The 143,260-nt window shown below is 46.5% G+C and overlaps 7 protein-coding genes and 3 pseudogenes across 10 annotated transcripts in view; 3 read left to right on the top strand and 7 right to left on the bottom strand.

Moving 5' to 3' along the window:
- Positions 1-459, bottom strand: part of LOC136453457 (phenylacetaldehyde reductase-like) — a 1,823-nt pseudogene extending 1,364 nt beyond the window's left edge.
- A 20,443-nt stretch (positions 460-20,902) lies between these two features.
- On the bottom strand, positions 20,903-22,527 carry LOC136453456 (phenylacetaldehyde reductase-like). Of its 2 annotated transcripts, none has more exons than XM_066454025.1 (6): positions 22,303-22,527; positions 22,019-22,185; positions 21,739-21,924; positions 21,482-21,644; positions 21,193-21,379; positions 20,903-21,117 (listed from the first exon to the last, which is right to left on the bottom strand). In XM_066454025.1, the coding sequence occupies exons 1-6, from the start codon at positions 22,427-22,429 to the stop codon at positions 20,976-20,978; spliced, it is 972 nt and encodes a 323-aa protein (XP_066310122.1). In that variant the 5' UTR covers positions 22,430-22,527; the 3' UTR covers positions 20,903-20,975. The 2 variants fall into 2 exon arrangements, with proteins under 2 accessions (XP_066310122.1, XP_066310121.1); XM_066454024.1 differs by having other exon boundaries at positions 22,019-22,188; positions 22,303-22,523.
- Positions 22,528-44,545: 22,018 nt separating this feature from the next.
- Positions 44,546-98,810, bottom strand: LOC136453455 (phenylacetaldehyde reductase-like; annotated as a pseudogene).
- Positions 98,811-101,807: 2,997 nt separating this feature from the next.
- Positions 101,808-102,963, bottom strand: LOC136453454 (abscisic acid receptor PYL6-like). The gene has a single exon (XM_066454023.1). It carries the CDS (start codon positions 102,741-102,743, stop codon positions 102,141-102,143), a length of 603 nt encoding a protein of 200 aa, XP_066310120.1. The 5' UTR covers positions 102,744-102,963; the 3' UTR covers positions 101,808-102,140.
- A 4,952-nt stretch (positions 102,964-107,915) lies between these two features.
- Positions 107,916-113,710, bottom strand: LOC136450671 (exocyst complex component EXO70B1-like). Of its 3 annotated transcripts, none has more exons than XM_066451230.1 (3): positions 113,540-113,710; positions 111,695-113,465; positions 107,916-108,453 (listed from the first exon to the last, which is right to left on the bottom strand). In XM_066451230.1, exon 2 carries the CDS (start codon positions 113,325-113,327, stop codon positions 111,741-111,743), a length of 1,587 nt encoding a protein of 528 aa, XP_066307327.1. In that variant the 5' UTR covers positions 113,328-113,465; positions 113,540-113,710; the 3' UTR covers positions 107,916-108,453; positions 111,695-111,740. The 3 variants fall into 3 exon arrangements, with proteins under 3 accessions (XP_066307327.1, XP_066307326.1, XP_066307328.1); XM_066451229.1 differs by lacking the exon at positions 107,916-108,453 and adding an exon at positions 108,611-108,846; XM_066451231.1 differs by lacking the exon at positions 107,916-108,453 and adding an exon at positions 108,611-108,846 and having other exon boundaries at positions 111,695-113,461.
- On the top strand, positions 108,842-111,701 carry LOC136450672 (GDSL esterase/lipase At1g58430-like). Its single transcript, XM_066451232.1, has 3 exons — positions 108,842-110,129; positions 110,236-110,491; positions 110,789-111,701. The coding sequence occupies exons 1-3, from the start codon at positions 109,521-109,523 to the stop codon at positions 110,974-110,976; spliced, it is 1,053 nt and encodes a 350-aa protein (XP_066307329.1). The 5' UTR covers positions 108,842-109,520; the 3' UTR covers positions 110,977-111,701.
- Positions 113,711-128,869: 15,159 nt separating the features above from the next.
- Positions 128,870-131,318, bottom strand: LOC136453453 (exocyst complex component EXO70B1-like). The gene is given in 2 exon segments (XM_066454022.1): positions 128,870-130,481; positions 130,483-131,318. Coding segments are annotated over 2 exon segments (1,944 nt in total). The 5' UTR covers positions 131,037-131,318; the 3' UTR covers positions 128,870-129,091.
- A 606-nt stretch (positions 131,319-131,924) lies between these two features.
- Positions 131,925-133,070, top strand: LOC136450669 (PRA1 family protein B2-like). The gene has a single exon (XM_066451226.1). It carries the CDS (start codon positions 131,992-131,994, stop codon positions 132,652-132,654), a length of 663 nt encoding a protein of 220 aa, XP_066307323.1. The 5' UTR covers positions 131,925-131,991; the 3' UTR covers positions 132,655-133,070.
- Positions 133,071-134,644: 1,574 nt separating this feature from the next.
- Positions 134,645-137,133, bottom strand: LOC136450668 (laccase-3-like; annotated as a pseudogene).
- Positions 137,134-142,021: 4,888 nt separating this feature from the next.
- Positions 142,022-143,260, top strand: part of LOC136450670 (protein RETICULATA-RELATED 5, chloroplastic-like) — a 9,738-nt gene continuing 8,499 nt past the window's right edge. Inside the window, 4 exon segments of the mRNA XM_066451228.1 lie at positions 142,022-142,054; positions 142,057-142,617; positions 142,619-142,933; positions 143,217-143,260. The exon segment at positions 143,217-143,260 is cut by the window's right edge and continues 148 nt beyond it. Of these exon segments, the coding sequence (XP_066307325.1) occupies positions 142,022-142,054; positions 142,057-142,617; positions 142,619-142,933; positions 143,217-143,260 (953 nt within the window).

The following is a 143,260-nucleotide window of genomic DNA, read 5'->3' as shown; positions in this document are numbered from 1 at the left end:
GCCGAACGGAAGCAGGGTCGACGAGGTCCATCTGGAACAGCCGGAGACGCGTGTCGGCGCCGCCCATGGCCTGCAAGTGCTTCGTCTCGCCCTCATCTTCTGCAGCGAAAATCCGGCAGGTTCAACCGGGCAACTGAATTCGGCGAGCAGAGCAGGAAGAGGTCTGGGAGCTGAGCCAGCATCGGAGCACATGTGTCACTTACGGAGGTTCTTGACGGTGGCGTGGACGGTGTAGCCGCGGTCAAGGAGGCAGCGGACGAGCCAGGAGCCAATGAAGCCGCTGGCGCCCGTCACGCAGAGGAGGCGGCCGCTGTCCCCGGCTGCCGCCATTTCGTTGCGCCAGCGTTGGTGGCCTGCCCTGCCCGCCTGCCGGCTGCCGCTCTTAAATTCGCACGAAATCACCAATGTCGCTAGCGAACCAAAGGCACGAGTCGGCACGTGGAAAGAGACGGAGCAACGTCCGGCCTCCAGTGCCTCGCGCGCCTAGCAGCGCTAAAGCAGCGCCCCGTCCGGCTTGGCGCGTACGTCCTCAGTCCTCAAGCAATAGCTGCCACACAGACATGTCATACAGTTTAAAAAAATCTTGCTGCTCGTCGATGGAGACGTCCTAGCAAGCAAGGCTGCTGTGTCTCAGTGTTTGCGGTTAAAAGTTAAACTCGACCACTATGATGGCATACTTGATTATTGGCTAGCATTCCTCGAAGAAAAGTCCTGGGAGTCCATCTGGCCCCGGCGTATTGTCCTTTGGCATTTGAGAAGTTGCTCTTGACACTTTAGGCCGTTTCGTACCGATTATGGATCACTTTTCTGAGCTGGTCTGCGCCAAACAGCCTCCACTCGGAATTTTTTTAATCCTTTTCAAATCTTATTTTAAAAATAATACCATCCACTTTTTATTTTTATTTCTAACGTTTTTGGCCACGCCAACCAGCTTTGCGCGGCAAAAAACACGCTGCGCGCTAGATTCATCTGCGCGGTCTTTCCCATCCGTCATGGTGGACAGCGATTTTCCTGCTGAAAAGCCTAGCCGCGCCACTCTTGTTGACGCGCTAGACTGTAGCACCATGCTAACCGTACCAGTGCGTCAAGGTCCAACCTTAAAAAATTCGTATCTTTTTCATATGACCTTGGATTAAAATGATTTATATATGAAAATTGTAGCTCTCAACGAGACCTTCAACTTTCTAGTTTTGAGTTTTTCTATTTGAGGTCGTTAAGATAGTAAAAAAATAATACAAGGTTTCAGCAACATATCAATTTCATACGAGCGCTCGTCACATTAGAAAAATCATTTTTTTTGTACGATGTCAAATGAAGATATTTTTTAATATAAAAGTTGTAGTTCTTAATGAAATATACAACTTTATAGTTTTGAGTTTTTTATTTGAGATTGTCAAAATACTAAACAATATTTTAAAGCCACAAGTCGGACCTCGATGAGATCTACGCAATCTCGCATGGCACCCGGACCTCGTCGTGCCGAAGCTGACGCTCCATGCCGCCGCGGTGGGCGTGTGGAAGTACATGCGCCCGAATGTTTTTTGTTTTTTTGGCCCTTTTTTTATAGTTTGTCACAAATATGTCTCTGGAGGTATGCTTTCAAAATTTAAACCCTTAGCTTGGTGCCAGGGTAATTGGCGCCGAGCTAACATGTCTCGGAGTCAGCATATTTGGTGCCTAGGTTTCGGGGCCACGTTGGCGTCGACGCAAACGTCGAGGTGACCTGGCAGGCAACATGGCGCCACAGGTCTTGGCGCCGAGCTTGGCGTCGTAGATCTTGGCGTCGGACTGTGCGCCAAAGATCTTAGCGCCAATCCTGCCCTACAGGTGGGTCCGTTTTCTTTCTCTTCCTTGCTCTCCTCTCTTCCTCTCTCGTTCTCTCTCACCCCTTTTTCTGTTGCCCGCCCGACGCCTCCTAGCACCGCTCCTCGTCGCGCCGCCCTGCCCCGAGCACAGGCGCCGTGGCTAGCCGTGCACCGTCTGGCCGCGCCCATCCCCGCGCGTCGTGCCGAGCCACGCTAGCCGGGAGCGCCCCACCGCACCCATCCCCACCCCGTGCGCCAAGCCACGTCGTGCTCACGACTGCTGCGCCGCCCTCCCATCATCGAACCCAGACGGCCACGAGCGCCGGCCCCTGCTGCGCCACCCTCCCTTGCCCGCTCCATAGGGGCAACTGGGATCGTGGACCGGTAGCGGGCTGTCGGTTGCAGGCCTCTTGTGGCAGCCTGCCCCCGCCTGCTTGGCCGCTCCAGTTGCCGGCCGCGAGCACGCTTGGGCACACGGCAGCTTCCCCATCGACCGTCTCTGCCTCCGGTCGACCAGTTGCGCCTCCCTTGCACTCGAGGTATATTAGTTTTTTTTAATTTTGTTCTTATTTAACAATGATTATTAGTTAGTTAGCGTGGTAGTAATTTAGATAGGTAGAAAGATATTTAGATTGATAGGTTGATTGATGGATACTTTACATAGTTAGATATATAGTTAGTTACATAGTTACATAGTTAGTAAGATAGTTAAATACTTATATAGTTAGTTACATAGTTAGTTAGATAGTTACTTGACATAGTTAGTTAGTAGTACTTAGTAGTTAGTAGTGAATTGATAGTATCTATTTAGTTAGTTATTACGTGCTAGAGACCTTGTACTTAGTATGTTTCATTTATATTGGACTAAAGGAAATGTGCTTCGTTATGTGTATAAACTAGATGGACAACCTAGTGAGCATATATCATGGAGGCACCGTGGAAAGAGATCGTTATGGATATGTTGAGTTTGTTAACATACAAAGCGTGCCTGTGTTATTCAATGAGAAGCCATCATTTAGTGAGTTGGTTGCAAGAGCTCGAGAGGAGCTACATTGCCATGATGATGATGGCATCGCAGTTGAGGGTATGCTTCACGTAGGTTCCCCTCCCAACATCCTTAGGAAGATGATCCCAATTGGGTGTGCAGATGTTTACACCAAAATTTGGAAGAAAAGTCATAGGGACTCGAAGGCTCCCGAGGTCATGTCATCAGGGAATCAATTGCATGCAAATCGGAACCAGCTGATTCGAGCGCAAAACTGGAATCGACTTTCTTCAGATAGCGCCAGCGGATAATGACGAAGGTTATGATCGGCGCCAGGACGAGACATGCTGGACTCTACAAAAAGGAAAAGATTAGAGTCCAAGTTATCTTAAATTAGGAATATTTTCGTTTATGCCAAGGATTGTAACGAATCGTGCTCGAGTAGGATTCATGTTTAGGTCCCGGGTATAAATATCAAAGCCCTGGCTATTGTAAAAACAACAATCAATCAAATACAAGTCAATTACTTTTTTTGGCTCTGGCCACCCCTTAGGAGTGGGAGTAGAGTAGATCTCGGCGAGTTCTTCAGCGAGTACGGCTGCATCGATCCGGTCGACCTCCACTGCTCGTCTATATATACCGTCATGGTTTATACCTCTATTCGTATGGCTGCATCGATCCGGTCGACCCCCACTGTGACTCTAGTATAGGCTAGTTATCGACTCTAGTCTAATTCAAGTATGGCCTGTGTGATTCTGCCTCACACCCCACTGCTTGAATTAGATCAAGGTCAAGTTATCGGCTCTACCTCAGTATGGCAGTCTTTGGTAGATTCATTAAGTTACCGATATTGCTTATTGCTTTCATCGTTTATTTAATTACAACAATATCACTTTGTCCGATTGAGATTGATCTAGATCGGCCTTATATCTTGTTTAACTCATCGTTTGCTAATTTAAAGTTAATATAATCTACGCCTTAAACGATGAATTATGCTTTTATCGGTTGTTTTACATCAATCTTAATCGTGCATAGCATGCGGTTAAGGCATGTTCGATCTCGAGTAGATCTATTGGTTAATGAAAACCGTTCTGAAGGGACTGTGATGCCTAAGAGGGGGGTGAAATAGGCAACTTAAAAATTCTAACTCTAAACTATGGCCTCTTTTTCTAACCTTAGCAAAACCTATGCAAAAGATAAACTATCTAAATGTGCAACTACGGTTTTGCTAGTGTGTTGCTATCTCTACCGCAAACGTAGTAAAGTAATCAATGTAAATGCGGAAGTTAAAGAGCAAGGTAGAGATATGCAAACTCCCATCGACGACTCTGGTATTTTTACTGAGGTATCGAGAAGCGCGCAAGCTTCCCCCTAGTCCTCGTTGGAGCCCCTCGCAAGGAATCCCTCACAAGGGCCAAGCTCCCGGTCAAGTAACTCCGTGGATAGCCTCGGGCCTTCCCCATGCGCAAGTGGGTCTCCGACGTGCCTTCCGGCAAGCCTTTCCTGGATGCTCCCCGCCGTCTTCACTATCAAGCTTCCGACCGAAACGCCGCGGGCCTTGTTCCCTCCAATACACGGTGGCGGCCACACCACAAACGTGGTTGGTGTGATCTCACAAGACTTCAAGCCCCTCCGATGTACAACAATGGTGCTCGCAAGCACCGGGTGGTAAGAGGTATGCAAACCTCACTAAACACTAGGCCTAAACCTAGAGCAAGCGCATAAGCGGTGGTCTAATCAATCTAAGCACTTCGCAAAGCGCCTACGCTAATCACCTGATGAAACACTAAGCACTATGCAAGTGAAGATCACTAAAATGGTGTATCAACACTCTTGGTATGTTTCCTCAGCTCCACTCACCTCAAATGGCTGGTTAGGGGGTCTATTTATAAGCCCCACTGAGAAAGTAGTCGTTGGGGACGAAATCTCGCTTTTCTGCTACTGATCGGACTCTGACCAGCGTCCTGTCAGCACTGACCGGACGCGTCCGGTCACGAAAATAGCTCTCTAGAACCTTATTGATGTTGACCGAACTCTGGCACCCAGTGTCCTGTGCAGCGTCCGGTGCAGCGTCCTGTGCATCGGAGCGTCCTGTGCAGCGTCCGGTCGCTGCCGTTGACTCTACTGTTGCTTGATCGGAGCGTCCGGTGCAGCGTCCTGTGCAGCATCTGGTGCAGCGTCCTGTGCATCGGAGCGTCCTATGCAGCATCCTGTGCAGCGTCTTGTGTCCTCTATGAGCTCGTTTCTTCGTGATATTACGTCCGGCTTGGTTCCTATCTTCGTGCTTGGACTTTGCTTGATATCTTGTGTCTTTTCTTGTGCTCCTAAGGTCTTGCTTATGGTGTTGATCATCGGATCATCACATCGCCTTTGTCTAAGTCACGTCTTGCACCCTATTGAACTACAAAACAAACACTTATAAATTTATTAGTCCAATTTGGTTGTGTTAGTCATCAAACACCAAAATCCAAAGTAAATGGGCCTAGGGTCTATTTTCCTTACAATCTCCCCCTTTTTGGTGATTGGTGACAATACGACCAAAGCAAGCAAATAATAAAATTTTTGAAATTGAAAAACTATCTACTTGCTAGGATGCAATGCAAGGGACAAGATTATGTGATGCTAAAAGATACTATATATAAGATACTATATGCAACCTTATCTTGCCCTTGCAAATGTCCCCATGTGGCATTATGGATTTAAGTCTTATTTCCTATAAGTTCTCCCCATTACTTAGACTAATCCATAATCCACTATCCTTCCTTTCTCGAACCATTACCACTTGTAGACCAATAGGTCCAATAAATAATGCTTGCTTTTGGTTCTCTAAATTCTCTCCCTTTGGAATCAAACATCGAAAAGGAAGACATTAGTAGCACAAGGGAGGGTCAAACTTCGTGATCCTTTGTATGTAGAGTGGAATAGATCACAAAGTTTGACTCTCACATTATATAGATTAAGCTCCCCCTAAATATATGCATACATATGATAGAAAGCAAAGTATATGCATAATTAGCACATTATTGCACAAGGGAATTTAATCTATGGAGAAAGCATATAAAAATCAAAATGAAATCAACATGATTATATTGGTTTAGAAATACCACATGTGGAAACCAAATTGATTTCTACCACTTGCAATAGGTGGTGGATACTTGAAGTATGATGCTTAGCTCCGGGGACTCCATTTTCCTTGCAATGAGACTACTACACACATGATAAGCTTAAAAAGGTATTAGTCTCAAGGCATCCAACATGTAGATTAATCCTCCTCCCTAAATTTGTACACACAAGTGTAGAATACTTTGTAGGAATCATGCACATTGATTTTAGAATCAAAATACCACTTGAAAGATGACATCTCATGAATGTGAGAATCATTTTCAAAAATTATATTTGGGAGAGATTATCTACAATTTGGACTTTGGCACATATTAGATGAATAATTGTAAGACAAGCTATGTGCCGTGCTCCTAGACAATTTTAAACCATGTAGGTTTGCTCCAAAGGTTAAAAATGAGACCGAGCAAGCCTACCATAAGATATACCTAATATATGCATGACAAAAATATAAACATGTAAATGCAAACATAGGCATGAATAGTAACTAGTATGCTTAAGATATCAAATTGTAAGAAATACCAACTGAAAGATATACCAATTAAAGAGTAATAACATCTAGTTACCTAACATGGGAAGGGGAATTTGGGTCCATAGTATTCACTAACCCACTTGGCAATGATTTTGTCCATCATGATGCACCCTATGAAATACACTCATACTTTGCCAAGTCTCCAAATTCCCTAAAGTCCATTGGACTTCTCACTTCCCTTTCGGGATCCAAACCTTCTTGGTGCTTTTCATGTTGGAAATGATTTCCTTTGGCACCCAAAAGCGTTTGACCCCATTGTTGGCTTGCTTGTTCACCTTGATGGCCACCACCTTGTCATTTTTATTCTTCTTCAAGAGATAAGGTGTGGAGGCCTTTTTGTCCACCTTGTTGGTGTAGGTGTTGGAGAGCTTTCTTGTTTGCTTTTTCTCTTTCTTCTTTACTCCTCCCCCATTCTTCACCTTGCACTCATATGACTTGTGACCTTCCTTGTGGCACACGTAACAAACCATAGTTTGTCCTTCATCAAGCTTCTTCACCTCCTTGATGGTGTTATCTTGATGAAGTTGGGTTTGCTTCGCCTTGCCTTTTACTTGAGTCAAGTCCTTGGTGAGGCGAGCTACTTCTTGCTTGAGTTGCTCATTCTCCTTGGCAACCTCTTGTGTGTATATATCTACAACAACTTTCTCAACACAAACTTGGTTGCACAAAGGTGAGTCTAAACATAAATCATTACAAGAAGTAGAGGCATCCTTTTTAGACAAGTTAAAGATAGAACTTTTCTTTTTAGATGCCTTAGTGGGGGTTGTGCTAACGGCTTCAAGATTGGCAACTTTATTAGTTAGCTCATCACAATGTTTGCACATGGTTTCCATTTTAGCAAGCAAAATATTATATGCTTCTTGTGAGCTAGCTAACTTTTCTTTTAATTTTTCATTTTTCTTTACAAGTTGCTCATCATTGATTGTGCATGCATTTGTTGTTGCACTAGCCTCAAGTTTCTCAATTTTAGTAGATAGTTCAACATTGAGATTAGCAAAGTTCTCATATTGTTCAAGCAATATTTTGTATGCTTTTTATGAACTATCTAGCTTTTCTTTTAAACTTTTGAGCTTCTTTTGTTGACTAATGCAAGCTTTAGCATAATTAAGATTTTCTTACACAATTTCATGATAAGAAGGCATATCATCATCATTATCACTCTCACTAGAGGAAGAGCTTTCGTTACCTCGTGTCATAAGGCACACACGAGAAGAGCTTGATGATGAGTGCTTGTGGCCTCGCCTTTTGTGATGGGGTTCTTCTTCACTTGAAGAATCATCCCATGACCTTATTGACGTGAGAGCTTGATTCTTGCACGCCTTCTTCTTTATCTTAGGTGTGGGCTTGTTTGGACAAACTTCCACAAAGTGCCCCAACTCGCCGCATCCATAGCATCCTCTCTTTCTTTGCTCATTTCTTTGATTTGTGAAAATGAAATCTTGGATTTGGATGGGCACACCCTTGACACTTAGCCTTTGGATCATCTTCTCCACCTTGTTGATAAGTTTGATTGATTCTTCATCAAGGTCGGAGGTGGAGGAGGAAGATTGATCATCATCACTTGAATCTTCATCATCATCATCATCATCGTCATCTTCTTCTTCATCTTCACTTGAGGAGCTTGAGCTTGAGCTTGTCTCAACTTGCTTGCCCTTCATCTTCTTTTTCTCGCTACATGCGAGAGCCTTGCCTTTGCTTGATGAAGAGGCTTCTTCTTGACCCATCTTACATGACATTTCAAATGCCACTAACTTGCCAATGACTATGCCCGGGGTCATGTTGCTCAAGTCCTCCATGTTGTGAAGGATGATGATGATGCTTGCATATTTCTTTTGTGGTAGTACGGAGATGATCTTCCTCACGATGTCTGCATCATCTAGCTTTAACAATCCTATAGAATGGAGCTCATTGATAATTAGATTCAAATGAGAATATATATCACGAACAAGCTCATCATCATTCATAGTAAATGAATCATAGTTTTGCTTTGCTAGACGATGTTTTTGCTCACGGATATTGCTTGTGCCGTCATGGAGCTCTTAGAGTTTTAACCTAATTTCATGTGCTGTATTTAAAGTGAATACTTGGTTAAAACATCCATACTAAGTGATTCAAACAAGCAATTTTTAGCTCTAGCATTGAAGTGCATTTCTTTTTCATCACTCTTTGTGGGTTTTTTGGGATTCTTGATGGGTTTCATCCCATCATGAGTGACTCTCCATACACCCAAATCAACCGCCTTAAGGTGACAAGCCATTCTAGCTTTATAGTACGGGAAGTTAGTACCATCAAAGTGCGGAGGCCTAGCGGTATCCATCCATACCACTATAAATAGCGTCGGCTCAACGCCGGTTAAGCCAAAGGTCCAAATTGAGCCAACCGGCTCTGATACCAATTGAAGGGACCGTGATGCCTAAGAGGGGGGGGTGAATTAGGCAACTTAAAAATTCTAACTCTAAACTATGGCCTCTTTTTCTAACCTTAGCAAAACCTATACAAAAGATAAACTATCTAAATGTGCAACTACGGTTTTGCTAGTGTGTTGCTATCTCTACCGCAAACGTAGTAAAGTAATCAATGTAAATACGGAAGCTAAAGAGCAAGGTAGAGATATGCAAACTCCCGTTGACGACTCTGGTATTTTTACCGAGGTATCGAGAAGCGCGCAAGCTTTCCCTTAGTCCTCGTTGGAGCCCCTCACAAGGGCCAAGCTCCCGGTCGGGTAACTCCGTGGATAGCCTCGGGCCTTCCCCCACGCGCAAGTGGGTCTCTGACCTGTCTTCTGGCAAGCCTCTCCCAGATGCTCCCCACTGTCTTCACTATCAAGCTTTTGACCGAAACACCGTGGGCCTTGTTCCCTCCAATACACGGTGGCGGCCACACCATAAACGCAGTTGGTGTGATCTCGCAAGACTTCAAGCCCCTCTGATGTACAATAATGGTGCTCGCAAGCACCAGATGGTAAGAGGTATGCAAACCTCACTAAACACTAGGCCTAAACCTAGAGCAAGCGCATAAGCGGTGGTCTAATCAACCTAAGCACTTCACAAAGCACCTACGCTAATCACCTGATGAAACACTAAGCACTATGCAAGTGGAGATCACTAAAATAGTGTATCAACACCCTTGGTATGTTTCCTCAGCTTCACTCACCTCAAATGGCCGGTTGGGGGTCTATTTATAAGCCCCACTAAGAAAGTAGCCATTGGGGACGAAATCTCGCTTTTCTGCTACTGACCGTACTCTGACCAGCATCCTGTCAGCACTGACCGGATGCGTCTAGTCACAAAAACGGCTCTCTGGAACCTTACTGATGTTGACCGCACTTTGACACTCAGCGTCTAGTGCAACGTCCAGTGCAGCGTCCTATGCATCGGAGCGTCCGGTGCAGCATCCTGTGCAGCGTCCGGTCGCTGCTGTTGACTCTACTGTTGCTTGATCGGAGCGTCCGGTGCAGCGTCCGGTGCATTGGAGCATCCTATGCAGCATCCTGTGCATCGGAGCATCCTATGCAGCGTCCTGTGTAGCGTCCTGTGCCCTCTGTGAGCTCGTTTCTTCACGATCTTGCGTCCGGCTTGGTTCCTATCTTCGTGCTTGGACTTTGCTTGATATCTTGTGTCTTTTCTTGTGCTCCTAAGGTCTTGCTTATGGTGTTGATCATCGGATCATCACGTCCTCTTTGTTCAAGTCACGTCTTGCATCCTATTGAACTACAAAACAAACACTTGCAAATTCATTAGTCCAATTTGATTGTGTTAGTCATCAAACATCAAAATCCAAAGTAAATGGGCCTAGGGTCCATTTTCCTTACACGTTCCATGGCCTGTCATCATGGCCTGTGGGATTCTGCCTCTCACCCCACTGTTAGCACCATAGAGTGGGGATCGTTAGTTGGTAGACCCATTCCTGAGAAGGCATGACTTTAACTGTGCGCTATGCCTGAATCGACTGTTTAGCCGATATCGAGTGCTTTCACGAACAGTTCACATTACGAGATCATTGAAGTAGAGATAAGTTGAAAGATATGTTAGCCCTATGATCTTATTATTGTATTATGGCCTACATGATTCTGCCTCATGCCCCACTGATATTAGTAATGAGTTAGGATCGTTGAGTCTATCGTTTTTACTACGGCCTACATGATTCTGCATCATGCCCCACTGGTCATGGCGATGGATGAGATCTAACATGTTCATTAGATTTATCTTTATTAAATGGTTAATTGGTGTTGAATTGTCTCTTTATATAAAAAGGAGTTCGGTTACTTGTAATCATTGGCTCAGTATAAATCGATCATCATTGATATCTTATTGCCATTGATTAATATTTTTTTAAATAATATTTATCCTGAATGATAATCGATTCTTCTTATATGACCCCATGAGCTTTAATCGATTTATTCTTATGAATATGCTGGAATCAACTATTTAGTCGATCTCCTCTCATATCGTCTCTTAGAGCCGCACATTCAGAACTGTCTGGCAACACCGACACGTTCCGCCCTTAATTACTGATGAGCTTTCTCTCCTTATCAATTACAGGGTCAAATTGATTGGCACGTCTCGGGAGGATTGCACAGGATCGACCACCCTTGCGCTGAAGCTAGGCGGATCTGCTCCATCGAGCGGACCCTTCCGGCTTGCTGCGTGTGTCCTCGGCATGGAGACAAAAACTCTGTGTCGACACACATTTCTGGCATGCCCAATGGGACCCCACAATCGTCATGGCGGCTCACAACAACAACAACATCCTTATGGTACATTATGAAGACCTACCTGATGAAGATAAGGATACCATCAGCAAAGCTACAGAGGAATTTCAGAAGAAGTGTTTGTTGTCCTACACCAAAACACATGACAGCACAATTATTTAGAAATTTCCACTACCAAGAGTTCTACTACACAGGTAGATAGATACAGTTGAAGCTAAAGATATGCGTTTCTTTACAGAAGCCATAGACAAATCTGTTCGTGATGCCATATCAAGCCACAATGAAGCTTTCATTGACGTATTTCACAACACCATGAAAGAGGTGATTCATGGAATTCCAGTTGGTCAGGTTGGATTGACTTGTTACAACATTCCAGATCCGTCAACTCAGGGGACTAATCAAGTCAGTACCAACCATCAAGAAGCAGCACTAGCTAATAACGGTGATGTCCAGACACTTCAAGGTTCATCTGAACAAACTCCAGGTACTACTATGAAACAGATACAGTACAATCCTGGACCGTCAATACAGCATGTGCAACAGCCAGTGGGGTAAGGTCAGAATCAGGTGATCAATTTTGGCACATCAGGCCACATACCGTCATCGGCTCAAAAAATAGCACCATCAATTCAAAGGATCCGTAGAGATATAAATCCTTGTGTCTATAATCAGAGACTTCAAGCAGCGAGCCAGCAAAGGACCCAACAGATTGAGATTCCACAAGGCTATCACTATGGCACAGATTATAACACCCTCCACATGATGCCAAATCCAGGATATCAAGGCACGTGAGATTTCAATCCACAGATGGGTCAATAAGTACCGAGAAACCAAAATCCGCAAGCTGGCGAGTTGCTGCTGAAGGTGACTGAGATGATGAAGAATCAGGTCGGTCTGAAGCCAAAGGGGCTGACCTTTTCATACAAACGCCCATATCTAGAATGGTATGATTTGGTCGCTCTTCCTACAAATTACAGGCTCCCAGAGTTTGCCAAGTTCACCGGTCAAGACAATATAAGCACAATAGAACATGGCAGTCGGTATCTTGCACAATTGGGCGAAGTGTCAGTTGAGGATGCCCATCGAGTTTGTTTCTTCTCCTTATCCCTGTCAGGGCCAATCTTCACTTGGTTTTCATCACTACCAGTCAACTCTATTGCCAATTGGGCTGACCTAGAGAAGAAGTTTCATACATATTTTTACACTAGAACTGGAGAAAAAAAGATAACCGATTTGACAACCATGAGACAGAGGACTAATGAATCGGGCATTGAGTTTCTTCAGAGATTCTGAGAGACTAGGAACTTGTGCTTCTCATTGAACTTGGTCAATGATCAGCTAGCTGCTTTAGCTGTCCAAGGAATATTGCCAATGTGGAAAGAAAAGCTGCTAGGACAAGAATTTGACAACTTAGGTCAATTGGCTCAACGAGTAGCAGCGCTCAATAGCCAATTCCAAAGTATGCGCAGAGATATCCGATTCCAGAAGAGTACCACCGTAGCCGAAGCTTATGATCCATACTCAACAGATGATGGCTATGAAGATGAAGAAGAGGAGGTTGTTGCAGCTGAATGGAATTGGGGCAAGAAGACAGTAATAGTGCCAAATCCTTAGGGAAGAGGAGTCGAGGAGAGCTATGACTTTGATATCATAAAATCAGACAAGCTCTTTGACTTCTTATTTGAGAAGGGCCAGATCAAATTGCTGGACAATTATGTTATGTTGCCTCCCAAATAGTTGAAGAATAAGAAGTTCTGTAAGTTCCATAATGCTACTTCTCATTCCACTAATGAATGCAGAATTTTTCGGCAGCATATACAGAGGGCTATTCAGCAAGGGAGGCTCAAGTTTGATACACCTTGGAAGATAAAGGTGAATGATAATCCTTTCCTAAGAGATCAAAATATGGTTGATGTTGGGCTATTCAAAGGAAAAACTAAGGTCCTAACATCGGCCAAATCGAGAGAAGCTGGAACAGTTGATCCCAAGATGCAAATATCGGCTGATGAATATAGAGAGATTAGAAAATATCATAATCAGCAGAGGAGCCGATATGAACAGGGGGAAACGTCAAAGGATGGAGCGACAAAGCCGCGAGTCACATCTTGGATCCTGTTAAACATGTGGCAGCGGTAGAAGGAAAAAGATTATCAGCGATGGTTAGAGGATCAAGAATACCAGCGTCAACTAGAAGAAGAGAGGTATGAAAGGAAACAAGCCGAATCGCACTGGAATTGTCCTTTCTTTAGATACTACTGGAACGAGGGTTTGAAATTGCCTACCAGACATAACTGTCCAGAATGCAGCAATCAATATTGAGAGTTTAGGCAATCTCAAGTCAACCATCGGTCTATCCATGCCTAGGATGTATATCATCATAATAACATGGATCGCCGCTTAAAAAATAAAAGTATTTATGATCGACTGGGAAAAAGAGTTGTTGACCAAGACTGGGTTGATCATGAAGAAGAAAGCAACTAGAGGGAACATGTTTGGCAGGAAGGCCAATGGTGTCCCAGAGGTTTAACAAGAAGCCAGAAGAGAAGAGTGCAACGCCTAAGGAATAAAGAGATAGAACAGGCTCAGCCATCCGGTAAAACTCAAGTGTGGCGTACCAAGCAAATGCCGATAGAAAGCAACCATCGGCTAATATTCAAATGGTTTTTCTGTTGCCATCAGAATTCAGAGTCAATGGTGAAAGCCCACAGTCGATCCAAGCAGTCGGCTTTGAAAACTTATTTTAAAGAATAATCCAATAGATGGTACAGATGGTAAACTAGGACACGGCTTCATGTCGGCTGATGAATTGGAAGAAGTGGATATTGGTTCTGGAGACAGACCAAGGCCAACGTACGTAAGTGCTAAATTGGATCTGGAGTATAAGAGGGAATTAATTAATTTATTGAAAGAATTTAAAGACTGCTTTGCTTGGGAATACTACGAGATGCCTGGTTTGGACCGGTCAATTGTTGAGCATCGGTTGCCAATTAAACCTGGATATCGGCCATTCAAGCAAGCTCCAAGGAGATTCAATCCGAGCGTGCTTAATGATATTAAAAAAGAGACTGAAAGGCTACTGGAGGTGAAGTTCATCCGACCATACCGATATGCAGAGTGGATATCGAATGTTGTCCCTGTATACAAGAAGAATGGAAAATTAAGGGTTTGCATTGATTTTAGGGATCTAAACAAAGCCACACCCATGGATGATTATCCAATGCCGATAGCCGATATGTTAGTAGATGCAGCAGCCGAGCACAAGGTTATTAGCTTCATGGACAGCAATGCAGGATATAACCAAATTTTCATGGCTGAAGAGGACATAGCAAAGACCGCTTTTAGGTTCCCCGGCGCAATCGGCTTGTTCGAGTGGGTTGTGATGATCTTCAGTCTGAAGAATGCTGGTGCCACTTATCAAAGGGCAATGAATTATATTTTTCATAAGTTGATCGGTAGGATTGTTGAAATCTACATTGATGATGTGATGATAAAATAAAAAAGATACAAAGAGCATCTAGCTGATTTGTGGGAAACTCTAGAATGTACGAGAAAACATGGTCTGAAGATGAATCCTAATAAGTGTGCCTTTGGGGTGTCAGCTAGGCAATTCTTGGGGTTTATGGTCCATGAGAGAGGGATTGAGGTCGGTCAGAAGAGCATGAAAGCAATTGACGATGCGGTGCCCTCGACTACTAAGACAGAGTTGCAATCTTTGCTTGGCAAGATTAATTTTATCAAAAGGTATATTTCAAATTTGTCGGAAAGGATTCTTCCATTTTCTCCCTTGTTGAAATTAAAGAACGGTCAAGAATTCAGATGGGGTGACATACAACAGAAGGCATTTGAAGAGATAAAAGAGTATATGAAGCGTCCACTCGTGCTAGTTCCTCCTCAGCAGGGTAAGCCTTACAAGTTGTACATATCTACCGATGATAAAACAATTGGATCGGCCCTGATGCAATAGTTTGAATGAAAGGAGCGAGTGGTTTTCTATCTAAGCAGGAGACTTCTAGATCCAGAAACAAGATATTCTCCCACCAAAAAGTTATGCTTGTGCTTATATTTCTCTTGCACCAAGTTGAGGCATTACTTATTGTCGACCGAATGTACAGTTGTTTCCAAGGCTTACGTAATCAAGCACATGTTATCGATGCCAATACTAAATGGGAGAGTGGGAAAATGGATTCTCGTGTTATCAGAGTTTGACTTGAGGTACGAATCAGCTAAAGCAGTCAAAGGGCAGGTAATAGCCGATTTTGTCACCCAGCATCGTAAACCAAGCTTGAATTATGTAGAGCCGGTACCTTGGACGTTATTCTTCGATGGATCATCTTGCAAGCAAGGTGGTGGCATTAGTATTGTTATTATTTCGCCTCGAGGGGCAAATTTTGAGTTTGCCTTTCCAACCAAGCCAATGGTTACCAACAATCAAGTAGAATATGAGGTTGTTTTGAGAGGATATTCAACTTCTTCATGAGGTAGAGGCCGAAGCAATTGAAATATTTGGAGACTCACTGTTAATTATTAATCAGTTGATCGGCCTATATGAGTGCAAAGAAGACACTTTAAGGAGATATTATGACAAGTGTCAGAGGTTGCTCAAAGAGTTTTCTCATGTCTCATTTCAGCACATTCCGAAGGCACAAAATCAAGAAGCTAACTGTTTGGCTCAAAGTGCATTAGGTTATCGAGTAATTCAAGAAATCTTGGGTAATGAAACCTTGGATAATGACTAAAGAGTTGAGATAGTCGACTACCTTAGAGATCTGTCACAAAAAGTTACCAAAAAGCTAAGGTATAAATCGACTAAATACGTTCTGCCTGATGATCAGCTGTATTACAAAACGATTGATGGGGCCTTACTCAAATGCCTGAATCAAGAAGAGGCTAAGGTGTTGATGGGCGAAGTGCATGAAGGGATATGTGGAGCTCATCAATCGGCTTATAAGATGAAATGGATTATCTGCAGAACTGGATATTTTTGGCCAACAATATTAGAAGATTGTTTTGAATATTACAAGGGATGCTAAGACTATCAATATTTTGGTAATATCCAGAAGTCGGCAGCATCAGCCATGAACCCAATAATCAAGCCATGGCCATTTCGGGGTTGGAGAATTGATTTAATTGGCCAGATCTTTCCACCCTCGAGCAAAGAACATAAGTTCATATTGGTAGCAATAGATTACTTCACTAAGTGGGTTGAAGTAGTCCCCTTGAAAACGGTAACTTCAAAAAACATGGTTGATTTTGTTAAGGAGCATATTGTGTATCATTTTGGGATTCCTCAAACCATTACTACCGATCAAGGGACTATGTTCACATCAGAGGAATTTAGAGATTTTGCTGCCAGTATGGGGATCAAGCTGCTAAATTTATCTCCTTACTATGCTCAGGCTATTGGCCAGGCAGAGGCATCCAATCAGATTATGATTAAGCTGATCAAGAAGAAAATTGAGGAACAACCCAGGAAGTGGCATTCGACGCTTAATGAGGCACTATGGGCATACAGGATGGCCTATCATGGATCAATTAAAACATCACCTTATGAGCTTGTGTATAGCCATAACGCAGTCCTTCCTTAGGAAGTTCAGACTGGATCGAGACATGTTATGTTGCAGAATGATTTGTCAGCTGAGGTTTACAAGAATCTGATGATAGACAATCTGGAAGACTTGAGTTGCCTTCGACTGCGCGCTCTTGAGAATATCGAAGCCAATAAACTAAGGGTTGCAAAATATTATAATAAAAAGGTCAAGATTAAGCAATTCTCCAAAGGAGACTTGGTCTGGAAAGTGAAATTGCCGATCGGATCAAAGGACAGTAAATTCGGCAATGGTCACCTAACTAGGAAAGACCCTATCGGATCAAACATTGTGCGCCTGGTAATGCTTATATGTTGGAAACGTTAAAAGGGGAGGAAGAATTTGACCGAGCAATCAACAAGAAATATTTAAAGAAATATTATCCTAGCGTTTGGATCAATACTTAATAAATGTTCTGTTCGATCGATAGCTTTAATAGCCAATATTGAAAAGATATCGCCTCCAGTACAAAAGGTGAACCCAAAGGAGTAAAAGCCGATACGGTGTGTATCGCCTATAGAAGCAAAGCAAACACAAACAAAGTGAAGGGTATGAAGCACGAAATAATGGGAAACCACTCGAAGAGACAGGAAGAAAGACATGGCTGAATTGTTGAGTTGCTCTCGCCAAGGTCGGATAGGTATTTTATAGCCGACCCGTGAAGATGAATCCAAATGCCCGTGAAGCAGTGATAAGTTTTGAGACATAGGCTTATGAGTGGACGCAAGCGGCGACAAGCAGTAGACCCCAGATCAAGGTTCTCTACCCGTGACTATGGACCAATCAGGGATACAAACATGATAATTTTGGAATAAAATAACTTTTATCCCAAAATTGGGGGGCATATGTTTACACCAAAATTTGGAAGAAGAGTCATAGGGACTCGAAGACTCCCGAGATCATGTCATCAGGGAATCAATTGCGTGTAGATCGGAACCAGCTGATTCGAGCGCAAAACTGGAATCAGCTTTCTTTATATAGCGCCAGCCGATAATGACGAAGGTTATGATCAGCGCCAGGACAAGACATGCTGGACTAAACAAAAAGGGAAAGATTAGAGTCCAAGTTATCTTAAATTAGGAATATTTTCATTTATGCCAAGGATTATAACGAATCGTGCTCGAGTAGGATTCATGTTTAGGTCCTAGGTATAAATATCAAAGCCCCAGCTATTGTAAAAACAACAATCAATCAAATGCAAGTTAATTACTTTTTTCGGCTCTGGCCACCCCTTAGGAGTAGGAGTAGGAGTAGAGCAGATCTTAGCGAGTTCTTCAGCGAGGTCTTTGATAGATTCATTAAGTTACCGATCAAGGTCAAGTTATCGGCCTCACACTCCACTGCTTGAATTTGATCAAGGTCAAGTTATCGGCTCTACCTTAGTATGGCAGTCTTTGGTAGAATCATTAAGTTACCGATATTGCTTATTGCTTTCATCGTTTATTTAATTACAACAATATCACTCTGCCCGATTAAGATTGATCTGGATCGGCCTTATATCTTATTTAACTCATCGTTTGCTAATTTAAAGTTAATCTACTCTACACCTTAAACGATGAATTATGCTTTTATTGGTTGTTTTACATTAATCTTAATCGTACATAACATGCGGTTAAGGCATGTCCGATCTCAAGTAGATCTATTGGTTAATGAAAACCGTTCCATAGCCCGTCATCACGGTCTGTGGGATTCTGCCTCTCACCCCACTGTTAGCACCATAGAGTGGGGATCGTTAGTTGGTAGACCCATTCCTGAGAAGGCATGACTTTAACTGTGCGCTATGCCTGAATCGACTGTTTAGCCGATATCGAGTGCTTTCACGAACAGTTCACATTACGAGATCATTGAAGTAGAGATAAGTTGAAAGATATGTTAGCCCCATGATCTTATTATTGTATTACAGCCTGCATGATTCTGCCTCACGTCCTACTGATATTAGTAATGAGTTAGGGTCATCGAGTCTATTGTTGTTACTACGGCCTTCATGATTCTGTCTCATGCCCCACTAATCATGGTGATGGATGAGATCTAACATATTTATTAGATTTATCTTTATTAAATGGTTAAGTGGTGTTGAATTATCTCTTTATGTAAAAAGTAGTTCGGTTACTTGTAATCATTGGCTCAGTATAAACCGATCATCATTAATATCTTATTGACATTGATTAATATTTGCTTAAATAATATTTATCCTGAATGACAACCGATTCTTCTTATACGACCCCATGAGCTTTAATCGATTCATTCTTATAAATATGCTGGAATCGACTATTTAGTCGATCTCCTCTCATATCGGCTCTCAGAGCCGCACATTCGGAACTATCTGACAACACCAGCATGTTCTACCATTAATTACTGATGAGCTTTCTCTCATTGTCAATTGTAGGGTCAAATTGACTGGCACGTCTCGGGATGATCGTGCAGGATCAACCATTCTTGCGCTGAAGCTAGGCGGATCTGCTTCATCGAGCGGACCCTTCCAGCTTGCTGCGTGTGTCCTCGGCACGGAGACGAAAATTCTGTATCGACAACAGATTAGTGGGAGAACAATATGAGATCGGCTATAAATAGCCAGTTCCAAAGTTTGGATATGGTTGTGTGTCGGGTGTTAGTTGATCCCATCCCTCATGGGTTTTCCCGTCAATGGATCCGCAGGCACACTTTGACCCTCTGATGTGGAGGTTGCACCTACGGTTCTTGATGCTCAATCTACCCCCAATGAGTTAGTTGGAGATGCTTGTCGAACTCATGATGTTGTGGCTGATCCTTCTCACGAGATTTCTTTGACATAAAATCATTCGAGTAAGTGTCTTATCCGCATTATTATTGGGAGCTTACCTCCATTTTTCTCATTTTTTTTCTGGTTTTTCTACTAATGTTGTAGGAGGCGTTCCTGACAACGGTGGATGTACCCCTGTTGCTGGAGCCACTTCGTTGCGCCGGCGTTGGTGGCCTGCCCTGCCCGCCTGCCGGCTGCCGCTCTTAAATTCGCACGAAATCACCAATGTCGCTAGCGAACCAAAGGCACGAGTCGGCACGTGGAAAGAGACGGAGCAACGTCCGGCCTCCAGTGCCTCGCGCGCCTAGCAGCGCCCCGCCCGGCGTGGCGCGTACGTCCTCAGTCCTCAAGCAATAGCTGCCACACAGGCATGTCATACAGTTAAAAAAAATCTTGCTGCTCGTCGATGGAGACGTCCTAGCAAGCAAGGCTGTTGTGTCTCAGTGTCTGCGGTTAAAAGTTAAACTCGACCACTATGATGGCATACTTGATTATTGGCTAGCATTCCTCGAAGAAAAGTCCTGGGAGTCCATCTGGCCCCGGCGTATTGTCCTTTGGCATTTGAGAAGTTGCTCTTGACACTTTAGGCCGTTTCGTACTGATTATGGATCACTTTTCTGAGCTGGTCTGCGCCAAACAGCCTCCGCTCGGAATTTTTTTAATGCTTTTCAAATCTTATTTTAAAAATAATACCATCCACTTTTTATTTTTATTTCTAACCCTTTTGGCCACGCCAGCAAGCTTGACGCGCTAGATTCATCTGCGCAGTCTTTCCCATCGGCCATGGTGGACAGCGATTTTTCTGCTGAAAAGCCTAGCCGCGCCACTCTTGTTGACGCGGTAGGTAGAACTGTAGCACCACGCTAACCGTACCAGTGCGTCAAGGTCCAATCTTAAAAAATCCGTATCTTTTTCATATGACCTTGGATCAAAATGATTTTTATATGAAAATTGTAGCTCTCAATGAGACCCTTAACTTTCTAGTTTTGAGTTTTTCTATTTGAGGTCGTTAAGATAGTAAAAAATAATACAAGGTTTCAGCAACATATCAATTTTATACGAGCGCTCGTCACATTAGAAAAATCATTTTTTTTGTACGGTGTCAAAGAAAGATATTTTTTAATATAAAAGTTATAGTTTTTGATGAAATATACAACTTTATAGTTTTGAGTTTTTTTATTTGAGATTGTTAAAATACTAAACAATATTTTAAAGCCACAAGTCGGACCTCGATGAGATCTACGCAATCTCGCGTGGCACCCGGATATCGTCGTGCCGAAGCTGATGCTCCATGCCGCCGTGGTGGGCGTGTGGAAGTACATGCGCCCGAATGTTTTTTTTTTGTTATTTGGCCCTTTTTTTTTTGATAGTTTGTCACAACTATGTCTCTGAAGGTATGCTTTCAAAATCTAGACCCTTAACATTTACAAAAGTTTTCCATAAAGCATACTTCATAAGCTAGATGAGTCCTTTGCTCCTAAAGCAATCCACGGTGTCCTTGATGGTTTCGTCCAGTGGAGTGAAACGAACACCCAATTTGATCAATTTCTTGGAAGGCTCCTTTGTTCTCACCACCCAGCCTTGCTTGTCCTCTCGGATTCTATTTTGAAAAGAAAACATTAGCAAATTGGAGAACATTTTATAACTGTTAAAGTGGTTTTCATAGATGTGTCACCTCTGAACCGGATGTTCAGGGTAAAGATCAGCAATCTTATTGGCCAAATCAACCAGGCGTTCAACGGATTCGATGCATAAGTGGCGTCCTTGTGCTGATGGGTTCTCGTACAACATTATGAGAGAGTGCGCGACGTCTCTCACATCAACACAGCCCATGTAGATGTCGTCCAAGTCAAGCCTCTCGCCTGGGTAGTTTGCACTCTTTAGATACTTCGTACCATGAGAGCATATATAAATATTCATCTTTTGCAGATTTGCAACACAACAAGAGACAGTGATTGACTGACCTCCCAGAATTTGCAGCAACAGACGCAGACTGGTGTTAACTGATGGTGTTAACATTGGGCTCAATACCATCCCTGGATTGAGCACAGCTATCTGCAACCCCTCCTTCTCGGCAAAGTCCCATGCGGCTCTCTCTGCCAGTGTTTTGGATACGCTGTACCAAATCTGCAACTCAGAGCATAAATGAGCACAAGCATGAAGCCCTGAACCATAGCATCTGCAACAGTGCAGCAGCTTTGAGGACAAAACAGCCAGTTACCTGAAGCTTCTTGAGCAGCTCAACGTCGGCCCAAGAATCATCATCTATGACCTTGCCCGCAGGCCAGTTGGGATTCGGCACCATAGCCGCCTGTGACGACATGAGCACAACGCGGCCGACTCCACAATCTTTAGCGGCACGCAGAACGTTGAGGGTTCCCTTCACCGCAGGTTCCAGCAGCTCCTTCTGTATGCATGCGCGGAACCAATACAAGTGTTACCTACTCGACCAATCTCGGATTATGCAACGATCGGGTGATCGATCATGGAGAAAGAATTGCCTCCGGATCTTCTGCCTGCAGTATCATAGGAGACGCCAGGTGGAAGACACCATGGGCGCCTTGGATCGCTGGCCGAACGGAAGCAGGGTCGACGAGGTCCATCTGGAACAGCCGGAGACGCGTGTCGGCGCCGCCCATGGCCTGCAAGTGCTTCGTCTCGCCCTCATCTTCTGCAGCGAAAATCCGGCAGGTTCAACCGGGCAACTGAATTTGAGGCTACACGGCGAGCAGAGCAGGAAGAGGTCTGGGAGCTGAGCCAGCATCGGAGCACATGTGTCACTTACGGAGGTTCTTGACGGTGGCGTGGACGGTGTAGCCGCGGTCAAGGAGGCAGCGGACGAGCCAGGAGCCAATGAAGCCGCTGCCGCCCGTCACGCAGAGGAGGCGGCCGCTGTCCCCGGCTGCCGCCATTTCGTTGCGCCGGCGTTGGTGGCCTGCCCTGCCCGCCTGCCGGCTGCCGCTCTTAAATTCGCACGAAATCACCAATGTCGCTAGCGAACCAAAGGCACGAGTTGGCACGTAGAAAGAGACGGAGCAACGTCCGGCCTCCAGTGCCTCGCGCGCCTAGCAGCGCCCCGCCCGGCGTGGCGCGCGTACGTCCTCACTCCTCAAGCAATAGCTGCCACACACACATGTCATACAGTTTAAAAAAATCTTGTTGCTCGTCGATGGAGACGTCCTAGCAAGCAAGGCTGCTGTGTCTCAGTGTCTGCGGTTAAAAGTTAAACTCGACCACTATGATGGCATACTTGATTATTGGCTAGCATTCCTCGAAGAAAAGTCCTGGGAGTCCATCTGGCCCCGGCGTATTGTCCTTTGGCATTGGAGAAGTTGCTCTTGACACTTTAGGCCGTTTCGTACTGATTATGGATCACTTTTCTGAGCTGGTCTGCGCCAAACAGCCTCCGCTCGGAATTTTTTTAATGCTTTTCAAATCTTATTTTAAAAATAATACCATCCACTTTTTATTTTTATTTCTAACCCTTTTGGCCACGCCAACAAGCTTGGCGCGACAAAAAACACGTTGCGTGCTAGATTCATCTGCGCGGTCTTTCCCATCCGTCATGGTGGACAGCGATTTTCCTGCTGAAAAGCCTAGCCGCGCCACTCTTGATGCGGTAGACTGTAGCACCCGTACCAGTGCGTTAAGGTCCAACCTTAAAAAATCCGTATCTTTTTCATATGACATTGGATTAAAATGATTTATATATGAAAATTATAGCTCTCAATGAGACCTTCAACTTTCTAGTTTTGAATTTTTCTATTTGAGGTCGTTAAGATAGTAAAAAAATAATACAAGGTTTCAACAACCTATCAATTTCATACGAGCGCTCGTCACATTAGAAATATCATTTATTTTGTTCGGTGTCAAAGCAAGATATTTTTTAATATAAAAGTTGTAGTTCTTCATCAAATATACAACTTTATAGTTTTGAGTTTTTTATTTGAGATTGTTAAAATACTAAACAATATTTTAAAGCCACAAGTCGGACCTCGGTGAGATCTACGCAATCTTGCGTGGCACCCGGACCTCGTCGTGCCGAAGCTGACGCTCCATGCCGCCGCGGTGGGCGTGTGGAAGTACATGCGCCCGAATGTTTTTTTGTTTTTTTGGCCCTTTTTTTATAGTTTATCACAAATATGTCTCTGGAGGTATGCTTTCAAAATATAGACCCTTAGCTCGGCGCCAGGGTAATTGGCGCCGAGCTAACATGTCTCGGAGCCAGCATATTTGGCGCCTAGGTTTCGGGGCCACGTAGGAGTCGACGCAAATGTGGAGGTGACCTGGCAGGCAGCACGGCGCCACAGGTCTTCGCGCCGAGCTTGGCGTCGTAGATCTTGGCGCCGGGCTGTGCGCCAAAGATCTTGGTGTCGATCCTGCCCTACAGGTGGGTCCGTTTTCTTTCTCTTCCTTGCTCTCCTCTCTTCCTCTCCCGTTCTCTCTCACCCCGTTTTCTGTTGCCCGCCCGACGCCACCTGGCACCGCTCCTCGTCGCGCCGCCCTGCCCTGAGCACAGGCGCCGTGGCTAGCCGCGCACCGTCTGGCTGCGCCCATCCCCGCACGTCGTGCCGAGCCGCGCTGGCCGGGAGCGCCCCACCGCACCCATCCCCACCCTGCGCGCCGAGCCACGCCGTGCTCACGACTGCTGCGCCGCCCTCCCGTCATCGAACCCGGACGGCCGCGACCGCGTAGGCCCCTGCTACGCCACCCTTCCTTGCCCGCTCCACAGGGGCAGCGAGGGCCGTGGACCGGTAGCGGGGTGCCGGTTGCAGGCCTCTTGTGGCCGCCTGCCCCCGCTTGCTTGGCCGCTCCGGTTGCCGGCCGCGAGCACGCTTGGGCGCACGGCAGCTTCCCCATCGACCGTCTCTGCCTCCGGTCGACCGGTTGCGCCTCCCTTGCACTCGAGGTACATTAGTTTTTTTTTTAATTTTGTTCTTATTTAACAATGATTATTAGTTAGTTAGCGTGGTAGTGATTTAGATAGGTAGAAAGATATTTAGATTGATAGGTTGATTGATAGATACTTTACATAGTTAGATATATAGTTAGTTACATAGTTACATAGTTAGTAAGATAGATAGTTAAATACTTATATAGTTAGTTACATAGTTAGTTAGTTAGTTACTTGACATAGTTAGTTAGTAGTACTTAGTAGTGAATTGATAGTATCTATTTAGTTAGTTATTACGTACTAGAGACCTTGTACTTAGTATGTTTCATTTATATTAGACCAAAGGAAATGTGCTTCGTTATGTGTATAAACTAGATGGACAACCTAGTTAGCATATATCATGGAGGCACCGTGGAAAGAGATCGCTATGGATATGTTGAGTTTGTTGACATGCAAAACGTGCCTGTGTTATTCAATGAGAAGCCTTCATTTAGTGAGTTGGTTGCAAGAGCTCGAGAGGAGCTACATTGCCATGATGATGATGGCATCGCAGTTGAGGGTGTGCTTCACCTAGGTTCCCCTCCCAACATCCTTAGGAAGATGATCCCAATTGGGTGTGCAGATTAGTGGGAGAACTATGTGAGATCGGCTATGAAGAGCCAGTTCCAAAGTTTGGACATGGTTGTGCGTCGGGTGTTAGTTGATCCCATCCCTCATGGGTTTTTTCGTCAATGGGTCCACAGGCACACTTTGACCGTCCCATCTTGGAACCTGATATGGATGTGGAGGTTGCACCTATGGTTCTCGATGCTCAATCTGCCCCCAATGAGCTAGTTGGAGATGCTTGTCAAACTCATGATGTTGTGGCAGATCCTCCTCATGAGATCCCTTTGACATAGAATCATCCGAGCAAGTGTCTTATCTGCATCATTATTGGGAGCTTACCCCCTTCCTTACATCCATTTTTCTCATTCTTTCTTGTTTTTTCTACTTATGTTGCAGAAGACATTCCTAACAATGTGGATGTACCCCCTGTTGCTGCGCAAGTACACTGTGGAGATGGATTCCGTGGCTCCAATGGTGTTGAAATTATGAATGATTTGGAGCCATATGAGATGGCAAGGGCTCTTGATTCTGATGATGATCATTCTATTGGAGAGCTAATGGAGAGTGATGTTGAGATGCTAAGGCATATCTTTCCCAGCCGTCGTGATCCAAGAGTTCATGAGTTTAGCGATCTTGCTCATTTCGATCAGGCATGTGCAGAAGGACATGATGATGAGCTGCTAGAAGCTCCTGAGGCTGGCCCTAACATGGTAATTAAGAAGGGTAGGGTATTCAAGGACCTCCCTGCATTGAAGAGGTGGTTGCAGGCATTTGTAGTGAGACGAAAGAGACCTTACAAGGTCTTGCATTCATATGTGGAGCCGTTACACAGTTGTGTGCGACAAGGAACGCTGTCCATGGAGGGTTTGTACAAGAAAGCAAAAGGTCACCGAAAAGTGAAAGATCACAAAAGTTGTCGGGCCACACAATTGTGCTAGCCATGTGCTCACACTAAAGCGTCGATAGTTGACATCTACCCTCATTGCCAAGCGGTTAATGGTAAAGCTTGGAGGGCTAAGCAGCGAGCATGGAAGATGATATATGGAGACTAGGGGGATGGGTATGAGCAGTTGCGAGTACTTTTCAATGCAATCAAAGCGATGAATCCAGGCATGCATTATGAGTACATCCTAAAACCAAATGCATGGAAGGATGGGAGACCGATGTTCTTCCATGCTTTCTGGTATTTCCCTCAGTGTGTCGAGGCCTTTAGGCACTATCGTCCCGTCTTCTCCATTGATGGTACGTTCTTGATTGGCAAATACCAGGGTACACTTCTTATAGCCATATCCTGTGACGCGAACAATAAGTTAGTTCCTTTAGCATTTGCTTTGGTTGAGAAGGAGAACAATGATAGTTGGGGATGGTTCTTAAGGCTAGTTCAGATATATGTGCTTGGGCCTAGCAGTGAGGTTGGCATCATATCTGATAGGCACAAGGGCATACTTAATGTCGTGCGAGAGTAGATAGAGGGGTATGCACCTTTGCATTATTATTGGTGTACTCGGCACCTTGTCAAGAATCTACTCTGAAAGGATGGTGTGAAGGATAACTTTGATCTGTTCCAGGAGGTTGCTCGACAGCTTGAGGACAAGTACTTTCAAAAAAAGTTAGAGCAGGTCAGAACTGTATCAAATTTAGAAGGTAGACAATGGCTCATAGGTTTGATGAGGGATTTGGAGAAATGGACAAGAGCCTACGACGCTGGTGGATGGAGGTACGAGTTTTAGTACAGCAACCTGGCGGAGTCATTCAATAAGTTGCTATTGGGGATATGTGGTATGCCCGTGAATGCAATCATTCAATTCACCTACTACAAGCTTATTGCCTGGTTCAATGATAGACACGCCCATGCAATGAAGTTACGGAGTGATGGAGAGATATGGGCTCCAAAACCAAAGGCACACCTAGAGAGGGAAAATAAAAGGGCTAGCACACATGAGGTTGCATATTTTGACCATGCCACAGGGACTTATCAGATCGAGCATAGGGATGGTACAATGTTCGATGGCGAGGTCCAAGAGTCAAGGATGCATGTGGTAGTCCTCCAAGATTTCACACACTTGTGGTAAACCAAGGCAGTACCACTTTCTATGTTCTCATTTTGTGGTAGCAGCTAGGCATCACAACTATAATATCAAGAGCAGGATACATCATGAGTTCAGTGTTGACACGCTTGTGCACACTTGGAGCGCCCGCTTCGTTCCTTTCTAAGACCCTAGAGAGTGGCCTCCATATGACAGGCCAAAGTACATTGTGGATCTAGCTTACTGTTGAAACAAGAGTGAATCTAGGAAGAGGACGAGGCACAGGATGGTTATAGATTAGATACCCGGAAGAACGAGACATGGGAGAGGAACCCCATTTCTTACTGACCCTGAGCAGTACGAGTGTGGCAAGTGCGGTAGACTAGGCCACAATTCTCGCACTTGCCATTAGCAGATCAGTGAGGTGTGACTATTGGTTGTTTTTATTATTTCATATTTATCGTATTCATTCCATTAATTATGCATGTCTCAATTTATGCTTCTAATTGTGTCAATTACTTGTTCATTTTTAACTTTATGTTTCATTGTATATTGAATTTCTATTTCATTGACTTTTTTATAGGATGGCGCAATTTGTGGCAGAACCTCCTAAGGAATCGGGCCCACATGCACTTATCGTTGTCTTAACAGACCTTGGATAGCGTACATGAGTTCCCAACAACTCAACAGGTCTGTCAGGTGTCCTCGGGAAACCTGAATCATCCATGTTTCTCTTTTCAAACAGGATCCCAATCATAGTCATTGCAGATTACAATAGTTTATTCAAATATATACCAGAGTAAAAGATAGCGGAAGTCTTAAGGTAACATAGTTACAAACCAGTTGTTTTCAAACTTACAATACCAAAAGTGTCATACAACCATAGTAGCGGGATAATATTACATTAACTTTATTTATCATACAAACTAGTGCCTTGTCCAAAGGCCATTCATCACTCCTCATCGTCATTGACTTCAAACACAGACATGTAGCAGGGACCAAAACAAGCCTGCGCATGCGACTCACCTGCAACAAGGGTTAACAAACCCTGAGTACAAAAGTACTCAACAAGACTAACCCGACGTAACGGGGTGTAAGACTTTAGAGATGCAGGGGTTTGGGGCAAGGTAAGGATGTAGCAAGATTCAAAAGTTCTTTGCCAAAAGCTTACTATTCTTCATTCTATTTTCAAGTTTACCACTAAGTTCTTTTAGTTCATTATCTCAACTAAATATACATTTCCCATATTCTATTCCTTCTCATTCCATTCTTTTTCTCATATTTTAGTAATTCACCAGTCCTGCATTGCTTCTGTAATGAATTGAGTCTCCATATCCGTGGAGCACCGGCAATTCAAATTGATTCAAATCCTAGCTGATGATTCCTTATCACACGACATATGTAGAACTTAATCTTGCATATATCAACCTTGCTACCGGATCCTCCTATACTAAGCCATCTCCACGTCACCCGAGAGCATAGCACACCTCAAATCTGGCCACATTCTAGCCACGAGGGTACACGCTACTCCCGCCATCTCTCCACTCCCAGTGCGTGGGCATTCGTCTTAGTATTGGATTAGCCGAAGTAGGCTTACTAGAGTATGTGACCAGCACTACAAAGTGTCTCGTTCAGAAGATCCACAATGAGTGGCCTTTAAGCGACATAGCTGACAACACTACCCAACATTCAAGATAAGTTATCCGACTAGTCTCTAGTTCATTCTACATTCTTTCTTTCTTTGGCCAGTATGCCATCTTTGATTGTATCGAAACTTTTACTTTGAAAGCCTACCATAAAGCATACTAAGCATTCTACGCCTTTGTAAATGAAAACATCTTCAAGGATGGTAAACAATTATCAAGGTAGATAATGCATCAAGTAGGTAACATTTGAATTAAACAACTTAATGCAATAAGTAACATAGGTGATAAACTTTTCAAAGTAAACAAGGTAATGGTTTAATGCATAAACCGAGGCTTGCCTTCGTTGACGGTCTCAGGTTCTGGATCAGTACCACAATTATCGAATCCCGTGACAACCGGGGATTCTTCCAGAACTTGCTCAACAAGAATCGTTTCGTTCTCGGGTTCTACACAAAATGATAACATATGCTTTAACACGATGATAATGTAAACATGATGCTTTCACGGTACATGAAATGTAAAAACACCCGCAAATGACTTTATTTCACGGTACAGTTGCAAGCCAACAAAACCAACTTGCAATCCTACCATTAAGAACCATACATGTGACTTGACCAAATGGATCTTGAAACCCTACTAGTCACAAAACATGACCAAAATAAGATCCAACACTAATCAACACTTAGGGTTTCGACGAGTTAACTTGTTAATGACCTTTGTATCACATGAAATATCATTAAGATTTACTAATTACAATTTAGGTATGAGTTCAAATACTAATTAAGGTACTAAGGATCATTATAAGTTAATGACCCAAGGTCAACAATCAATTCTAAAGTCAAACAAATCCTAATTGATTAAACATTAATTAAATGAATAATTAATTAAATAATTAAGTCTACATTAGGTATAAAATAAACTTTGTCCAATTAAGCTCAAATTTTTATGTAAGCTTCCTCATGACAAATTAGTGTACCAAAACAAATTTCATAATTTTTGGAGTTATATAGTGACTTACAAAAATCATGGAAATTGCATTTATTAATTAATGGACTGAATATTTGAACATTAAAAATTTATTCAAATTTCATGTTTCAAATTTTTAAACCATACTAGATCATGTACAGAAGCTACCCACAAATTTTCAGAATTTTTGGATGTGTAAATAAATTCCTACAAAATTGAAAAAATGCTGCACTATTCAAAAATCAGAAAATAACAATTTTCACTGTTCTTCTTCTCCCTTCTCACTGACAGACTGACCCCACTCGTTAGCGATAGGGAACAAGACATGGCGGCGTGGCCAGCTCCGGCCAGTAAAACATGCCGGTGGTGACTCTCCGGTGAGACGGACTGCACCTACATGATCTACACTATGTCGCGAATCTATCCCAATCCTCAGAACAGCAAAGGGCACACCGGATGGAACTCTACGCCGGCCATGGCGGCTCGGACCTGACGGCGGTCAATTTAGCTAGGGCTACAGTGCAGTAGAGTCAAAAGAAGAGTGAGCATCACGCTCAGGAGCTCACCGTGATCATGATGATGTACTTGGTGCAGGCGGAGACGTACTGAAGCGCCCTGGCCACGGTGAGGTGGGTCGCGGTGGAGCTTCGGCCGGCTCCGAAGAAGACGATGTCACGCGGTGGTGCTGATCGGCTAGAAGCGAGGTGAGCAGGTCGGGAATGAGCGGCAAGGTGAGGCGGAGCTGCTGGCCAACGCAATTGGCCTGAGGTGGTCCGACGAGGATGAATTTGACGATCGTGGCAATGTCACCGGCGGCGAACAGTCGACAGGAAACTGCGAAATAACGGTGGCTCGTTCCTATTTATAGAAAGAAGGAAGGTGTGCGGTGTCGACAGCACACAGGCGAGCTTGCCACGGAGATGGCAGCGTGTCACTACGCGTGAAAGCGGTGAAATTTGATCGGCGGTGACCCCCGCGTGGTGCCGGCGGCAAGCAGTGAGGTGGAGTTGATTTTTTTTGAAATAATTACAGAACTGCCACTACTTCCATTTTTCAAATTACTCCCAAATTTTCTAAAGAATGTTGAAAATCTCCAAAAATGAAAGTTGTTCAATTTTTCAAACTCTACAACTTTGCTTCTAGGAACATTTTCAAATTCTGCCTCCATTTTGAAATTTGAATTTGGGGTGCATTTGAGCATTTGAATCATTTTCAAAATTACTCCTAATTTTATATGTAAACTTGAAAAACTTTGAATACCAAAGTTGATCTACATAAAATAATCTCCAACTTTGCTTTTTGCCTCAACCCCAAATTCCTCATGGATTTTGAATTAGTCAAAAGGGGCAAAAAGGACTTTTATAATTTGAAAATGAATTCAAATTTGATTTGTCTTCCTTTTACTTAGATTTTGATTTTTGACCAGTAACATGGCCCATTAGGGTTATTTGAGTCAAATGACACATGGCCTCACATGATCACATGAAATTTGACCCTTGTGGTCATGATCTTTATTTAGGGTTTTTGAAACACATCACATGAAATAATAACATTATGAAATAAAGCTTATATAGTGAATGCATTCAAAATTTTCTACTATATGAATGCTTTGCAATGCACATGATGACATGTCAAATTTTAGTAATAGGTCAAAACACCAGAGGTGTTACAACCCTTCCCCCTTAAAGAAATCTCGTCCCGAGATTTAAAACTTAAGGCTAAGTAATGGAAAAGAAATGTGTCAAGCTAACACATCATAACTTTATTCAAAAGGCTAGTGAGGGGGTTTTCCATTATGTTAATAGCAAGACAGGTTACAATATAGACAAGGTATTGCAACTAGATAGAAGCAAAGAAGTCAGGAAAGTTCTCTTCTAAGTAATCCTCGGACTCCCAAGTAGATTCATCTTCCGTGTGTTGATTCCATTGTACTTTGTAGAACTTGATTGTACGTCTACGAGTGACTCGATCTTTCTGATCTAAGACTCTAATGGGGTACTCGACATAAGTCAAATCAGGTTCTAGTTCTACATCACCAAAGTCGATTTCTTGGTCAGGTACTTGAAGACACTTCTTTAACTGAGACACATGAAAGATATCATGTACCGCTGACATGTGATCTGGTAGCTTGACGCGATAAGCTACTGGTCCACATCGTTGTTGGATCTGAAAAGGACCTACATAACGGGGTGCCAACTTTCCCCGAATCCCAAAATGATGAACTCCTTTCATCGGTGATACCTTTAGGTAGACAAAATCTCCCACTTTGAATTCTAGCGGTCGTCTCCTCTTATCAGCATAGCTTTTCTGTTGGGATTGAGCTACCTTTATATTGGCTTGTATGAGTTTAACTTTCTCTTTAGCTTCCTTGACCACATCCGGTCTAAAGAACCAACATTCTCCAGCTTCTGACCAATTTAAAGGTGTTTGGCACCTACGACCATACAGTGCTTCGAATGGTGCCATGTTAATGCTCTCTTGATGGCTATTGTTATACGAGAATTTAGCTAAGGGAAGGCATTCATCCCATTTAGCACCAAAGGAAAGGACACATGCTCTTAACATATCTTCAAGAATTTGATTTACCCTTTCAGTCTATCCGTCTGTTTGTGGATGATAAGCAGAACTACGGATAAGTTTAGTTCCTAAAGACTCATGTAGACTTTTCCAAAACTTGGATATGAATAATGATCCTCTGTCAGAGACAATGGTCTTGGGTGCCCCATGTAGACTGAAAATTCTATCAAGATAAAGCTTTGCATACTGCTCCACTCGATATTTATCTCTGACTGGTAAGAAATGAGCTATTTTGGTTAGACGATCAACAATAACCCATATTGAATTGTAGCCTACAGATGTCCTAGGCAATCCCACGATGAAGTCCATACAAATATCTTCCCACTTCCAAGATGGAACTGGCAACGAATGTAATGGACCTGCAGTCTTCATATGAACTGCTTTGACTCTCTGACAAATATCACACTTGGCTATATATTGAGCTATTTCTATTTTCATTTTGGTCCACCAATATCTCTTTCTTAGATCATGATACATTTTGTTGCTACCCAGATGAATGGAGTATCTTGTAGAATGAGCTTCATCAAGAATCTGCTTTCGTAGCTCCGGATTTTTGGGTACTACCAACCTATCCTTGAACCATATGACATCTGATTCATCGATCTTGAAACATGTTGGTCTCCCAGATCTGACTTTATCCTTAATACGGGCTATGCCCTTACTTTTCTGTTGAGCAGCAATGATCTGATCTTTGATAGTGGATTCAACTACAATATTGGACAGGGAACCTTGTTGTATGATTTGTAAATTCAGATGCTCCATCTCTTGACACAATGTTCGCTGCATCGATTCTACAATCAAGCAATGACAATGACTCTTGCGACTCAGGGCATCGGCAACCACATTAGCCTTGCCCGGATGATAGTGCACTTCTAAATCATAATCTTTGATCAATTCCAACCATCTTCTTTGCCTCATATTCAACTCTGACTGAGTGAAGATATATTTCAAACTTTTGTGATCCGTATAGATATGACATATATTGCCCAATAAATAATGTCGCCAAACCTTGAGTGAATGGACAACAGCAGCTAATTCAAGATCATGGGTGGGATAATGTTCTTCGTGCTTCTTGAGTTGTCTGGAAGCATATGCTATGACTCTGCCTTCTTGCTTAAGAACACAACCAATACCAATTCCAGATGCATCACAATAGATATCAAATGGCCTCTCGATATCAGGTTGTGCTAATACTGGTGCAGTTGTCAACAACTTCTTCAATGTTTGAAAGGCCTCTTCACATTCTATTGACCATACAAACTTAGTTTGATTTTTCAGCAATCCAGTAATTGGCTTCACAATTCTGGAGAAGTTAGGGATAAACCAACAGTAATACTCTGCCAACCCCAGGAAACTATGAACTTGATGAACAGTTGTAGGTGCTCTCCAGTTAAGGACTTCTTCTACCTTGCTCGAATCAACAGCTATACCTTCAGCAGATAGTACATGACCTAGAAATTGTACTTCCTCTAACCAAAATGCACATTTGCTGAATTTGGCATATAGTTGGTGATCTCTTAACCTTTGTAGAACAATACGGAGATGTTCCGCATGTTCCTCTTTGCTCTTAGAATAGATAAGAATGTCGTCTATGAACACCACAACAAACTTATCTAACTCAGGCATAAAAACTGAGTTCATCAGGTTCATAAAATGAGTCGGGGCATTGGTTAGCCCAAAAGACATAACTAGATACTCATATAAACCATATCGGGTAGTAAATGTTGTCTTCGGCACATCTTCACATCTGATCTTAATCTGGTGGTAGGCTGATCTTAAGTCTATCTTTGAGAATACCTTAGCTCCCACAAGTTGATCAAAAAGTAAATCAATTCAGGGTAAGGGGTATTTGTTCTTGATGGTGACTTCATTTAATGGCCTATAGTCAACACATAACCTTAAGGTTTGGTCTTTCTTCTTCATGAAAATAGCAGGACATCCCCAAGGTGATGAACTGGGTTGAATGAAACCCTTGTCTAACAACTCTTGTAGTTGCATTTTTAATTCTGCTAATTCTTTCGGTGGCATCCTTTATGCTCTTCTAGACACTAGTGCTGTCCCTGGTTTCAGATCAATTCTGAATTCTACATTTTGATCTGGTGGTAGACCAGGCAGGTCATCGGGAAAGACATTCGTAAACTCACATACCACTGAAATTTCCTCGGCTCCTTCAACAATAGTTGCACAGACTGTCTCCACTATACTCTTAGGAAAAGGAAGTTGGATGAGAAGTTGGGTTTTGCTGTCAGGTGCATTTACCCTTATTGTTCTACGTAGGACATCTATGATAGCCCCGTGTTGAGTTAGCCAGTTCATACCAAGGATCACATCTATATCTTGATCCTTTAATATCAGCATATTGGTAGGGAACTCATATCCTCCCAAATCAATAGGTACATGCTGAACTACCTCCCTTGTACAGATTCGTCCCCCAGGCGACTGTATATGATAGGGTTCTTTTGTTTCCCCAATAGCTATCCCATGCTTCACAACAAATGTACGATTGATGAATGTATGGGATGCACCAGAATCAAATAAGGTAATTGCAGGATGCTTAGCAATGGGAAACATACCCATCATAACTGGTTCTCCTTCTAGAATAGATTCCATTTACATATAGAATAACCTTCCAGTTTTCTTCTCAGCCGGACCCTTTTGATGGTTTTGAGCATTGCCCTTGTACTGATTTTGAGCTTGATTAACAGGGGCTTTGGTTGCATCAGGATTGTTCTTCCTAGGATACGGACATTCTCGGGAAAAATGCCCGGGTTTACCACAATTATAGCATGGAAAATTGTGATTCTGGGGAGTAGCATTGCGGTTTGCATTATTTGTATTGTTCTGCTGCTGCGGTGCTTGATGAGTATAAGGCGTATTAGTTGCAGGACGAATGAAGATTTGCTGCCTGCTTTGGCCTTGTTGTGGGCGAAATGGTGTACGGCCATGATTCTGAGGATGGTACACTATCTTCTGACGCTTGCCACTTGATGATCCGGAAGCAAATATTTTCTTCTTCTTCGCCTCCTTGTGTCGACGGTAATTTTCTTCCGAAGCGATAGCAATGTTGATTGTCTCATGGTAAGTTGCATTACCACAGGCTGCCATCATGGTCTAAAGTTTAGTGTTCAAGCCTCTAAGAAAATGGAGAAAATTTTGTATTTGGCCCTAAAAATAATGCTCCTTTCTTATTTGACATCGAAACTGAAAATCTTTCCTATATGTCCTGAACTCGAGTTTTTCTTTCCTATTTGACACTTCCGTCAGTTTGGGTTGTTAACGGTGTCAAGTCCTATATGAAAAGTCCATTTTACCCCTAGAGTTTTTTTTACTAGTCCTGGCATTCCATGGTTAATATTGCTATCTTTCGAATGCCAGGACTAGTAAAAAAACTCTAGGGGTAAAATGGACTTTTCACATAGGACTTGATACCGTTAACAACCTAAACTGACGGAAGTGTCAAATAGGAAAGAAAAACTCAAGTTCAGGACATATAGGAAAGATTTTTAGTTTCGATGTCAAATAAGAAAGGAGCATTATTTTTAGGGCCAAATACAAAATTTTCTCAAGAAAATGATTCCTTTTCTTCCTGTCAGTATTCACATACTCAATAGCATACTACGACAGGTGGTTGAAACACCCAACATAATGCATCACCGGGTGCTCCCCTTGCTTAAGAGCCAAGAACTCTTCCAACTTCATGGTCATCACACTGTTCGGAATATAATGTGCCCTGAAGGCATCCTTGAACTCCCTCCAGTTGATTTGGTGACCAACGGGCTGTACTACTACCAAATTTGCCCACTAGGCACTAGCAGCTCCTCGGAGTTGCTGTGCCGCAAACCTTGGTTTTTGAACCTCAGTACAGTGGATCTGCTCGAACTTTTGCTCTATTGTCCTAAGCCAATCATCAGCTTCTAAAGGTTCGTCTGCCTTAGAGAATACAGGCGGACGTGTGTCAGTAAAATCCACATAAGTTGACTCGTCATTTCCATTACGACGGCCACGATGAGGGTATGGTGCCTGCTAGTTCTGCGCCAACTCCCTTAACAGCCTGGCATTCTCTGCTGTTGCGTTGACGAGTGCGGCTATGGCATCTGCCATAGTCGAGGGTATTGGTGGAGGATTTGGACACTCATCATCGTCATGCGAGCCACTAGCATCAGTTCGGGTGATAGGACGAGGCATCTATTAGAGAAACATATTTACTTACATTATTCTTTATTGAAAGCTTTTAAAAGGTTGCATGCTACAAAGGGTTCTTATTTATATTACATGTCTTGTATCCCACAAGACAACCCTGGTTTTCTAGGAAAGCAGTAAAGGAACTACTACTACTCCAAGCTTTTAGTCTTCGGCATCCGTGCTCGTATCGGACGAAACCTCATCTTCATCTAAGAAGTATACTAACTCCTCAGGATCCTCCTCCTCTTCTTCATTCTCGACATCTCCTGGATCTACAATCATTTCTTCATCGGTAACTTCACCATCCCCATGAGGAGGATGAAGTTGAGCATACATCATATGGACATTCTCATGCAGAATGGCATTGTCCATCTCTAGGTCCTCTACGTAGAACTCCAACTCATGGACGCGTTCATTGGCCGCATCCTCTCGTGTTCAGGCTTCATTCCGCAGCTCCATGGTCATGGTGATACCCCTTTGCATTTCCACCAGCTCTTCTTGATCTTTGGCATGAGCTCGACGAAGAGTGTTGAGCTCCTTGTTAAGGTTCTCCATGTTGGCGGGGTTGCTTGAAGATCCTTCATCGCCTAGGGTCTTAGCACTACCTTCACCAAGCTCGTGGTTTCTTGGTGCCAACTGATGACGAGGGACTCCATGAGGTCCGGTGGACTTACGTGCGGTTTTCTTGGTCTTTACCATAGCCTATAGGATCTAAGGTAGGATTATAAGAATAGCTTGAGGATAATGGAGGTTAGCAAGAATGGGATTGACATTACTTACCCAACCACTATTAAGGGGAATTATTTATGCAAGGTGCTCAAGCATGATGCATGAATCGATCTTACGAATCTAAGTACAAAAGATTTATATAATCATAAGTACTAGATTTTTAATACATAGGACAAATCTAATCATATTATCCGCCACAAACTTTCAAATAAGACATGATTGAGGCTTAGATCATAGGTAAGAAGAAAGAAATTTGAACTTTAAAATATCAAGTTTACTTTCTTTGATCCAACTCAATTTGAAGGTTTTCCAAAGTAACCTACAATGATCTTAGATGGAACCTGCTCTGATACCAGCTGTGGCAGAACCTCCTAAGGAATCGGGCCCACATGCACTTATCATTGTCTTAACAGACCTCGGATAGCGTACACGAGTTCCCAACAACTCAACAGGTCTGTCGGGTGTCCTCGGGAAACCTGAATCATCCACGTTTCTCTTTTCAAACAGGATCCCAATCATAGTCATTGCAGATTACAACAGTTTATTCAAATATATACCAGAGTAAAAGATAGCGGAAGTCTTAAGGTAACATAGTTACAAACCAGTTGTTTTCAAACTTACAATACCAAAAGTGTCATACAACCATAGTAGCGGGATAATATTACATTAACTTTATTTATCATACAAACTAGTGCCTTGTCCAAAGGCCATTCATCACTCCTCATCGTCATTGACTTCAAACACAGACATGCAGCAGGGACCAAAACAAGCCTACGCATGCGACTCACCTGCAACAAGGGTTAACAAACCCTGAGTACAAAAGTACTCAACAAGACTAACCCGACGTAATGGGGTGTAAGACTTTAGAGATGCAGGGGTTTGGGGCAAGGTAAGGATGTAGCAAGATTCAAAAGTTCTTTGCCAAAAGCTTACTATTCTTCATTCTATTTTCAAGTTTACCACTAAGTTCTTTTAGTTCATTATCTCAACTAAATATACATTTCCCATATTCCATTCCTTCTCATTCCATTCTTTTTCTCATATTTTAGTAATTCACCAGTCCTGCATTGCTTCTGTAATGAATCGAGTCTCCATATCCGTGGAGCACCGGCAATTCAAATTGATTCAAGTCCTAGCTGAGGATTCCTTATCACACGACATATGTAGAACTTAATCTTGCATATATCAACCTCGCTACCGGATCCTCCTATACTAAGCCATCTCCACGCCACCCGAGAGCACAGCACACCTCAAATCCGGCCACATTCCAGCCACGAGGGTACACGCTACTCCCGCCATCTCTCCACTCCCAGTGCGTGGGCATTCATCTTAGTATCAGATTAGCCGAAGTAGGCTTACCGGAGTATGTGACCAGTACTACAAAGTGTCTCGTTCAGAAGATCCACAATGAGTGGCCTTTAAGCGACATAGCCGACAACACTACCCAACATTCAAGATAAGTTATCCGACTAGTCTCTAGTTCATTCTACATTCTTTCTTTCTTTGGCCAGTATGCCATCTTTGATTGTATCGAAACTTTTACTTTGAAAGCCTACCATAAAGCATACTAAGCATTCTACGCCTTTGTAAATGAAAACATCTTCAAGGATGGTAAACAATTATCAAGGTAGATAATGCATCAAGTAGGTAACATTTGAATTAAACAACTTAATGCAATAAGTAACATAGGTGATAAACTTTTCAAAGTAAACAAGGTAATGGTTTAATGCATAAACCGGGGCTTGCCTTCGTTGACGATCTCAGGTTCCGGATCAGTACCACAATTATCGAATCCCGTGACAACCGGGGATTCTTCCAGAACTTGCTCAACAAGAATCGTTTCGTTCTCAGGTTCTACACGAAATGATAACATATGCTTTAACATGATGACAATGTAAACATGATGCTTTCACGGTACATGAAATGTAAAAACACCCGCAAATGACTTTATTTCACGGTACAGTTGCAAGCCAACAAAACCAACTTGCAATCCTACCATTAAGAACCATACATGTGACTTGACCAAATGGATCTTGAAACCCTACTAGTCACAAAACATGACCAAAATAAGATCCAACACTAATCAACACTTAGGGTTTCGACGAGTTAACTTGTTAATGACCTTTGTATCACATGAAATGTCATTAAGATTTACTAATTACAATTTAGGTATGAGTTCAAATACTAATTAAGGTACTAAGGATCATTATAAGTTAATGACCCAAGGTCAATAATCAATTCTAAAGTCAAACAAATCCTAATTGATTAAACATTAATTAAATGAATAATTAATTAAATAATTAAGTCTACATTAGGTATAAAATAAACTTTGTCCAATTAAGCTCAAATTTTTATGTAAGCTTTCTCATGACAAATTAGTGTACCAAAACAAATTTCATAATTTTTGGAGTTATATAGTGACTTACAAAAATCATGGAAATTGCATTTATTAATTAATGGACTGAATATTTGAACATTAAAATTTTATTCAAATTTCATGTTTCAAATTTTGAAACCATACTAGATCATGTACAGAAGCTACCCACAAATTTTCAGAATTTTTGGATGTGTAAATAAATTCCTACAAAATTGAAAAATTGTTGCACTATTGAAAAATCAGAAAATAACAATTTTCACTGTTCTTCTTCTCCCTTCTCACTGACAGACTGACCCCACTCGTCAGCGACAGGGAACAAGACACGGTGGCGCGGCCAGCTTCGGCCAGTAAAACGCGCCGGTGGTGACTCTCCGGTGAGACGGACTGCACCTACATGATCTACACTATGTCGCAAATCTATCCCAATCCTCAGAACAGCAAAGGGCACACCAGATGGAACTCTACGCCGGCCATGGCGGCTCAGACCCGACGGCGGTCGATGTAGCTAGGGCTACGGTGTAGTAGAGTCAAAAGAAGAGTGAGCATCACGCTCAGGAGCTCACCGTGATCACGATGATGTACTTGGTGCAGACGGAGACGTACTGAATCGCCCTGGCCACGGTGAGATGGGTCGCGGTGGAGCTTCGGCCGGCTCCGAAGAAGACGACGTCGCGCGGTGGTGCTGATCGGCTAGAAGCGAGGCGAGCAGGTCGGGAATGAGCGGCAAGGTGAGGCGGAGCTGCTGGCCAACGCAATTGGCCTGAGGTGGTCCGACGAGGATGAATTTGATGATCGCGGCAATGTCACCGGCGGCGAACAGTCGACAGGAAACTACGAAATGATGGCGGCTCGTTCCTATTTATAGAAAGAAGGAAGGTGTGCGGTGTCGACAGCACACAGGCGAGCTCGCCACGGAGATGGTAGCGTGTCACTACGCGTGAAAGTGGCGAAATTTGATCGGCGGTGACCCCCGCGTGGCGCCGACGGCAAGCAGTGAGGTGGAGTTGATTTTTTTTGAAATAATTACAGAACTGCCACTGCTTCCATTTTTTCAAATTACTCCCAAATTTTCTAAAGAAGTTGAAAATCTCCAAAAATGAAAGTTGTTCAATTTTTCAAACTCTACAACTTTGCTTCTAGGAACATTTTCAAATTCTGCCTCCATTTTGAAATTTGAATTTGGGGTGCATTTGAGCATTTGAATTATTTCAAAATTACTCCAAATTTTATATGTAAACTTGAAAAACTTTGAATACCAAAGTTGATCTACATAAAATAATCTCCAACTTTGCTTTTTGCCTCAACCCCAAATTCCTCATGGATTTTGAATTAGTCAAAAGGGGCAAAAAGGACTTTTATAAGTTGAAAATGAATTCAAATTTGATTTGTCTTCCTTTTACTTAGATTTTGATTTTTGACCAGCAACATGGCCCATTAGGGTTATTTGATTCAAATGACACATGGCCTCACATGATCACATGAAATTTGACCCTTGTGGTCATGATCTTTATTTAGGGTTTTCGAAACACATCACATGAAATAACAACATTATGAAATAAAGCTTATATAGTGAATGCATTCAAAATTTTCTACTATATGAATGCTTTGCAATGCACATAATGACATGCCAAATTTTAGTATTAGGTCAAAACACCAAAGGTGTTACAACCCTTCCCCCTTAAAGAAATCTCGTCCCGAGATTTAAAACTTAAGGCTAAGTAATGGAAAAAGAAATGTGTCAAGCTAACACATCATAACTTTATTCAAAAGGCTAGTGAGGGGGTTTTCCATTCTGTTAATAGCAAGACATGTTACAATATAGACAAGGTATTGCAACTAGATAGAAGCGAAGAAGTCAGGAAAGTTCTCTTCTAACTTTATTCGAAATAGTGATTGGAGTCTGAATTCGAATAGGCTTTTTAGTCATGGAATCTAGGCTCTCCAGTGTCCTTCTATGTAGGCTTTTCATTGATTCTGAGTAGTCTTTCTAGGAGCATTTACCATTTACAACACAATACAATGGCAAGCAAACCTACCTCCGCCTATATATGTCTTCTAGGATGCATTGCTAACCAAAAGCAAAACCAAACTAGTATTCGGTTTCGTTGGAGTAGGAATGGCTGGAGGGTCATCTAGAGGAAAGGGTTTTATGAGTGGAAGAGGAAAGGGGAGGATGAAGGGAACTCCCATTGTATGGGAGGGGTCTCTTGGGTCTGATTTCTTTGAGGAACCAGTGTATCAGTTTCCCCTCGAGAGCAAGAGTGATTTCATTTAAGAGTGCCCTCTTAGAGGATACGATAACCAGAAGGAAGATTGACCAAAATGCATGTATGGTGATAACTTCTTAGTGTAGATGTTCACCGAGGGGATCGACGGAGGTCGTCGCTTCTTCAAATACCCGTGAGCATGGGTAACTGCTATTACATTTCATTTGTTAAATATGTTTCTCGAATACCCTTACAACTTACAGGACATACTTATTGTAGTCTTCTGAGACTAAAGAAAACTATGGATTCACTAGGTGGGTCGATCCTCGACCAATTTATTCACATCAACAGTACATCTACTACCTACAGGACCGTATCTTCGATCTACAAAGGGAAGTTAGCAGCGGTTACAAGGAAGACAAAGACGACGACAACAATAATGGTGCGGGTTCACAAGAGGCACTCTGCAATGATTCATATTGCACCTGCTCTAATCACAAGAACAAGGGTCCTCCGCCCGTCACCGCCGCCACCACCACCATCAACAATGGGAGGCTACTGTGGAGAAGGTGCAACATAATTTGCTATGTGGCCACACTACTAGGACGACCCTATCTTATTCACATGGCACATCTATATGTTTGTTGTTTGGTTTAATTACCTAAGGCATGTTAGGTTCAGTCGAAGAAACTATGTACCCTTGTTTGGTACATGTTCTCACATATCATTTCGTGTGCTTGTTGTTCGCTTCAATTATCTAAGGCATGTTAGGTTTAGTTCAAGACCTCTGTACCCTAGTTTGGTACATATTCTCACATGCCATTTCATGTGTTGTGTATGTTGAATTATATAATGCCCTACTTCGTTAGGTTTTATTTGCAGTACATGATCTCATTTCACTACATCCGCAATATTAAACTGAATATTATCACCACAGATAATAAAAAAACAATATAATGAAAAGTCCAATACTATGACACATTAAACAACACAATAATACTAGAAGTACATGTCGACAAACTAAATAATGCAGTACATGACCTAAGTATGCCCATACTTAAAGTGCATTACATGACAACACAATGAAAAGTCCAACAGTAGACAACTAGCAAGTCACGGAGACTACTGAGTGCAACGATGCCACTTTCCCTTTCTCAGGGCATCAGGATTCTCCTCCATCGCTGCTTTCGCTTGGTGTGCACGCTCAAGCTTCTTCTCCCTCTCCTCTCTGTACGCAGCAACACGCCTCCTTTCCTCCTCTTTCTTGTGCTCCTTTTCTGCAGCCTCCTCTCTGCGTCTCTTCTCCATCATCTTCTTGTCCTCTTCCTCCCACCACAATAGTTTCTGCATCCATTCCTTGTCTTCAGGCTTGATCTCAGTGTTGATCCACTGCTCAAAATCACAGAGCAGTAGAGATGTCTGCAACAAATGCAATTGTTACAAAACAAAAAAAATCATGCAAGATTTCATATGACACAAAATAATTATCACACAACATCAATTCATCACCATCTTGTTAATGCGGCGCTGACGAAGTGTAGGCTCAAACACAAAATTGGAACACATCCAATACCTCTGCTTATACGTGTTCTCTTCATCTGACTTGGCTACCTTGCAAGGATCGCCGCAAAAGCACATGGGCACTAAAACACCACTAGGTAGAGGTAATGGGTCGAAGGCATTTCCGGTCATCCGGCCATAACTACAATTTAACCAATTTTGTTATAAGAACCGAAAGCAATTAACATTAAAACCTAAACCTAGGGTTTCCCATTTGATCCACAACAATGAACCCATAATATAACAACATGCGTTGAGGTTACCTTGGTTTTCTAGTTTTTTCACGCCTTGGCATCCTACGGTTGTATAATACAAATATTAAAAATTGTATGAAACCCTAAGTAATGACGATTCTTAGGTTGAAAAATCCGACTAATATATATTGAATTGATGCGAAAAAAACTAGGAGATGAGCGAGGATACCTTGCTCTCGAAGGTCTACGGATCAAATCAAAGTTTCTAAGGTCTAATATGCCGATTCGTGAGGTAGGACGAAGTGGGGAGAGCAAAAACCCGAGAGAGAGGAGAAAGAAGCCTCGGCTAGGAAGGTTGGGCGGTAGGTTAAAACACCACCTCGGCGCCATAGATCTTGGTGCCAAGCTCGGCCCCAATAACCCTACCGCCAAGCTCGGCGCCGAGGTGGCTGCCATGTGACCGCCATGTCTGCGTCGACGCCGCCGTGGCCGAGGAAGCTCAGTGCTAATTACTATGACGCCGAGACGTGTAACCTTGGCACCAATTACTACGGCACTGAGCAGAGGTCTAGATTTTGAAAGCATACCTCCATAGGTATATTTGTGACAAACTTTCAAAAAAAGGACAAAAAAAATAAAAATTTCGAGTACCGGCGCATGCCACACGCGCGTCTGTGTCGCACCCGTGCGTGCGTGCGTCCATGGTGGAGGCACCCGACAGGGAGGAGCTGGACGGGGAGTTCAACACGATCCCGTGCGCAAGGCCGCCTGAGGTGGTGCTGGCACGGTACGATCTCGCGTGGAAAACAACTGTTAGAGGTGGAAGATGACTTCCAGGGCGGGTTCTGTAAATTTTGTCCTTGTCAACATCTTCTGAAGGGATATAGACCTTCCGTGCATAACTTAACAAAGTTCAGAGAGATAGATTTCGATTTTAAGAGTTTATAGACCTAAGGACTGCAAGTGTATTTAACTGTATAATCTAATTGTAAAGGGAAAGAAAGGAGAAGAAAATAGAAAAAAAAACACGTCATTTAGAAATGTATTTATTTGTGTTCTGGCAGTTATTTTCACCTTACAACAGTTTATGACCAACACATTTTCACATTCAGCCAGCTGGATGAGATATTCGATATTTCCATAATTTTCCTCTGAAGAAATCCGCGTGACGCGCTAGATGAGTCCTCTGCTCCTAAAGCAGTCCATAGTGTCCGCGATAGTTTTGTCCAATGGAGTGAAACGGCCGGACACCCAAATTGATGAGTTTCTTGGAGGGTTCCTTTGCCCTCACCACCCAATCTTGTTTGTCCTCTTGGATTCTAATGCGAAAACATGGTATCAGCAAGTGAAGAACAATGTGCAACTGACGAAACGCCCGGAGGTGTTATAAAAAAATGTATCACCTGTAAACTGAAAATTCAGGGTAGAGATGAGCAAGTTTATTGGTGAGATCGATCATCCGCACTGAGGACTCCAGGCATAAGTGGCGTCCCTCGGCAGATGGGTTCTCATACAGCACTATCAGAGACTGTGCAACGTCTCGGACATCAACACAGCCAATGAAGAACTCGTCCATGTCATACCTCTTCCCTGCCAAGGTTAATTATACTCTTAGAAAAAAGAAAACGTACTCATACCAAATGAGCTGCAAGCCTGAAGCCTGTGTTGTTGCAGTGCAGATGACTGGCCTTCAGTGATCTGAAGAAACAATTGGAGACTGGCCGTAATACAGGGCGTCAAAGTAGGGCCCAACACCAGAACTGGATTGAGCACAACGTGTTAGATTGATCTCTAACCTAACTGGACCCAACGGTCCAGTTGGGCCTTTGATTCGCATCCTGATCGGGGGCGCCCAACCCACCATGGCTGGAGGGCTCCTGTCACCCTGGGCCGGCGGCTCTTATCACGAGGTTGATCTGAGCCGAGCTCCCCACCGACACCAAAACCCTAGTCCGATCTAGAGGGCGCGCAGCCAGTGACGGGAAGCCACCAGCCACGCCGCCACCGGACTCCACTGTCTTCACCACCGGTCGCCACCGCGCATCACCGACCCCGCCTTCACCGACCGTCGCTGCCTTAGCGCAGACGTCGACCACATGACGGACACGAGCGGATCTTCTTCCACTGTGGTCTTAGGTCTGACACGACCATCTTCTACCTCTCCCTTCTCTCTAGTTATACATGCATTAGAATGTACTGCTTCTCTTATACCGAATAGAACCCTTCTACCATCTAGATCTATGATCCTAGTGATTCAAAGAATGTAACATTGGTACCAGAGCCTCGTTTAGGTATAGATCTAGCTTATCAGTTTAGATCCGTTCGGATCTGAGAAAAGGAAAGAGGGTTCGGATGAACCCTAACCCTAACTGGGTTAAGGAAAGGATAAAAGAAGTGGGTTTTGGCCTTAAGAACGTAAGAGCCGAACCCTAAACCCGTAAAAGTCTTCAACGGGGAAGAGAAACAGTAAAACTCTAACCCTAACTTCGATCCCCATCTCAAATCGGTTCAATCCGAGCACCAAAAGAGAACCAAATCCGAAGGGGAAGAAGGGGAAAGGGAGGCCTACCTCGCCGCTGCGCAGCGCTGCTGTCACGCCGGCGCATAGGGAAAAGACGCCGAGCCGGGTGGCGCTGCTCGCCGGGCTCTGGTCAAAGGGGCGCCGCAGCCAGGCCGCTCGACGGTGGCGCGCTCACCCGCTGGGAAGCGTGCACGCCGGCGAGGGGGGCGGCGACGGCGCCATAGCTCCACCGTTTCACCTCGCTCGGACTCACTCGGTTGCCGCTGAGGAGAGAAGTGAGAGCGGCGAAGAGAGAGAGAGAGAGCAGAGGAGAAAATGAGTTAGGGTTTCGGTTGGAGGCCGGCGTTGGCAGTTTTTATTCACCCAAAGTCGACGCGCGACCGTCCGATGCTGGACGAACGGCCGAGATTGATCGGGCCATTTCGCAGCCCAGGCGGGGGCGCGCGGCAGCGCGGCTTTGCCAGCCCAGGCCCAGGTTGCGGCCTGGGTGCGGCCTGCGCGCGCGCAGAGTGATGGGCCGAGCCGGCTTTTGCTGGTTTTGGGCCAAAACAGTAAAGAATAAGCCTGGTTTCACATTTTCTTTTTTCCAGAAAATTAAAAAATGGAAATTGGCTCAAATGAAAATAGAAAAAAGGTATTTTCCCCTGTGGGTAAAATTCAAGAAAATGAGTTCATTTATTCCGCTGCGTATTTAAAGATGTTATTTTCATTATTAAATTCGAACGAACGGGAGAATTTAATTTTGAAAAATAGATATGTTTTAATTGATTATAATATTGTTATTATTCTGACCAATGTTGATTAATGGCAATATTATGATATTTTGTCTTGCATTAATTCTATTTCTGCCCAACGGTGATATAGAATTAGTGTAGAGAACAATTGTATATTTTAATTTTGACAAACGTTGGAACTATGGCATGCAATTATTATTGTTATTATTTATGTTCTCACACTATTTGAATTGTGTTTTCAGGCGGATATAACTTGATGAGTTGTATCAAAGAAATTCCTACTCTCAAAGGTGATAACTACATTGAATGGAAGAAAAAGATCGACCTAGCCTTCATCTTGGCTGAGGTGGACTGGGTAGTCACCACACCGTGTCCCACAGAGCCTGTGGCGCCGGTGAGGGAGACAAACGAGGCTGATGCCGCTTGGGCAACCAGAGAGAGGGATTTTGCATCCCAAAGAATATCCTATGACCTTCAGCACAGGAAGTGGGTTACTGCCAACAAGAAGTGTTTGGCTGTGATAAAGAACACGATTGAGCCTGCAATTGTGGGCTCAATCCCAGAATGTAACACTATCATCGAGTATCTCGAAAAAATAAAGAGTCGGTTCACTAGCTCTTCAAAGACATATGCTACCCAGCTGATAAGGCAGCTGGTGATAGAGAGATACTCAGGTAATGGTGGTATAAGAAAGCACATACTAAGGATGAGCAATTTGGCATCCAAGCTAAAACCAATGGATCTGGCTCTCAAGGATGAGTTCCTTATCCATCTGATTTTTGCTTCCTTGCCAAAAGAGTTTGACACTTTTGTTGTCAACTACAACATACAGCCTGAGAAGTGGGACATGGAGAGGCTCATGGCTACGTGTGTGCAAGAGGAGGAGAGAATGAAAGCTGTCAATGGTGGCTCTGTCAATTTTTTGAAAGACAATAAGAAAAAGAATAATAATGCTAACTCCTCCTCAAAGTCAAAGGGAAAGGGTCCCATGCTACATCAGCCTTAGCAAAACAAGTTCACATTAGAGAAAGATCAATGTCTCTACTGTAAGAAGACGGGACATTATAAGAAAGATTGTCCTGATTACCTAAAGATGATCATGGCAAAGAAAGGTGAGAATATTATTATGTTCATAAGTGAATCCCTATATGTACAGTATTCGAAATCTACTTGGTGGATTGACTCAGGTACAACTGTTCATATTGCTAATTCTTTACAGGGATTTCGTTCAACGAGAACTACGCAAAGAAGCGAAAGACACGTTAAAGTCGCAAATGGAGTCCGAGCAGAAGTTGAAGCCATTGGCGATCTTTCTCTAGAGCTTGCTGATGGTTTCAAACTTATACTTAGAGATGTTTTTTATGTCCCCTTATTACAGAGGAACTTGATTAGTGTTTCATGTTTGGACAACGATGGATATGATTGCTATTTTGGAAATGGCAAATGTAAGATAACATTTAATGATGCATGTGTTGGTCTTGCTCTCTTACAAAATGAGCTTTATTTGTTATCACTTTGTGATGATGTGAATATTGTATGCGATGATGGGAACGTTGCGTGCGATAATGTGAATGTATCCTCGTCTGCGGATGTAAACAGAAAATGAAAGAGAGCTCACGATACGTTGTCAAAATTATGGCACTGTTATTTAGGCCATATTTCGAGGGGGGAATAGAAAGACTAGTTAATAATGATATTCTTCCTCCATTAGAGCTCTCAGATTTAGAACAATGCAGAGATTGCATAAAAGGAAAGTACGTAAAGAAAATTAATAAAGATACCAAACGAAGTGTAGGAATTCTATAGATTATTCACATAGGCATATGTGGTCCGTTTCTTGTAAAGAGTGTGGATGGTTATGATTTGTTCATAACATTCACAGATGATTACTCCCGTTATGGCTATATTTATCCAATCAAAGAAAGAACAGAAGCATTGGATAAATTTAAGATATTTAAGGCAAAAGTTAAAAACCAACACAATTTAAAGACTAAGATAGTCAGGTCCGACCATGGTGGGGAGTACTACGGTCGGCATATCCCATATGGCCAAGTTCTTGGACCTTTTGCAAGGTTCTTATAGGAGAATGGCATAGTAGCCCAATATTCTACACTGGGCGAACCTTAGCAGAATGGAGTAGCTGAAAGGCACAATCGTACCTTAATGGATATGGTGCGTAGTATGATAAGTTACTCCACCTTACCGATGAGCCTGTGGATGGAGGCATTAAAAATCGCCATTCATATTCTCAATAGAGTACCAAGTAAGTCAGTGCCCAAAACACTGTATGAGTTGTGGACAGGAAGAGTACCCTCACTAAACCACTTACGTGTGTGGGGGAGTCCTGCTGAGGCTAAAGTATTTAACCTAAACATTGGGAAGTTAGATCCCAAAACAGTAAGTTGTCATTTCATTGGCTACCCAAAAAAGTCAAAATGTTTTGTTTCTACTATCCAGATAGACATACAAAGTTTGTAGAAATGAGACACGTTGTCTTCCTAGAGGATGAATTAATGAGGGGGAGCATGGTAGCTCCTTGAAGAGAAGCGGGTGTATGCGCCCACTCTGATGATTCATGAGCCATTTTTCTCACTACCTGCTGTCGCTGCACCGATAGTACAAGATACTGTAGTGCCAGCACCTGTTGTTATTCTGCCTGTGGCAATAATGAATGATGATAAGGAACCTGTTCTTCAGGATCCGATAGAACCAATTGCCACACATGAGGGGGAGCAACAATAGCCTCAAACAGAAGATGTGCCAAATGTGGAGGCCCCTAGAAGGTCTCAAAGAGTTAGAAAATCAGCTATTCCTACTGATTATGAAGTGTACAACACTGAGGAATTTCAAATGGAGGATGATCCCACCTCATTTGAAGAAGCCATGAGAAGTGATCATTCATCAAAGTGGCTTGAGGCCATAGAAGATGAAATAAAATCTATGAATGCCAATAAAGTTTAGGATTTGGAGATAATTCCTAAAGGAGCCAAAACAGTAGGCTATAAATGGGTCTACAAAACAAAACTTGACTCTCAAGGGAATATAGAGAGATATAAAGCCTGGCTTGTGGCAAAAGGCTTTACGCAAAGAGAAGGGATTGATTACAATGAGACCTTTTCTCCAGTCTCATGTAAGGATTCCTTCATAATTATAATGGCATTAGTGGCACATTATGATTTAGAATTACATTAGAAGGATGTAAAGACGGTATTTCTCAACGGGGACTTGGAGAAAAATGTTTACATGGGACAACCAAAAGGTTTTGTCATGGAAGGAAAAGAACGAATGGGATGCCGCCTAAAGAAATCCATTTATGGATTAAAACAAGCTTCAAGACAGTGGTACTTGAAGTTTGATCAGACAATAAGAAATTTTGGGTTTAAAGATAATGTAGAGGACAATTGTGTTTATACAAAGTTTAAGAATGGGAAGTTCATCTTCCTTGTCCTGTATGTGGATGATATCTTACTTGCTAGTAGTGATGTCAGTCTACTACTGGAGATAAAGAAGTTTTTGTCCTCAAAATTTGATATGAAAGATCTTGGTGAAGCTTCGTTTGTTCTAGGGATCAAGATTCACCGAGATAGAAGTAAAGGGGTATTTGGACTGTCATAAAAGGCATACATAGAGAAAATCTTAAAGAAATTTAGTATGCACAAATGTAGTCCCTCACCTGCTCCTATAGTCAAGGACGACAGATATGGGGATTTTCAATGCCCAAGGAACCAATATGAGATCGATCAAATGAAAGCAGTTCCATATGCTTCAGCTGTCAGAAGCTTGCAATATGCTCAAGTATGTACGCGCCCTGACTTGGCATTTGTTACCGGGTTACTTGGTAGATTCCAGAGCAATCCTGGAATAGAACACTAGAAATTAGTAAAGAAAGTCTTGTGTTATTTGCAAGGAACAAAAGGCCTCATGATGATGTATAGAAGATCTTATTCACTCCATATAGTGGGGTATTTAGATTCTGATTATGCGGGAGATGATAGAAAATCCATGTTTGGATATGTATTCACTCTCGCAGGGGGAGCTATTTCATGGAAAAGCTCAAAACAAACTGTCACTACATCGTCCACAATGTATGCCAAGTTTGTAGCGTGTTATGGGGCAACAGGACAGGTGAACTGGCTAAAGAAGTTCATACCCGGTTTGAAGGTGGTTGACGACATCTATAGACCACTTAAGTTATACTACGATAATAATCCAGCAGTACAGTATGCTCACAACAATAAGTCAAGTGGTGCTGCCAAACACATTGACATAAAGTATTATGTTGTGAAAGATAAAGTCCAGGATCATGTTATAAGTCTTGAGCATATAAGAACAGAAAAGATGCTCGTGGATCCACTTACAAAAGGCTTACCACCCAACGTGTTTAGAGAACATGTAGCCGGCATGGGTTTAAGGGAAAGCCTATAATTCCTAGACAAAAGAAGACCCAAAGATAAGTATCTATTTCAGAACAGAGTAGTGTGTTGTAGCTGTTAAATCTATCGGCAATGGACCGTGACGATGAGACATGCTCTATGCGCTAATCTATAATGGAATGAATAAAAGTAAATGATATAAAAGTGAAAGATGGAAAAAGATCAAGAGGGAGATTGTTAGATTGATCTCTAACCTAACTGGACCCAACGGCCCAGTTGGGCCTTTGATTCACGCCCTGATCGGGGGCGCCCAGCCCACCATGGCTAGAGGGCCCCTATCACCCTGAGCTATAAAAAGAGGTGAGGGCCAGCGGCTCTTATCACGAGGTTGATCTAAGTCGAGCTCCCCACCGACACCAAAACCCTAGTCCAATCTAGAGGGCACGCAGCCAGTGATGGGAAGCCACCAGCCGCGCCGCCATCGGACTCCACTGTCTTCACCGCCAGTCGCCACACGCATCACCGACCCCACCTTCACCGACCGTCGCTGCCTTAGCGTAGACATCGACCCCATGGCAGACACAAGTGGATCTTCTTCCACTTTGGTCTTAGGTCTGACACGACCATCTTCTACCTCTCCCTTCTCTCTAGTTCAACATGCATTAGAATGTACTGCTTCTCTTATACCGAATAGAACCCTTCTACCATCTAGATCTATGATCCTAGTGATTCAAAGAATGTAACACAACGAGCTCCAAACCTGCGTTTTCAGTGAAGTCCCATGCGGCCTTCTCTACCAGTGTTTTAGAAATGTTGTACCAAAGCTGCAACGATATGTAATTAGCATAGTCCTAACTCCTAAGTCCTAAGCTTATTACTGAATGTCTAAACTGGATCTTGCATGCAAGTAGATAGCAATTCTATTGGATAAATCTGTTAGTGTAGAATGGACCTAAAAGAAAACCATGTACCTGAAGTTTCTTGAGCTGCTCGATGTCGGTCTAGGAGTCCTCATCTACGACCTTGTCAGTAGGCCACGTAGGATTTGGCACCATGGCCGTCTACGATGACACCATGACAACACAGCCGACTCCACACTCTTTCATGGTGCGGAGGACGCTCAGCGTGCCCTTTAGCGTAGGCTCCACTAGCTCATTCTTCAATCAAGCAGCGCAAACACCAGTTTATCAGCACGGACTAGCAATTTATCAGCACGAATTTTTCAACACTATCTGATTGAATATGGAGAAGGATCAAATTGCCTCAGGGTCCAGGGTGCAGGATGACCGGAGAAGCAACGTGGAAGATGCCGTGGGCGCCCTCGACCACCGGCCGCATGGAGTCGGGTTCGTGGAGGTCCATCTGGAATAGCCAGAGTCGTGACTCTGCTTCATCTAGGGCCTGCAGATGCTTCATCTCGCTCTCGTCCTCTGAATGAACAACCAGTTTTGATTCGGTGAAGCCAGCGTAGGGGCAGGCATGTGAAGGTAATAAGGAAACAGAGAGATCAAAGAGCATGTGACGCACCGAGGCTCTCAACGGTGGCGTGCATGGTGTAACCATGACCGAGGAGGAGGTCGAATTTTTTTAGCCTTTTTTAAAAAAATCATAAATATGCCTCTGGATGTATGCTTTCAAAATATGGACCTTTAGCTCGGTGCCATCGCTAGTGGTGCCAAGCTTACATGTCTCGGCGCCTAAGTCTTGGGCTCGGCGTAGACGTGGTGGTGACTTGGCAGGCACCTTGGTGTCGTAGATCTTAGTGTCGAGCTTGGTGCTGAGAATGGTGCTAAGATCTATGGCGCCGAGGTGGTGTTTTAACCCGGCGCCCAACCTTCCTGCCTGAGCCTTTGTCCTCTTCTTTCTCCTTCCTCTCGGGTTTGTTCTCTCTCCACTTCATCCTACCTCACGAATCGGCATATTGGACCTTAGAAACTTTGATTTGATCCATAGATCTTCGAGAGCAAGGTATCCTCACTCCCTCCTAGTTTTTTTTTCAAATTGATTTGGTATATATTAGTCAGATTTTTCAACTTAAGAATCGTCGTTCCCTAGGATTTAATGCAATTTTAATATTTTATTATACAACCGTAGGATGCCAAGGCGTGGAAAAGCTACCAAACCAAGGTAACCTCAGCGCACGTTGTTATGATATGGGTTCATTGTTGTGGGTCAAATGGAAAAGCCTAAGTGTAGGGTTTAATGTTAATTGCTTTCGGTTCTTAGAACAAAAATGGCTAAATTGTAGTTGAAAGCATATAGGCCCCTAGTTGGGTTTCGGTGATTAATGACAATACGTGATTATTGTGACTAACGTGTGTTTTGCAGAGGCAGTTAAGTTGGGTCACGGTAATGGAGACCGATTGGGCAATCATGGTGGTCATGCCCCTACGATGGAAATCGTTTCGGTTTTCAAAGGATGGATGATAAGGTTAAGGATGGACTAGTTCTAAGTGTTGTTTGGAGTTGAAGAGACACTTAGAGTAGTTTAGGACTTTGTTTTTCCTTTGGCCATACTATTAAAGGGGGTATAGACAGGTAGCTTGACCTAGGTGAGTATAGTGAGTTAGGTGTGGTGCACACTTGCTAAATCTAGCACTAGGTAGCTCCAAAATAGCCCTTAGATCCAATGGAGCAAACTTTATTCATGTACGTTCGAGAGTTTGAAGTGAATGGAGGGTCAAATACTGACCGGACGCTGGCTCTGGTGTGACTGGACGCTGGCGTAGGGTCTAATCAGTTCATTTGACCAAGGTGTTTTCGTCTAGTGTGACCGGACACTGAGAGGTCGAGTGACCAGACGCTGAGGGCCAGCGTCCGGTCAACTCTAGTAAGGTTCCAGAGAGGGAAAATCTCGACCGAACGCGTTTGGTCAGTGCTGACTGAACGCGTTCGGTCAGTGCTGACCAGACGCTATCCAGCATTCGGTCACACTGAAAACACTAGAGTTCAGGGTGAACTGACCGATGCGTTTGTTCAACATGAACGAAGCATCCGGTCACCCCATAGAGGCACATAACGGTTCGTTTTTTAGCCCATGTTATAAATACTTCCTCCACTCATGTGTGTGGGGGTACTTTTGCTCATTCCAATAGCTGAGAAACACCTTTGAGAGTGCCAAGAAGAGCAAGGTCCTAGTGAGGTGATTGAGATTTGAGAATCCCAAAGAGAGCCCTCATTAGTGAGATCAAGAGTAGCAAAGTGTGCATCCATCCTTCTCATTTGGCTTGTCGTGGTCAAGTGAGAGTTCGTGCTTGTTACTCTTGGTGATCGCCATCACCTAGATGGCGTGGTGGTGATTGAGAGCTTGGTGATCATCCAGCGGAGCTTGTGGATGACCCAACTCAAGTTGTGAGCGGTTGTGGGTGATTCACCGTGACGGAGTGTCGAAGAATCAACCCATAAAGAGCACTTGATCCTTACGTGGATCAAGGGGGAGCTACACCCTTATGTGGGTGCTCCAACGAGGACTAGTGGGGAGTGGCGACTCTCTGATACCTCAGCAAAACATCGCCACGTTCCTCCTTCTCTCTTTACTTTGAGCAATTCAATTCTTGTCATTTACATTCCTAGAATTGCCATGCTAAAGTAGGATTGGAACCTAGGGTGCTAAATTTTTGTACGTTAGATCAATAGAAACACTTTCTAGGCACAAAGGGTTAATTGGGCTAACCGTAGAGTTTAATTATTGCAAAGAAATTTAGAATTAGCCCAATTCACCCCCCCCCCTCTTGGGTATCTTGATCATTTCAATTGATATCAGAGCCTTATGCTCATGTATTTAGGCTTAACCGCCTAGAGAAAGATGTCTCACGGGGATGGACCTTCTCCTATCTTTGAGGGGGATGATTTTCCATATTGGAAAATTTGCATGGAGGCGTACTTAGAAGCTTTAGATGTTGGAATACTTAGAGCCGCCTCACAAGGCTTCCCAAAACCTCAGGATGCTACTAACCTACAAGGCGATGAGGTGAACTATGAAAAATAGAATGCAAAGGCTAAAAACACCATATTTAGAGGCCTTTGTAAAGATGTGTTCAACCAGGTGAGGAACCACAAAGACGCCCATGCACTATGGTCGGATATTTGTGCGCTCCATAAGAGAACAAAGAGTGAGCGTGAGGAACGCTATCATCTTGTCATGAAAAAACTTAATTCTTTTGAGATGCTTCCTAAAGAATGTGCTAATGAAATGTGTTCATGTTTGAATGTTCTTGTAGAGAAAGTCAATGGGCTTGGACTAACTCAAATGCAACCATCCGATGTTGTAAGAAAGATCTTAAGTGTCCTCCCTATTGACAAATATGAGCATATTGTGACCGTGCTTCATCAAGGTGATCTTTCCACCGCCACACCGACATAAATCTTGAGAAAGATCAATGCTCATGAGATGTACATGCACATCACACCTTAAGATGGCTCATCCTCTAACAAGAAGAAAGAAAAGAACTTAGCATTCAAAGCTAGTCAAGAGAAGGGCAAAGCAAGGCTTGAGTATGAGAGCTCAAGTGATGATGAAGTTGATGATGCAAGCCTTGCTCATGGTGAGAAAAACTGCCAAGATGCTAAAGAAGCTCAACAAGAGTGGCATCAAGTTTGATGGCAAGAAGAAGTTCTTCACTAGCTCTAGAAGAAAGCCAATCTCCGAGATAGATTGCTACAATTGTGGAGAACTTGGTCATCTAGCTCACCAATGCACAAAGCCCAAGAAAGACAAGTTCAAGAACAAGAACAAGGGCAAGAAAGATGACTCAAGTGATGAAGATGAGAAGAAGAAAGACAAGCCATATAAGAAGAGAGATGGCAAGAAGAAGGACTTCCACAAGAAGAAGAGTGGAAAGGCATACATCGTTGGTGATTGGCTCATGGACATTGATTCATCTAGTGGCTCATTCGATGATGATGGTGAAAACAAGAAGGTGGCCGCCATTGTTATTGACTCTTCATCATCTTCACCGCCACCATCGCCATCATCCTCTACACACCTATGCCTTATGGCCAAGGGTGAACGCAAGGTATCAAATGGTGATGAGAGTAGTGGTGATGAACATGCTAGTAATGATGATAGCGATAGTGATGATGATGAATATCAATCACCTTCTTATGATGATCTTGTTAAATTGCTAAATAAATACTCCAAGATCATTATAAAGACTAGAGCTAAGAATGACAAGCTAGAAGCTAAAAATGATTCTTTTTTAGCTAAATGTGATATAGCCAAAAAGACTAGTGTTGAGCTTAGAGAAGCAAATGAAGCTATGTCATCCAAACTCAAAGAGCTCAAATCTTCTAAGAAAGAGCTTAAAGATAAACATGATAAACTTGAGAGGATGCATAAAGAGATCATCACTAGCCATAATATGCTAAAAGATGAATATACTACTCTTAAGATTAATCATGATAATCTAGTTATTGCTCAAGAATATTTATTCAATGAGCCACATGATGCTACTAACAATGTTGTTAAGATTGATATAGCTACATCATGTGATGATTTGATCATTGAGAGCATTGAGCAAAGTTTTAGTAGCAAGGGCAAGCAAGTGGTTGAGGCCAATGATTATGATGAGTTTGTCAAGCTCAAGAATGATAATGAAAAGCTCAAGAAAGATCTTGAAGAACTCAAAACCACCAAGTCCATTGTGCTAGAAACTCTTGATCATGATGGTGAGTTTAGGCTTGAGAATGAGAAGCTCAAAGAAGAAAACAAGAAGCTCAAGGAAGAGAAAAATAATGATGCTCTTAAGGAAGAAAACAAGAAGCTCAAGTTGGAGAAAGACATCTCAAGATTAGATTGAGCAAGTTCACTAGAGGCAAGTATCTTCAAAGTGAGCTACTAATGAACACCATCATGAAGATGGATAGAAGTGGCATTGGGTACATGGGAAACAAAGAGAAGAAGGCCCAAGCTCATCAACAACAAAAGCCAAAGCCAAAGAAGTGTTTTGAGTGTGGAAAAGAAGGCCACTTTGCTCATGAGTACCAAACTCCACCACCACAACCCTTGCCCAAGCATGCTAGACCTTTTGCCTTCAATGCTCACTACATGCTTAGAAAAGGACTCTAGTGGAAAGATGAAAGTCATGTTCTTTGGACCTCCCAACAAGAATAGGCCTAAGAAAATTTGGGTTGCTAAGTCATTTGTTGAGAAGGTGAAGGGCCCTCAACAAGTTTAGGTTCCTAAAGCTTGATCTCTTGTGTGTAGGTGAACTACAAGACCGGTGGAAGTCATTGGGTTATTGATAGTGGTTGCACACAACATATGACCGGTGATCCTCATATGTTCACCTCACTAGATGAAGAAGTAGATGGACAAGAAAGAATCACATTTGGAGATAACTCAAAGGGCAAGGTTAAAGGATTGGGCAAAGTGACAATATCAAATTATCATTCTATCTTAAATGTGCTATATGTTGCTTCATTGAGCTTCAACTTGCTATCCGTTGGACAATTGTATGATCTTGGCTTCCAATGCTTGTTCACCGAGAAGGAAGTTGTTGTATCTAAGAAGGATGATGATCAAGTGATATTCAAAGGATTTAGATACAACAACCTATATCTAGTAGACTTCACCTCCGAAGATGCAAATTTGAAGACTTGCCTATTTACCAAAACAACACTTAGGTGGCTATGGCATAGAAGACTTGCTCATGTTGGAATGAGGTCACTCAAGAAGCTAATGAAGAATGATTTGGTGAGCGGGTTGAAGGATGTGAAGTTTGAGAAGGACAAGCTTTGTAGTGCATGTCAAGCCGGCAAGCAAGTTGCAAATACCCATCCAACCAAAGCTTTCATGTCAACCACAAGAGTGCTAGAACTCCTTCACATGGACTTATTTGGACCAACAACATACAAGAGTTTAGGAGGAAATCTTTATTGTCTTGTAATTGTTGATGACTATTCAAGATATACATGGGTATTCTTTCTTCATGACAAATCCAAAGTTGCATCATGCTTCAAGAAGTTTGTCAAGAGAGCACAAAATGAATTTGAAGTGAAGCTCAAGAAGATAAGAAGTGACAATGGGAAGGAATTTGACAACACAAACATAGAGGCCTATTGTGATAAAGTTGGAATCAAATATGAGGTCTCCGCAACATATACTTCTCAACAAAATGGTGTAGTTGAGAGGAAGAACTGGACATTGATCACTCTTGCAAGAACAATGCTAGATGAGTACAACATCCCCGAGGCTCTATGGGTGGAAGCGATCAACACCGCATGCTATGCATCCAACCGCCTATTTCTTCAAAAGTTCCTTGGCAAGACACCTTATGAGTTGCTCAATGGAAAGAAGCCAGACGTCTCCTTCTTTAGGGTGTTTGGTTGCAAATGCTACATCTATAAGAAGCAGCAACACCTAGGGAAGTTTCAAAGACATTGTGGTTTTCTTGTTGGTTACTCATCAAAGTACGAAGCATATAGAGTATTAATCATGCCACTGGCTTGGTTGAAGAAACATATGATGTGGAATTTGATGAATCTCTCCCAATGAGCACATGAGAATCTTAATGATGTAGGTGATGAACCATTGAGGGAGGCTATGAAGAATATTCTGGTTGGAGACATCAAGCCTAAAGATTATGAAGATGATGTACAAGTGATTGATCCACCTTCTCCATCAAGTGTGCCACAAGATTATGATAAAGATGGGAGAGTAGAAAATAAAGATAGCCATGTCTCCCATGATCAAATGGTAGTACAAGCATAAGATGTTGATGCTCCACAACCTGCTCCTCAAGTGGTCATTAGAAGAAATACACCTCTACTATAAGATCATCCACAAGATCTCATCATAGGGAGTCCTTCAAAGGGTGTAATGACTCGCTCACAAAAACTTGCTTCATTTATTGTTCATCACTCTTTTGTCTCTTGCTATGAGCCTACCAAGGTAGAAGAAGCTCTTCAAGATCCGAATTGGATAAATGCCATGCATGAAGAGTTGAACAACTTCACCTGCAATGAAGTTTGGACTCTTGAAGAGTGGCCAAAAGGTGCAAGAGTCATTGGAACAAAGTGGGTGTTCCACAACAAGCAAGATGATCAAGGCGTAGTTGTGAGGAACAAGACAAGACTAGATGCAAAGGGGTTCTCTCAAGTTGAAGGATTGGATTTTGGAGAGACCTTTGCACCGGTTGCAAGACTAGAATCCATTCGTATCCTCCTTGCATATGCATCACATCATGAAATGAAACTATATCAAATGGATATGAAAAGTGCATTTTTAAATGGCTTTATTAATGAACTAGCCTATGTTGATCAACCTCCTGGGTTTGAAGACCCTAGATATTCTAATCATGTTTATAGGTTGTCCAAGGCATTATATGGGCTTAAGCAAGCTCCAAGAGCTTGGTATGAGCGCCTTCAGGACTTCCTCATTGAGAAGGGCTTCACCATTGGGAAGGTCAACACTACACTATTCACCAAGAAGCTTGATGGGCATATCTTCATTTGTCAAGTGTATGTTGATGATATCATCTTTGGATCATCAAATGAAGATTCTTGCAAAGAGTTTGGCGAATTGATGTCGAAGGAGTTCGAGATGCCAATGATTGAAGAGCTTACATTCTTTCTTGGTTTTCAAATCAAACAAATGAGAGAAGGGATTTTCATCTCTCAAGAGAAATATACAAATGATCTTCTCAAGAGATTCAAGATGGATGAATGTAAGTCAATCAAGACACCAATGCCAACTAATGGACATCTCGACCTAGATGAGGGAGGTAACATGGTTGATCAAACTATCTACCATTCTATGATTGGTAGCTTGTTATATTTAACCGCATCTAGGCCTGACATCATATTTAGTGTGTGTATGTGTGCAAGATTTCAAGCTAATCCTAAGGAAACTCATTTAATTGCCATAAAAAGAATCCTTAGGTATCTTAAGCACACACCAAGTATTGTCCTTTGGTATCCCAAAGGAGCTATATTTGAGTTAGTTGGCTATTCCAATTTGGATTATGCTGGTTGCAAAGTTGATAGAAAAAGCACATCCAGAGGGTGCCATTTGCTTGGTAGATCACTTGTGTCTTGGTCCTCCAAGAAGCAAAATAGTGTGGCTTTGTCCACCGCCGAAGCGGAATACATTGTCGCGGGTGCTTATTGTGCACAAATACTTTACATGAAACAAACTTTGCTAGACTATGGTGTAGTTCTAGATAAAGTACCTCTTTTGTACGACAATGAGAGTGCAGTAAAACTTGTAAATAATTTGGTTCAACACTCTCGCACCAAGCACATAGATATCCGCCATCACTTTCTTAGAGATCATATTGCTAAAAATGATATATCATTAGAAGGTGTAAGGACCAAGGATCAATTGGCGGATATCTTCACTAAACCGCTAGATGAGGCAACATTTTGTAGATTGCGGAATGAGCTCAATGTTCTTGATTTTAGCAACTTTACTAAAAGATGAGCTTGTGTTGTCCCTTGCATTGCATTGTAATATATAAGATGTTTAATTTTTGGTAATGCATATAGGGCTTGTCTAACATGGTTAAGATAACCGTCGTAAAGCGTGTGAAGAAGCTTAACCTTGGATCAAACTTGACAAGCAACTAGATTTATCTTTAAGTATTGCATTGCATATGCATGAATGTTGTTTTATTGTTTATCTTCAATTGCCCTCTTATTGCCTATTTTCATAAAAAGAATAATAGCCTAAGGCAAAATATTTTTGAAAAACATGAGGGTTTGAGAGAGGTCACTCACATCAGTCCTAATTGGTATTTATTTGGATTTTATTGGGGTTGGGACTTGATTGAGAACAGGCAGCACGAAGGACTTTGAAGATTCGCTTGAAAAGGAGTGACCGAACGCTGCACCGAACTCTGATGTCCAGCGTCCGGTTAGTTCATAGCAGGTGAACTTGCTACGAAAGAGTGACCAGATGCTGAAACAGTGTTCTCCCAACATCCAGTCAGATGGTGGCTCTACGTCCGGTCGATCGAAGACGAAGAAGATAGCTTGCACCGGACTCTGGCTGCATCCGGTCGGTGTCCACCGAATGCATCTGGTCATGATTCTAAGGGTTTTGGACCTTACTAGAATCGACCAGACGCTGGGTGGCAGCATCTGGTCGTTGCCACCAGAGCGTCCGGTTAGTAGAAAACGTGCGGGACCCAGATTCTTTCTCCTTTTCCTTTTCTACTCCATGGGGGACCCCATATAAGTCACGCGCCGGTGTTTTTGACCTAGCCATGTATGCCAATATCGCCGAGCCACAATAGTCACCGAGCTCGTCTCCACCGCCGCTCGCGCTCGTCGCCGCCGTCGCACCTCCACGCCCCATGCCTCCACACGCCGCCGCCTGTGCCCCTCGCTCCACCACGCCCACGTGGCCGATGCTGCCATGCCACGCCTCTGCGCGCCACTGCCACCGACGCCACTGAGCTGCCCAGCTCTGCCGCCAAGCTCTTGCGGTTGAGCTACCACGCTCTAGCGCTAGTGCCCTGCGCCTCTGCTTCACGACCGTTTTCTCACCGCATTGCAACCCAAACCCTAGCCGACCCGGTGGTTCCTCGCATGTCGCTTTTTTCTCTTCAGATCACCGGTTCATCAGGTAGCAAGCCTTCGATTCAATTTCATACTTAATTGCTTGCTTTCTTAGGGTTTCGTATCTCTAGATGTACAATTAAGATTATCTATATATCCTCTATTCTATTGTGCAGCGAGTCTATGTCGTTGAGGTCCTATTTGGCGTTGTCAGTCAACTCGGGGCCAAGCTCACGAGTACGGATCAAGGCCAAGCCTCGAAAGTGATAGTTGGCAGTTGTTTCTTGTCAGTGGTAGTTGTTCTTTTCAGATCCAACCGATGGTTCACGTCAAGAATGTTGGAGGTGGTTCCGGTGATGAGGATCCGAGGCGTCCGCCTTGCTTGCCTGTAGATCCAAAAGGCAAGGCAACAAAGAAGCTGGCAACAAAGAAGTGCAAGTATCCAGATGCAAATATAGCTAGAGCAGCCACAGTTGTAGAGGCTACAGAGTGTGCCGAGAGAGGAGGTGCTCACAGTGGAGTCTAGATCGTAGATCAGCTTTCACTAGAAGCGAGGGCTACACTTGAGCAGGTTGAGCATCTTCATGGTGGTCCACCTAGGACTCTCATGATTGGAGGATGGCATGTTGCCATTGATGAGGGTCAGCCTCAGGGAGAGTCATAGCAGTAGGAGCCATAGGCAGCAGAGCAGACTCAAGAGGGACAGCAGGCCTAGGAGACAAAGTAGGCACCTCAGCCACAGCTTCACCGCTCTAGTCATACCCGTGTTCCAGTCACACTAAGGGCAGATACACAGCGGAGGGGTTCTCATCCACTACCTAGATCATAGGGTCTACCTCTAGTGACTCATCCAGATCTGAGGGCTGCCATGGCCAAGCAGGTGCAGCAGCTCAGATTTGTGGAGTTTGAGCAATGGTTTCTGCCGAGGCGAGATGAGCGTGCATTAGAGGGCTTCTACACACCACTGTAGGAGAATTTCTACAATGCATATCTTAATAGTGGAGCTATTTTTAGATCTTAGAGGGTGTGCAACATAGAGTCTATTATTGCAGCAGCTAGAGAGCACATTCGACCCTACCTTTCCTACTTGCTAGGGTTGATAGACGTACTTGGACGGACAGGATTGTATGTTCAATCTTGGGTCCATCAGTTATATGCTTCTCTCTGGATTGACCCACAGCATAGATTCATACACTTTGCATTTAGTGGCAGAGATTATAGGCTAATGAGCACCAGGGTCAGAGAGATACTTAGGCTTCAGGAGCAGTCCATCCAGCTACATGAGGTTTGCTATGGATAAATAACGCCCCCTAGACATCCTCATGGCGGGATGGTGCCCCCTATAGATCTAGTCCGCCACTGCTTCACAGAGCCATTCGGTGAGGGGTCTAGCAGGACACCCAGTGATCTTACTCCCACTGCTAGAGTGCTTGATGCCATTATGAGGAGGATACTGCTTCCGAGGATGGGCTATCACGAGGGCTTGACTCGCATACAGTTGTGGCTACTGAACTGTCTGATGTAGCAGATAATGTTTAATATTTGGGATCTCCTTCTATCAAAGATGGAGGACACTATTGTTGAGGGGTTCAAAGGTCAACGACAGTTGCCCTATGCCCACTGGATCATGTTTCTTATTCACATGGCAGTTACAGTGAGGCCGCCTGAGATGCTAGCTGAGTACAGTGGTGCTACGATAGAGTTCCCTGCATATAACCTAACTCAGATGATCTGCCATAGTACACCGAGTGCACCTAGCCAGCCACATCGTTGTCCAAAGGTGCCAGAGACTGTAGCCCAATAGAATGATACTATCAGGGGCATAGCAGCTATAGAGGAGGAGTAGTTGGATGCTCAGTAGGAGGGGATAATCGAGAGCGACCCTAGTGATAGCTCAGATGAGGACTACCACGAGATACCTTAGATGCCTCCACGACAACATAATCATGAGGCTGGTAGTTCCAGTTCAGCTCCATCTGCACCATAGACTGACCCCGTTTTACTTGCCATACTTGAGCGGATGAGGCAAGATCAGGCTCGCCAGTCTCAGGAGACCGCCACTACCTTTGTATAGTTCTAGGCTCGATAGGATGAGTTTTAGCGGTAGCAGCAAGCCATGCATCAGCAGTAGCTCCTTGGATTTATGCAGCATGTAGTGATAGCTATTGGGGTTCCACCACCACAGCCTTCACCCTAGCTTGGTCAGCCTGCCACCACTTCTATAACTCTAGTGTTACAGCCTAGTGGGCTTCAGAGTCAGGGATAGCCACCAGCATAGTTTGCTTCTCCTACAGAGCAGGTGTCCCAGTGGTTCGCTTCGCCAGTGCTAGCCCCGTAGTTTACACCTCTTTAGACAGGCTTCACACTGGCTCAGACTTCCTCGCTGCTAGTGCCAGAGATTATAGTGTCTAGGAGCCTTGGTGCATCCTTCAGTGAGTTGACAGGGCAGCCTACTCCACCATATTTGCATGTCCCAGGTCCTTCTATAGTTGCACCTATTACCGGGACTGCAGAGATGCTCCCTTCGTCAGTGGCATCATTAGAGCCAGCTACTCCAGTCATACCTGCACATTCAACAACAGCTCTAGTTGTTGATCCGACCTAGACCGCTTCAGTGTCGCTTCTAGCTCTAGAGGGTCAGACAGCTTCGAGTTCTGGTGAAGCGACCTGATTTCTGCGAAGGGAAATCCACAGAGTCGAAGTGTAATAAGACCGTTGTAGATCATATTACTCAATTTTCCAGTCGAATACCACATCCATACAATAATAATATCAGAGTACAAATAGTGCAGAATTACATAATTTATTATATTGTCGCATTGGCGGAATCAAAAGTAGCATTCATTCAGAACAGCTTGAAGATAAGATCGCCAAACTCAAGCGTAGGCATGAACCCCTCAACCATCAAACTCCTCAGAGCTATACTCCTTAACAGAACCTGTGTGCCAAAAATTATCAGTATGATTTATACTGGCCACTCCCACCCTATGAGCATTGCTTTGTGGAAATTGGATGCAAGTTGGATATATTCAAAAGGAACCTATAAGGCTGGGGTTTCCTATGTTTTAGCATATCAAGTGTATAATAATAGTTGGTCAAGTTTTAACACCATTTCCACACACATTCCACCCCATTCCCTTTCTAGAGCCAGGTTTTGATCCTAGGACTGATATACCACCATCTCCATATCATCACCATACCATCGCTCAGTTGATAGGACAACTTCCTCTCGGCACTGTCTCAAGGCCCGTAGCCCCTGGCTACGACCGACACTCTCTCACAGGGGAAGAAGAGAAGGACTCATCTCATTATCTAGTTTAAGCGAAACCCAAGAAAGGTCCATAGCCGACAAGTCAGCACATGTATCAATCGATTAACCATACACTCTGCAGAGATTTTACATAACCACAAGATCTGCCTTCCTCACTGACCGTCATCAACTGGGCTAATTCCGACCGCTTGCTAGCCTAGAATAATGCCACTCTACCATTCAGCCCTGGTACACCCCAAGTCTAGTCTAGGGTGGCTAAAACTATGAGTCATGAGCCAGGTCCACAAGGTCTCCATGAAGTCTCAGAAGGGTGTGGGGGAATTCTCCGCACCTCGTACCTCCTTACACTGTCCGCTATCAACCTAGCAGTAGTGGCAATATCCTACCAAGTAGTCCAGCCGTCCCACACCATATAGGGCGAGTGGTATGTAAGGCTTCCCGGTGAATCTAAGTACTAGTAAGTCCTTAGGGATGACCAAGCCAGAATGTCTTCATCGGGGTTTCCATTTACCGTGCCATCACAACACCTCCATCCCGGGCTCCTCCCATCACAGGTTCACACCTAGGACCACCTCATATACCATTTACCCACCATAGGTATCCATTCTAGGGGTGCCCAGGTAGCACCACATGGCAAGACTTGCCCTAGGCTCGTCGTATACTCCAACTTGGTCGACACAACCCTCATCCTCCACACACCCAAGTCACACATGCAGCACTCTCCCCATAGTCCAGATAACACCAGTTTCCACCATGCATGTAGTATAAGCGTAGTAGAAGTACAAGTAATGAAATATATAGCAGTAAGCGTGTGTCTAGCCTAATAGTAGGGTATGCAGGGGTAAGGTTGCGTCAAGGTAAAGGCCATCAAGTAAGCATACAACCATGCAAGTCCTATCATAGTATGATTGTAGCAGTAAAGTAAAGCAATAGCAGTTCTATATTAGCCATGCGTAATAGGTGCTACGAGATTGGGTGGGATGTGGCATCTTCAGTGAAGTCATCTCCATACTCCTCATGGCACTCTCGGTCCTTGTCCATCTGGTTCACTCTGAATCTACAAATGATCGTATTATAGTCGCGTTAGCGATGTCTATAGAATAGCACAAAAAGCAATGAAAATTCAAAAGAGCCAAATGCACTCAAACATGGGTTCATTGCGTAGAGCTTGATTTTAGATGAATTTTGGTCCTAGTCTTGTATTTTTCTGCATTCGTATGAATTAGTTATGAATTTCCGAAGTTTCAATCATTTCTGAAAATGGAAAAGGCTGAATTAATCCTGGGCTGACACGTGTCACACTGTGACTGGTCCACGTGGCATGCTAACCTCAGTATGACATCAGCATGACATCATCATCTTAGTTTTGAGCTGACAGGTGGGGTCATCATGGCGTCATCTACGTCATCAGCTATTGACAGGTGGGACCAAAGGCTCTTGGGTCACCGACATGTGGGTTCGGTCTAAGTCGACGTCAAGTCAACGGGCGAGTCAATGGTCAACGGATCACAGTCACTGATAGGTGGTCTTGGTCAACGATCAATGTTGATCGGTCAATGGCCAATATAGGCTGGGCCTCGACTGGGCTGGTTGGGCCTGGATTTGGGCCAGGCTTTGGCCCACCACATGGCATGCTGTGGTGCTGCCACGTCGTCTTACTGGGCCACTAATGGGCCGTGATCCACGGGCGCAGGTGAGGCACGGTTCATGGTGAACCCGCCTGTGTTGGTCCATAGACCGCAGAGCCGGTCTATGAGGGACTTGGTCCACTTACTCCTTCCTAGGGTTTGGTTCACGTGCACGACGCGGTCGTGGTCAGAGCTCGGTGGAGCTGCTCGAGATGTGGTCGGTGTGGTCATGGTCGGAGCTGCTCGGTGGAGCTGCTCAGGATGTGGTCGGCGTGGTCATGGTCGGAGCTGCTCGGGATGTGGTCGGCGTGGTCGTGGTCAGAGTTGCTCAGCGGAGCTGCTCAGGATGTGGTCGGCGTGGTAAAAAAATCCCCCTTCTCTTCTCCGACGGGGCTCCCGCCAGTGGTGAGGTCACCAGCGAGCCCCCGTGGCAGTGCTAGCGTCCGATTAGGGTAGGCAATAGCTTCCCCATGCCTCAGCAAGTGTGATGGTGGGGTCGGGGCAATGGCTAGGGCTTCCTAGGGCTCTGGCCATGGCGAACGGTGGCGTGGGTTTGTCGGCGTGCATGGACAGGGCTACGGTGGTAGCGAGAGTCCAGTTGGAGGAGCGTGTGAGCTCCCCGGTGCTTCTACAGCCATGGTGGGCGTGTTGATGGAGCTCCTGGTGCTCCTAGTGGCTCTGGTCATGGTGATGGGGGCAAAGCAGAGGCGGTGCCGCTCCAACAAGGTGCGGTGTGGCAACATAGGGCTCCGGTGGGCTTCTTCCTTGGCTAGGGTGAGCACAGTGTGTCTCTCGACATGGCGGGGCCAGTCGGGTGTCAATGTTGCCTTTATCGCAACGTAGAAGACGTGGTGGTCTCACCATGGTTGTGCTCTCGGCCATGGTGAGCGTGTCCATGCATGTGCGCTCCTGCTCTGATGTACAATGTCATGGCTAGGGTCCTCCTTTTGGCTGATGGCAGTGCGCACGGCGTGTCCTGGGTCTTGGCAAGCATGGCCATGGCGGTCTCCCTAGCTAACCAGTTGGGCTAGGCCGGAGCTTGAAGCTTCAGCAAGGTTTCGATCAGTCACATTCCATTTGGCTAGGGAGGTGGTCTCAGCAAGATGGCTCACCACAGGGTTCGTGGTGGTAGGATGGCAGTGCAGTGGCAAGGCGAGGCCGTGGTGAGGCGATGCAGTGCTGTGCCGGGTAGCTACGTCGTTGTAGCTGATCGGGGTGGCGCTCCTGGCTCCGGCGAGGTCCTCCCCGCAGCGGCTTCCTTCTCCACCTTGCTTCTCCCTCCTCTCTATTTCTCGGCTTGATGCTGTGTGGTGCTGTGCCACCAGCGGTAGCGGCGAATGAGCTAAGGGTTAGGGCTCATGGGCGTTGGCTTTTATAGCCGAGCTCCAAGGGCTCTAATGGTGGACGGCGATTGGGTGGTGGTGATACGTGTGGGGCATCCAATGGCTCTCATGCGGTTGCGTAGGCATGGCATAAGGGGAACAAGATCATGTGATTTGCATGACCCTGAGCCCGCGCCTACCACACTGGTCAGCCTCCAGTCGCACGGGGAGATTGCATGGGTGAGGGGAAGAAGATGCTACTGTGCTGACAAGCGGGATTGGGTCGTCAGGCACTTGGCGCGATGTGGCTGCGTGTGGCACATGATAGCTGACAAGCGGGGTTGGCTTGTCAGTGGCTGTGCGCGTGCGGGCGGCGATGCTGGGCCAACTTCATGGGCTTCGCGCGTGAAAGGGCAGGCGAGGCTCAGCTGAGCTAGCTAGGCCGATTCGCAAGGCCGAGCAGGTCTAGGCTATTGCTGTTCCCTCATCTTTCCTTTCTCTTTTATTTGTTGCCAATTTGGTTAGGGTTTATCATAAATATTAAGTGAGTTATTTAAACATCACATAAGGCAAAAGAATCCAAATCACCATGTTGAATATAATGCAACTTGATGTATTGCTATGTGGTAAAATAAATTCAAGGTGATGAGGACTAATGCAACACTTAGGGTTAGCTCCTACAAATGTCACTCATCATCACATGGGGTTAAAACAAAAATTTGTAGTTGTGATTTTTGGTGTGTGGATTTTTGGGTTGTTACAGTCCTACCCCCCTTAACAGAATCTCGTCCTCAAGATTAAAGCGTAACGTACTCTTCGAAGAGATAAGGTATTGTAGCCAGAGGTCAGACTCTTTCTCCCATGTTGCTTCTCTCTCAATGTGATTGCTCCATTGGATCTTGCACATAGGAATAGTTTTGCTTCGGGTCTCTGTCGATGTTTTACCACCGATTGCCTGCCACAGGGATACCCAAGGTAGCATGTTCGGGCTTCAGCGTATGCTGAACTCGACGGTTAACGCAAGAGACAAACGATTTATCCTGGTTCAGGCCCTCGATCGTGGATCGAGTAATAGCCCTACGTCTAGTCGGCATTAGCCTTTGTGTTGGATTGATTATTTGTACAATTGTCATTCTCCTCTGTTCAGGAGCCCTGCCCTTCTTTATATAGTCAGGAGGCCAGAGTCCTAGTCGGTTTACAATGAGAGTTCCTAGTAGGATTACTAAATAGTACTACTACTAGGATTACAAGGGAAGAATCCTAGTTAGACTAGATCTTCTCTCTCCTTTGTGGGGTATCCTATGGGTCCCGTATCGACAAGCCCCTGAGCACTTCATGGTTGAGCTCTAAAAGTCTCATTTTGCTCCTTTAGGTCTTGATGAGTAGGAACAAACATCATCCGAGTGCTTTCTGGAGTGAAACCTTGTAGCGCTTCTTGGGACCTTCGAGTGGTGAGTGCTTTTTTGAAGAAAAAGTACATCCATCTGGTTGTAGCCCCCGAGCCTCTTGCTATTTGGAACAAGGAGCTGAAGGATCTTGTCTTGAAGTTGCTCTGTTTGTTCGTTGAAGTTTTATCAAAAAGAACTCGAATATGGCTCGTTCCGGGTTCTTTTTATCGTAATGTCTTGAAGTGGTCTGCGTTGAGGAAGTATTTTGGTGACGTGCACTTTTTTGAAGAAAAAGGGCACTCACTGAGTGTAGCCCCCGAGCCTCTTGCTATTTGGAACAAAAAGTTGGAGGGTCTTGAATCTTTATGTTGTTTGAAAATTTTTGTTCTAAAGTAGTTCCTGAGAGCTGGATTATGTCATCATCTGAGTAGTTTTGCGGCATCTTTCTGAAGCAGCCCTTTAGTCTTGGATTAAACCATCATCCGAGTAGTTTTGGCAGCATGCAGCCTCCGAGCGTATATCCTTGTTGTTTTGTTCAGGAAGAACTCGGATGCGAGGTCTTGACATATTCTTTGATAGTCTGCTGTTGTCAGATTTAGTTGTATGGTGGTGGTTGAGTGTAAATGCCTTTTGTTCATGGGTTGTACTATGCTGGTATATTCTTCCGAATATGCCCGTCTTCGAGTACTGTTCCCTCTCGCCTGAGTCATCCATTATTGAGTCCTGTCTTTTCACTGTGTCCTTTGTTAGGCTTATTTCATTGGTACTCCTAGTCCATGTGCGTCGCTCCTTTGATCTATAAATACTGTCCCAGAGTGGTTGTTTTCATCCATTGGACATTCTGTTGAAACCTTCGTGGTCATGAACATGGTAGTTTGTGAAGTAGAGCAGCCCCCGGGCATATTTTGTAGTTCCTGTGTGTCTTGTCGTAGCTGGAGGAAGTCTTGTGGTAGGGATTAGAGGTAGGCTAATCCCACGATAGCATTGTGCCAGGATGTACATGGCAGTAGTTGGAGGAAGTCTTGTGATGTGGGCTTCGTTCCTTCATCTGGCAGTTCTAGGTCGATCCTCGTCGCCTGTCTTGAGACTGTCTGGTGCAGATCAACACCATATCTAGCATCACATCGGTCTTGGGTAGACAGATGCCCACCAGCCTTCTCTGCTCCATGTTGCCTTGCCGTGCTGCTGATTTCTACCTTGGATGCACTGCGTCCGTCCTTTGAAGAAAATAGTGTAGCTGATGGTGGTTTGTCTTTCAGAGTAGCAATTTGGGACACATAGTCATTCCAAAGCCTAGCCATGTCCGTGTTCCTCTTTGCTACTTTGCTTTTCATGGTACCGAGTTCGTTGGGTCTTGTAAGATTTGTAATCTTCTATTTTTGAAGCCGCTTGTAATGGAACGAATCTTGTCTTCTGAGTTGTCTTTTACTTTTCTGCTGTGATCCCTGTCGTTCATGAGATTACCGAGTTCTTTCTTAAATAACTGGGTTCCTTTGTTCCTTGCGAGGTAGCCCTTTCTTTCTTCTTGGTTTGATGAGTTGTTCTTGTAGCGATCTGATAACCCTGCCGTGGTGCTGGACGAATAAGTCTGAAATCTACCCATTGGTTTGTATCGTTGTGTGGATTTGTGCCCTCCATCGTTTTAGCTGCATCGGTAAATGGACCATTGCGTTCTCACACTATGTTTTAATGGGCCTTGTGGGCCATTTTTATTACTGAAAAATCTATTTAAAGACCTTTTATCTTCCTTTCCTTTGCTGCCCAGCTCTTGCCTTTAAACCCTAGCTTTCAGAAATCCACTGCCATCATCGTTGCTGTCACCTGAGCACCACCATCCTAGCTTCATCTTTCCTAGTGCCTTCTTGCTTCCGCTAGTTCATGGGAAAGAAGAAAACCACAAGCAAGTCCTAGGCGACCTTCGTGGATGAGGAGTCATCCCTTTCTTTGATCAAAAACTAGGAGTTCGTGGCCATGAGGGCTGCTCAGAAGGTTTGGCTGGCTCCAACAACAAGCGAAGATCAGCTGCGCGAGCTCGTCAGCGATGGCTTGATCCAAAGCAAAGTCATCGCTGAATGGAGAGTTCTGGGCGAGCATCGGGTTCCAGCTCCGGGTCCTGGTGAGATTGTCCTCTTTGTTTCCTTTGTCCGCGCTGGACTTTGCTTTCCTGCTTCCGCCTTCCTTCATCAGTTTCTTAGTTATTTTGGGGTTAGTCTGAACCATCTAACCCCTAATGCCGTTCTCCATCTTTCCATTTTCATTCATCTTTGTGAAGCTTTCCTTGGAATCCCTCCTTCTCTATCTCTTTTTCGCTTTTTCTTTTGTCTGAAACCTCAATCCCACCGCGAAGAAACCAGCATTCTTAGCGGTTGCGGGATTCAGTTTTGCTAGGGTCTTAAGATTAAGTTTTTTGACTATGACCTGGTCGATTCTATAAAAGATTGGCGTGCCAAGTGGTTTTACGCTGTCAATTTGATCCCTTCCCTTATCATCCACTCTAGATCTGGTCCTATGGTGAATGACCGATGGGACAAGAAACTTGAGTCACCTGCTGAGATTCAAGTGATCTAGCCACTCCTTGATAGGATTAGTATGCTGAAATAGTAGGGTTTAACCGGCTTTGGTATTGTTTCGAGCTTTCTTCATCGCCGAGTTTAGCCTTTGAAAGAGTGGGAGCACCTTGGCTTCGAGTATTTTAGGGCCGAGGATCCTTCACGCATGGTCCTAGCTCTTGAGCTGACCGGTGAGGAGGTACTCGAGCATCTCCAAAAGATGCTGCAAGGAGTGAGCGTTATTCCTCCTACTACCTCCGAGTTCTCTACCAATAACCCGCCCCCAGCTATGATTGTCTATCTCTTTGTTTGGGTACTTTATGTACTCTTGCTGCATCCATTTTTGCTTAGCTTTTCCTTGTTTTGGTGTTTTATCCTTTTTCGCAGGAGTTTGGGCGGAACTTTGTCGACCCAATCCCTCTTGATGTTCTCCCCGCCGTGGTGGAGACTGAGGATAAACTTGCTGGAACTTCTGCAACTAGTAAGTCCCAAACCTCTATAGCCCTTCCTAGGGTTTCTTCCGGATTTGTTGATGTATATGAAGAATATGTTCCTCGTCTAGTCCCTAGCGGTCCTCGTAGTGTCCCAAAGAGGGGGCAAATGGATGGGTCTTCATCTGGCCTGCCTGTCTCCAAGAAGCCTCGCAAACCAAGTACTCCCTCAGGTACTCCAGTTGTTGCTAGCATGCTCTTAGGTGAGCACATTTAATACTCTTTGTTCCTTTGTTTTCCTATTTCTCTCTTGAACCGAGTAGTTTTTATTCTTTTTTCAGCAGGTGCTCTGGTTTCCTTGGCTGAGGGAGAGGAGGATGATGAAGTACCCCTCATCATGCGGCGGTGAGTTGTTTTTCATATTCCTATTGCATTGAATTTCTCTTCTTTGTCTTGACTTTTAGTCTTGAACTTTTTGAAGTAATCGAACGTCGGGTATGAGTTCTTCTGAGGCTCCCGCGCTGACTCTTCTGAAGCTCCGGTGTTGGTAGCCTCGGTACCGAGCTCTACCGCTCCTCCAGTGTAGAGTTCTTCCACGGCTCTAGCCCCGGCTTCTTCCGTGGCTCTATTATCTGCTATCCCGCTCCCGTCGCTGGGTGGTGGGGATGTTTTCACCGTCTTGGTTCCCCCTGCGAGGCCTTCTTTTAGCTTCGCGAAGAAGAAAGTGGTTGGGTGAGTAGATTCTAGCTTCATCTTTTTTGCTTCTATCTTCCTTCTTCTGGTTCTCATCGGTGCTTCCTTTTATCAATTTTCAGTGTTTCGTCTTCTCTCCTTTCTTCATCGACTTCTTCTCAGCCTTCCACCATGCCATCGAGTTCCGAGCCTCAGGACTCACAACATACTATTGATGAAGTTGTTGCGGGGGCTTCGGAGCTACCTGGTGAAGTTGCGGACTTGGCCGCCCTAGAGGTGACTGTAGCCGTCGCGTCGGGTCCTTCTAAGGGATTGGATCTGGCTTCCTTGGAGGTTGCTTTGGTCATTCCTTCTTCGCCCCAGCCGGCCTCTCCTTCCCCTTCTCTTGCTTCCGGCGGTCCCTCTTTTACCGGTGATGTGGTGCAACAGTTTGATGCCACCCATCGGCTATCGGAGCTGACCGCAGCCTGGGGGAGCTTATCGACCCTCATGACTTCTTTTGGTGAAAAGCTCCAGGTAAGTTTTACTGCCACTCCTCTTTTGCATGCTCATTTTTCTTCTGTCCTTACGCCTTGTTTCTCTTTGTCTCTTTTTGCTCAGTCTTTCTCTTGTGATCATTCTGGCTTCTTTTTCTCATCTGAAAATGAGAGAAAGTTGTCTTCTAAGGTGAACACTCTGAAAGCCGATCTTGACCTCCTCCGGGCTGAGTTGGAGACAGAGCGTCAAATGCACCAAAAGGAGGAGAAAACTCTTCATGCCCGGGTAGTAGAGACGGAGAAGCCGAGGGATGCCGCGGTGGAATCTGCGAAGAAAGAATGCAAAGGTGTCGCGGGTTCTGCTTGTTTCTTCTTGTATTTTGACTTCTTTTTTTGCTGACTTGTTTTTCGGTGTCTTGTCTAGTTCTCCGAGTTGAAAAGCAGAAGCTCTCGGAGAGTATCGATGAAATGAAGGCTCTTGTCTGCTCTAGTCATAACAAGGCTGAGGAGGTAATTACTCATGCTGAGGAAGAACTCGCCCTTGCTAAGCTGATTAGGCGTGGAGCTGACAGAGATCTTGTGCAAGCCCAAAAAACTATTGAAGGCTTGTCCGGGAAGCTGGCGATGGCTACTGAAAATTGGAACGTTTTGTGGAAATCTTTTCGTTCAGTAGCTGATGTTCTCCGGACTCCAGCGGATGACGGGCAATCTTGGGATCAGTTCATTCCTCGGATTCCGACTCGTTTCCAAGAGTTTGCGAAGAAGTGCGCTCAAGTATGTACCAAGAATGTGCTGGCCTAGGTCCGGGTCCTTGCTCCAGAGGCGCCTCTATCCAAGATAGCGGAGGAAGCTGACAGTCAATAATACCTTGATGCCGTTGAGAGGATGGAGCCTGAGGTCAAAGATTTAGCCAGTAGGGTTGTAGACAGTCTTAATATTGATATTTCCCTTCCTGATGACAATGCCTGATCCAATTGACCAGCCTCTTGTAATATTATACTCCTCTTCAAATGAAGATTCTTTATTTTCGTTGATGTATTCTTTGCTCGGGTGTGGTTGGAGTTACTTGACTTGCTGAGTACTTTGTCCCATTTTTGTCTTTGCTCTGTAAACAACTCTGCGCGTTATCCTAACGAAATCCCTCGATTTGTCGAGTACTCTTCTTTTCTTCCTCTTTTGTGACCCATCGAGTGCTTTGTCCGCGCTATGACTTGTTAGATGTAGATCTTTGTGTTGACAACCTTTCGTCTGTGCTATGTAAAACGACTCGGCATGGAATGTTGCTTTGACAAACTTCGGCATCCGAGTGCTTTTTTGAGTGGCGCTTGTGCTTTTCTGAGGAAAAAGTATTCCTATCTAGATGTAGCCCCCGAGCCTCTTGCTTTTCAAAACGAAGAGCTAGAGGGTCTTTTGAAGCTTAATTTTGGTCGACTAGTTTTAGGTGTTAGCTTTTAGCTACCCTCATCGGTGTGCTCAAGCGTCTTTTCAGCTATTTTGCTCTCGGCCGGGATGCTTAGGCATGTTTTCAGCCATTTTGCTTTTTGTTTCGGGTGTTAGCTTCTAGCTACCCTCATCGGTGGGCTTAAGCATCTTTTCAGCTATTTTGCTCTCGGCCGAGATGCTCAGGCATGTTTTCAGCCATTTTGCTTTTTGTTTCGGGTGTTAGCTTTTAGCTACCCTCATCGGCGGGCTCAAGCGTCTTTTTAGCTATTTTGCTCTCGGCCGGGATGCTCAGACATGTTTTCAGCCATTTTGCTTTTTGTTTCGGGTGTTAGCTTCTAGCTACCCTCGTCGGCGGGCTCAAGCGTCTTTTTAGCTATTTTGCTCTCGGCCGGGATGCTCAGGCATGTTTTCAGCCATTTTGCTTTTTGTTTCGGGTGTTAGCTTTTAGCTACCCTCATCGGCGGGCTCAAGCGTCTTTTTAGCTATTTTGCTCTCGATCGGGATGCTCAGGCATGTTTTCAGTCATTTTGCTTTTTGTTTCAGGTGTTAGCTTCTAGCTACCCTCATCGGCGGGCTCAAGCGTCTTTTTAGCTATTTTGCTCTCGGCCGGGATGCTCAGGCATGTTTTCCACCATTTTGCTTTTTGTTTCATGAAAACAACTCATTGAAAGTCATGACAAGACATGCCGTGGATGAATATCATCTTTATTGATCATGAATATAAACTAATACATATGTTGTCGAAGAATATTGTCCTTCGTCGATTGTGAACATTGGTCCCTTGTGGCTTGCATATCTGTTTTTTCTTGAGTTGTTTTTACGCGTAGAATCTTCTTAGCTGGCTGATGTGCCATGTATTGCTGACTTCTCTTCCATCTTCGGTTATTAACTTGTATGTGCCTGGTCCGGTGACTTTTGTGACAATGAACGGACCTTCCCATGGACTGAGTAGCTTATGTCGTCCGTCAGTCTTTTGTATCCTCCTTAGCACTAAGTCTCTGACTTGTAATGATCGAGGATGGGTACTCTTGTTGTAGTGTCATCTTAAACCTTGTAGGTATCTGGCTGACTGGAGGGTAGCGTTTACTCTGACTTCTTCTGAGCTGTCGAGTTCTAATCTTCTTGTGTGTTCTGCTTCTCCTTCATCGTATTGTTCTATCTTTGGTGATGTCCAGATCAAGTCGGCAGGCAGTACGGCCTCTGACCCGTAAACTAGGAAGAAGGGTGAGTAGCCTGTTGCTCTGCTTATTTGAGTTCGTAGCCCCCATACTACTTTAGGTAATTCTTTAATCCATTTGGACCCATAGTCCACTAGTTCTTCGTATAACCTTGGTTTTAATCCAGCTAGTATGAGTCCATTAGCCCTTTCTACTTGTTCGTTGGCTTATGGATGTGCAACAGATGCATAGTCTATACTGAAACCACAGTCTTGTGCCCAGCTTTTGAATTCTGTAGCTGTGAAGGGGGAGCCTAGATCTATGATGATGCAATTGGGCATGCTAAAGCGGTGCATAATGTCTTGGATGAACTTGACTGCTTTGGTTGCGCTATATTTCACGAGTGGTTTGTATTCAATCCACTTGGTGAACTTGTCGATTGCTACAAAGATGTACTCGAAGCCGCCTTTTGCTTTCTTCAGAGGTCCCACTTGATCCAGCCCCCAACAGGAAAAAGGCCAAGCGGGTGGGATGCAGATAAGATTGTGAGCTGGCACATGGGCTTGTCTTGCAAACATTTGGCAACCTTTGCATTTTCTGACAAGTTCTTCTACGTCTTTCAAAGCTGTTGGCTAGTAAAATCTGGTGCGAAATGCTTTGCCAACCAGTGTTCTTGAAGCGGCATGATTTCCACAGCAACCTGAGTGTATTTCATCTAGGATCTCTTTGCCTTCTTCAAATGAGACACATTTTAGGAGTACTCCTAATGATGCTGCTCTTCTATAAAGTCTATCTCCTACTAGAACGTAGTTTTTGCTTCTACGAACAACTTGGGTGGCTTCTGCTTTAACTACTGGCAATTTATTTTCTTTGATATAGTCGATGAAAACTTGGCTCCATGAAGTGTTGATTACCAAGATCTGAACGCCTTTAGCCTGAATTTCAGGGGTTGTCTCACCGGGTTGTTTGATAGAGGGAACTGATAGCTCTTCTATGAATACGCCGGGTGGAACCTTCGCTCTGTCTGATCTAAGCTTGGCGAGGACATCTGCTGCAATGTTGGAATCACGCAGGACATGTAGAATTTCTAATCCTTGGAAATGTTTTTCAAGTTTCCATATTTCAGCACAGTAAGCACCCATGTTTTTTTGGTGCAATCCCAATTTTTGTTGACTTGGTTGATGACTACTGCTGAATCGCCGTATACGAGTAATCTCTTTATTCCGATGGTAATTGCCACTCGTAGCCCATGGATGAGGGCTTCATATTCTGCTTCGTTATTTGTAGCTTGCCATAATATCTGAAGGACGTACTTGAGTTGTTTTCCTTCTGGAGAAATGAGGAGAACGCCTGCGCCGGCTCCGCCTAGTTTGAGTGACCCATCAAAGTACATCTTCCAGTGGTCAAGGATTGTATCTGATAAAGGCCATTGAATCTCTGTCCACTCAGCCACAAAATCAGTAAGGGCTTGAGATTTGATTGCTTTCCGCAGGGTGAAATCGATGTTAAGAGCTCCGAGTTCAACTACCCACTTTGATATGCGTCCCATCGCATCTCTGTTCTGTAAGATGTCTCCAAGCAGGAAGTCTGTCACCACTGTGATCTGGTGGCTTTCAAAATAGTGGCGAAGCTTGCATGAAGTGATTAATAGGGTGTAGAGTAGTTTTTGTACATGCGGGTACCGTAGTTTTGATTCAGATAATACTTCACTGATGTACTATACGGGTCGTTGTACTTTATACACGCGTCCTTCTTCTTCTCTTTCTACGACTATTACCGTGCTGACCACAGCAATAGTCGCTGCAATGTATAGTATCATATCTTCGTCTTTCCTTGGGGGTGTGAGAATTGGTGAGGATGTGAGGTATGCCTTAAGTTTCTTGAAAGCTTCGTCGACCTCTTTTGTCCACTCAAACTTGTCTGTCTTCTTTAGTAGTTTAAAGAAAGGTAACCCCTTTTCGCCGAGCCTTGATATGAAACAGTTGAGGGCTGCCATGCATCCTGTTAGTTTCTGCACATCTTTGATACTTCTAGGTAGGCCCATTTCTGTTATAGCTCGAATTTGCTTGGTGCTGGCTTCAATCCCGCGCTGGCTGACCAAAAATCCGAGTAGTTGTCCTGAGGGAACTCCGAATACATATTTATTTGGGTTCAACTTCCATCTCCATCTCTTCAAGTTTTCGAAGGTTTGCTTTAAATCTTCAATCAGAGTGTTTGGGTTCTTTGTATTCACCACTACATCATCCATGTATGCCTCCACATTTTCACCAATTTGATCCCCAAGGCAAGTTTGGATAGCTCTTTGGTATGTGGCGCCAGCATTCTTTAGTCCAAACGACATGGTCTTGTAACAGTAAGCACCGAACGGAGTAATGAAAGATGTCTTGCTCTGGTCTTGTTCTTTTAATGCGATCTGGTGATACCCTGAATAGCAATCAAGAAAGGATAATAGTGCAGACTCTGCTGTTGAGTCAACTATCTGGTCAATGCGTGGTAGCCCGAACGGATCTTTTGGGCAATGTTTGTTGAGATCTGTGTAGTCGACGCACATGTGCCACTCGTCCGTGTTCTTCTTCTGCACAAGGACCAGGTTTGCTAGCCAGTCTGGATGAAGGATTTCTCTAATGAACCTGACTGCCATCAGTTTTGTGATTTCCTTATTAATCGCTGCCTTTTTGTTGGGTGAGAATCGTCGTAGCCGTTGCTTTACAGGCTTGGAGCTTTCATTAACATCAATTCTGTGCTCAGCCAACTCTCTTGGGACACCTGGCATGTTGGCCGGCTTCCAAGCGAAGATATCTTTGTTGTCCCGAAGAAAGTTGGTGAGCGCGAGTTCCTATTTTGCCGAGAGGTGAGCACTGATGGTTGCTGTCTTGGGGGTATCGCCAGTACCCAAGTCGATCTGCTTGACGTCGGCTTCTTTTGGTGGCGTGATGATGCTGGACTTTTTAGCCGGTATTTCTAATTCCTCTTGGCTCATCTCTGCAGCAATTGTGGCTATTTCTTTTCTACTTTGGTACCGTACATAATTCATCAAATTTGAGGTGGCGGACTTTGAGTCATCATACCATGCAATTCTCGGACGACCGGCACTAGCAAAATTCATGGCGATACCGCATTACCCGTATTTGCTGCTCAAGATGCCAGGACCTAATAGAGTACTTTCCCTCTGAAGTGACTTGAAACGCGCTTTTGACTGCGATGTTCAAGCAATCTAGATTGTAGCCAGAGCACAAGATGACCAAAGTAGAAAAGAAATAGCCACAATTGCTGCAGAGATGAGCCAAGAGGAATTAGAAATACTGGCTAAAAAGTCCAGCATCATCACGCCACCAGTAGAGTAATTTGTCCGAGCGGCATGGCTACTTTGCCGGGTACTATTCTGTAAAAAGGTGTGTTTGTTGGTGTGATTATCCCGGTGAGTTGTAGTCCCATCTTCCTTAGTGTTTCCGAAAAGATGATGTTGAGTCCGGCTCCCCCGTCGATTAATACTTTGGTGACAGTCATACCAGCAATAGTTGGATCTAGAACCAGTGGATAATAGCCTGTGTTTCCCATGCTAGTCCATTGGTCTTCTCTGGTAAATTGGATAGGATATGGTGACCAATTGAGATATCTTGGTGTAGCCGGTTATGCTGTCATGATAGTCCGTAGTGCTAGTTTTTCTTAATGTTTGCTTCTGCAATCTGGAGCCCCTGAGAAGATCATTGCTACCGTTCCCTTAGGTTTTTGGAATCCTTTGTCCTCATGGTTGTCTTCATCTTTTTTTTGATTGTCCTCTTTGATGTTCTCCTTACTATCTTTTCTTGTGTATCGATCATTGAAAGTGTAGCAATTTCCGATGGTGTGTCTCCCAATGGGGTGCAATGGGCAACGTATGTTTTCAATGTCATCATATCTTTTGGGTTTGGAAAACTTCTTTGATTTGTCCGCCATTGCCATAGTATTGTCTGGTCTACGTTTTGTTTCTTGATGTCTGCTATTTCGATGATTTTGCTTGTCCGGGTTGTCCTGGTTGCTTCTATCCGGGAACCTCTCTCGTGTTTTTTCTTCCGCAGTAATCATCTTTTCTACTGTTCGTCTAAATTCTTCATTGTTTCTCGGATTTTCTTTGCAGAAGTCTTGAAATTGCCATCTAGCCATGATTCCGTGAGAGAAAGCTTCAATCACTTCTCGTTCGGTGATGTCGTGCACTTGAGCCCGCAGTTCGCCGAATCGTCGATAGTAATTTTTGAGACTTTTGCCTCCCTTTTGCTTGAGCCCTTTCAGTTCTGCATGAGTGATCGGGTGTGTGATGATACCTGTGAAATTTTCACAAAAAGCTCTTTGCAAGTCTTCCCAATTTCTGATAGATCCTGGATTTAATTTGTCGAACCATTGGAGGGGCATGGCTTCTAGTGCCATGGGAAAGAATAGGGTCTTGATATCGTCGTCTCCTCCGGCTAATTCAATTGATTGTGAATATATTCTGAGCCATTGCCTTGGTTCAGTTTTGCCATCATACTTAGAGTGGTTAGACGGTTTGAATTTATGAGATAATCGCACCGATGCAAGCCTGTTCGCGAAATAGGGGAATCGGTCGTGTGTTTCGGTTTCTTTGAATTCGGATTCGGCACCTTCTTCTAGCCAACTGTCATTTTGATGGGAATAATCTTGCAAGGCTATCTAGGTAGGCACCCTACTCCTGGTCTTCCTTGGTTGTTCAAATCGGTGGCCTTGATTATGTTCCTTCCGACTTTCTCCGTTATGGCTTCCACCTGGCCTAAGTCTTTCGAAAGCGAACTTCCTTTGATTTTGATCTTCTTGCCTGTGGGTTGTTGATCTAGCAGGTAGTCTTGATTGGTCTCTCTCTTTGTGCGTTCTTGGGATCGTTGACCAGAGCAAGTCTTGGAGCTGTTCATACTTCTCACCAGGATGTGAAGTCGCTCTGAGTTCTTCTAATGCTTCTCGAATCTTATCGTACGGCGTATTTGCCGTGCGTCTTCCTTCAACTTCTCGTTGTGATTTTCTTCTGTCGTATTCAGCTAACTCTAACTCGTATCTAATCCAAGCTTCCCTGCGCTGCCTAGCATGGTGTTGACGCCCTTGCTTCACCTTGTTTTTCCTTTCTCTAGCTTGTTTCTGACTCTTGGTTTCTCCATCGTAGCCCTGGGCAAAGGGTGATATGTTGGATTCTGATTCATCTGATGACCTGACATCGGGTGCTTCTAGGGGATTTAATGGTGACCGAGGACGTCGAACCATGAGTACTTCCCATGCGTGAGCCGTTCTGTTATTGGTGTTAGTTTTCATACTGTTGGAGTTGCTGATGACTTCAGTAACTACCTCAATGTCGCAGATCGAGTCTCCTTCTTGGTAAGGTAGAATAGCTGATGTTATTGTGCCAGCTAGTTGGGTTCCGCTATCTTCAGGAATGGAACCTGGCCAGTGGATGATACAGTCTTGTGATGTTATCGTTAGCACGAGACCCTCCTAGGCTCCTGTTAGTGGTATCCTAAGCATTGGATTGAAAGATCTTTCGAACTGTCCCTGATAGGATCTTGCCATCTTGTCGAGCCCAAATAGAAAAGAATTCGACTTCTTGAAAGAACTCTGAATGTAATCCGAGTTGTTTTGGGTTGTGCTCTGGAATCCTGCCAAAAAAGAACTCGGTTTCTTGAAAGAACTCAAATAAAACTTCACCTTGGACATGGAACTTGAATTTTAGTCGGATGCGTGTAGCCGTGAAATCTGGTTTGAATCGGATATTATGAGCTGCGTGAATCTTCCGGAGATTTGATCTGTCGTGGTCGTCGAAATAGAATCGTCTTCATGATGTTTCGAATCTTCGAGGAGACGACTTTGGAGCTTGCCATTGTTGTCCACCTCATAGATCCATGAGCCGAAGATGAAAGTGGATCCCATTGAGAAGATCATGTTGTTGAGGTCCGTCGAGCTCTCGGATGCCAATTCGCCGAAAGCCCCTACCTAGCGCACCAGCTGTTGATGTTTTACCACCGATAGCCTACCACGGGGATAACCGAGACAGTATGTTCGGGCTTCAGCGTATGCTGAACTCGATGGTTAATGCAAGAGACAAACGATTTATCCTGGTTCAGGCCCTCGATCGTGGATCGAGTAATAGCCCTACGTCCAGTCGGTGTTAGCCTTTGCGTTGGATTGATTATGAAGTGTTGTGTTGTACAATTGTCGTTCTCCTCTGTTCAGGAGCCCTGCCCTCCTTTATATAGTCAGGAGGCCAGAGTCCTAGTTGGTTTACAATGAGAGTTCCTAGTAGGATTACTGAATAGTACTACTACTAGGATTACAAGGGAAGAATCCTAGTTAGACTAGATCTTCTCTCTTCTTTGTGGGGTATCCTGTGGGTCCCGTATCGACAGTCTCTTTGGTATCTCTACCTAGAATTCTGATAGGATGTGCTTTATACTCAAGTGTATCTTGAATGTCAAGTGTATCAGTTGGAACTACTTCATCGGGCACTCTCAAACACTTGCGTAGCTAGGATATATGAAACACGAGATGTATACCCGCCAATTCTTCAGGTAGCTCAAGTTTGTAAGCGAGTTTTCCAATCCTCTTGCAAATCTTGTATGGGCCAACAAATCTAGGGGCTAGCTTTCCTTTCACATGGAATCTGACAGTTCCACATAGCGAGGATACCTTGAGATAGACGAAGTCTCCCACATTGAACTCAAGTTCTCTTCTTCTTTTGTCAGCATAGCTCTTGTATCGACTTTGAGCAATTTTCAAATTATCCTTTACTTGAGCAACTCCTTCTTTGGCATCTTGAATCTTAGCAGAGTCAAAGAATGATCTTTCTCCCGGTTGGGACCACATTAAAGGTGTCTTACAAGGTCTGCCATATAGAGCTTCAAATGGTGACATCTTGATGCTAGCTTGGTAGCTGTTGTTGTAAGAGAACTCTGCATAGGGTAGGCATTTCTCCCAATCAAAGCCATAATTCAATACACTAGCGCGAAGCATATCTTCTAAGATCTGATTTACTCATTCTATCTGTCCATCTGTCTGTGGGTGATAAGCGGTACTAAAATCAAGTTTGGTTCCAATGGACTTGTGTAGAGCTTCCCAAAATTGAGACACAAACTAAGGACCACGATCAGATACAATACTAGAGAGAGCTCCATGCAATCTGAGAATATGCTCAACATATAGATCTGCTAATTTTTTAGCATTGGTCTTGGTCTTAATTGGTACAAAGTGAGCAATCTTGATCAAACGATCAACAATCACCTAGATGGAATCATTGCCTTTCTGTGATCGGGGCAATCCAACTATGAAATCCATGGATATGCTCTCCCATTTCCACTCAGGAACGTCAAGAGGCTTTAGTAAACCTATAGGCCTTTGATGTTCACCCTTGACTCTATTATAGGTGTCACATCATGCCACATGTCCTACAATGTCTGTCTTCATGCCTTTCCACCAAAAGTGTTTCTTCAAGTCTTGATACATTTTTGAACCTCCAGGGTGAATACAATACTTGGAATTATGAGCTTCTGACAGAATTTCCTCTCATAGTACTAGGTCAGATGGAACACAGATTCTGTTCTTGAACCAGATGGTTCCTTGTTCATCTTCATGGTGGTTAGTCTTGTAGCCTAGTTTCATCAGTCCATGGAGATATTCAATCTCTTCATAACTTTTCTGAGCTCCACGGATGCGATCTATGAGATCATACTGTATGCGGAGCTCATTCAACAAGCCATGCGGTAGTATCTTAAGCTAGAAATCTTTAATCTCTTCCTTGAGCTCAGGTGGTACGGATTCAGTGATCAAAGTGTGATAGTAACTCTTGCGACTGAGAGCATCTGCGACTACATTAGCTTTTCCCAGATGATAGTGAATTTCCCGGTCATAGTCCTTGATCAATTCTAGCCATCGGCGTTGTCTCATATTCAGATCTTCCTGAGTGAAAAAGTACTTCAAGCTCTTGTGATCCATATAGATATCACACTTGTTGCCTATCAAGTAGTGTCTCCAGATCTTCAAGGCATGCACAACTGCTGCTAACTCAAGATCATGAGTTGGGTAATGGTTCTCGTGTTCTTTCAACTGTCGAGACACATATGCTATCACTCTTCCTTCTTGCATCAGTACACAACCAAGTCCTTGATGGGATGCATCATAATAGACCACGAAATCTTTACTAATATCAGGCAATGCTAGCACAGGAGTTGTGGTAAGCTTCTATTTCAATTCCTGGAAGCTTAGTTCGCACTCAGGTGTCCATTCAAACCCCTTAGTCTTCTTTAGAAGGTTGGTCATTGGACAGGCTATCTTGGAGAAGTTCTCGATGAACCGTCGGTAATATCCAGCCAATCCCAAGAAACTTCTAACTTCTGTCATATTACGGGGTTGATCCCACTCTTTCACAGCTTCAATCTTGGCTGGGTCAACTGTGACACCTTCAGCTGATAGTACATGTCCTAGGAAGGCAACTTTCTGTAGCTAGAATTCGCATTTACTGAACTTTGCGTAGAGCTGATGTTGGGCTAGTTTCTCAAGCATAGTTCTTAGATGATGTTTGTGTTCTTCAGCGGTGGGTTAATAGACAAGGATGTCATCAATGAATACTACACAAACTTATCTAGTTCATTCATGAAAACCTTATTCATCATGTTCATGAAGTATGCGGGAGCATTCGTGAGTCCAAAGGACACTATAGTGAACTCAAACTGCCCATACCTAGTCACAAAAGGTGTCTTTGGGATGTCACTCTCTCAAATCTTCATCTGATGATAGCCAGATCTGAGATCAATCTTAGAGAAATACTTAGCACCTCGAAGCTGATCAAGTAGATCATCGATTCTTGGTAGAGGGTACTTGTTCTTGATGGTGACTGCATTCAAGTTCCGGTAATCAATGCACATTCTCATTGAGCCATCCTTCTTCTTAACAAACAGGACAGGGGATCCCTAGGGTGAACCACTAGGTCTGATATATCCCTTCAAGATGAGCTCATCAAGCTATTTCTTGAGCTCGGCCAGTTCATCAACTGACATGCGATAGGGTCTTTTAGCAATGGGTCCTGTTCCTGGCAAAAGATCAATGATGAACTCTGCATCACGGTCTGGTGGCATACCTGATAATTCTTCAGGGAATACATTAGAAAAATCTCTAACCATAGGCACATCATGAACTGTCTTCTATCCTATGCTTCCTAGGGCTCTGGCCACGGCGAACGGTGGCGTGGGTTCGTCGGCGTGCATGGACAGGGCTATGGTGGTAGCAAGAGTCCAGTTGGAGGAGCGTGTGAGCTCCTCGGTGCTTCTATAGCCATGGTGGGTGTGTTGATGGAGCTCCTGGTGCTCCCAGTGGCTCTAGTCATGGTGATGGGGGCAAAGCAGAGGCGGTGGTGCTCCAACGAGGTGCAGTGCGGCAACGTAGGGCTCTGGTGGGCTTCTTCCTCGGCTAGGGTGAGCGCAGTGTGTCTCTCGACATGGTGGGGCCAATCGGGTGTCAATGTTGCCTTTACCGCAACGTAGAAGATGCGGTGGTCTCACCATGGTTGTGCTCTCGGCCATGGTTGGCATGTCCATGCATGTGCGCTCCTGCTCTAATGTACAACGTCATGGCTGGGGTCCTCCTTTTGGCTGATGGCAGCGCGCATGGCGCGTCCTGGGTCTCGGCAAGCATGGCCATGGTGGTCTCCCTAGCTAACCAGTTGGGCTAGGCCGGAGCTCGAAGCTTCAGCAAGGTTTTGATCGGTGCATGTTCCATTTGGCTAGGGAGGTGGTCTCAGCAAGATGGCTCACCACAGGGTTCATGGTGGTAGGATGGCGATGCAGTGGCAAGGCGAGGCCATGGTGAGGCGATGCAGTGCCATGCCGAGCAGCTACGTCGTTGTAGCTGATTGGGGCGGCGCTCCTGGCTCCGGCGAGGTCCTCCCTGCAGTGGCTTCCTTCTCCACCTTGCTTCTCCCTCCTCTCTCTTTCTCGGCTTAACACTATGTGGTGCTATGCCACCAGCGGCGGCGACGAATGAGCTAAGGGTTAGGGCTCATGGGTGTTGGCTTTTATAGCCGAGCTCCAAGGGCTCCAATGGCGGACGGCGATCGGGCGGTGGTGATACGTGTGGCGCATCTGATGGCTCTTGTGCGGTTGCGTAGGCACGGCGCAAGGGGAACAAGGTCATGTGATTTGCGTGACCCTGAGCCCACGCCTGCCACGCTGGTCAGCCTTCGGTCGCGTGGGGAGATTGCGTGGGCGAGGGGAAGAAGACGCTACTGTGCTAACAAGCGGGGTCAGGTCGTCAGGCGCTTGGCACGATGTGGCTGCGTGTGGCATGTGATAGCTGACAAGCGGGGTCGGCTTGTCAGCGGCTATGCGTGTGCGGGCGGCGATGCTGGGCCGACTTCATGGGCTTCACGCGTGAAAGGGCAGGCGAGGCTCGGCTGAGCTAGCTGGGCCGATTCGCAAGGCCGAGCAGGCCTAGGCTGCTGCTATTCCCTCATCTTTCCTTTCTCTTTTATTTGTTGCCAATTTGGTTAGGGTTTATCATAAATATTAAGTGAGTTAGTTAAACATCACATAAGGCAAAAGAATCTAAATCACCATGTTGAATATAATGCAACTTGATGTATTGCTATGTGGTAAAATAAATTCAAGGTGATGAGGACTAATGTAACACTTAGGGTTAGCTCCTACAAATGTCACTCATCATCACATGGGGTTAAAACAAAAATTTGTAGTTGTGATTTTTGGTGTGTGGATTCTGAACTGGTTTTAAGGGCACATAGGATAGAAGTGGACTTTCTGGACTAAGGTTCACATCTAATAACTTGGCCTGATGGGTGGGTCACTTGGACATATCTAGGTGAACATGATATGATACCTCGCTGAATGGTTAACCAATCCATACCTAAGATGACATCTAGGTTTGTGGAAGGTAACAGGGTTAGGTCGGCTTTAAAGATAAGACCCTCAATGGTAAGACTCACTCCCTTACAGATGTGGGTGCATCTTAGGTCTCCTAAAGGTGAACTGGTGATGATAGGCTTTCCACGTGGGGTTAAAGGCAGGTCATGTTCTTGTGCAAACTTAGATGATATGTATGAACAAGTTGCTCTAGAGTCAAATAGAACTGATACAATATTGCCATTAACTAAAAACATACCGTACACAACGTCAGGGGCAGCTTGTGCTTCCTCGGCGTCCAGATGGTTGAGACGTCCATGGGTAGCAGATCCCTTGAACTAAGACTTCTGAGCAGCTGAGTTCTGTGGGCACTCAGCGGCTTTGTGACCTGGTTGGCCACAAGCAAAGCAGGTGAAAGGCATACCGCCTGTAGGGGTTAGCGCGGGTGCCTTCCAGTTTCCAGTGCTTGGTGTGGAGCGGTTCTGTGCTGGGTGTTCATTCATAGAGCGGGAATGGTTGAAACGGTCCTGAGTGTTGCGGTTCTAAGCATAACGGTCCCGGGTGTAATGATCCTGAGCAGGGTGAGAGTATCTAGTGGTGTAGCCTCCAATACCCCTACTCGATCTAGTGTTGTCATCCCTATTGTGGCGAGAGCGTTCCCTAGATGGTGCATCTCTGCGGAACCTCTTGCGATCATGGCCATAGAAGGACTCCTCAGGCTTATGCTTCCTCTCCCTATACTCCTCTCTAGCTTCAGCATGGTCCTTCTCAATCTGGATGCAGCGATCCACCAGAGCACACAACGTGTTACTCTCAATACCGTCAAACTTTAGCTTGATGTGCGGGTTAAGTCCCTTATGGTAATAGTACAGCTCCTCCTTCTCAGAGTTCACAACATAGGAAGGTGCATAGCAAAGAAGATTGGTGAAACAAGTAGTGTACTCAGTCACCCTATCCTTTCCCATCTTGATGTTGTGGAACTCCTCAACTTTGGCCTCCATGATACCCTTGGGAATGTGATACTCAGGGAATGCTTCGATGAACTCATCCCACGAGATGTTGGTAGGGTCCTCATGGGAATCACTGAAATTGTCCCATCAGGCACATGCTGCACCTATGAGCTAGTGTGCGGCTGCTCCAACACACTCATCGTCGGTGAAAGTAGTGAGGTCAAGCGTCTTCTCCATCTCCTTGAGCCAGTCATTGGCTACAAGCGGGTCAGAGTCGGTGCCATCATAGGTAGGTGGCCTTAGCTTCAGAAATCCTTCTAGCTTCCTTTGAAAGTCATTCTGCTGACCTCCCTGGTGACGGTTTGCTCTGTTAACAAGAGCTGCAAGAAGTTGAGCCTATTGTGCCATCACTTCTACTAGGTTTGGTGGTGGTGGTGGTGGAATGTTCTCCTCAGGCGGTGGGGTATTCTCTAGGTTGAAGGGTATCCCTCCACGTCCATGACCACGGCCATGGCCATGGTTGTTGCCACCACGCCCCCCATTTGGTTCAACTGGTTTAGGGGTGGGCGCACGTCCATGGTTCATTAGGAGATCAGATCGGTGGTTTAGCATCTGCAACATAGATCATAGGAATTTTAGTGTTTGTGCCATAAGTGCTTATAATTCAGTATGATTACATGATTTTGACGATTTAAAGAAAAACATTTATTCTATCCAACACTCATTACAAAGAAGCAATAAGATCCATAAGATGCAATAAGATCCAAAACATTCATTACATGGGTTTTTATTACATAGCATCATCTCCAGTAGCTACACTTGAAGACTTGTGAGAATCATACTATGCATAGTGTCTCATATTACATCTCATAAGGGGTACATCATGGGGTACAACTTATGGAAGCCACTGACATGACTCATGACCACGCAGGGTCATCTACTCTAACTCATACACCACAGCTGGGATACGACTGTTCTCGATCTCAATCTCCTCGTCTGACTTGTGAAGTCGAGACATGTACTTCAAGGCCTTGGCGAGCTCCTCAGTAGGCTTGGCTCCAGGTAGGGTAGGGCAGGCGTCTAGGTTGAGGTGAGTCGAGGCTAACTCAAACTCCTCTATCCTAGGCTTTGTCTTGCTACGAATCTCCTTGGGTAGCTGATCCCACATACCCTTCATCCCCCTAAGCCGTTTCCTGTCAGACTTCTGCCAAGCCTGCCAAGTCCTCTCACACTTGTCCTAAAGGTACTCGTTCTACCTGAGTGCCTCAATTAGGTAACCCTGGTTGCAAATGGCCTTCTTCCTGAACTCCTCTAAATCCTGAGTCATGGTCTTGTTTCGAGATTGGATTTTTAGCATATCAATCCCCTTCGACCTTTCTCTGTCTCCTCTGCGGTTGAACTCGGCCTTCTTGTCGTCCAACTCTCTCTGCAACTCCAAGACCTTGCTCTCGAGGTAGCAGTTTTTGTTGCCTAGGTTGGCTGCTTTGTACTATAAGTCAGCGACCTTGGTTCTGTGGACTTCTTCACGACAGTTGAGCTCGTCCTGTAGCTTGGTAATTATCTCAAGTAGACTAGCTCGCTCCTGTGCTCCCTGCAAGTCTTGCTCCTAGTACTCCCACAGAAGGGCCTGGTCCTGACATCTCCTCTACTCCAGCTGGGTCACGTACCTGTCCTGCTCTAGTAGGTGGATAGCCAAGATGCGAAGGCATCTGTCCTCCTTGGCAAAGATAACTCTGCCGGCTACGAAACTCTGCTCACTAGGGCTAAGGCTGAGGTCGAGGGCCTGGGGAAGTAGATGGAACTCTGTCATCTTCAGGTGCTCATAGTGGTCCCTCATCACTCTGTGAAGTGCCTTGTGTGAGATAGCTTGCAGTCCCTCCTCGACTGTGTCCTCTATAGTCAACTCGATGAAAGCTGGGACAGAAGGTAAGGTAGTGCTAGCTGGGAACTCGACTGAGGTGACAATCGGTCCTTCGATTCCTCCTTCCTAAGCTGGCTTCCCGGTGCAGGTGACCTTGACAAGCTTGTCGGGGACTCCTAATGTGATGATAACTCGGTAGAGGGTCTATGCAAAACCCCTGAGCTCACGTAGGTCGAAGGTAAGCTTAGCGTGGTCCAGAGGTAGCGGTCCTAGAGGCGGCCAGTCGACGTTCATTGCCATCTGCATGTTTTAAGGAATAGGTGTTAGGAGGTCAATAATAGATAAGCCTTGCATAAAAGTAAATGCAGGGTCGGTATATAACCGAAAGAAGGGCGGTCCACGTCCTATTCTATCGTCCATTTCAGAGGGTTTCGTCCTATGGTCAAGTATGACTCTGATACCAACTGAAGCAACCTGATTTCCGCAAAGGGAAATCCACAGAGTCGAAGTGTAATAAGACCATTGTAGATCATATTACCCAATTTTCTAGTCGAATACCACATCCATACAATGATAATATTAGAGTATAAATAGTGTGGAATTATATAATTTATTACATCGCTGCATTGGCGGAATCAAAAGTAGCATTCATTCAGAACAGCTTGAAGATAAGATCGCCAAACTCGAGCGTAGGCATGAACCCCTCAACCATCAAATTCCTCGGAGCTATACTCCTCAGCAGAACCTATGTGCCAAAATTTATCAGTACAATTTGTACTGGCCACTCCCACCCTATGAGCATTGCTTTGTGGAAATTAGATGCAAGTTGGATATATTCAAAAGGAACCTATAAGGCTAGGGTTTCCTATGTTTTAGCATATCAAGTGTATAATAATAGTTGGTAAAGTTTTAACACTATTTCCACACACATTCCACCCCATTCCCTTTCTAGAGCCAGGTTTCGATCCTAGGATCGATATACCACCATCTCCATATCATCACCATACCATCGCTCAGTCGACAGGCCAACTCTCTCTCGGCACTATCTCAAGGCCCGTAGCCCCTGGCTATGACCGACACTCTCTCACAGGGGAAGAAGAGAAGGACTCATCTCATTATCTAGTTTAAGCGAAACCCGGGAAAGGTCCATAGCTGACAAGTCAGCACATGTATCGATCGATCAACCATACACTCTGCAGAGGTTTTACATAACCACAAGATCCGCCTTCCTTGCTGACCGTCGTCAACTAGGCTGATTCCGACCGCTTGCTAGCCTAGAATAATGCCACTCTCCATTTAGCCCTGGTACACCCCAAGTCCAGTCTAGGGTGGCTAAAACTATGAGTCATGAGCCGGGTCCACAAGGTCTCCATGAAGTCTTGGAAGGGTGTGGGGGAATTCTCCGTGCCCCATACCTCCTTACACTGTCCGCTATCAACCTAGCAGTAGTGGCAATATCCTACCAAGTAGTCCGACCGTCCCGCACCATATAGGGTGAGTGGTATGTAAGGCTTCCTAGTGAATCTGAGTACTAGTAAGTCCTTTGGGATGACCAAGCCAGAATGTCGTCATCGGGGTTTCCATTTACCCTACCACCACAAGCACCTCCATCCTGGGCTCCTCCCATCATAGGTTCACACCTAGGACCACCTCATATACCATTTACCCACCATAGGTATCCATTCTAGGGGTGCCTAGGTAGCGCCACATGGCAAGACTTTCCCTAGGCTCGTTGTATACTCCAACTTGGTCAACACAACCCTCACCCTCCACACACCCAAATCACACACGTAGCACTCTCCCCATAGTCCAGATAACACCAGTTTCCGCCACGCATGTAGTATAAGCGTAGTAGAAGTATAAGTAATGAAATATATAGCAGTAAGCATATGTCTAGCCTAATAGTAGGGTATGCAGGGGTAAGGTTGCGTCAAGGTAAAGGCCATCAAGTAAGCATACTACCATGCAAGTCCTATCATAGTATGATTGTAGCAGTAAAGTAAAGCAATAGCAGTTCTATATTAGCCATGCATAATAGATGCTATGAGATTGGGTGGGATGTGGCACCTTCAGTGAAGTCATCTCCGTACTCCTCACGGCACTCTCGGTCCTCGTCCGTATGGTTCCCTTCCAAATCTACAAACGATCACATTATAGTCGCGTTAGCGGTGTCTATAGAATAGCACAAAAAGCAGTGAAAATTCAAAAGAGCCAAATGCACTCAAACATGGGTTCATTGCGTAGAGCTCGATTTTAGATGAATTTTGGTCCTAGTCTTGTATTTTTTTGAGTTCATATGAATTACTTATGAATTTTTGAAGTTTTAATCATTTCTGAAAATAGAAAAGGCTGAATTAATCCTGGGCTGACACGTGTCACACTGTGACTGGTCCACATGGCATGCTGACCTCAGTATGATGTCAGCATGACATCATCATCTCGGTTCCAAGCTGACAAGTGGGGTCATCATGACATCATCTACGTCATCAGCTACTAACAGGTGGGACTGGAGGCTCTTGGGTCACCGACATGTGGGTTCGGTCTAAGTCGACATCAAGTCAACAGGAGAGTCAATGGTCAATGGATCACAGTCACTGATAGGTGGTCCCGGTCAATGGTTAATGTTGACTAGTCAATGGCCAATACAGGCCAGGCCTCGACTGGGCTGGTTGGGCCTGGATTTGGGCCAGGCTTTGGCCCACCACGTGGCATGCTGTGGTGCTACCATGTTGTCTTACTGGGCCACTAAAGGGCCATGATCCAAGGGTGCAGGTGAGGCGCGGTTCATGGTGAACCCACCTATGCTGGTCCATAGACCGCAGAGTCGGTCTATGAGGGACTTGGTCCACTTACTCCTTCCCAGGGTTTGGTTCACATGCACGATGCGGTCGTGGTCGGAGCTTGGTGGAGCTGCTCAGGATGTGGTCAGCGTGGTCATGGTTGGAGCTGCTCGGGATGTGGTCGGCGTGGTCATGGTCGGAGCTGCTCGGGATGTAGTCGGCGTGGTAAAAAAATCCCCCTTCTCTTCCCCGACGGGGCTCCCGCCGACGGTGAGGTCACCGGTGAGCCCCCATGGCGGTGCTAGCGTCCGATTAGGGTAGGCAATAGCTTCCCCATGCCTCGGCGAGTGCGACGGTGGGGTCAGGGCGACGACTAGGGCTTCCTAGGGCTCTGGCCACGGCGAACAGCGACGTGGGTTCGTCGACGTGCATGGATAGGGCTATGGTGGTAGCGAGAGTCCAGTTGGAGGAGCATGTGAGCTCCCTGGTGCTTCTATGGCCATGGTGGGCGTGTTGACGGAGCTCCTAGTGCTCCCAGTGGCTCTAGTCACGGTGATGGGGGCAAAGCAGAGGCGGTGGCGCTCTGATGAGGTGCGGTGTGGCAACATAGGGCTCCGGTGGGCTTCTTCCTCGGCTAGGGTGAGCGTAGTGTGTCTCTCGACATGGTGGGACCAGTCGGGTGTCAATGTTGCCTTTACCGCAACATAGAAGATGTGGTGATCTCGCCATGGTTGTGCTCTCGGCCATGGTGAGCGAGTCCGTGCATGTGCGCTCCTGCTCCAATGTACAACGTCATGGCTGGGGTCCTCCTTTTGGCTGATGGCAGCGCGCACGGCGCGTCTTGGGTCTCAGTAAGCGTGGCCATGGCAGTCTCCCTAGCTAACCAGTTGGGCTAGACCAGAGCTTGAAGCTTTAGCAAGGTTTTGATCGGTGCATGTTCCATTTGGCTAGGGAGGTGGTCTCAGCAAGATGGCTCACCGTAGGGTTTGTGGCAGTAGGATGGCGGTGCAGTGGCGAGGCGAGGCCGTGGTGAGGCAATGTAGTGCCGTGCCGAGCAGCTATGTCGTTGTAGCTGATTGGGGTGGTGCTCCTGGCTCTGGCGAGGTCCTCCCCACAGCGGCTTCCTTCTCCACCTTGCTTCTCCCTCCTCTATCTTTCTTGGCTTGACGCTGTGTGGTGCTGTGCCACCAGCGGCGGCGATGAACGGGTTAAGGGTTAGGGCTCACGGGTGTTGGCTTTTATAGCCGAGCTCCAAGGGCTCCAATGGCAGACGGCGATCGGGCGGTGGTGATACGTGCGATGCATCCGACGGTTCTCGTGCGGTTGCGTAGGCGTGGCGCAATGGGAACAAGGTCATGTGATTTGTGTGACCTTGGGCCCGCGCCTGCCACACTGGTCGGCCTCCGGTCATGCGGGGAGATTGTGTGGGCGAGGGGAAGAAGACGCTTCTGTGCTGACAAGCGGGGTCGGGTCGTCAGGCGCTTGGCGCGATGTGGCTGCGTGTGGCGCGTGATAGCTAACAAGCGGGGTTGGCTTGTCAGCGGCTGTGTGCGTGCGGGCGGCGATGCTGGGCCGGCTTCGTGGGCTTCGCACATGAAAGGGCAGGCGAGGCTCGGCTGAGCTAGCTGGGCCAGTTCGTAAGGCCGAGCAGGCCTAGGCTGCTGCTGTCCCCTCATCTTTCCTTTCTCTTGTATTTGTTGCCAATTTGGTTAGGATTTATCATAAATATTAAGTGAGTTAGTTAAACATCACATAAGGCAAAAGAATCCAAATCACCATGTTGAATATAATGCAACTTGATGTATTGCTATGTGGTAAAATAAATTCAAGGTGATGAGGACTAATGCAACACTTAGGGTTAGCTCCTACAAATGTCACTCATCATCACATGGGGTTAAAACAAAAATTTGTAGTTGTGATTTTTGGTGTGTGGATTTTTGGGTTGTTACATCTGGCTCAGATGATGATGGCACTCAGTTCCAGCTTGCTCCTTGTACCTTAGTACCTGACTCGTCCGCTGCAGCCTCGCCGATCGACCCTTAGGTTTTGGTGTTTGACGCCAAAGGGGGATAGGGTTTGAGTATGCTAGACTTTGGGGGAGCGACTTAGGTGGAGCTTAGTTTACTTAGATTATCTATTATATTTGGTTTTTATGTGTGATGCACTATTATGCATTCGTCATGTGTTTACTTTTATGCATTAAACTATTTATGTGATAGTGATATCTACGTGATCGTGATATATGACATGTGTGCTCTCTACTTTGAATTATTTATATGTCATATCACTTGTGCTATGCTCATTTGCTTTTGCTTACTCCAATGCAAATGAGCTTTAATACTTGTACTCATGCTTATTTCATATCTTTTGAGTATATCATGATGGCTTGGGTCATATAAGCTTGCCTAACACTTTTGTTCTTATTGCCAAAAGCTTATATGAACCAAGCATGTCAAAAACCTCAACTCTTTCACATACTCGAGGCAGTATTGTCATCAATCACTAAAAAGGTAGAGATTAAAAGCATTTAGGCCCCTAGTTGGGTTCCGGTGATTAATGACAATACGTGATTACTGTGACTAACGTGTGTTTTGTAGAGACAGTTAAGTTAGGTCACAGTAATGGAGATCGATTGGGCAATCATGGTGGTCATGCCCCTACGATGGAAATCATTTTGGTTTTCAAAGGATGGATGATAAGGTTAAGAATGGACTAGTTCTAAGTGTTGTTTGGAGTTGAAGAGACACTTAGAGTAGTTTAGGACTTTGTTTTTTCTTTGACCATACTATTAAGGGGGGTATGGATGGGTATCTTGACCTAGGTGGGTCTAGTGAGTTAGGTGATAGCCCTTAGATCTAATGGAACAAACTTCATTTATGTACGTTTGAGAGTTGGAAGTGAATGGAGGGTCAAATACTGACCGGACGCTGGCTCCGATGTGATCGGATGCTGGCTCAGGGTCCGATCAGTTCATTTGACCGAGGTGTTTTCGTCTGGTGCGACCGGACGCTGAGAGGTCAAGTGACCGGACACTAAGGGCCACAGCGTCCGATCGACTCCAGTAAGGTTCCAGAGAGGGAAAATCTTGACCGGACGTGTTCAGTCAGTGCTAACCGAACGCTGGCCAGCATCAAGCGTCCGGTCACATTGAAAACACTAGAGTTTGGGGTGAACTGACCGACGCGTTCGGTCAACATGACCGGAGCGTTCGGTCACCCCGCAGAGGCACATAACAGTTCGTTTTTCAGCCCATGTTATAAATACTTCCTCCACTCGTGTGTGGAGGTACTTTTGCTCATTCCAATAGCTGAGAAACACCTTTGAGAGTGCCAAGAAGAGCAAGGTCCTAGTGAGACGATTGAGATTTGAGAATTCCAAAAAGAGCCCTCATTATTGAGATCAAGAGTAGCAAAGTGTGCATCCATCCTTCTCATTAGGCTTGTCGTGGTCAAGTGAGAATTCGTACTTGTTACTCTTGGTGATCGCCATCACCTAGATGGCTTGGTGGTGATTGGGAGCTTGGTGATCATCCGGCGGAGCTTGTGGATGACCCAACTCAAGTTGTGAGCGGTTGTGGGTGATTCACCGTGACGAAGTGTCGAAGAATCAACCCATAGAGAACACTTGATCCTAGCATGGATCAAGGGGGAGCTACACCCTTGTGCGGGTGCTCCAACGAGGACTAGTGGGGAGTGGCGACTCTCCGATACATCGGTAAAACAACGCCACGTTCCTCCTTCTCTCTTTACTTTGAGCAATTCAATTCTTGTCATTTACATTCCTAGAATTGCTATGCTAAAATAGGATTGGAACCTAGGGTGCTAAACTTTTGTGCGTTAGATCAATAGAAACACTTTCTAGGCACAAGGGGTTAATTGGGCTAACTGTAAAGTTTAATTATTGCAAAGAAATTTAGAATTAGCCCAATTCGCCCCCCCCCCCCCCTCTTGGGCATCTTGATCCTTTCAGTAGTTATAGCTGGATGACCGGAAATGCCTTCGACCCATTACCTCTGCCTAGTGGTGTGTCCAGTGCCCATATGCTTTTGCGGTGATCCTTGCAAGGTAGCCAAGTCCGATGATGAGGACATATAGACAGAGGTATTGGATATGTTCCAATTTTACGTTTGAGTCTACACTTCATCAGCGCCGCATTAACAAGATGGTGATAAATTTTTGTTTGTGTCATATGACATCTTGCATGATTTTTTTTATTTTGTAACAATTGCATTTTTTATAGACCCCTCCACTGCTTTGTGATTTTGAGCAATGGATCGACACTGAGATCAAGCCTGAGGATAAAAAATAGATGCAGAAACTGTTGCGGTGGGAGACAGAGGATAAGGAGATGATGAAGAAGAGACGTGGAGAGGAGGCTGGAAAAAAGGAGCACAAGAAAGAGGAGGAAAGGAGACATGTTGCTGCGTATAGGGAGGAGAGGGAGAAGAAGCTTGAGTGTACACGCCGAGCGAAAGCAGCGATGGAGGAGAATCTCGATACCCTGAGGAAGAAAAAGTGGTCTCATTGCACTTAGTAGTCTCCTTTACTTGCTAGTTCTATGGTTTATTCATAAACAATATTCAGTCTGTTCGGTTGGCTGGTTCGTGAAGAAGTACTGTTGGTTGGTTTGTGTGAGAAAAAAATATTGTTCCGGTTAAAAATTTACGATCGTTTACGACAAGCCATAGCCAAACGAACAGGCTAATTGTCGTGAAGAAGTACTGTTGGCTGGTTTGTGTGAGAGAAAAATATTGTTCCGGTTAAAAATTTACGATCGTTTACGATAAGCCATAGCCAAACGAACAGGCTAATTGTCTACTATTGGACTTTTCATTGTGTTGTCATGTAATGCACTTTAAGTATGGGCATGCTTAGGTCATGTACTACGTTATTTAGTTTGTCGGTACGTACTTCTAGCTTATTGGGGGCAAATTGAGCATCGAGAACCGTAGGTGCAACCTCCACATCCATATCAGGTTCCGGGACGGGAGGGTCAAAGTGTGCCTACTGACTCATTGGTGGAGAAAACCCATGAGGGATGTGATCAACTAACACCCGACGTACAACCACGTCCAAACTTTGAAACTGGCACTTCATAGCCGATCTCATATAGTTCTTCCATTGGTTTACATATCTAATTGGGATCATCTTCCTTAGGATGTAGGGAGAGGAACTTAGGTGAAGTACACCCTCCACTGCGATGTCATTATCATCATCAGCTCCATGGCAATGTAGCTCCTCCCGAGCCCTTGCAACCAACTCACTAAATGAAGGTTTCTCATTAAATAAAATAGGCACACTTTGCATCTCAACAAACTCAACATATCCATAGCGATTTCTTTCCACGGTGCCTCCATTATATATGCTCACTAGGTTGTCTATCTAGTAGTTCAAACAAAAATTAAAATACAATTCGTTCAGTCCAAATTAGCTGCTATATAGTACCTCTCTAATAGATACTAACCAACTACAGCCTAAATAACTATGTCACTAGCTACCTAATTATATTTATCTAACTATATTTATCTCACTAACTAAATCAACTAGCTATTTAATAAATATATCTATGTACCTATGTCACTAGCTATCTAACTATACCTATCTCACTAACTAAATCAACTACCTACATCATCAAATTTACTAGAAATTACCAAATAATCAAAGTAGCACTACAATTCAAGCTAACTAAGTACCTACATTGTATATTCAAAAAAATTACCTATACAAGTCAATGCAACGATGCGACCCGGACGCGGACATCGGAACCGGAGCAGGACGGGGACACAGAGGACGGGATCGACGGCGAGGTCACGGCGCGCTCGGAGCAGGGGTCGTGTCGCGGCCGGGGTCGCCGGAGGGAGCGGCTATGCGCGTGGCAAGCGGGGACGGACGAGGCGGCGCAGGCCAGGAGGGGCGGCGCGCGGCGGTCGCGGGACGGCTGGCGCTCCATGCGGTGAGGCGGCGCGGGGTGCGGCAGCGCTGGCGGCGCCCTGGCTCGGGATGAGAAAGAGAGAAAGGAAGGGATGGCACATACGTAAGATAGGGCTTAACGCCAATAACCACGGCGCCTAGCTCGGTGTCAAGATCTACGACGTCAAGGTGCCTGACAAGTCACCGTCACATCTGCGCCGAGCCTAAGACCTAGACGTCAAAATCTATGACACCGAGACGTGTAAGCTCGACGCCATCAACGATGACGCCGAGCTAAGGGTTCAGATTTTAAAAACATACCTTCATAGATATATTTGTGAAATTAAAAAAAAGCTAAAAACAAGAAATTCGGAGGAGGAGGCGGCGGACGAGCTAGGAGCCGACGAAGCCGTTGCCTCCCGTCACGCAGAGAAGGCTGCTGCCGGCGTCTCCGTGAGATGCCATCGCGATCGGTCTCGTCGACAGGGGAGCTCGGGTAGGTGTGTGCCGTCTGCCGCTCTACTCAGAGTCAGTGCCCGGCACACCATGGCCAACCGACGTGGACAGGGACCGAGTGCACGTTTGCCGCGTGGCGAGGTCGACGGAAGCCTCTGAGGCGTGTCGCAGGGAGCCGCACAACAAGCATGCAATAGGCATACAACAGGGGCTGTCTACCTCTTATGACTTATCCGAGTGTCGTGGAAGCCACCAACAGCCGGTTATTTATTTTTCTTTTGGTAGAGTACATTTTTCCAGACTCCAACTCATATTTAAGTTTAATTTTCAACCTTCAACTATAAAACCAGGTAACAGACACCCTTTAATTGTTAAAATGAAACAAATTTGATCCTCAACCGGTTCCAAAAACGGTTTTTCATTTTCTAATAATAATAAAAATCCGATTCGATCTCTACAAGTTCATAATTAATTTATTTTAAATTAACAAAATATGAAACTAGTTCATGTTTTCTTCTAAAAATGATATATATGTTGATACTATATTTAAGATCTTACTTGTTTTAAATAAATAACAAGCGTGACAACGAGCAATAAAGCAATAGGAACATAAATAAGCCAATTCCAGATACCTATATATAAACCATAAACAAGTAGAGAATATTTTAGAAAAAAAAAAGTACTAGTTTTATCTAAAATACATGGTGGCGGGGGATAGCAATGCTACTGTATATGTGTTAGTATATATTAACACAGGGCTTGACGCTTGCGGCCCGCCTCTCGAGTTGTTTTCGGCCAAAAGCAAGGCTTGGCACCCTTTGCGGGCGGAGACGAAGGCAAGGAACTGTCATGTAAAAGAACGGAAAACGAACAATTTAATTTCGTGCGAAATTAAATTCCATGCGAAATTTAATTCTATGTAAAATTTAAAACAATTTTAAATATAGCATCAACGTATATATAACATTTTTAGAAGAAAACATACATGAACTAGTTTCGTATTTTTATAATTTAAAATAAATTAATTATGAACTTCTAGAGATCGAAGCGGATTTATTATTATTAGAAAATAGAAAACCACTTTTGAAACCAGCGGAGGGCCAAATTTGTCTGGTTTTGACAGTTGGAGAGTGTCTGTTATCCAATTTTATAGTTGAAGGTTGAAAATCGAACTTCAATGTGAGTTGAAGGTTAACAAATTTACTTTACCTTTTTTATCTATCTATATCTCATATGACACTCGAGTGACGGATCACTCTTTTTTTCTTCTCCCGATGGATCACTATTCATCTTTCTCCTCCTAACACGCCGTCACTGCTCAGCGTCCACCGCCCCGCCACGGCGCTGTAGGGTCTCACTTGAGCTCTACAGGACCATGGGCGCCCCCGTCCCGACTTGGCCCGGTCGCCTCCACCGTCGTCAAAACTATAACGCCGCCCTCCTGCTGGCCCCACCGCTTAGCCGGCCCCTTCTAAGGCCGCCGGATTTGGAGAACACCACATGGTGTCCTTGGATTGGGTAGAAAAAATCGAGTGAGGGAAAGGCTCAAATTACAAGAGTGAGCTTTAGCTTTTACCATGTTTTTAGACTCAACAGAAGTTTAGTGGAGCCGTGGAATATAGCTGAAAACAGCACATCAATAATAGTGTTTCGGTCGAAAGAAACCTCCGAATTAGCTAACGGACAGATGTATGTTTTTGTTCTTCGTAACATGTGGCCCGTTGGCAAAGCAGTCCAGACGGCCTGTTGTGTCAAGATTAATCTATATATCTATATCTAATATTGATTGAAGAGGCAAATTTTTTTTTCTTATCTGGTTTGTCTTTCTCATACGTCCAGTTTAATAAACTCGGATCTGTAGTAACGACCTACCGAAAGCCCACAATGACTTCGTGATAGACTCGTGTTCGATTGTTCACCTATGCTTTTGTCCTCCCCAAGCACAGAACAGTCTGCACCGTCCCTATTTTCTCAGATCTCTCTTCTGGTCCCTTTTCAAAGTCAAATAATACTTCTGTCCTAAAAAGAAAGCAAATATGCATGTATTGCGTGCCACAAAAAGTGGTTCACGTTTGACAAGTTTTTAGTGAATAATATTCACGGTTATATCTTTAAGTTAATTTATTATAAAAATATATTTCGTAATTAATCCGATGATATTTATTGATATTATAAACATGGATACTTTTTTATCTATAGTTGGTCAAATTTAAGATACTAAAATATGATACTGTGCTAAAATTATATTCTTTTAGGGATAGAGATAGTACAATACATCCAGTCAATAAATTGAATACAAAGTAACTTAAATCGGATATCAACCAGAATATAAATAGTACTAGGCATCGGCACCCCTCTCTCTCTCTATATATATAGACACGCTCATCCAATAAAATCCACAACAGACTAAATCGAGGAGCAAGAGGACCAGATCAAGCCCACAAGACCACCACAGACCAGATTGAGACAAAATCAAAAGCGCACGATGAATCAAATCGAGGCCACTGCAAAACAAATAGCGCCTGCTACATAGAAACCGCCACGGGCGTACGCTCCATATGCGGTCGGCCAACGTCAGTGCCTCTGGTCAACTACCTAGTATAAAGGCAAAAGAAATACAAGGGAAATATGGAATCAAATATCCGTGCATATGATTGAGACCAAATCAAAGATCCATAGGCACGGAAATAGATTGAAGCCAAGAAGACAAAAATATCAATGAACTAATCAGATAGGTACCCGTGTACACAAGCATTTAATCATCTAGACGCGATGTCAAAATGGTTGGTGGACAGTGGAAACCGTCAACAAACAATTTATTGGATACTAATAATAGCCTTGTTCGCTTCTCTTATAATCCTTCAGCTTGTTTTTTCAGTCGAAACAGTATTTTTCTCTCACAACAAATCAGCCAAAACAGTGTTTCGGTTTGTTTTTTCAGCTAAGCGAATGGGGCCAATAATATATTAATCAAAATGAATGATTATATTAGACACATGTTTGAGAACTCTAAAAAATAGGAAATTGATCATACATAAACCCAATCAATATAAATATTGCAACCCTAATTACTAGCACTAATATTAAATAAGTCTATTGCTGGTCTTCTCATTCTATTATTGATGGTGTATACAATACTCATTGTCTAGAGTTTAAGAAAGGGAAGACAAACAACCTCAAACTTCAAAAAGTTTACAGCACCAAGTTTTTTTGTTTTTTTTTTTGGGCGAAAATATAGAGTACCAACGACGAAAGAAAATATCATAAATGGTAGATGAAGCCTTCGAAGAAACCGGCAGCCCAACTGCGATGGTTTCCAGCCGGCCGGCCCGGCGGCGATCAGTTGTGGTTGTGGTTGTTGTGCGGCGCTGCCGCCAACGCCTGCTGCCTGAGAACCGTGCGCTCGAGGGACTGGAGGTTGCACCGAACGATGGTGTCCACGAAGATGCGCGTCTCCTCGACGGTGTTCCCCTGCGGCACGTCCACCACATAGGACTCGACAACCATGGTGAGCGGCCCGTTCTGTGACGCCGCCTCGTGCACGGTGGTCACCGAGCGGTAGTTGGCCAGGCGGTGGCCGCCGCCCAGGATCCGGAAGCTGATCACCCGGCGCTCGTCGTCCCGGATCTCCAGCCGCTCGCGGCTGTTCTCTGCGGGCAGCCCGGTTATGACCTCGAGCTCCCGCACGGATCCCACCTCGACGGCGTCGCCGTCCACGACGTGGCAGCTCCTGATGAAGTGCTTGTACCCCTGCGGCTGGTCGAAGCGACGCACCAGCGACCACACCGCATCCACCGGCGCCGCGATGGACCTCATCATGACGGAGCAGCACTGCCCCGGGGTCACCGTGTGCTCGTGGTGCCGCGCCACCGCGGCCCTCCCGTTGGTGACCACACGGCTGTGCTGCTCTGGTGACGTCCTTGTGGCTGCTGCGTACGGCATTGTCGTCGATCTGGAGCTAGAGCCTCGGGGGTGTTGTTGATCGATCAAGTTGTTTGTCTCTGCAAAGAAGAGGTGAAGATTGGATTAGGAGGGATGAACAAAGGAAACCATGCATAGCCAATGAAGGTACTATAAGTATATAGTAGTTTAAATTATTTATCCATAGGAAATCAATCACTCTATTTGTTACTGTGTGGTTGGGTGAGTTGATGCGATAGTTAAGGGTTACTCTAGATGGCTGGGCTGGGAATAGTCAGTGCAGTTTTGGTTTTGGGGATGAGAGAGTTTTGACCTTTTGGTTTCCGACGGATGGTATGGAGTAAAAGCCAAAAGGGGAAGTAGTTGTTTGAACAGTTTACTGGGGATTGTCGGATGGACCTGGACAAAACAAAAACAAAATCAATTATTTGTTGGCAATATAGAATAGGAGACATGTTTTCAACTTGGACCTAGCATCTACTCCATGTTGTGACATAAATGAAATATGACCTCGAAAATATATTCATGAATGCAAAATGTTTTAAGCATACATGAGGTCCTGATCACATGGCTAGGTAGATAAGCAATTGGTAACTAGTTAACTACTCATGCATCTAGTAAGAGAAAATAAGGCCTTTTGACTTTTGAGCATCATATATATATTGTCCGGACGGTGGTGCATGCTTATATTATACTTCACCATTTGATGAGTAATACTGACTTGTGAAAACGGGGTGGAGGGAAGGCGTGTCCAGCCCATTGTAGACAAGATTATAAAAAAGTTGCAGGGTGGAGAGGTAAGGCGACTTCTTTTGCATATTGGGGGAGATTGATTTTGATGAAAACATACTGGCCCATTTATCTCATGTCTTTCATCAAGTTCCTCAAGTGGGCAATTCAGCTTATCAATTCCTACATGGCTCATTGCTTGTGGAATGACTTTGAAGGTCATAGGGTTTACCATCTTGTTAACTGGTCGATGGTTTACCTTAGGAAAGAGTATGGTCGGCTTGGTGTCCCTGACTTGAGACACCTTAATATTAGTCTGTTAGCTTCTTGGGTAAAAAGATATGCTTCAGAGATGACCAGCTGTGGAAACAAATCATAGACTTCAAATATAGTACAACAAGCCCTAATATCTTTCATGTAAAGATGCTAACAACTCTTATTTTTGGAAGGGTTTTGTTTGGGATGCCCAAGTAGCTAGAATAGGATACAAATGGAAAATTGGAAATTGGAAAGGGTGATATTTTAGGAAGATAATTATTGGCTAGACTCATCTAACCTTGGTATAATTTTTTGGGACCCTTACTTATGTACTGATACATGAGCTGACCGCTACTATTGCGGAGCTGTGGAATAAGTCTAGACGGAGATGTACTTTTATGATATGTGGAGATAGTAGTTTGTTATAAAGTGGGAGGAGGTCATCCAACTTGCTTCCACTGTCTCTTTTAATGAGGAAGAGGGTGAACTAGTATAGGCTCTGTTCAAGGGTATGTATCCATGGCAAGAACTTGGATGTGAGAGAGAAAAAATCATAGTTAGGAACGTGTTATGCTCTGCTGTAAGATGGAGCTTGTGGAAACTCAGAAATAACTCAGTTCTTTCCATGCAGGAATTGGAGCTCTTTGCAGTCACTATGGTGACCTATGTTATCAGTGATCAAGCGATTGGAGCAGTTGTGCCCCACAGGACACCTGCAACAATACAAGGAGGCCATCTCAGACTAGAGGAACGAACTGGCAAGACGACATGAGTGACTCCTGATGAATGGACCGTGATCGAAGACATGTTGGGGTGATGGTTCGGCCCTAACACAATACATGCTAGAAGGGAGAGATTGGCCAACCTGCAAGTGTGGCCTCCAGCCCAATGTCATGCTCTGATGTCTCTGCCATAGTACTCCTCGAGGGAGAAGCTTTTGAAACTCTGAACTACAATGTTGTACTAGAACCATTGCTTGGTCATGATAAGTAATTTAATGAACCAGGGGATGCCCCTCTTGAATTCTAAAAAAAATAGGAGCATATGGATGTGCATGGTAACCTTGTAGTCCAATGTCCTATTGTAAGATGTCTATATAAATTGTACCTAATTCAAGTATATTTGCATCTCCAACCCTTGCACTATTCCACATAGATTGCAAAAAAATAAGAAATAAGAAATAAATGAGGTGCATAAAAATAGGGGAAAAGGTAAACTAAGAGGGTCTTTCTTTTCCATAAAAAAGACTCCACTTCTTTTGTTAGGCAAGGCATGAAGTAGGACTCGATTCAAACCTTCTATTCCAGTCAATGGGCGATGGTGATCCTACGACGGGCAGTGCTTAGGTGTCATTAGGTTTTGGCTTTTGGGATTGGTGTAGCGGTTCAATATTTTGGGTGGGTAGAGGGAGACAGATCTGATGGCTGCTGAGGTTAGGGGTATGGTCTCCAATTAATGGTAGCAGCGGCAAGAGGTCAAGATGCGAAGGTGGCGGATAATGGAAAACGCAAGTTCAAGAAGCAGAGGTGGCGGAGGCGTCAGATCGGATGCCTTGGCACTCGACAAGCCTTGTCAAAGAGGTTACTAGCAATAGGATTTGAATGGTGGCAGTAGTCACCTACCTCGCATAGAGATCCCAGCAACAGAGATGGTGTGCTGCACGGTGACAACAACGGTGGTGGCGGAAGCGGCAGTGGCGAGGAAGACACTGAAGACCACAGGAAGTGGGGTCGGTATGTGAGAGCGATGGTTGATGGCGGAAATGGCAAGGGGATGGGTGAACTGCGTGAGGGAGGGGAAGATAAGGAAATCGGTAGGTGGTGGGGGATGAATGTGGATGGGAATGTGGCTTGTAGTTGTGCTCGTTGCGTGCGGAAAGGTACGGTTTGGAGTGCGGGAAGGGCTATTGGCATATTGGTGTGTGCGACACCGCCCACCGCCCACCGCCCACATTTTGTAGGGTCCCACCAAAGGATCAAGCTTTATCAGGCTTTAAATTACCAAGTCATTCCATGTTGGTTGATTTGATCTCTCTCAAGAGTTTGATTCCACTCTATGGGATCATCACAATAGTAGAAAATAGACTAGTCAATGTTGATTCTTCTACAATTTTCTACTAAATATAGCACAACAGGAAACTAAATACCATCTTTACACACACAATTATCATATTTAAATTTAAAGCCTTCATCAATAAGATTGTAGGGAACGGGTGGTATCCATGTAACCCAAGAGACATAGAGGGGGAGGGGGAGGGAGAGGAAGAATTGGGTCACTTAAAACTATCCTAGGTTCTGCTTAAACTGCTTGCTAGATAATTATTTACACCAACAGTGGTAGACAGATAAAACCTCAAGTGCGCAATTGTTAATGTAACTTTCACCCAGGACCAATAGTATTCTAGAGTATCGATTTCCACAGGGGAACATGAAATGAACTAATAAAGAATCAGGTTCGTCCTAGGATGCCACAAGGGTATATGACAGATTGGGTAGAGAGGATTTATATGTTTATGAAACTAGAAAGGTAATAAAGTAGATACAAATGTTGTTCACTTTGGGTCACTGGATGCCACTTAGCAACGAAAATGGCTGAGAAGGATGCTAAACCGCCAAGCAAGGGTGGACCTACACTTTAAGAACTTTCCCAGACATGGTGGAGTATAGAGATCAACAAGGTTGTCACCACCTGTTAACTACCAAGCCAAATCGTGGGGCAAGCCATAGACACATGTAAGCGTATAGCCTAGATAAAACATCTACACTATATCTTACTAATTTAATCCAGATCTCAATGCCAAATCAGGTGTGAGCGGTGAACCCATGGACAACTAATGTAAACACTTACCAAACCCCAAGGATCAATTACCATAAAAAATCTCTGATGTTTACTTACAACAAGCCCGCGTCCGCCAAGGTATAGCCTGAGGAAGATACCGATAGGACGACTCTTCCCTGCACTCTCCTCACTCTCTCCCTATTTTCTAAGCTCTAAGTGGAGTACGGCTTCGCCTACATATGATTGGAATGAGTTATTTCTCCTTGTCATGTTGAGAGTGAGGGAGTCCAGATCTCTAAACTAAATCTCCAAAAATTAGACCATGCCACTCGCCAACTGCCTATGTGGACATGCTGATTAAAGTTCCAAAAAAAGCTCCCTCTCTACTCTCTCCCCTTGCAGCCCCTCTCTCTTGTACTCTACATCTCTTTGTCTATTCCATTGGTCGTTGAGTGTGTGCCTCTAGAGCACAAGTGTAGCCGCAAGGCCGGCGATGCAGGCAAGCACGCAACCGTAGCTACGAGGCGAGCATGGGACCAACAAGAGATAGAGTAGGGAGTGGACACGGACGAGAGGGGAAGGGAGGGATTTTTCTGCAAGTTTTACTTGGCCTCATCCACGCTAGCACAACCACGTAGGCATATAGATGTGATGCGGTGGGATTTGAACATCTACTCGGACGCGACATTAGTTGAAGGACCCATATGCTCACTTTTTTAGTTAGAGGAATTCATGTGATAATCCACAGATTAAGCATAATTCAAATCCATCGAAACAACTAATCGAAAAGGATCTATGCTGCTCATGACTGAGAGCATGACTGGTAGTTTTGAATAACTCCGCAGAGCTTATGCAAGTTCACTCATGAGTCGTGATATCCATCTGCCTAAGGTAGCTAGCCTCTGAAACACTACCAAAGTGAGTCAGCAAGGATCACTACGAAGCCTTTCCAAAAATGCCCTAATAAGTTAGTAGAAACCACTTCTTACAAATAATCAACCGAGTGTTTACTTTCCGCAAGTCATGTACTTGTTTGCAATTACTCATACAATTCATTAAAACAAATGATGTTACTATGTTTTTTTCTGAAGATACTATGTTTTTTGTTATTTGTAGTAACATATGAACATTTAGCTATTAACTGCTCATATAAGGATCGAAGTTTATCCTAAATTTTACCAAATTTATTTTATCTATCTACCATATTAAAGAAGCAAATTGTAAAACTAATTCTCATAGTTGTACCTAATGAAGTTAATTTGGTGTCATAAATTTTTTTTCTATAAATTTAGTCGAAGTTATGATAGTTTAACGCAAGGGAGTATAATCATTATTATGATGATAAAAATTCTCAATAAGTTGAAACCCGTATCTATAGAAAGCTTATTATAATTCTCTACTAATTGAGCCACATCTTCCTCCCATAAAGGATTCTCCCAATATTCATGATATTTTCCTTAAAAATCTTGCTTTTTTTTCCCTTTCAAACACAGTAATACATTTCTGGAAGGTCAGTCCTTTCTTGTCAGACTTCTGCAAACTTCATCTGAACACCTCTAACTCAGACAGTGGTAGAACATACCACCACCACACACAAAAGCGTTCCGACGTAACTTGTGACTATAAATTGTGGACAAACCAGCATATACCACGAAAAATGATCTGGCGGGTCCGATTTCAGTGTACCAGTAACTTCATCTCGATTCAGACGACGCACGCATATTAGCGGCGGCGGCGGAAACCTGAACTCCTGAACGTAGTTCAGCTTTGCCCGTGCTGCCGTGCCATATGGCCATCAGGCCATGTGGAAAGTGGAATGGAGGGAGCTGGACTGATTTGCTTGCAGAAGTCCCGTGAGCTTGCAGATTGTCCCGACTCCCGACAGACGTCAATCAAACAGGGAAGCCCTCCAATCCAACACATCATCCATGTATTGTTGTGTGGGTATGGCGTGTACACTTTTGTCCTACAGCAAATATTGATCTGTAAATTGTTTTATTGCGGCAAACATTTGCTTGAAACAAAATGAGAAAATAAAAGAAAAATAAAAGTCTTTGCTCGAAAGAAAATCAGGAGTCGCTCTTGGAATATCATGCCTATCACAAGAAGCAGACCAAACGGGATAGCAACCAAAATCGCTGGCACTTTACTAGAGCCAAACCATATTGGGATACTCAACATAGAATCTGTCTGAACTACGCCACACAAATCTGAAACAGGAATCTGAACTCCAAGATAAAAAAAAATGTAACAAAAATTGCTCAGTATGTTCACTTTGCGCCAAATTCTGCACTCTGCACAATAACCAGCACATGCTTTGCATGCCGTCCACCAGCAGTAAGCTGCATAGTCTTCGGCTCTACAAAGATAATCAAACCATGAGTCACTAAGGGTGTGTTTGATTTAAGAAATTAAACCGATCTAAATAATATGATGCATCAAGAGTTCATTTATCAAATTTGGTGGAATGACTTTATTCCTCGTACTAGTGCAATTATTACTCCCTCTGTCCTTTTCTACGAGTTCATTCATGAAATTTGGTGGAATGACTTTATTCCTCATACTAGTGTAATTATTACTCCCTCTGTCATTTTCTCAGTGTCACCTAAATTTTTGTGCATATTAAGTTTTTCTAAGTTTAACTAGATTTATATAAAATATTAGTAACATTTTGTACCTCCAAATAAGTATATTATAAAACTATATTCAATGATTAATCTAATTATATTTATTGTACACCATAAATATTAATAATTTCTTTATATATATTTGGTCAACTGAGTATGATTGACTCTTCCTCTCATGGCATCAAAGTTGAGTATGTGAGAAAATAATGGACTAACACATTCCTCAAATCAAATACCATAAAGGAATGACATTTTTGAAAACCGAGAAGATATGCTAGTTACAGAACATCAGCTAAATATTTCCAAAATTTATTAGTCATGCAAGTGCCCTCTAGCCTAGAATATATAAGCACCCATAAGACTAAGACTAGGAGGAGATTAAAGCGGAGGCAAGCAAATCGTTCTGATGGCACAGGCACACCCTGTTCTCCTAGTCCTTTTGCTCTTCCTCTCCTCCACTGCCATTTCTTCCTCCAAGAGAATTCAGCCGAAGTTCTCGGCTATCTTCTACTTTGGCGACTCAGTTCTCGACACCGGCAACAACAATCATCTCCCCACGGTGGCTGTAGCGAACCATGTTCCTTACGGAAGAGATTTCCCAGGGAAGAAACCAACAGGGAGGTTTTCCAATGGCCGGCTTATCCCAGACCTCCTCAACGAGAAGCTGCAACTCAAAGAATTCTCACCGCCGTTTCTGGATACAAGGCTGTCAAGCAACGACATGGTGACAGGGGTGAACTTCGCATCAGCTGGTTCAGGATTAGATGACCAGACGTCGCAGCTGTCCAATACTCTACCAATGTCCAAACAGGTGGACCTCTTCAAGGACTACCTCCTCCGGCTCAGGAACATTGTTGGGGACAAGGAGGCTTCCAGGATCATTGCCAGCTCTCTGATCTTTATCAGCTCAGGAACCAACGATTTCTCACATTACTACCGTTCGTCGAAGAAGAGGAAGATGGACATTGGTGACTACCAAGATATTGTTCTCTGGATGGTACAGGTTTATGTCAAGGTAAAACTAGGCATCTCCTCCTTTTGAGCTGTCTCTCCTGAATTCTTCTATTACACTTCAAAAACTAGGCATAACACTACTTTCAATTCCCTAAATTTGAATGCAGGAATTATATGACCTTGGGGGCCGACAATTCTGTTTGGCAGGCCTTCCGCCGTTTGGTTGCACACCTATCCAAATCACATTGAGCAGAGACCCTGACAGGGCATGTGTGGATGAGCAAAACTGGGATGCTCAGGTCTATAACTCTAAACTTCAAAAATTACTTACAACTTTGCAAGGCTCACTCCATGGAAGCAGAATTGTGTACTTGGATGCATACAGAGCTCTCATGGAGATCCTGGAGAACCCGGCAAAATACGGTAACGTTTTCTGTTATGCCATGGCTTATACACTAGGAGGCTGATCACAGAACTGTGATGGAAGTTGATCACAGACTTAAAGTTCTGAAACAGAGAGAATGCCTTAAATCCTAGCCAATGCAGTAGTATTGTGCTAGACTTGGCAGCCAAAACCTAGTGGCTGGCAGAAAACCAAACACTTAGTAATTCAATTGCAAAATGCATGATTATTATATTTTAGTTCTTTCTTCATGTCAGCCCAGAGTTTGACTTGCTGTTAATCATATCAATTCTGACAAAGGTTTGCCATGGTAACAGGATTTACAGAGACAACACGAGGATGTTGCGGGACTGGGCTCAGAGAGGTTGCTCTGTTTTGCAATGCATTGACTCCTATCTGCAAAAATGTGTCATCCTATGTATTTTACGATGCTGTGCACCCAACAGAGAGGGTTTACATGTTAGTAAATGATTACATAGTCAAATACGTTATTCCACAGTTTTAATTAATCAAATACCCAAATAAGGTTTTCTCCTTGTATTAATGCACACAACTAATTATTTTGCCTTCGTACTTTTTAAGTCCAGTATAGAAGAGCTTCTCGTATGTCACCTATCATCGTATGCATGATGTATTGATTACTGAACAATGGATTTATGAGAACTAGGTAAATAACTCAGTCTCCCCCAGGATGTCAGGTATGCATTTTACAAGTGAAGTTAAAGCAAAACAGAATTGCAATGGTTAAACACAAATATTGTAGGTTCGGCTACGAGTTCCTTGAAAGGCAGGGCTATGTCGCTACGATATCATTCATCAGCTCCAATGCAAAACGAATCTTCTGCCAGTTCAGTATGAAAAGGTTAGAAAACCAAGTAGTGAGGAATAATATACTGGCTACATTATGCTCATATTAGTCATCACAGACGTTTGATCACATACAGAACAAGTTTAGTAGCGAACTAAACTTCCTTACAATTTTAGTCTTCTAGACTCTAGTAAATAATACTAATGATGGTAAAATTAGACCAACCTAGGAGCCTAGGAGGAACTAATTGCTAGCATACTATGATGCTTGCATAGGAGACCCAGTTGCTACAGGAGTTCATCAGTTCATGTGATCCTAGTTAGTGAAACATGAATTACTGTAACATACGTATGTCAAAGTAATAGAGATGACTGAGACCAAACAGGCCCTTAGAAACACAACTTACAGTACAAACCTGAGAAATTAAAAAATGTCAGAAAGCTGCAGCCAGAAAAGCCACTCTATGATTTGGCCATTGCTTTGAACAACCGCTGAATCCGTGACTTCACGTCCTCAGGTCGCACATATGAAACCCCTACAGCCTCTGTTGCCTTTAACATATCAATTGTATCCCTGTACACTGGAATAACCAGCTCCTCAACCATAATGCTCAAATTCACTGCTTGCTGCTTATCCACCAGTACCCACCGTGACTGCACCTGGCAAATAGCTTCCACAAAGTTATGGAAGCGGTTCAGTTTCTCTAAAATAATACTCAAACTACTGTCAGTCTCAAGTATCGCTATGGCCCTCCCCCAGGTAGCCCGGCGGTATTCCAACACCCATTGCTGAACCTTTGCAGATATTACCCTGGTCCAATCCTCACCCAGCAAGATCTTAAGCTCGCAACCATTGACTTTCTTGATTATATAGATCCCATTGTTGATCAGGAAGACACAGCCAAGAGGAGCATGACCATAAATCCTGGATTTGGACTCAAGATTCCCTATCAGCACATCCACAATCCAAGCAAAGCGGATTGCCAATGATGATGTGGGACGGTCAGGGTCGATTGGACATGTTTCAACACAACCAAACTCCACAAGCATCACTTCTTCCAGAGTATGGCGAGATACGCAAGCTGCCATAAGATAGTTCATCACATACCTTGTAATCGGATGCAATCCACCATCTGGTGGTGAAGACTCGCATGGATCACAGCGTATCAGTTTTTCTAGAGCCACAAATATGCCCTTAATTGACAATCCAAGGCATTCACGAAGAGCAGCTACCTCATGATCAAAGGCTTCATCAAGTACAGGAAGAATATCAGTTAAAGCATCATACATGTCAACTATGCGGAAGAGACTCTCTGGGTTATGTCCAGCAGCAGCAATAACTTTGGCAAAGGACAGGAGTTGAAGAAATGGTTTGCATGCGGTGGCAAAGGCAAGGTTAGTGTAAGATGTAAATTCTTCAAAGATGCAATTGCATAGGTGACGCTCACTTGGGATTAAGATGTGGAACACAACACGTATTGCAGGTATCCAGCGCATGATCTGAGTCTCAAGCTCCTCCCATGATGTTGACTTGGACAATTCTTCCAAATGAGCATTGACCCCAAGTCGAGCAATACTCTCATCAATGAAGTCGCGGCGTGCAGAAGCATAGGTCTCCGCGCATGTATCACCAAAACCAGCAGCGATCATCCTTCTTGCGATTCGATTTGCCTCAGTGACTACACCCTCTGGTAAGGCATCAACAATGATGTCAAAGTTTCTAACTGGTTGGGCTACAAAGGTGTGGTTGTCATCTTCATTTTGGCTTCTCTTGAAACTGTGGTCACCATGGTCATCACTGCAGCCAGATGTACCCACCAGCTGCTGGAACTCATCCTTAAGCCTCGTGGAACATCGCTCTAGAAGGAGATCAAAGCTCTCAAGGAGCACATGATCCGCTGAGGTGTTCTCAAGGCCATGGATGGTGGAAGTTAGTTCATCCACAGCTTCTAAAAAGGCGTCAGCATCATCAGAACTGGACCAGAGAGACCGATCCAAGCTCAGGAACTGGGAAATCAGATCATCGAGTGCTTGCAGAGTTTCCTCCATGTCAATCACTAATGCTACAAAGCAAACACCCTTAAGTCTATGCGGATCTGTAACTTCAAATTTGTGAGCCTCCTAAGCCTTCAGGGCAAATCATAGAAGAGGATGGTGCAACGCAGTTCAATCATCTCCAGTCTCTAGCTGGCAAAATGGACCGGTTCAAACATTTCATATTCATATTCATATCATAAAAGAACTAAGAGTGTGAAACGTACCTCACAGAAAGCGAATCTGAAATTAAGGATGCAAAACTTTATCTTCCTAGTAGCACTAGATGCATCCAACTTGACCTCCATACAGATGAGTTACTGATGTTCCAAATGATGCAAAATCACAACAGACCACCATTTATGTACGAGGTGCAATGGGTGGTGGATACGGACAAAACCATAGCATTACATCCATCTATGCTGTTGGTGGCTGTTGGGGGGTCACAATGAGCTTATCTCAGGATAGCAACATCCAACCACACAGCCACCAGACATCACTTCGTGGCAATTGTACTCTTTGACTTTTCTTTCAACCAATACACATCAAGTAGTTGAAATCTAAAAGGCAAGCTTTGAGAAACAACACAAAGGTTTGCGTGGAAAAAAAAATACTTCCTCCTATCGTAAACACAAGTCCATCTGGGTTTGTCCTTTTTTTAAAAACCATGAAAACAGCAGGGGAGGCCCCCACTGTAAAATTTGTATTGAAAAAAAAAGGAAAGAAAGCTGTACAAGAGACTAAAAACTGTACAAACAAAACAGCAAAGTCTAGCTTAGCCTGAGGAGGGCACTGGAGATAGGCAAGAGAGTCTACAATCTAAAAGAAGTAAAAGGGTGGGTTTCTTTGCAGCACACAGTCTATCTTGGAGTCTGGCTTCTCTGAAATCGAGCTTCCAGGAGGTAAAGGACCGGCAAGAGGGCCCCACTGCCTAAATCTTTTTTTAACTTTCATTATTATCAATATCCCAAAATTCATATAGATTAACAACGGAAGTCTAATGCTCCTAGATTCCTCATAAAGACGACAATAACATACAACAACAACATAGCATTTCAGTCTCAAGTAAGTTGGGGTAGGCTATAGTTGAAACCCACCAAAAGCCTCAAGTCACGGTTCAGGCACTTCAATAGTTGCTTTCCAAGTACTCATATTCAAACATAGATCTCTAGGTATATCACAAGCTTTCAAATTTTTTTATTACCTCTCCATATCAATTTCGGTCTTCCTCTACATCTCCTCATATTATTAGCATGGCTTAGGACTCCACAATGCACTGGTGTCTCTGGAGGTCTTCTTTGGACATGGCCAAACCATCTCAACCGATGTTGGACAAGCCTTTCTTCAATTGGTGCTACCTCTAGGCGATCACGTATATCATACTTCCAAACTCGGCCCATTCTTGTGTGACCGCAAATCCATCGCAACATACATATTTCTGCAACACTCAGTTGTTGAACATGTCGAATCTTTGTAGGCCAACATTCTGCTCCATACAACATAGCTGGTCTAATCGTCGTTCTATAGAACTTGTCTTTTAGCTTTTGTGGTACCCTCTTGTCACAGAGAATGCCAGAAGCTTATCGCCACTTGATCCACCCTGCTTTGATTCTATGGCTAACGTCCGCATTAATATCTCTATCCCTCTGTAGCATCAATCCCAGATACCGAAAGGTATCTTTCTTAGACACTACTTGACCTTCCAAACTCACATCTCCCTCCTCCTGTACAACTCCACCAAAGTCGCATCTCATGTATTCGGTTTTAGTTCTGCTCAATCTAAAACCTTTAGACTTAAAGGTCTGCCGTCATAACTCTAGTTTCCCATTTACTCCCGCCTGGCTTTCGTTCACTAACACTACATCATCGGTGAACAATATACACCAAGGGATATCCCCTTTTATGTTCCTGGTAACCTCATCCATTACAAGTCAAAGAGATACGAGCTTAAGGCTGACCCTTGATGAAGTCCAATTTTAATCGGAAAGTAATCTGTGTTACCATCGTTTGTTCGAACACTAGTCACAACATTGTTGTATATGTCCGTGATGAGGGTCACGTACTTTGATGGGACTTTATGTTTGTCCAAATACCACCACATAATATTTCTTGGTATCTTGTCATAAGCCTTCTCCAAGTCAATAAAAACCAAGTGGAGGTCATTCTTCTGTTCTCTAAACCGCTCCATAACCTGTATCAATTTCTATTTAAGATAATACTTTTTCTTACAAATATTGCTAGTCCAAGTGCAATATTGAGACTCGCTGTCCTAACTCCTAATGGACTTATATTTGAAATCCGAGTAAGTCATAGGAGCTAATTACTAAATTCAAGGATGTGCTATGTCTCACGGGCGCATATGTCAAAATCCAAGACCAATCCATACATAGTTAGAAACTTAGAATAAAAAGGACGTACCCAGTGCAGAGAGCTCCCGCTCTGTGCGGGATCTGGAGAGGGGTGTTAGTGGCAAGCCTTACCCTCGCCTGTGCAATGCGAGGAGACCACGACTCAAACCCAGGACCTTCCGGTCACAGGCGGTAAGACTCTACCTGTCGGTGTTTTGGAACCGGGGGTCCCTCAACCAACGAGTGAATTTGTGCTGCGTGCCCCTAATCCCGGATGGTGATGCAAAGAGACACAAGGTTTATACTGGTTCAGGCAATCGAGGCCCTACGTCCAGTCTGAGAGATCGATCTTCGGTTCCTTGCACCGGAGTGCTCGTAGTAGGGGGTTACAAACTAGGTGAGAGAGGGGAGCTAGCCCCAGGTCTCGGCGAGGGTGGTGCGGGCTGCTTGAGGCAGTTGTTCTCAAGCAGCGTAGAAGTGTGTAGTTCTATCGGTGTGTTCGTCTTTTCTCTCCTCTCCCTAGAAATGGCCCCGGTCCCTCCCTTTTATACTCTAAGGGAGAACCAGGGACGTCCATACATAGCGCTCTATAAATGGGGGTGGCGTGTCCGAGCCCTGTAGCCGGCCACTGTTGTGGTATGGTCGATGGAGTGGCCCCGTCCTTGTCGTGCAGAAGTGACGCGCCGGTCATACTTGATCTTGTGCGTCGTGGGGCTCCAGTACAGGCTTGATGCAGGACATGGCGGGCGACGTGCTGGTCATCGTGCGATGACAGTCATAGGGAGCTGTGGCTCTATAGATGCCGAGGCCGAGCCATCGCGGGGGGCTCGGCGGACATGGATCCTCAGGCTGCCGAGCCCCTGAAGCAAACTGCCGAGGCCTTGGAGGGAATTATTGGTCCTGGGTACTGATTCCGAGGCCACAGTATCCCAGACGTGGCTCCCCACGCTGCAGTTGTTCTCAGAGCAGGAGTTGGCAGCACAGTGAGGCATGGGCGTCAACCATGTGCATAGTGGTTAGCACAGTGGCGGGTAACCCCTGCCCAGTCCGGGCGACGTGCTGGTCATCGTGCGATGACGTCGTAGGGAGCTGTGGCTCTGCAGATGCCGAGGCTGAGCCATCGCGGGGGGCTCGGCGGACATGGATCCTCAGGCTGCCGAGCCCCTGAAGCAAACTGCCGAGGCCTTGGAGGGAATTATTGATCCTGGGTACTGATTCCGAGGCCACAGTATCCCAGACGTGGCTCCCCACGCTGTGTTGTTCTCGGAGCAGGAGTTGGCAGCACAGTGAGGCATGGGCGTCAACCATGTGCATAGTGGTTAGCACAGTGGCGGGTAACCCCTGCCCAGTCCTGCCTCCTGTCCCGTCGGCCATTCCGCTATACTGTGCCGAGCATGCGGCCGATGTCAGGGGCAGCAGTTGGCTGAGTTAATGCGACATGACGTTTTGTCAGAGGGACGGGTGAAGGAAGAGGCAGCGGAGTGCTGCCGAGCCCGCCTCGCGCGAGACGGAGGGTCGGCGGCCCGGCCGAGGCCTGCGACGAGAGGGGGTCGGCCGAGGCCATTGGTGGGGGATCGCCCGAGGTCAGCGGTGAGGGGGCCTCGGGCGAGTCGGAGAATCGGCCGAGGCCAGCGGTGTTTAGCTGGTTTCGACTTTTACGAAGTCTAAGCAGTCGTTTTTTGGTTCTTGCTTAGGGTACCCCTTCTCACTGTATCCGACAGTAGCCCCCGAGCCTTGGGGGGAGTGGAGGCACTCCCCCTGAAGGTTCTGACGAGAATTGGCTCTTGATAGTTCCTGTTGGGATGGTGTTTTGTACTTGAGGTTTCGGTGGGTGCGCGCGAGCGCACCCGCCGGGTGTAGCCCCCGAGGCCCTGGAGGAGTGATTTCACTTCTTCAGGGGCTTTTTTTCTCTTTCGAGTGAGGGGTTTTCATTGTGTTTGCCGGGCCCGTGGGTGCGAGTTCGGATCGCAGGGCCTCGACGATGCTGCGGAAAGAGCCCCTTAGCCTCCGCCTAGAGCGAGAGGGCCGTCAGGGGTTCCCCCGGCTTTTTGTACGACCCTCGTGCTTCCTTTTCGCTCGGAAGGAGGGGTGGAAGATGCCATGCTACCCTCGGTGGGCGCGAGCGACTGGCATTTCCGGTGAGCTGTTATCGGGTAAGTCCGAGTGGAGGCCCGTACCCCGTTCGCTGGGGGTCGGCTAGCGGTCCGGAGACGCGCTCCAAGAGTACCGGCGGGTTTCTCTAGTGGGTGCCGAGGCCGTTCGCTGGGCCTCGGTGGCTCGGTGCCTCCCTACGGTGGGATCCCATTCAGAGACCTCCCTGCCGGTCTCGGACACGACACAGGGCGCGCTCGTACAGGCTCGCCCGTAGTCGTCCCTGACTCTTTTGCCCTGGGGCAGCTGTCGAAACCCCTGGGGGCCCAGCCTTCGAACCCCTGGACCGTAACGGGCTCGGGTCGCTTGTCTTTATCTTGGGTGCAGGAAGAGCCCCCGAGCCTCCGCACGGAGCGAGAGGGTGGTCAGGGGTCCTCCCGACTTTTTTGTCCAGTCCCCCGCACGTCCTTTTCGCTCGGACGGGGGGCTGTTTGCCGAGCCCACTCGTGTGCGAGCCTGAGCCGCTGGGTCTCGGCAAAGTTGCAGGAGGAGCCCCCGAGTCTCTCGCACGGAGCGAGAGAGCGGTCAGAGGTCCCCCTGGCTTTTGGTTCGCCCCTCGCGCGTGAGGGTCTAGTCTGCCGAGCCCCCCTCGGGTGCGAGCCTAGGTCGCGGGGTCTCGGCGTCTTTTGCAGAAGGAGCTCCCTAGCCTCTGCACGGAGCAAGAGGGCCGTCAGGAGATCTTCTGGCTTTTTGAACGACCCTCGCGCTTCCTTTTCGCTCGGAAGGAGGGTTTGTTTTGCCGAGCCCCCTCGTGTGCGAGCCCAAGTCGCTGGGCCTCGGCAATGGTTTGCAGGAAGAGTCCCTTAGCCTCTGCGTGGAGCAAGAGGGCCGTCAGGGATTCTCCTGACTTTTTATTCGACCCTCGCGCTTCCTTTTCGCTCGGAAGGAGGGGTGGAATGTGCCGCGCTACCCTCGGTGGGCGCGAGCGATGGCACTTCCGGTGAGCTGTTATCGGGTAAGTCCGAGTGGAGGCCCGTACCCCGTTCGCTGGGGGTCGGCTAGCGGTCCGGAGACGCGCTCCAAGAGTACCGGAGGGTTTCTCTAGTGGGTGCCGAGGCCGTTCGCTGGGCCTCGGTGGCTCGGTGCCTCCCTACGGTGGGATCCCATTCGGAGACCTCCCTACCGGTCTCGGACACGACACAGGGCGTCCCAAGCGTTTCGCTTGCTTGGGCCTCGGCCTCGTATAGGCTCGCCCGTAGTCGCCCCTGACTCTGTTGCCCTGGGGCGGCTGTCGAAACCCCTAAGGGCCCAGCCTTCGAACCCCTGGACCGTAGCGGGCTCGGTGCCCAGTTCCTTTGCCTGAAAGGAATCAGGGGGGGGGGGTTATTTCTCTCCCTACGGCTAATAACGGCAGGCGCGTCTTTTGAGGCGGCTTTTTCGGGGAGGCGAAACGGCGCCTGCTGCTGCTGTGGTTGGACGCGACGTGGCGTCAGCCGACGGGACGTATCTGCACGCGCGATTAATGAGGAGGGAGTGGGCGCGTGGGCGGTAAGACCGGATCTGGATAACCGCGCCGGATTTTTTGGGGGAAACTTCCCCGATTTCGTCGCCCGGTGGTTTCGTCTCGTCCCTGCATAAATACGCAAAGAGCCTCGCCCTCCCCCTTCTTACCTTTTCCGCATTCGCTTTCGCTGCCTCTGTGCCGTTGCTGAGAGCATAGAGCGCCGGGGAGGAGAAGGGCGAGAGCGAGAGACTGAAAGAAAGAGAGAGAGAGAGATTACCGCCGTAGCAGCGACCTCCACCGCGCAATGGCTGGTGGTCCCATCATCCTCCCGGTGGATCCCTAGGAGCGGTCTGACGTCACCGAGGAGAAGCTGCAGTCGCTCGTGGAGGCCGGTCTTCTTCGCCCGATCACCGACCCTGACGAGCCGGAGTGGATTGCTCCGGGGAACGAGTCGGAGCCGAGGCCGCGCGACGGCTACGTGGTGAGCTTCGTCGTCTTCCACGAGCGAGGCCTCGGGTCGCCGGTGGATAAGTTCATGCGGGCGCTCCCGCACTACTATGGCGTGGAGCTTCACAATTTCAGCCCCAACTCCATCGCGCAGGCGGCCATCTTCGTCGCCGTCTGTGAGGGGTACTTGGGGATCGCTCCCCACTAGGGAGTTGTGGCTCCACTTGTTCCGAGCGACGTTCACCACCAAGCCGGGGGGAACGAGGGGGGCTCGGAAGGTGCAGAGGGCCGGCGGCTGCACCCTTCACGTGCGCCAAGACCGGCAGTCCCTCTACATCCCGGCCCAGCTGTCATCGTCCAACCGTCGTTGGTACGACGGCTGGTTCTACCTCCGCAATGACGACGGAGGACTTCCTCCTTATACCGGGCGGGTTGTAGAGAGTCAACCAGAGAAATGGGGATACGGCGTTATCAAGGTTGATCAGCCTAGGCTGGAGCCGCTCTTGCGGGCCTTGGGGAAGCTGCGTGACCGCGGCCTTTCGGCGGCCGTGGTCGTGGCGGCCTTTCACCGCTGGAGGGTGTTGCCGCTGATGGCCCGGCGGCGGCGGCTGTTCGAGATGACCCCGAGCGACCCGATTGCCGGTATCAAGATGTCCGCCTTCGCCCTTACCGACGACGAGACCCTGCGTCGGGTGAGAGAGGCGGTAGACGGGAAGCCGAAGATCGACGATTTGATGCCGTTCCCGATGCGCCCGTCGCGGGGGTACATTTCACTGGTGAGTTGGATGTTGCCGACGCTTTCACGGCCTTCTTGTTTTCTGCCTTTTTTGTCTGTTGTCTTACTTCGTCGTTCCCGCAGGGGATAAGAGACAGTGCGAGACTCCCCGCCGCCCGTTCCCGAGGACGCCCGGCGGCGAGCCGTGAACAGGGCGCGCGCCGAGGAGGAGGAGAAGAAGAAAGATGCCAAGGAGGCGAAGCGCACGAAGAAGCTCCTCGCGCGCGAAAAGCTGGACGCCCATCGCCGGCGTCAGAAGCTCGACGGTCTCCCGTTGGAGCCGTCTCCCTCGTCGTCGGTGTCGGATTCTTCGGGCGACGGCGGCGGGCGCGAGGTGGGGACGGCCTGCCTGGAACACCTCCCCGACATTAGGGAGATGGTGCCCGGGGCGCCGGCAAGGAGCCTGACGCTCCTAGGAGGAGGAGGTGTCCCGGGGCCGGTGGCGGCCCGTCCCGGGGCTGAGGCCGACACGCCCGAGGCGCGGGTGTCGGAGGAGCGTGCCGTCAGCCCGATGGGTTCGACGGTGGAGGTGGAGCGAGCGACGGTGGGGGCGACCCCATTGTCTCCGCGAAGGGTCGAGGAGGTGCCGGGGTCCGGCGGAGGCCAGCTGGCACCGGTGGACACCGAGGCCGCGCTGCTGCCACCACCGCCGCCGTTGCAGAGGAGGCTGGCGGTGTCGAAGCGGCTGCATCCCCGTTCGCGGTAAGCGTCTTTTCTGGTGGAGTCCGTAGTACTTCTTGTTTGCCCCTTGGTCGCATGCTGACCTTGGGAGTGTCTTTGCTTCCAGCCAGAAGCATCTGGTGGAAGATCCTGCCTTGGCGCCCCGTAAGGCGCTCAAGGTGAACGTTAGCTCCTCCGCCCATCAGGCAGCGGAGGCGCAGGCTGGCGTGCAGCGTGGCAGCGGCGTCGGGCGGGGCCATTTCGGAGGAGGCGGCTGCCCAGGAAAAGGGTGCCGAGGCGGCCGCGGAGCGAGTGGAGGAGGAGGAGGAGCCCACGCCTCGCGATGTCGTGAGTCTTGGGGCGAAGGAGGCTGGGGCGTCCACCATTGCCGAGGCCATTGAGGGTGAGGCCGGAGCCCCCAAGACCTCCGAAGTCAGGGCGGTGGACGCCGGGGCCACCGAGGTAGAGATGGCGGAGGCCAGAGCCCCTGGATCCGTCGAGGCCGAGGCGATGGAGGTGGAGACGGAGCAAGTTTTGGCGCCGCCCCTGGTTCAGACAATCTCGTCTGATGATTCCTCCCAAGGGAAGGAGGCGGCGGACATCGAGGCGGCCAGTACCGCGGAGCAGCCAGTCCCAGATCCCGCCGAGGGGAGTTCGGCCCTTGCCCGGCTACGGCCCGAGCCCCGTGGGTGGAACTTCCCGCGTGTTTTCTGGCGGAACCGGGCTGATCCCGAGGGGGAGCCTGTGTTCGCCCTTGAAGATATCGCAGAGGGGGGGCGGTGGGATACCCTCGAGCAGTACCGCCAACTGGCAGTGCGGTCGCTGCAGACAGCGATGACTATTATGGGAGGGGACTTGCCCGGTGTCACCCAGGTAAGTACTTTCCTCTCTCGTGCCGCGTTGTTTTCTCTCCGAGCCCCCTCGCAATGTTTGACGTGCGTTTTTTGTTTTGCCTCTTTAGGAGCTCGAGACCCGATCCCTTGGGAAATCGGTATTCCTACGAAGGGAGAGGGATATCTGGGACCAGCTCCGGCGGCAGAAGGGCCTGCTCGCCGATGCTCAGGGGCTTTTGTCGGCGTGGAGTGCGGAAGTGGAGGACCTCCGCCTTCGTTGTGCTGACATTCAGGCCGAGTTGGCCACGGCTAAAGAGCAGTCTGCCCCTCTGGTAGCGAAGATCAAGGAACTGGAGGAGGAGCGAGACGCCTCCAGGTCTCGGGCCCAAGAAGCGACGGCCTCTGCCAAGGCCATAGCCGGGCAGCTGGGTGCGGAGCAGAGCGAGCATCAGCTGACGAAAGTCGCCTTGGCCGAGGCTACCAAGGCGGCCGAGGCCTCTCGGGTCAAGGCCTTAGACTAGAAGAGCAAGGCCGAGGGTAAGTTCCGCCGAACCGTGCTCCTTGTTCTTTTTGTTCTGGTTCGCGTTTGACTCCTGACCCCTCGTTGCGACGTAGATCTGGAGAAAGAGGCCTCCCAGGCGGCTGAGGCCTCCGTCGCAGCGCAAGCGGCGCTGGATGTTGAGGTCCGGGAGCACGAGGCGCTACGCAGCGCAGTCCGTACCGCCTGCGAGGCCCTGGACGTCGAGGGAGTCCAATCGGCCAGCTCCCTTGGGAGCCGCCTGATTGCGTTGAGCGGCCGCGTCCACGAGAGGCTCCGGGGGGCGTTGCACACGGGCGTCAAGCGCGCCCTGGCCGTCGTCTCCTCGCACTACGCTATCAACCTCGAGGCTGTCAGCGACTGGCTACGTGTTGCCAGAAGATGACGAGGAAGCTGATGCAGAGGTCGTGAAGCTGTTGGAGGCGGCCGAGGCACCTGGCACAGCGCTGGCTGGTCTATTTGAAGAAGAGGTGGTCCCTCCCGCGCCGGCCGCCGATCCTTGAGCTTTGACCTGGGCCAAAAGGGGCCATGTAACCGATTGAGTTAGTTGCCGTATCGTGACTGTTTTTGTGGCCGTCGAGGCCTTTAAAGTATTTGCGTACGTGGGTCTTTTAACCGTTTTCTGTTCTACTTCCGAGCCTGTGCCCTCTGTCTCGATCTTGGGAACCCGCAAAGAAATCCCTCGAAACCTAAGCCGTCCTTCGGCGAAGGGTGGTGAGGGAGCTACCGTAGCCCAGAGGCGTAGGCCGTTCTCACGACTCGACCGGCCCTTTGGCCTCGAGACAAGCTTTTGGTCTTTGGGTTTCTTGTGAAGGTCCTGTCGGAGCGCGAGAGAGTTTGGCGTAGAAATTTTTTGAAAGACCATTAACAAACGGTGTTCAGGACTTAGGGGGTTCCCCCTTTTTAGCCCCTGAGGGAGGCTCGGCTTTGCAGAGGCAGAGCCGAGTCTCCCTTATAGCGCTATTGTGACGTCGAGCCCCTATTGATAGACAAGCTCTCTGTACAGAACTTCCTCGGAGCCTACGTTGTCCTTTGGGTGAAAAGGTGGTGAGGGAGCTGCCGTAGCCCGGAGGCGTAGGCCGTTCTCACGGCTCGGCCGCCTTTTCGCCTTTGAGACGATCGTACTGTCCTTAGGTTCTATACAATCGACTTGTCTATAAGGGGGTTCCTCGAAAGATTATAACAACTAAGAACGCTTCTTTATTGTATTTCGAGAAACAATGTAAACGACGTTTGGAAATTTAAGGGTAGAAACGACGTAGCTGTTCTATGTTCCAAGCGTTGGTGAAGATTTCGCCCTTCTCGTTGGCTAACTTGTAGGTCCCGGGCTTCAGCACTTGAGCGACGATGTACGGCCCTTCCCAGGGTGGGGTCAGCTTGTGGCGGCCCTTGTTGCTCTGCCTCAGTCTCAGCACCAGGTCGCCCACCTTCAGGTCTCGGCTTTGGACGCGCCGGGCTTGGTAGCGTCAGTAGGGCTTGCTGGTACCTGGCTGAGTGTAGCAGCGCGACGTCTCGGGCTTCCTCCAGTTGGTCGAGGGCGTCTTCGCGGGCGGTGCGGTTGCTTTGCTCGTTGTACGCCTGTAGCCTCGGGGAACCGTATTCTAAGTCAGTGGGGAGGATGGCCTTGGCTCCATAGATCAGGAAGAACGGTGTGAATCCCGTGGCTCGGCTCGGGGTGTTTCGTAGGCTCCAGATGACTGACGGGAGTTCGTCAAGCCATTTCTTGCCAAACTTCTTCAACCGGTTGAATATTCTTGGCTTAAGGCCTTGTAGGATCATGCCGTTGGCACGCTCTACTTGGCCGTTCGTCCTTGGGTGTCCTACGGCCGACCAGGCCACCCGGATGTGGTGGTCGTCGCAGAACGTTAGGAACTTGCGACCGGTGAATTGTGTCCCATTGTCAGTGATGATGGTGTTAGGAACCCCTAAACCTGTGGATGATGTCCGTAAAGAACAGCACCGCTTGCTCGGATTTGATCTGAGTGATCGGACGAGCCTCGATCCATTTGGAGAATTTGTCGATGGCTACCAGCAGATGGGTATAGCCCCCGGGTGCCTTCTGCAGAGGCCCAACCATGTCCAGCCCCCACACAGCGAATGGCCATGTGATGGGGATGGTTTGGAGGGCTTGGGCCGGGAGGTGCGTCTGTCGAGCGTAGTACTGGCATCCCTCGCAGGAGCGTACTAGCTTCGTGGCGTCGGCCACCGCCATTGGCCAATAGAAACCTTGGCGGAAGGCGTTACTCACGAGCGCCCGAGGCGCCGCGTGGTACCCGCAGACTCCCGCGTGCAAGTCCCAAAGTAGGGAGTGGCCAGCCTCGGTGGTGATGCATCTTTGGAGAATACCCGATGGGCTACGCCTATACAACTCGCCGTTGCAGAGGACGTAAGTCTTGGCTCATCGCGCAAGCCGCCGGGCCTCGGTTCTATCCACAGGAAGCTCTCCTCGAACGAGGCGATCAAGGAAAGGGACTCACTAGTCCGTTCCTTGGTCGGCCTTGGGAGGCTCTGCGTCAATCGCCATGGCCTCGGGCTCGGCTGGCGGGGTCTCGGTGGTAGAGGGGGCCTCGGGCCCTGCGTTGGGCTCGGCCGATATGCCCTCTTCCGTCGCCGAGGCGTAGTCGACGGATGGCTTGTGGAGGTCTCTGGCGAAGACGTTCGGGGGGACCAGGGCCCGTGCCGACGCCATCTTTGCCAGTTCATCCACGGCCTCGTTGAACTTTCGCGCAACGTGGTTGAGTTCGAGACCGTCGAACTTGTTCTCCAGGCGACGTACTATCGCGCAGTACGCCTTCATTTTGGGGTCATGGCAGCTTGACTCTTTCATCACCTGATCGACGACGAGCTGGGAATCACCTCGTACGTCGAGACGTCGTACTCCAAGTTCGATGGCGATTTGCAGGCCATTGACGAGGGCCTCGTATTCGGCGACATTGTTGGAGGCGGCGAAGTGAAGCCGGATCATGTAGCGCATGTGTACTCCGAGGGGCGAGACCAGGAGCAGGCCCGCGCCAGCCCCAGTCTTCATCAGAGACCCGTCGAAGTACATGGTCCAGCATTCTGATTGGATCTGAACGGGTGGTAGTTGTGTGTCGGTCCATTCGGCTACAAAGTCGGACAGGACCTGTGATTTGATCGCTTTCCGAGGCGCGAAAGACAAGGTTTCCCCCATGAGTTCGACAGCCCACTTGGCTATTCTACCCGAGGCCTCTCGGTTTTGGATTATCTCTCCCAGAGGAAAAAACGACACCACAGTCACTGGGTGGGACTCGAAGTAGTGACGCAGCTTGCGTCGAACCAAGACTACGGTGTAAACTAGCTTCTGGATCTGGGGGTAACGCGTCTTAGTCTCGGAGAGCACTTTGTTGATGAAGTAAACAGGTCGTTGGACGGGTAGAGCATGTCCCTTCTCCTGCCTCTGTCGGTTAGCCGAGGCAGTAGTTGCTTGCGGCCAAGAATTGGCGCAAAGCCCCAGGGTTGTGGAGTTCGGAGAAATCCACCCCGGGCCATGCCTCGTCCTCGTTCGAGGAGTCGGAGTGGGTGCTCAGGTCGAGAGCGAAGCGCTGGCGGCGTTCCGAGGGGTGCTCGTGAGTGGCAGTGTAGGCGTAGGCATAAGAGGCGGCGGCATTCCTCAACCCAAAGGGGTATGGGGACGGTGCCATCTCCATATTCTGCCCCGCCGGGGTCGACTCTTCAGGGAGTGGTGGAGTGGAGCTAGACGGCTGGGCATCGCCGCGAGCCACCGGTGATTTTCCTTTGTCCATGCTCAGGCCAGACAGGTCCCCAGCCAGGGACCCCGTACCAACAGCTGGTCGTAGGATATCGGTGGGGAGTGGCGTGCCGCCCCGGGTTCGCGTAGCGTTGGGGTGGCCTTCCTCGCGTCGTGCCTGGCGAGCGCGGCGAGAGCGACCGCCCAGGCGCCGCCTACGCCTGGGCTGCCGAGGCGTGACTTCATCGTCGGACGGTGGGGCTCGAGGGGTGAGGAGCACCATGTCATACTCATGCCCTAGAGACATGAACTCTAGGCTCCTGAACCAAACTACGGTGCCGAGACGCAATGGTCGTATGGGGTCTGCCATCCGGGTCCTGCTGGGACGATGAAGCTAACACGCAGCGACCCCTACCTAGCGCGCCAACTGTCGGTGTTTTGGAACCGGGGGTCCCTCAACCAACGAGTGAATTTGTGCTGCGTGCCTCTAATCCCGGATGGTGATGCAAAGAGACACAAGGTTTATACTGGTTTAGGCAATCGAGGCCCTACGTCCAGTCTGAGAGATTGATCTTCTGTTCCTTGCACCGGAGTGCTCGTAGTAGGGGTTACAAGCTAGGTGAGAGAGGGGGCTAGCCCCAGGTCTCGGCGAGGGTGGTGCGGGCTGCTTGAGGCGTTGTTCTCAAGCAGCGTAGAAGTGTGTAGTTCTATCGGTGTGTTCGTCTTTTCTCTCCTCTCCCTTAGAAATGGCCCCGGTCCCTCCCTTTTATACTTTAAGGGAGAACCAGGGACGTCCATACATAGCGCTCTATAAATGGGGGTGGCGTGTCCGAGCCCTGTAGCCGGCCACTGTTGTGGTATGGTCGATGGAGTGGCCCCGTCCTTGTCGTGTAGAAGTGACGCGCCGGTCATACTTGATCTTGTGCGTCGTGGGGCTCCAGTACGGCTTGATGCAGGACATGGCGGGCGACGTGCTGGTCATCGTGCGATGACGTCGTAGGGAGCGGTGGCTCTGCAGATGCCGAGGCCGAGTCATCGCGGGGGGCTCGGCGGACATGGATCCTCAGGCTGCCGAGCCCCTAAAGCAAACTGCCGAGGCCTTGGAGGGAATTATTGGTCCTAGGTACTGATTTCGAGGCCACAGTATCCCAGACGTGGCTCCCCACGCTGCGTTGTTCTCGGAGCAGGAGTTGACAGCACAGTGAGGCATGGGCGTCAACCATGTGCATAGTGGTTAGCACAGTGGCGGGTAACCCCTGCCCAGTCCGGGCGACGTGCTGGTCATCGTGCGATGACGTCGTAGAGAGCTGTGGCTCTGCAGATGCCGAGGCCGAGCCATCACGGGGGGCTCGGCGGACATAGATCCTCAGGCTGCCGAGCCCCTGAAGCAAACTGCCGAGGCCTTGGAGGGAATTATTGGTCCTGGGTACTGATTCCGAGGCCACAGTATCCCAGACGTGGCTCCCCACGCTGCGTTGTTCTCGGAGCAGGAGTTGGCAGCACAGTGAGGCATGGGCGTCAACCATGTGCATAGTGGTTAGCACAGTGGCGGGTAACCCCTGCCCAGTCCTGTCTCCTGTCCCGTTGGCCATTCCGCTGTACTGTGCCGAGCATGCGGCCGATGTCAGGGGCAGCAGTTGGCTGAGTTAACGCGACACGACGTTTTGTCAGAGGGACGGGTGAAGGAAGAGGCAGCGGAGTGCTGCCGAGCCCGCCTCGCGCGAGACGGAGGGTCGGTGGCCCGGCCAAGGCCTGCGACGAGAGGGGGTCGGCCGAGGCCATTGGTGGGGGATCGCCCGAGGTCAGCGGTGAGGGGGCCTCGGGCGAGTCGGAGAATCGGCCGAGGCCAGCGGTGTTTAGCTGGTTTCGACTTTTACGAAGTCTAAGCAGTCGTTTTTTGGTTCTTGCTTAGGGTACCCTTTCTCACTGTATCCGACACTACCGCTTGCACCAGGCCCGCCCTTCACAGTTAGAAACTTAGAATAACCAAATAAAATAGTGCACAACACAAATATATTCAGAAATAGTGTGCATTCTACTTGTCTTTCAGTTATGTCAACTGTCAACTATCCTTGAACTCTTGGATTTTCCAGGTATGTACTTGCATACATGTAAGAGATCTCTACATGTAATTCTATATAATGCTTGATGTATTCAAGTAACCTTTCTTAATCTTCTTCCATATTCATTCTCAAAAGTGAATTTTAATAGTTTACCTAATGGAATCCCTTATTGTGGTTCAATCAACACATAACAACTTTCTCTTACAACCTTATGATGCTAATCCATTCACAAATGGTAAATGAAATTGAAGATTTAAGAATCATGATGGATCAGTTGGGGCAAAAAGGAGGAGAGAATAGATTAGATTAACTAGTAATTGTTCCTAGAATAGGGCCTATCACTGATACCACTAAAGGGCAGACCCAGTGCCGGAGGCTCCCACATGAGTGGGGTCTGGGGAAGGGAAAAACCCCACTGATACCACTGGCCATTGTAAAAGCTGTGGAAGTGGTATTGAAACAGTGTTCTGCTTTATAATTTGTTCACATAAGTCAAGTTACTAAATATGAAATACTAAGATAACTAATTAAGTAAAAAGTACACACAGCACACCTAATTATTACTCATAGCTAAAGGAGAAATCAAGCCAATAATAATAAACAAACAATACGACACATTAAGTTAAAATTACCAGTTGATACTTGATACAGAAACACCTACAAATTTACATAGCTGGATCCGATAGCATTTCCTCATCTAAGACGAAGTCCAGCCTTTTTGCAACACATCATTGAGCCCAGAATGTCACCATAACTAAGGTTGTGATATCCGCTAAAATAGCTATAGCAATAAAATCACATAACTAACTAATCACTTGGCCACTCCTTCAAATAGATGTTGGATGCGTGCCTGAACATCCTCTGGGGTGTATTTGATGAACAAGTCTCGGGCAGCTTCAGGAGATGATCTCAATCTCCCAATTAAGCCTCTATATGCAGGCATAACAGAATCCACTATCGCTGACTTAACATCTGCTCGTAACTGCTCATCTGCAATCACCCAATCGGACTGGACCGTGCAAATCTCCTCCATGTAGCTGTTAAACATCTGCATTTTCTGAAGCATGGACTTTGCAGTGATACTGCCAACGCCAGGACCTCCAGTCTGCAGCACTGATATGACCTTTGCCCAGGCCCCACGCTGATACTCCATACTCCACCTGCGCACCCTGCTCATCATCTGTTTCATCCATTCATCACCAAGCAAAACCCCAAGCTCACTGTCATTCACCTTGTGAATAATGTATTTCCCGTTATTCATCAAGAATATGGAAGCAAGTGGTGGATCCCTGTATATCTTCGATTTGGTCTCCAAATTCTTGTGAAGCACATCCATGATCCAAGCTATGTGCACAGCTAGCGACGAAGTAGGGCGATCAGGGTCGACAGCAATAGCCGCTGTGCCAACAGCACCCAAGTCACCTTCCATCACCTCTTCCAGTGTTTGCCGCGAACCACATGCGGCACGGAGATAGTTCATGACATACCGAGTGATTGGATGTATGCCACCACCAGGCACAGCAACACGGGCTGGATCACGGCGGATGAGATTTTCCAGCTCCATGAATATACCTTTGATTGAGGAGCCAAGAGTGTTGCACACAGCTGATACCTCAGCACGAAGAGCTGCAGAGTAGGGATCAGAGAAGACAGGATCGAGGTCAGGAAGGAGGTCTCGGACTGCTTCATACATGTCAATAACACGGAAGAGCCGTTCTGGCGCGCGGCTGGCAGCAGCAACTGCATCTCCGAATGAAATAAGCTGAAGCGCCTGGGTGCGCACGGCGGCAACAAAGGCAAGGTCGCCGTACGGAGCGAGGCCTTCGAAGACACGATCACAGAGGCGGCGCTCGCTAGGGATTAGGATCCGAAACACCATCTTGAATGCTGGGATCCAACGAGCAATGTCGAACTCGAGCTCCTCCCATGGTAAGGAGTGGACCTCGTCGGCTGTACGGGAACGGATGCCGAGGCGAGCGACGCTCTCGTCGATGAAACCGCGGCGTGCGGCCGCGTATGCCTCGGCGCACTCGCGGCCAAAGCCAGCGTCCACCATCCGCCGGGCAATCTGGTGAACATCAGAGACCGAGCCCGGCGGGAGAGCATCGATTACGATGTCGAAGTCCGAGACGGGCCTCGCGATTGGGATTGGCTCGTCGCCAAAGCCGTCATCCGCGTCGTAGTCCTCCTCGCTGTCATCAGGACCCGAACCCACCGGGCACCTGAGGCGCCGCGTCGTCGGGGCGCTCGATGAGCGCCCGGAACTCGTCCTCCAGCCGGGCCATGCACCGGCTCAGCAGCTCGTCGGCGCGGTCGAGCAGCCCGCGGTTGGTCCCGGCGGCGTCCAGCTCCTGCACGGTGCCGACGAGGTCGTCCACCGCCTCCAGGAACGCGTCCGCGTCCGCTGAGTCCGCCCATATGAGCCTATCCATGGTGACGAACTGCGAGATCTGCCGGTCCAGCGTGCGCACGGTCCGCTCCAGCGACGTCACCGGGGGCATGGCCGCGGCGGCCGACGGCGCCACTGGAGGCGGCGGCATGGGCGGCGAGGCCGGCACGGAGCGCTCCCCAGTAGCCCCTCCGACTGCGGCCGCCGCCGCAGCGGCGCGCGTGGCGTAGAGCTTGTCGAGCGAGAGGCGGCCGTCGTAGTTGGAGAAGACCTTGAGTATATCCTCCGTCATGGTGTCGGTGCGGCCAAGGGTCTGAACGATGTGCTGCACCGTGGCGAGCAGCTTCTCCTCGCCGTCCTCCGCCATCAGCCGCCGAGCGAGGTCGCCGGACGCCTCTCCCCTCCCGTCGATCAGCTGCGACGGTTCCGGCTAGGGTTTGAATCTGCGGCGGAGAGGGCCGGGGGGCGATGGTGGTGCCGTGGTGGTTTATCGGGGCAGTGACAAGGATGGCCGCTCAGTGCTCGGACAGGAGTGGAGGCGCCGTTGGAGTAGTATTGTGACGCCGGTTATAGAATTTACCGTACCCCATGCTCGAGGGCTGGGCGGTGACTCGCGGCGTGCGGTGGATGCGAGGCTGGACTTATCGCTTGGACGGTCGGATGAAGTCGGTGACGGAAGTACAAACGGGAACGGACAGTAAAACTGCGGTGACCTCGGGAGAGGAGAAAGGCGGGACCGGCGGCGGCGGATCGGTGGGTGGGGAAAGCATAAATGCAAGCACAAGCGCAACGGCGCTCTCGAAGCGGAGAGATTTAAATGTTCGCTGACAGGTAGGGTTACAGCATGGGGTTTATGGTTTTGGCGTCACGTTGGTGGCAAAAGATGGAGGACAGGACGAGGATGCCCGTGATTGACGCGAAAGCAAGATGCGGACCACACCAGGCTCGGCATCTTTGGGCCGGTTGCTAGTTTGTTTTGTTACCAGGCCGAGGGTTGTACCTCCCAGCTCAATGGCAACACGGGCTACCAATTAAGGCCTGCAGCCCAATATGGCCCAGTGCAAAGTTAGGTCTATGCCCACGGATTATTTCTGCAGATCTGAACGCACCCCGGAGGAGTTGTCGTGCGTTCGTGGGAAAGCCATGTTCTAAGCACGAGACATATGGGCCCCGTGTTAGGCGCGTAATAACCACTGTATAGTGGCGACGGGCATAGAAGCACCAATCTGCTGAAGCATAAAACGAAGGAAACCGCCGCTCGTAGTCGTAGTAGAGGTCGGGCGGGCCAATCCCCCAGCTCAGATTCCGCAAAACAGGGCACCATGGCTTCCGCTGCGACGCCTGCGCCTTTGCTCCCCGTGACCAGCACGGCTGCCGGCGGCGGCTCCGCGCCGTCCTCCGCCACAGGCCTCTCCGACGCGGCGCTCGCCACGCCGGCCTTCCGCCTCTTCGTGAGCCGGCTGGCCGAGACGGCGCGGCGCTCGCTCGCGGACCGTAGGCCGTGGACGGAGCTGCTGGACCGGTCGGCCTTCTCCCGCCCGGACTCCCTCTCCGAGGCCACCTCGCGGCTGCGCCGCAACCTCGGCTACTTCCGCGTCAACTACGCCGCCGCCGTCGCCTTCTCCCTCGCGGCCTCGCTCCTGGCGCACCCCTTCTCCCTCCTCGTCCTCCTCGGCATCCTCGGCGCCTGGTGCTTCCTCTACGTCTTCCGCGCCCCCGACCAGCCCGTCGTGCTCTTCGGCCGCACCTTCACCGACCGCGAGACGCTGCTCGGCCTTGTCGTCGCGTCTGTGCTCGCCTTCCTCCTCACCTCCGTGGCTTCGCTCATCATCTCCGGGCTGCTTGTCGGGGGCGCCATCGTTGCCGCGCACGGCGCCTGCCGCGTTCCAGAGGACCTCTTCCTTGATGATCCGAGCGCTGCGTCCAATGGAAACACCACCAGCAGGCTCATCTCCTTCCTCGCGTCGCCCGGATCTGGGGTTTGATGTGTCCAGGACCGGTGGGATTCTTGTGCTCGGGGAATTCAGTTAGAGTCAAAATCGAGAGGGATCTGATCCAGAAGTTGTAGAAACTAGCTCCTTGCTCATGTGTTACTTCACTGCGAGTAACTATGGATGTGGATCCGATTTTTCTGTTGTACTTTTTGTGGAATTATGCAAAGATCTGCAAGAGCTGTACTTCTCTTGCACTTCACCAAATCTGGTGACAATGAGCATTAAGCATTGTCAAATTGCTAACAATGTATTGGTGTGCTCTTACATTCATGTGTACATCATGACAAATTTTATGGATCTCTGGTTATTTCTGCCTCATTAGAAATTTGATCCTTGTGTACAAAATTCATTGTCAATTCTGAATGCTTAGGGGCTGTGATCAGTATTTCATGTTGTCTGCAATATTTGTCGTTTTGATGTTCTGAGCAATATTGTACTGTGTTGAATCATATTACAATGCTAGGTTTATAACATAAGTTTTGGAGAAAACATAACTAGTAGAGTACACTCTAAAATGGTAAAGCTGTACATTAGTTAAGATTTCAGATAGATTGCATCCTATTATTAGCTTTTTCACTCACTACAACTGTGCTGGAGTTTACAGAAATTACAGGACATGAAGGTGCCTATAGGGCCAAAAAAAATGGGTGAACCAAAATTGTGGCAAAGGTAGTCATCCAGCTAAAACTTAAGTTTGCATAAAGCATTGAGTGAGATGTGTATCTGTAATCCTAAAGCTATTGAGCTAGTGCCCTAAGCTTAGAGAGTGCTACTTGTGTTTTACTATGGAAAAAAAATTGCAAAAGTTTGCTTAGCTGCAGTTATTCATCATAGTAAAATTGTTTCAATCTCCCAACAACACATTTAGCGTTAATTTTTTTTGCTGAAATTCTTGCTTGCAGTTAAAAGTAGGGGTCTGTTCAAAAATTTTCTGTCATATGATGCTGAAATTGTTTTGAAGTATCGTTCAGGCTAATAATACCGTTCTTGTTGAGTGCCGATTCCTGAATAAATATACTGTATTTGTGTTACATCAGTACAGGCAGCAATCATCAGTTCATCATGAGTCAATCTGTGAAGGTGGTTTCATTAATAAAAAAAAAGAGGGACCAACCTAGCAGGAAGGTAAGTTTCATGGTCTTGTCTGTTTGAATGACCCATGACTGTAACTCATGATAAGCTGACAGATATTGTACTCTCTGGATGTTGTTTAAGATTGCTTATATTAGATGCCAAATCAACGTAGTAGGATACTTGGATCCCAGCGTGGTAGTTGACCTAGCTATAATAGAAGATATCAAATGAGAATTGAGATTAGTTTTCACACGGCATTGCTTATGTAAGTATTGATCATGGATGAGTATACTAATTCCTAGCCTATGTATAGTGTGGCTCATCCTTTCTAAATCAGCCATTATTCTGTCTTGTTTAGGAGGTAGCATTTACCAACCATTGGAGTATTTGGTCTTGTTTCTTGCATTTTCAAGGAATATGTGGTTTGGAAGTAATCATCTGATATGGACTGTCATGATCTGATTGTATCAGGGGTGATGTCTAATTCATAGGTAAAGAAATTTGGTGGTTGGGCGGCGTGATTCTGAAGTCTGAAGCTCGCTTTCAGGTTGGGGATCAGTTTGGTCTCAGTTTTTAAATTGTTTTTAACTGAATAGGTTTTTTAATTGTTAGTACAATTAGTATGTTTCTATTTGATCTGAGTTGGAGGCGTCAGCTCCACTTTTTGCTAACAATGGGTTATATTAGTTGCAATCCCTCCATCTTAAATTGTCCTTCATAGGTATTGAATAATGGTTCTGAATTTTCTTATACCTCATGCTTGCAGTCATCGATCTTGAATTTTTCTTAAAGAACAGTGTTTAATTTTGCTGTTGCACATCTCAGATTGGTTCTTTCGGTAGACAATCATACAAAGAAATAATTTATTCTCAAATAATATGCTGAATGTCATACATAGATTTACAGTGGAGAACTTCAAAACAAGCTGGAAAATCAAGTCCCCTAGAATTTAAGATCACGAATAATCGCCCAAAAAAGTCACAATTAACATTCAACGTGAACAGACTTCCAATTCCTCAACACAGTATCTTCTGCTGATCATTAGCACATGGGAAGATCAACTGGGGGCGGCTCGAGTGACTGCAGTTCGCCGTACCCGTCCTCCACTAGGAAAGCCATTGCCAGGCCCCAGGTGATGTGCACGTCCAGATGGCAATGCATGATCCACACACCTGGGTTAGTCGGCGACGAACTGGATGACTGCCCAGCCGTTGACAGGCACCGCCACGGTGTTCCGCTGCGGCGGGTCGACGTAGTTGAACTTCTCGACGTCCTTCTTGGGGTCGAAGTTGCCGAAACCCTCGGCGAGGAATGAAGAAATCGTAGCCATGGATGTGGATGGGGTGGTTCTCCGGCGTGACGATGCTGGTGTCCTGCAGGACGACTTGCACCACGGAACCGAACCTGAGCGGGTACAGCTTGGTCCCGGGGACCGGCTGCCACAGTGCCTGGCTGACGTTCTGCGCCGTGTAGTCGAACTGCACCGGCGGGTACGCCGGGAAGTCGGTGGTGAAGACGCCGGGGGTCTTGTAGTAGTGCGCGTGGAGGAGGGAGTCGGTCTTGGGGAAGACGAAGGAGACGTTGTTCATGCTGGCCGTGAAGCGGGTGTTATTGTTGGGCCCCTTGCAGAGCTGGCCCGGCTTGCAGTTGAACAGGCCGAGGCCGACGGTGAAGAAGAGGTACTCGTCGACGTTCTCGTGGATCTTGACCCTGTTGGGACTCTTGATCCCCGCGGCGAAGGCGGTGGCGGTGCTGGTGTCGTTGAAGTCCGGGAGCGCCGGGAACGCCGGCTGTATCTTGGGGCCGAAGTCGGCGGCGCAACCGCAGTCGTACTCGATGACTGGCCGTGGTGGTGGTGTTGTCGAAGGCCACGTTCTGGCTGGAGACGTAGGCGCGCGCGGCGATGTAGTACCGGGTGGGCGCCTGGTCCATGGTGACGAGGACGTCGGTGGTCTGGCCCGGCGCGATCATGAGCACCGAGGTGGTGAAGGGTTTTGTGTAGGACGCGTCGGTGGCGACCACCGTCATCTTGTGCTGCGCGATGGTGACGAACAGCTCGTGGTTGAGCGCGGCGTTGATGAACCGCAGCAGCGCCGTCTCGCCGGCCTTCACCGGAATGGCCGTCGTCTCTGCATACCGATTGCCGAGCAAAGTAAAGACGCATTAATGCCAAAGGAGTTGAGCATGGATGATATGCTGTTTCGTGCAGGGTTTGTGCGTGTCCGTGACTTCGTGTAACATGCACGAACCCAAACATGCATGGGCATGCGAGATGAGGCTACGTACCTTTCTGGGAGCATTTGAACAGGTCGCCGGGCTGGCCGTTGATGGTGAACGCGTCGGAGACGTTTGGACCGCCGCCCGTCTTCTGCGCCTCCCGGATGACGTCGATCGGGTTCGCATCCCACCACTCGCCTGCCCATCGATCCAACACCGTCAAGAGTTTCAGTAACTAGTAGTACTCCGTTACGTTGTCATTGGTTGGTCAGATTAGACGTGAATGAAACAGAAACAACAAACGAGTAGAGGAGATGCAAAAGCAAGTAGAAGAAGAAGAAGAGGCCGGGTGCAGACCGAGGATGACGGGGACTTCGCGCGAGGGCTTGGCGAAGGGGTAGGTCTTGTTCTCCCTGGGGCGGATGATGAGCGCGCCGTAGACGGTGGCCCTGAGCCAGGAGCTGTGCGCGTGCCACCACAGCGTGCCCTCCTGCCCCTCGATGGTGAACCGGTACTTGTAGCTGCCGCCGGGCTTGATGGGGCACTGCGTCACGAACTCCGGCCCGTCCGCCCATCCAGTCCTCATCTGCCGAATGCCGTGCCTGCGCACACCATGACACCATGCAGTAAGAACAGAAGCACGCGCATTGATCGACCGGACCACATGATCGAGACAGCCCGGAGGATGGTTGAGAAAGTGAGAACGAACAGCGAAGGGTGTATTCCGTACCAGTGGATGGTGACGTTGTACTGCGCCCGGTTGACGACGTTGATCACGAGCGTGTCGCCCTCCCTGACCTCCAGCGTCGGCCCCGGGTACTGCCCGTTCACCGTGATGATGTTGTGCGTCTTGCACAGCCTCTTCACTGGCGTCTCTTGGACCTTGATGATGAGCACAAGCACAACCACATCGATCAGGCAAAAAAATGTTTCACCTGCGCACTGAAAACACAGGTCTACCATGCATGCATGTATTCACGCCGTGCCACGTACAACGAACTCATGGTGGTGCACTTCGGCGTCCGCCGCGAGCTAGCGCAACCGCGAGGCACGAGAGGAGAAGGAGCAGCCGGGACGACGACGGCGACGCCATGGCGAGAGCGAAATGTTGCCGCGTCGGCGTTCGCTCGATGGATGGAACCGCGGGTGGCTTTGCTAGTGGTGGCTTTCCTCTGAAGGTTTCCGAGTTGGACGATGAGAGGCTTTGCCACCGAGCACGCACGGGATATATAGCGTTCGAGGCGACGCGCCGGCTCTCCATGCGTGTTCGCCTCGTCCCTTTCCCGCTGCGGGTGATGGTTGGTCGATTAGGTTTCGAACTTTTGAATTCGAGCATGGGGGAAATGTTACCAGCAGCTGGCTGCAGCGGCCATATCCCAGTGCAAGTGACTGTTCGTGCAGCTCCAAGCTGATCATGTCATCTTGGGATCATTCAAACTGTGCAGATGGTTTGGTGCACCCACTGGCCTGCCCCCCTTTGGCGCCGCGATTTCACAGAACAAGGCAGTTCCTCTCCCACACGCTTCTGCAAACTAGCCTACACCTGGGTTTACACTGTGTTTACGTTGTCATGTCTTTCAGTTATTTCATTTGCGTCGACTTTTCAGAGTTCTTTCTGGTGACCCAAGGCCCAAGCATTCAGCATTTCGCCGATCAGCATTTGCGTTGAATCCACGGAACAGTAGATGCAGGGAAAAAGGCCCTAGAAGTAAACCATTTCATGCAGATCAGGAACATCAGTTTAATTTCCAGCTGTCACCGATCAACTGTGTTCCAATTGTGATAGGATTTGCACTTGTGCATCATGTTACGCATCTTGGCTTTGAAACCGTGGTGAGGTCACGAGGAGTGTTTGTTTGTTTGACCATCTCCTTCGTGGTCGATTAGTTATTCTGCCGCTATCATATATGCTGCTTACGGCGAAAAGCATGGCCATTTCCGTATCATAGTTTGCTGAAACTTGTGGGCAAAGGAACTTGGCTTCGAAACACAACACAATGATTACGAGTCAATCCATGAAGTTTAGACGTACTGAGTGTCCTTTTTCTGCCTATGAATTGTTGGCCAGCATAAATCTAATGCGTTGAGCTTTGACGGTATACGTTTCTGCGTCGGCAATAGAAACTGGTCGAAGTCATTTTGTACTGACTTTTTGATGCGAGGAGGTGGATTTGGTAGCCAATATTGCAGCGAGTGTCAATATTTGTTCCAACAAATCTTCGGAAACAATCTTTTGACAGAAACGATGGCACCAAATCCGATTGCTCAGTGCAATATATTCCTAGATGCCACGTTTCTGGCTTTCATTTTCCTTTTTCTTTTAGAAAACAGCGAAACTTTTTTTTTGGACAACTATGAAATGGTGAACTTGGAAGCTAAGGTTATGCTTGCAACAGATCGATCAGTACTCATGAAACGAACCGTTCATCCATAAACAAATCAGGAAAGCAGTTTCTTTCTTCTTCCTGCCCCCTTTTTTTTCTGCATTCTGACCATTGCTGAAAATGGGATGCGTCCTGCTGTCATTTGAAAGTTGAGACTCTGAAATGCACTGGTACTGAATTTGCAAGAAGATCAAATAGAAGAGATAACGCTAGCTTTTGCCTCAGCAGTTGACATTTGGATGCGAACACTGAACTCTGAATAACATAAGAAAAGCAGAGTGTTCTTCGGACCCCAGCTGTGCAGCATTTCGCCGTCCTTGACCGCCCAACCATGCATGAGGTAGGCTGGCAACCTGGCGAATCCGGGCCTTTCCGGCGGCCACGGCCCCCAGCGATGCGTCACCAGACATGTCCAGTGAGCCGGTAGGAATGGCAGGTGGGAACAACAAATTGTCATGAACCAACCACCACGATCCCTTTGCAAAGTTCCTATCGCTCTGATCAGAATTTGCATTCAGGTGGTTGGGCATCCATCCATTCAATCATTTTCATTCCTGGAATTGCCATTTGGTGATTGCTGTCAGCTCTACGACCCATGCTCCATGTGTTTCAATTTTCTTTTCTACGGCAGAGCTGCTTTGGAGGTTGGAGTGGACTGACCATGTCCAGAATATGCATTGGACATTTTTTTTGGTCAAGGTTGGATACGCTCATGCTTTCGTTTTCTGCAAATACAAATGCACTTTAGGATACCTACTGTGGACTTTGGACGCAGATGACCCTTCTGCTTAAAGCATGTTGCAGGCCTGCAAGTAGGGTAACTGTTGTGTTGATTTATTTGTGAAGTACGCTCAAGCCTGCATTAGGGTAACTGTTATGCAGATTTATTTGTGAGTAAAAGTCACGAGCTGTCTTTGGACTTGGACGGCGGTGTTATCTAAGTCCTAACATTAGAATTTTAAAATCTAAGTTCCCAAACTTGTATGCCAATGTCATTAAATCCTCAACTATTGAACATTGATATATGGGTCTAAAACATGTATAACAATTTCATCTATGTCCATAAACTTGTCCCGGATGCTAGCATAGGTCTAAAGAGGCTCTAACTTCCTCCATGAGCTGATGTGGCACCGTGGTTTCGTATGTGTGGGACCCACATGTCAATGTTGCTCTTCTCGCTCTCAAACATCTGCCTTCTCCATCTTTCCCAACGCCAAATTTGGTGAAGGCACTTGCCACCGTACCACGGTCCACCAACGCAGCCAAGGTTGAGAGTAGAGGCGCCAATTTAGTCCCGAGCAAAGATTTGGTGCCTGGGGCCATGGAGGCAGAGGTGTGCAAGGCGATGTGGGGAGGAACAGATGATGACCACACATGAGATTTTTAGCGAAGCATAGCCTCGTCGTCACCATTAAGCTATGTAGGGGGGAGATAGATGCTTATAAGAGAGGGTACAAAAGAAGAGAGGGTGGAGAAAGGAGGTCGGAGCCCCTACATGTTAGGGTCCATGTCAACACACCAATAAACACGTTGCATTAGTAGAGCAGATCACCGTCTGTTTAAACTAATACTAGCATCCAAGATAAAATTTTGAAGACTAGACAACGTCAACGTACAATTTTAATGACCCCTCATGGTTTTTTTATTTTAAAAAGCAATATTTTTAAATCGACTTATCGTCTCTAATCGTTCTGGTACCGGATAAAGACTGATTAATCGACGATAAGGACGATTAATTGACCTCTTATTAGTCTAATCATCCATATAATCGTTCAGCATATAGTAGGAACTATATATCATATATGTATGGTATATATACCATATACTATATAAACTTATGCAGGTGGGGAAGAGAATATGACGACCCTGCAACAGAAGGGAGGAGGAAAGCAACAGGGAAGATCCACGGGACGGGCTGCTTGGATTGGAACCGGAAGGGAGGGAGGAGGGAGTGAGATGCATGCAGCAGGGAAGAGATGCAGCTCACCAGTTGCACAAACAGCCGACCGCTGTAGAGTGGGAGTGAGGACTGAGGAGAGAAAGAGTGGGGGTGAGGTATATAAGAGAAAACCTAATAGGACCTGGCCTAAGTAAATATAGCGCAGTAAGCTGAAGCAGCTCATCTGTCTATTTAGTGCTGATTCGGCCAAGAGACCTAATCGGACGATTAATCGCGAGTAATCGATGATTAATCGGACGATTCAGGTTTCTGATCAGCTTTGATCGAATCGTACGGTCTAATCGAGTGCTAGATACCGATAAGAACGATTAATCTTGATTAATCGGACTATCAGAAAACTTTGTTAAAAAGCCATGCGCAAGAAATTTGCTTGGCATATACTCCTTATTAATAGAGAAGAAGTCGGTAACATACTTAAAAACACAACCTCACGAATTAATGAGTCATATAGACTTATAGTTGCAATGTCGTAGGGATCTATATATATTTTCATTCGTGTATGGATCACCCTTGTTCAATTTGTTCGGACTTGAGAAGTTCGTGTTGTTTAATGTTCTCATTTATGACACTCTTGTCTAACTTGTTCAGACTTAAGTTTGTGTTGTTTAGCCAGCGCAATCTCTAGCCGTATGTTTGGTTTGAGGGTTTTGGTGGGTTGGAACGGGTTGAACCCAGATGGCCCCACGTTTGGATTGGGGTTTGAGTGGAATGGGATCAACCCGGGTCAGAATATTCTCCTCAGACGCGGGTTCATCCTATTCGTCCAAATCGATGGGACCGTGTGGGTTGAGCTGGGTCGTGCAGGGCTAGGCGAGTGACGGTGCGGTGCTGGCGAGCGACGCGGGATCCGCGGTGATTGGTGACAGAGCAAACGTGGGACTGGGTGAGCGACGACACGGTGCTAGCGAGCGACGACGCGATGCTAGCGAGCGACGCGAGGTCCGCGGCGGCCGGTGACGGAGCAGACGCGGGGCTAGGCGATCGGCGCAGGATCCCGAGCAGCGAGCCTCCTGGAGCGACGAACGGCGCGGGATCTGCGGCGGCCGGTGATGGAGCAAAGGTGTGGCATCCCGAGCGGTGAGCGGCACGGGATCCGCGGCGGCTAGTGACAGAGCTGGGAGAAGGGAGGAGCTGACACGGAGGAAGGAGCAGCTCGCCTGTGACGGGGCTGGATGAGGGAGGAGCCAACGCGGAGGGAGGAGCAGCTCGCTGGTGTCGGGGCTAGGCGAGCGGCGCGGAGGAGCAGCGTGCGAGCGGCCTCAGCGGGAGGAGAAGGAATGAAACAGACGATAACAAATGGAACCCACATGTCAATGACCCAATTCTACTTTCACTTATTCTCCCAACTAAACATAAAACTAGAATCGACCCAACCTTCCCACCCAAAAAAAAAAGAGATGGGTTCAACCTAACCCGCAAAAGTGAGTATGATCCAACCCATCCTACATCATCCCAAACCAAACACTCCGTAGTAGTCCAGTGTTCCAGTGAATCAGTGATCAGTGTGGACGCCGTTGCGATTTGCAAAGTCAAACGAAAGAGATGACCTGGCCCACCCTGCCATTCAGTGCATAGCACGAAACGGTTTTGCCTTCGCTTTTGCTTACGCGTACGCGCGGCGAATCACGGCGCTCACCTTCCAACCGGACTTGACTCCGCCTCGGATTCCCCGCCAGATCTCATTTCTCGCCCCAACCCATACCGCCGGGCGCCGGCGGTGGCCATGATGGCCACCGAGCCCTCGTCCCCGGGGGGCCCTCGTCCCCGGGGAACCCCGTCGAGGACCTCGAAACACTACCCCTCGACTCCTCCTCCAGTGTCGGTGTCGCGGCCACGACCGACCCACCTCCTCCCCCCTCGTCCACCTCCTCTCCTACCGCTGGCGAGAACCACGGCGCGTTTCTGGACGAAGAGGACGAGGATGGGGTGGAGGACTTCACGCCTCCCCCGGCTCCCCACGCCGCTGCGGCTGCGACGAAGTCCCGCGAGGCGTCGCCGGGGTTCGCTGAGATCACTGTCTCCGAGCCTAGGAAGCACGCGGAGCCCGCGACCGGAGCCGTTGGCGTCATTCCAGGCTCGGCCAGCTACGTCTCCTACCTCATCGCCACTCGGGTGCCCGACGGCGGCGAGTTCCGCGTGCGTCGGCGCTTCCGCGACGTCGTGGCGCTCGCCGACCGCCTCGCGGAGACACACCGCGGCCTCTTCGTACCGGCAAGGCCCGACAAGAGCATCGTCGAGGGGCAGGTCATGCAGCGGCACGACTTCGTGAACCAGCGGTGCGTCACGATCCAGCGCTACCTCCGCCGCCTCGCCGCGCACCCCCGTTGTCGGCCGCAGCCCCGTCCTCCACGCCTTCCTCACCGAGCCTAGCGGTATCCCCACTTCGGACGGTGAGTCCCCCAGGTGGAGCCCTGCGATGAGTGCTGCCACGTCCATGGCTGCTGCCGCTCCAGTGACGCCTACGAAGAGTGGGAGGGACTTTTTTGGGGTGTTCAAGGACCTGAAGCAGACAGTAACCAATGGGTGGGTGGCAGTAAGGCCACCTCCAGTGGAGGAGGAGATCGACACAAAGTACCTTGTGCACAAGGCCAAGCTTGAGGACTTGGAGAAGCATCTGGTGACAGCATCTCAGCAGGTAACTGCATATTTGCAAAGGTTTGATTTGCATGCTGTAGACTCTGTCTCTTGTTGTCATTACTCATTACAAATACGTATTTGGTACCATTTTTGTTCTATAGGCAGAAAAAAAAACAGGATAAATGAATAAGGTGAATAACTTCTGAGTGCTTGCTTGGAGAAGCCCGTACACTTGCATTTTGCTACATGTAGAAAGATACATTTTATGCATCATAAGTTTTCTGTACTGTGTACTAGTGCAAAATAAACTAGCTAATCTATTACCATGGCATCATTTGTAGGCAGAGGCATTTGTTAAAGCTTATGACGATCTTAGAGCAACGAC

This window comes from Miscanthus floridulus, chromosome 5 (assembly GCF_019320115.1).
Source record: "Miscanthus floridulus cultivar M001 chromosome 5, ASM1932011v1, whole genome shotgun sequence".
Classification (NCBI taxonomy): Eukaryota; Viridiplantae; Streptophyta; class Magnoliopsida; order Poales; family Poaceae; genus Miscanthus; species Miscanthus floridulus.
This window is presented reverse-complemented; position numbering and strand designations above follow the sequence as displayed.

Bases quoted from the DNA above. Each gene is read 5' to 3' on its own strand.
- LOC136453456 (XM_066454024.1), bottom strand. From the start codon at position 22,429: ATGGCGGCAGCCGGGGACAGCGGCCGCCTCCTCTGCGTGACGGGCGGC. The intron at 21,925-22,018 runs GCAATTCTTTCT...GCATGCATACAG, and splicing joins TGCAGGCAGAAGATCCGGAG to AAGGAGCTGCTGGAACCTGC. The intron at 21,380-21,481 runs GTCAGTCAATCA...CAAACTACCCAG, and splicing joins GTTGCTGCAAATTCTGGGAG to GCGAGAGGCTTGACTTGGAC.
- LOC136453454 (XM_066454023.1), bottom strand. From the start codon at position 102,743: ATGCCGTACGCAGCAGCCACAAGGACGTCACCAGAGCAGCACAGCCGT.
- LOC136450672 (XM_066451232.1), top strand. From the start codon at position 109,521: ATGGCACAGGCACACCCTGTTCTCCTAGTCCTTTTGCTCTTCCTCTCC. The intron at 110,130-110,235 runs GTAAAACTAGGC...ATTTGAATGCAG, and splicing joins TGGTACAGGTTTATGTCAAG to GAATTATATGACCTTGGGGG. The intron at 110,492-110,788 runs GTAACGTTTTCT...CCATGGTAACAG, and splicing joins GGAGAACCCGGCAAAATACG to GATTTACAGAGACAACACGA.
- LOC136450671 (XM_066451230.1), bottom strand. From the start codon at position 113,327: ATGGAGGAAACTCTGCAAGCACTCGATGATCTGATTTCCCAGTTCCTG.
- LOC136450669 (XM_066451226.1), top strand. From the start codon at position 131,992: ATGGCTTCCGCTGCGACGCCTGCGCCTTTGCTCCCCGTGACCAGCACG.